The sequence below is a fragment of the Poecilia mexicana genome, unplaced genomic scaffold (assembly GCF_051168715.1).
Source record: "Poecilia mexicana isolate PSO_F unplaced genomic scaffold, ASM5116871v1 scaffold_19, whole genome shotgun sequence".
Taxonomy (NCBI): Eukaryota; Metazoa; Chordata; class Actinopteri; order Cyprinodontiformes; family Poeciliidae; genus Poecilia; species Poecilia mexicana.
In genome coordinates, this window is record NW_028263388.1 from 3,665,811 (window position 1) to 3,778,482 (window position 112,672).

The following is a 112,672-nucleotide window of genomic DNA, read 5'->3' on the forward strand; positions in this document are numbered from 1 at the left end:
TCTAACCATGTTAGTACTTCCATTGATTGTATAACTGTATTTGCAACCATAAACATGACCAGTATTTTATTCCTTTCCACATGTTTTGTTAGTGGAGCCACAGAGAGGCTGGCTGCCCAGAACGGATCTGGTTCTGGTCTGAAGCAGATCCAGACATCTGGCAGTATCCTGACTGCATTGTTGACTTTATGAAATACAAACTAAATCCAGCATCCAAGTAGGCCAGCCACATTAATGTAACAACAACCAGGCCTGTCACTGTAACACATTTAGCTGGACGATAAATTGTCCCAGTAATTTGGCGATAAACAATAATTTTGTTTTGAGACCGTTTTCTTTTATTGTAATTTTCTTTTTATTTTTTTTGCTGATGATTAGACATCGATCAGCATAAAATCAGCTGCAGCAAACAGACGAAAATGAAAACCAACAAATAAAACAAAACTAATGAAGTGGCCCAGTTACAATAAATTAGTAACAATATATATCGTAATATTAGCAGATGATACATCTGATAGAATATTCAATACATAGAATATTCACTGAACTCTGATCCAGATCCCCACAGCATTCTGGGAGATGTAGGCAGAGGAAAGGCTTTTGCAGCTCAACCAATCACAGCTAGCGATGCATCAACTCACTCTTTGGTTACCTAGCAACAACTTGCAGCAGTTTCAGTTTTCTCCACTATTCCTCATAACTGCTTCAATAAAAATAAATAAAATTTTATCCACCAGATTCACAGTACTTCAGATATTTAAAACAAAAAACTATAATCAATAATTATCTAGATCAACTGATATGAAACACTTATATCGTGGCTTAAGCGCTAACTACACATGAATTCTCTTTTACACTGATCGTTTTCTATCACAGCCTTGATCCTCCACTCGTTCCCAGTTGCAGACCGTTTCCTCTGTTCCTCAGGCGGCTCTTTTGGCTCCAGTGGACGACGATCTGGAACCGGCTGCTGAAAGCAGGAAGATCCCAGACTTCCCTCCTCCTGCGGGCCGGGAGATCCTGCTGAGGACGTGTGTTCCCCGACCCGCTCCGTACTCCAAGGCTCTGCCTCAACGGCTCTTCTGCGTGCTGATGAAGGATGAGTTCAGGCTGGCGGGGGCCTTCTCTGCAGACACTTCATTCTTTTAGCCGCTGCCTGGTGGAACGACCTTCACATGCTTCACATGCTGCCGTTTTGTTGCTTAACTCATCCTTAACTGTTAGAAGAGGCATCACAGGTCTGGGTAGAGTGGTGGTCTCCCACTGGGATGTTGGAGGCTCCATTAGGAAGTGAAGATGCTTTTGGTTCAAGAGCTTTTAAACCTAAAACTAAAGAGATTAAAGTCAAAGTGATTTAACAGTAAAAGGTTTAGTTTGCTTGCAGTTTGATCCACTGTGGACATCCAGAAGTGATCCGGTTACAGGTTTTCTTATCACAATCATATCCTGACATTATTGCACATTCTGTACTCATTCCATCCTCACATATATTTCTGCTAAAACATTACAGTGATACCATAAGAGTCACCATGGGGGAAATGAGTAACTTGATCCAAACCAGACCAAACTGGAACTTTGATTTTTTGATTTTTGGGATGATGGTCCGTTTCTCTATGCTAAATGAAACCAACATAAAATGCAGAGAGCAAACCTGACAGGGAAGAAATATTTCTCTCCATCGCTGTGTGTGTTTTATCTAGTGCAGTAATGATCTATGCCATTTCACCATGTCGTATTTTACTTCTCCTATCTGTACTGTACATTTGTAAAACAGAAATGAAATGAAACGTCCAAAACGAATCGTTGTGAATCATTATACCAGATAGTCTAATCCAGAGGTTCCCAAACTGTGGGGCGCGCCCCCTAGGGGGGGCGCCGTGTCATTGCAGGGGGGGCGCGGGAAGCCGCCTAGATGAAAAAAAAAACAAAACAACATGAACACTGTATGCGCTGGGTTTTTACCTTAGAATGGCCAACTCTCTGTTATTCCTATGTCAATTTGATACAGTAGAGGCTTCCACACTTCCCATATTTGTGTCCTCTGTCACTTTTATCAGCAGTTAAAACTGTTTAATCCATTGTTAACATGTTGTAACCTGTTTTTCCAAGCCACCTTTAAATGCAACATGAGTGCTACGACGCTCGCGCTGGGTTTACACCTGTGAAGGAGACCTGCTGCTGCTGTGCGGAGCTACGTAGGTTTGTGTTAGAATCACGGCAGCAAACCAGCAAAACGCAAAGAACTTTTCACAGTTTTTTCCTCCAAACTAACCGACTGAGTTGAGTAAAGCTGTTGGATGCAGGTAATGTTAGCTAAAAGATGACTAGCTAATATCAATACAGAACCTTAAGCTTAACAAGTACCTTGTAGGCTACCAATGTTGGTGTCTATTTTCAGCTACTTCATTTTGCCCCCCAAAAAGTCGACCCCCCTTCCCCCAAAAAACGCGTCGTTTCAACCAGACAGCCATTTGTAATCCATAGGGGGGGGGGGCGCAAAAAATGTTTGGAAACCACTGGTCTAATCAGAGGCACAAATGCCGTTTTGCAAATCTCTTCATATTGATTTTCAGATCATTAGGATGTGATCAAATGCATATTGATGCATTCAGATTTTTAATAGCCTCAGCATGTTGCTTTATAGCAGACTGGTTTCCTACTTCAGTTCCACTGAAGAAGCCTCTGACTGAAGACACTCTGTTTAGTGTCTTTATGACAACAGTCATAAATATTCATGAAGGCTTATTCATGTTCATGACAGGTGTTATGTCACGTTTATGAAGGTGTCATGACAGTCTTATTCACCCCCCTTCAAATAAAGTGTTACAGAGTTTTCATTCAGGACAAGATTTGCACACAGACATCATGCTCACTCAGAGGCTTTTATTGTTCTTTTATTTTAAACATTGGAAATATTTCTAAGACAAAGAAGCTTCATTACTTCACTCACTGCAGTCACCTGACCCTTCATTGACCTCTGAGGTCTCAGAGGTCAGGAAACAGAACTGAACAGTAAACAGTTTATCATCCACACCACGGAATTATTCACAGTGTTTCATTACTAACTCGCTGTTTCCACCAAGTGAGACCGCTTGAGTTAAAGTTTGCATCAGTGTAAAGAAGGAGACATTCAGCTATAGTACAGGAAGTTCTAAATGCTTTAAGTCGGTAAACAGATGAGATTACAGCAGTGGAAGCTAACTCACACGTCGCTCCAGCAGAACTAATGAAAACTAAAGATGTTTAAGGTTTGAGAACCATGGAGCTGCTTGGTTAACACAGACACTCATCCAGCTCGGTAGGATTCACTGCAGTCCCATGAGGCTCCAAGCAGAACTCCGTTTGTTCTTCAAATAAAAAAACAAACACATTTCTACTTCATGAGAATCAACGTAATGTTAATAAAAAGGAAAAAAAAAACATCTTTTGTATAAACTCACTACATCTCAATATCAGCTTGTATCAGCTTCTACTCATCAAAATTAGTTTGGTCATTTCTCTCTCAAAATTATAATAATCGAATATTCATTATTACAGTAATAAGAGCACAGAAGCGTACCTTCAGGAAAAATAAACCATGTTTTTGTGTGTGGAGGGATGCTGCAGATGAAGTCGTCCCCACGAACCCACAAAAGGAAACGTTTCTCAGTGTTTTAGTGTCTCCAGGGGAACAAATGTGCATTAAATGGTGATGAATAGCAACACAGCAACATGTAACTGAGCAAAATGCAGTAGTAAAATGTCAGCAGTGAAAAAACCGTCTCTTGTTTTTCCCACTACTAAGAGTTGCTACACCTTCAGTTTTGGAAACGCTTCATCAAACAGAGTTAGACCTACAGATCCTGAATTTAAAATGATAGAAGTGGGATGTTGTGGGAACCCAGTGGAGGTGGTGTTAAGGTGCAGCTTGAGGTTTAAAAGTGGAGAGGGGGTGGGGGGTGCTGAGAGGGGGTGGGGTAAGACGGGAGGGGGGTCAGCCTTCTTTTGGGGTGACTCGTGGTCCAGCCAACGAGTTCTGAATGATGCTGCTGATGGAGTCCACTCCCTCTGCTTCCAGGAGAGAGCGATGATCGCCTTCAATGACGTAAACCGACACTTTCCCATCGCAGACCTGAGAAAGAGACCTGAGATTTAGATCCTGTCAGCAATTCAGCAGAGAGAGAATCGAAGCTTCATTTGAACGATTCAGGTTACTCTGCCAAAACACAAATCTCTAGTTTCTGGTGCAAACACCTCAGCCCAGCGGCTTCTGAAGCCGGGCCTCCAGTCCCCCCCCCCACCTCCCCTCTGCATGTTTTGGATGCGTCTCTGTTTCACCAAACCTGGCTTCTCTGCAGCCACCAAGATGCTGCAGGAGCCTGAGAATCAACCATTCACTGGGAGCCACATGCAGGGCCGGGTATGGAGGACCGGCTTTATGATCCACTGCAACTTCTCAGCAATATAAAGAAGCTTGTTTCAAGTAAATAATTCTTCAATTTTGATTTTTAAAAAATATATTAGTTCCAAATTGCAGACTCTTTTTCACTCATAACAAGGGGAAAAACATTTAGTTTTCGATATTTTCTAGATTGTTTCAGAAGGGTGTTTTTTGAGGTGTTTAGGGCTGGATCTGGTTTTAGGTTGTTTTAGGTTCATAGGTCAGATGTGAGTGAAAGTGGAGGGTAAAGACAATAGTCAGGAAACGTTTGTACAGTCATAACAGCCTGAGGGTTTTTCTACCATGTCTGGAGAATATGGATGCTTAAGATACATTTTAATTATAGAAAATGTGGAAAAGACACTTCCATATTTATTCTACCATAATCTACAATCTTACAAACATTCATAACATGCACATGATGAGAACATGTTAGAGTCTGCTAAGGGATTTAAAATCATGTCATCCATGCAGGGTCATTAATTATGGGTAACCTGTTGCAAAAAATAAGATTAGAGATCAATATGTGAACATTTCTCGGTAATAATAATGACCATGAATGTATCAGTTACCTCATTTAGCTTGTAGTCCTCTCCCAGATTTTGTTCATATTCACTGCTGGTTTTGGCGCGCAATAACGCAACGTTGCCATGGTATTTCGTCGCAGGTATGTATCCGTCAGCAGCTTTTAGCTTGTGGTAGAAGGTGGAAGCCGCAAAGTCAAGAAGGTCACGACTGATGTTCTTGTTGCTGGAGGTGATCAGGTCCACCGCCACCCTGACGCGTGCCGGCAGGTCAGACAGCGGGAGCAGGCGCTCCAGCAGCTTTGGAACCAGAGAGCAGAGGACAAAACGGCTCAGACTGATTTGTTGGGTCTGAACTATCTCTAAATGTTATAGCAAAATGAGTTACTTTCATGCACTATTGCAAGCAAAAATAAATATTAATTTCACACCAAGTCAAAAAAAAAAAGATGGTTGAAAAACACTACATGAGAAGTTTTATACGCCTGTGCAGGGGCGCAACTACATATTATTCAGGTGGATGCGAAAACATAAATCAGTGCACCCCCTCTCCCCCCCAGCCCAAAAGGAAGGTACGTAAGGTTGAAGGAGCTTAGAAAACATACGGTCGCTCTATCCATATGAGCGATCGTATATTTGTATATTTTAACACCCCTCCCCCCAGACGAAGACACGTGAAAGGTAAAACTCGCTACATTTACATTTACATGTGCGCGAGGTGAAGGAGCGTAAGGGCGCGGTGAAGTGTATGCGATGGCATCATCGGGGCACTGCCCTCTCCACATGGGGTTTTGACGCCCCCTCTGGTGCAGCGCCCCTATGCGTTGCATGCACTGCATGCCCACTTTTTGCGCCACTGCGCCTGTGCCTCTTGCCACTGCCCAGGTAGGAACAATACTAACAGAATATTTCAACATCAATACATTTTCTCTCTCTCTCTTAGTGTGTTTTTCACGCTACGTTATCCAGGCACCAAAACTATGCTTGAAAATTTTTTCACAATTAGAATTAGTCCTAAATTTAAAGAAAAGCCAGAGTTCAAAGACAACATTTGAAATGCAGGAAGTTTGTAGAGCTGCAGCACAATACAGGAGAACGATAGATAAATCTGGATGTATTAGCAAAAAAAAAGGCCATTGATCAACTTCAGTTTGTCCAAAATGCTGCAGTAAGACAGGAACAAACAGAACAGCTGATATGACTCCTGATTAATGTCTTTATGCTGTAAACATGTCCAGTTTAGTCAGTCACAGTCTGCTAGCTAAACAGCTACAAAGCTATTTCCTAGCTATCTAGCCATTTAGCTAGATATACAGCTAGCTAAATAGGTAGCTTATATTGATATCTTAATATATTAAAGCCACAAGTATGCAACTATATTGTAGTTCTAAAGACTCTAAATTCTGCATTTTATTAGTTTCTAGAAACATTTTATTAGTTTGAATTTATCTCTTTTGTGTGTCTTCATAATCATGTTTTGATTTTTATGTGACTTTGTGATTTTTATCTGCTGAAGTTGAAATGCAGTCTGATTGTTGCTCCATGTGCATTTTAAGTTGTGTATTCTGAGCAACTCCTCAAACAATCTTTTTGCAAAAACACACTCAAGTAATAAATTCAATTCTACCTTTCACCTCAAACTGCTGCTGACAAGATGGCAGAGTTTACACGCACTACAGATTTCCTCTGATTGTTTTATTTTTTCTTAATTTCATGGTTCTCACAAATAATGAGAAAATGATTAATAGGCAATGAATCAATAGTGTTAGTGAGCGTCTGTGTGTCAGAAGATCCAGTACCTTGTTGTACTCCATGCCTGTGAACTGCTGGATGAAGGCACACATGGCCTCCGTTTCAGCCTCACACTCTTTGCCTGGAGTCAGCTTGGCTCTGTAGCTCTGCAACAAACACATTATGACATCATTCACTGAGAAACCCAGATTAAAAGCACTGGTCACAGCCACTGAACGTTCTACTGTCACAGTCTGGCATTATGTTAGACTAAACATTTCCTTTTTCAACTCAGGTAGAATTAATTCAAATCAATTCAAAAATATTTTATTGAGCCCAATTGAATTTGAAAAAGTCTCTGATCAAAGACAATTATTACTAACACTGTATCTGTTAATGAATAATGAAAGGAGGGATTTAACACAGATATAAACACTTACAAAGCGATGACATCATCCTCTGGGCTTTAACCAACAGCTTAAAAAAGGTCTGATATTATTTTGATTTTTAACAAATAGAAATAATTAAATTAGGGGGGAAACTTATAGTAAAATAATCTCCATCTAATTCTCTGTCAAGTATTTTCTGAAATTATCTTCTATAGTTGAAATCCAACTACAGAAGAGATCAGTATGTGTGTGTGTGTGTGTGTGTGTGTGTGTGTGTGTACTGGTTCTTTCCTCTGACCTGTGTGTAAGCTGCCACATAGGAGTGTGAGCCATCGAACAGGAACAGATGCTCCACACTGTGGTTGAGGGTCTGCAGCTGGGAGCACATTTCAAAGGCCACACAGGCACCAAAGGAGTATCCCCCGATCCGGTACGGCCCGTCTGGCTGCAGCTGCCTGATGCAGGTCACATAGTACGCTGCCAGAGCCTGGATGCTGTCCAGAGGAGCAGCTGGGAGAACAGGAGCAGACTGGGATCAGTGGGTTTAGTCAGGCTACGTTATCCAGGCACCAAAACTTTGCCTAATAAAGAAAAATGTTGCAGAAGAAACTGGACCCTTAACTTAATTAAAAAGACTCAGTAGCTCCTTGACATGGCTGTGCATTAATAAATAAACTCCCAGAATAGTAAAGAAAGAGAGCTCACAATGTGAGAGGATCATGTTTTCATATTATTTTCACTTTACAGCCAATCAGTTCAGGCGTAGTTCCATATTCACACAGTAAACGAGGCATGATGTTGGTGTACCTTTGGTGCACTGTAAGCCGAAGCAGGGCATGCTGAGCTTGGAGGCCAGCGTCCTGAACGCAGAGATGGAGCCTTCGATGGGATGGACCAGGAACAGGGGCCTCTCCTGGCTCTGAGCCTTGTTGAGTGGGATCACAGTGGGGCCGCTGGGGTCCACCAGCACCTGGGTCACATCAGACCCCAAAACGGAGCGAGCTGGATCCTTCATGGCTTTGGTCTGGTTGCATTCTGCAGATATTATTAGGAGAGAGAGAAAAGGAATGACTGTCTGTGTCACAGACAGAGGAGACTGAAGATCAGAAAGTCAGATCCAACTGAGTTGTTGTTGCTCTGCTGTCTGTATGTAGAGCCTTGCAAAAGTTTTTTTTTTTATTACAATCACAAACTTTAATGATGTTTTATTGGGATATTACATGATGGACCTGCACTATGTAGCACAGATTTGTGAAGTGGAAGGAAAGTGTTACATGTGTTTGTTTTGTGTTGATTGCTCCTGTTAGGGTCCCCCTAAAACACACTGAAGTCTGTGACTGTACCTTCACAAAATAGGAAAAAATTTAAAGGGTTATAAATTGAGACGCACCAATTAATCAGCCAGTTGATAAATTGGCTCCAGTTTCCTTAATTTTGGGAAATCAGCAATTGGTCAATACTTGCATGACGTCTTATTTGCTGATCCTACCTGCCTCAGTAAAGCTCTGAAAACCAGTCACTGCAGTGACTGACTGACCAATCCACCAGATCACGCCTGATTCTGTATGACCAACAATAATCACTGCCGCCAACTTAGCAAAGTTTTTAGACAAAAAAAAATCTGTATTAGGCAAAATCTGAATCAGCAAGTCAGGCTTTTAAAAGACTGGTGATTGGCTAGAAAACTGCAATCAATGAATCCCTAGTTATTAAACTTTTACAAGGCATTGCTTTGGACACATTTTTTAATAATATTTTGAGAACGCTGTAATTATTAAAAAAATAACTGATCATTGTAGGATCATCTTACACATGAGATTTGGTTTTCTTCATCTATTTACACAGCAAACTGTGTAAATAGATGACTGTGTAACGTCTGTTTTATTGCAATGAATGAAAGTCTAACTCTGACTTTCCAACAGCCTCAAATCAAACTGAGCTCCTCATGGATGTGTGCTCAGTCCTCTGCTCTTTAGTCACTTGGTGTGTGACTGAACTGTGATGGTATTCATGTAAAGAGGATTTAACTGCTGTGTAGATGACAGAGTTAGATTACTTGCATGTGAGCATTTTGCATTTTCTGCCAAAGTAAAGATTAAATTTTCACCTAAAAAGGTGAAATTTTAATTTAAAGTGATGGTTTAAATGAAGCTCTCTGTTCGGGCAAAACTTATGATTTTTTTAAAAATTTATTTTATGATTTTTAATTTCTTGTATAGCTTGTTGGATGGTGCTAAACAATAAAACTTGTCTTTCCTTCTGTACTAACTTTCTCCACCACTTAACCTGCTTAAATGACTTAAGCAGGTTGGATCTCCATACCGTTTGTTCCTTCTGCCTTGCTCTTGGCCAGCTCCCGCAGCTTGTTAATGGTGAGCTGGCGGATCTCCCTCATGGCCATCACGATGTCGTAGTCTCGCTCCAGAGTCTGGCGAACCTCAACACCCATCAAAGAGTCCAGGCCCAAGTCAGCTAATGAGGCGTCAGCGTTCAGACAGTTCACATCCTGTACGCCTGTGAACAAAAGCCACAAAAACATGGACTTTTGTTTTTTGTTTTTCAAAACAAATTGTGGGAATCAAAAGCCATTTTAATATTTCCAAGAATTATTCACCAAATATTCTTTTGATTCTTACCAAGAATGTGAGCGACAGCATCCACCAGGTCTTTCTGACCCCCTGCCTCACTCTTCACCGTTATTCTCTCTGCCAGCACAAAGCTGGACATGACCGGCTGCTGTTGGTGCAGGAAGAAGTCCAGCACCTCCAGACAGGAAGTGATGCGTTGGGGTAGGGTACCCCCAATCACTACATCGTTTCCACCCATCGTCTCCAGCACCACACCCACATCTCCAATGGCGCCCCACTGAACTGCTAATCCAGCCAATCCGTCAAAGCGCCGCTTTTCACACACACGTTCCATCACCGAGTTGGCGTAACCATAGTTACTTTGGCCAGCGTTTCCACGGCCACAGCTAACCGAGGAGAAAGCCACGAAGTAGCCGAGGTCTGGACACAACTTTCTTGTCACTCTAGGGAGACATTGGAAATAAATCAGATATTACTGAATCAGCAAAGAGGAACAGAGAAGACCAAAGAAAAAACAACCTTCTTCAAAATACAAAGTGATGCAATGAAGCACGACTAAACATCTTACTTGTCCAGATTCATGGTGCCGTCGCATTTTGGTTTGCTGACATCAAGGAAGAGCTCCGGCGTCAGATTCTCCAGCATGCCGTCTTTCAATACCTGAGGATCACAAAGCAAGAGTTTCACTGAAAAGCAGAAACACTAAGAGAAATAAAAAAATAACATTTTAAAGAACTACACAAACAGATCAAACATCTACCTTCCCCTCAAAAATAATCAACCTGGAAACATTTTCCCTCTCCTATGAACACTAGGTTCCACAATTGCACTGCTTATGGTGGCAGCATGTAAGTTAGTTCTGATTTGCTTATTTTGTAAACTTTAGTTCATATGTTTTAGTCATGTTTGGAAAAATATTCCCTCTGGTTTTGGATGCTGTGCAGCTGAAATGATTTTTCCTCTTACTTTTTACTATTGAACATTTATTATGATCCAGAAGTTTGGCAACAAGATACTGGTAATGTTTTAATAAACAACTGGTACCAGCTGATTAGCATCTTCACAGCTCAAATAACATCTGAACTAAGAGATAGATGGAGGAAGTTCAAACCACCTCTTCCATCATCATACCTAGCAAGGTTTGTATCCCCTAATCCAACATCTCTCTTTTTCTAACTTTACAGCCAGACAGATTTAAACAGAACCATCAGAGCTGCCCTCCTTGTATCTGTGAAATCAGAGGCCAAACAGCTCATTCTGATGTAGATTTTTGCTTGGTGCCGTTTGTTGAATTAAATGTTTAAACTTCGAATCAATAAGACATGGTGTCAAGTTAAGAATTTGTTCATTTAACAAACATCCTTAATGCTTCTGCAAAGTACAGTAGCTAACCACATTTTAAAACAAGGTAGCATTGTACTTAGCAGCATCCAAATGACTCAACTAAGGCTGGAGAAACTATATTAGTTTTCCCATTGATTACTCTGTAATTCAGTCTATTCTAATAGTTTTACAAATGAAATGATAAATATAGTCAAAATGAAACAACAGACAAACTTAGTGAAAATGTCAAATCCATGTAGCCTTCATGTGAGACTGCTGGTCAGAGAACCATCTGCTGTAATGGTGGCCAGAGTTGGACCATCAACCATAAATACACACTCTGAACATACACAGCTAATTATCAGGCCTGCAACATGAAGAAAGATGAAATTGACAGTGGGTGTTACCATGGCGAGATGGAAGACTCCACCCACTGGGCCCAGTGCACACGCCTCAGCAATCAGTTTCTCCGTCCCCTTCAGGGTGCTGATGTCGCTCGTGGATACCAGAACGTTCACGCCCTGCTTCTGCCACTCATCGACCCGCTTTGCCTGGTAACCTGACAAGATCAGGCAGAACAACAAACTAATTACATGTGCATCTTCACTCCTTGTTGTTCTACTCTAATTGGAAGATCAGGTTAGTGGGTTTCATTGTGATGCACATTTCAGGATGTGGATGGAGCCCTGTGATCTCTGATCTTCACAAACAGAGAACTCTGTTTCTGTCTCCTTTTTTCAAGAATATTAGCTTCCTCTGTTGTGCCGTACCATTCCTGATGCCCGATCTAGACGTCAGCACTAGTTTGCAGGCTCCTCTCTCAATCAACCACTGAGCAAGCTCCAGGCCAAAGCCTCCCAGCCCACCAGTGATGATGTAGGAGTGGGACGGAAGGCAGGAAGTCCGACAGATAGCAGGAAGAAGCAGCGGGGATGCAGGCTGAACGGCTGCGCCCTTTTCCTCAGAACGGATCTGTGTAAAGACAAGCGACGTCCAGATGACACACAGTCTGACAAAAGTATTAGTAAATGAACTACAGTTCTCCCAAAACCCGCCGCTCTGACATCTCTGAAAATCAAAGAGCACCAACCTGCAGGACGACTTTGCCGATGTGTTTTCCCTGAGCCATGTATCTGAACGCTTGTTCAACGTTGTCCCTCTGAAAAACTGTAGTCCTTAAAGGCTGAACTACACCTCCCACAATGCCTTCCTTCAACAGCTGGGACACTTCCTCCCATTCCCTGTTGCCTTCTTCGAACAGAGCGTCCAGCAGGATGCCATGAAAGGCCACATTCTTCAGGAACAAGGCCATACCTGTAGACGGCCCAAAACAAGACAGCTGACACTCAACCGGCTCAGAGTCCTGACAATTAGCCAAACACCAGCAAGCTTCCCTTCGCAGGCAGACCCTCACGTCTCATTTGTAATGAGTAACAATAAGTTGACTGTATTCTTTACTGTACTTGGAGTGTCAGAACTTTCCATACTGACCCAGTGGATTGTTGTTGGAGAGGTCGTATTTTCCGATCTCCAGGAATCGTCCGTGTCGGGCGACACAGCGGATGCTAGCCTGGAGCTTCTCCTCAGCCAGAGAGTTTAAAACCACATCCACGCCTGAAACACGCAGAAAACATGACTGAGTGGGGATTTCTTATTGACTCATACAGAAAAACACAAGAACAATGTTTTTTTTTTCCCCTTTTCATAAACAGTTGATACAGGACATAACATTCTAATTACACTGAAGAGATGACAGAGCTTGGACTTTCATCCCAATTCAATGTGCTGAATTTGATTGTCTACTGTATTTGCTATGCCAGCCTTAGGAGGCTGAAGGGGGGAACTGCAACAATTAACAGCCAAAAAAAAAAAAAAACTAAATTCCAGACCTGTATCTAATCTTCCTTTCTTACCTAAAATTCTTGAGAAACTAATAGCTAATTAAGTGAGTGAGCATCTAAACAGTAATGACATGTTTGGAGGGTTTCAGTGAGGTTTCAGATCTGACTGAAATAGTTCTGCTGAAAGTAATATTCTCCTGGCCTCAGATTCTGGTCCTGTTAGACCCCAGTGTGTTTTTGAAAAATAAAAATAATTATATATGTGTCAAAATTTTCTCAATATTACAGCATTCCATATAATTGCTGTATCTTTATTGTGCATCTAAACATGAGGTCATGGAACCCAATGAAAGTGGAGAAGGAAGTGTTCAGTGGTCCAGCTCTACGCTTCACCAAAAGACTGAGGAGAGAAAACCTGTCTGGAAGTGTTTGTTTCTCCCTCTGCCTGAGTTTTCTGTGCTTTATTAAAGTGTATTTATTTGTCAATAATTAAAGGGATAATCCTATGCTTTTTGCAACTGTTACACTTTTGCTGCACACACAGATTGTGTGTTTCTCTTCTATTGAAGGGGAAGTCCAGGGCTCATTGTCTGAAATCCTAAAAACTCTAAGCAATGCCTGGATAGGAAGAGGAGGAAGGAAATCCCAGACAGCCACCTTCAATCAGTCACCTCTGGTCACCATGAAACCACCACAATACATGAGAGGCATGCGCAGCTCACGAGGTGCTGTTCTCACTCTCCTATCTCTGATGCTGCCAACAAAGAATGTGTCAACAGGCAGCTGTGGTTTAGCTGTGAAGGTCACCCTCAGGTCAACCTGTGGCTCTCACCTCTGAATAATGCCTCACTCGGTTCCTCTCTCAAACTTTGGAACCAAATTGCTGATTATTTCTGCTGCAGGTGAGTGAAGACAAAAGAAAACTAAACTCTCTGCATCTTCAGCGATTAGGAAGTGACGAAAATAAAAAGTTAACCAGGTGGATTACTGTAAATATCACCGACTGACAGCAGAAGTCTGAGACGAGTCCCACATTCAACCTGATTCCATTTCAAGGTAATAAATAATCTTTAGGTCTCTGACTCAATGTGTGGAATAAAATGCTATTGTGATGAAGCAGGTCTTTTGAACCCCCTTGACCTTTGTATGAAAACAGAGCTAATACATCTAAACTTTTGAATTCTTTGTTTTTTTCAGTGCATTTTGTCACACCCATTTCATAATGACTATTTTCTCCAATGTATGTTAGGAGATGAGCAATTTTCCAAACTCCACAGACAGCATAACATAAATGATGTTGAGCTAGGTGTACTTAACAGGATTTGATAACATGAGGAAGGTGCTGACCTTTGCCCTTTGTGTGGAGCAGAACATGCTGCTCAAAAGACAGATCCCTGGAGTTAGCGAATGATTCTGCTGACAGCTGAGGGAAGCGTTCCTGCAGGTAGGCCCTCTTCTCTGCCGAGCCTGGTCAATCCAAACAGTAAGATATTCATCAGAGCCTTGTGAGGTTACTATAGTAGCATAAATAATATTTTTTAATAAAAAAACAAACCCAAATAATTAAAGAGAAAGAAATGCAAACAGAAGACTTGGCAGAAGGACAGAGCATGGTGTACTAACCGACGGTGGTAAAAACTCTGCAGTTCTTGCTGAGTGCTATGGCGATGGCAGCCTGGCCGACGCCTCCAGAGCCCGAGTGGATCAGGACGGATTCACCGGGGCGGAGCCTGCCCCGCACCACCAGAGAGTAATATGCTGTGGCATACACCACTGGCACCGAGGCCGCTTGCTGCATTGTCCTGCTCAGACAAACACACACAAGCACACACACACAAAAACACACAGGTATGAGAAAAATTACATGTCCTGTAAAAATAAACTAACCTTTTCCCCACACTATGTCATTAGATCAGAGTTCCTGTTTTAGGTCAGCTTGGATATCCAAAATCAATTTTTAGCCCCTTTATGACTAATCTGCTGGTGTACTGAGGGACATCATCTCTTTTAAAGACCTGAATGTCACCAAGCCTTAACTTCACTTCCAGGCTGATATACTGAGACGCTGCATCAGTATTTCTACATCATGTTCTTTCCTTGTGTCATTACTTTGTGAAGTGCAACAGCCCTCCTGCAGTAAAGCACCCGCCCCCGTGCTCACTGCCTCCAGGATGGCAAACTTCCGGTCAAAAGTCCAATTTCTTTTAAAGGTTTTTGTGGCACTAGTCACCCTTATTCATTAACAGCTAGATAGGAAGAAGGGCAGAGAAAGAAGAGGAGGAAATGCAGTCAATGCCCTGTGGCACGCAACTCCACCAGGTGTTTGCTAATTGCTGCTACTGCTAGTCTGAAGGAGCAGAGAGGGGAAGGTGCAATAAGATGAGGAGTTTTGTGGAAAAGGCTTTATGTAACCAAGTTTTTATATATCCCTGACTGGTTGCCATGGGAAACTGAATGATTCCTCAAACATGCATGAAAGAATATCTTTCTGAGTACCCACTTTAGGTACACACTGAGTGTTACCCAGAGCAGACTGTTGCTCTGGGTACCCAGAGCAACAGTCTGGACATGTTTTTAAGAAGGGAATAACATTATAACATGATGTAAGACTCAAAAACGTGGATTCTACATAATAAGACCCTTTAAGTGAGCAGGAGTAAATAAGCCCCTCATTCAGGTCTTTAAAGAACATAGTGGAGGTCAAACAGAGCCACTGGAAAAGTTGGTGGTTTAACATTTAGCAGCAGGAGTGACACTAACCAGCTGAGGGGAACTTCCCACAGGAATCGTTTATCAGCCTCCACAGCCGTTGCCAAGCCTTTAGCGGGCAGCAGCCCCATGACACGCTGACCGCTGGGATCACGACCAGAAAACTCCATCCCCAACAGGCACTGCTGCAGAGCCATGTCCCCTAAACAGACAACAAGGAGAAAAAATGACTTTTCTGAAGGAAAGGCATACAGACAGGATGGAGCGGGTAAGAGTAATACTTTCTGGACATGTTCAACAGGAACATGTCCAGAAAGTGATGAACTTCATCACATTGGTGATGAAGTTACATTGGTAACTTATTATTAGAACTAATAACTGATCCTAACACCATGCAGGAATACCTGCCATTAGGTCATAACTGGTATTTTTACATCTCTGTGGAGAAATCTTGACCCATTCTTCTTTGGAGAACTGTTGAAATTCAGTCACAGGATCTTCCTGAATCAATGGCCTAGTTAAAGTTACATTACAACATCTCAACTGTTCTTTTCTTCGGTAAATGTGAGATGGGTCCTTATGATCTTTTGGGTTTGGAACTTTCACACATCTTCATTTGAAAATATTTTCCAGATGAACTCATGCTACAGAATTTCAATATTATCAAGATGCTTAGCCTCCATAATAATAACCTTATGTCAGCGTCATCCTCTATAACTACTAACTGATGCAGGGAAGTGATTTTGACCTGGATGTTGACAGCTACCTGGGATAGCGTCTGGTGGCAGTTTGCCAGTAGCCAGCATGATGTCTCGGAAGTTAAGCGAGCTGTAGTAGACGTGACACGCCTGCAGGGAGGGGCTGCTGGGGTCAGAGCGGAGGGGGGGGGAGGCGATCCAGCGCAGGGAGGACAGGTCACCTCGAGTTAACACGTTGATGAATGCAGAGTCTGTCAGCTCCTCCTTCAGGTCTGGAAAACAGACAAACAATAGCTGAAGGGGCAACAAAAACTGTTTCTTTAAATTTGGTGTATTGTGAAAAAGGTCATAATTTCCAAGCTACTGTTACACATTAGGAATGTCTATTGCTACTGTAAGCCTAATATTATGGATACAGGGAGCAACAGTGGAAGAAATCACTGCTGTTATTTATATGAAGCAAGTTTTAATAATCTGATACCGTGGGAGATAAGCTGGTGTCTGAAAGTGCCCCACTGTCCATCTCTGAACACATTCATGACTAGGTCTGCCTCAAGCACAGAGTCGAGGGACTTCTGACCCGGCTGGAGGCTCGGTGGCACTGAGGAGCCATTCAGGTTGGACACAAACATGCAGCTGGGCACAAAGAAGGAGAAACAAACACATTTAGCACCAGATAGATAAAAAAAACAAGCTTAGGTATCATCTGCCTCACCGTATCCGCTCTCCTCCAGGCTCCTGCCGCAGACAGTTTACCATCCCAACGATCCCACTGTGAGCCTGAGAGGCAGTCAGCCACACAGCCTGGTCAGAGGAATCCGCAAGGATCTCCTGGTACACAGAACCACATCAGAACCAGATTAAAACTAGATCAGAACCAGATCAGAATCCTGACCACAGTCCTGGTCAGATTATTGAGGTTGCATTTCACTGTATCTCTGGTCAGTAATACTTTGGTTGTAATTCTACTACAAACAGAACCAAAAACCTTACAATGGATACAAAAAGAAAAAGACAGATCTGGCTTTTTGTTTTTAACAGGATCCAGAAAACGTTCTTTTCATAAAAGTGAAGTGAAATCCTGAAACATGACAGGAGAGCTAACAAATGAAAACATCTGCAGATATGAGGGCACATCAGTGACCCGAGGGAATAAAACCGGCTGGAACCCACCTTGAGTTTTTCCACCCACAGAAAGTCGGTGCTGTCCACAGGCAGGTAGACGGCCTGCTTGCTGGGAGACTTGCGGCGGCAAAGGAAAATGACGGAGCCGTAGAAAGACTTCCTAACAGCTACCAGGGCCAGGTTGGCCTCAGAGAACACGCTTTCCCACTCAGCCTGGATGGAGAAATACAAAGAAAACACGGCAATCAGAGGGAAGAAACTTCTTGAAAAAGCTCTATTAGATTACTAATTAATTTTTTATGAATCAGTATTATTATGACGTCAACTTCATCACTATCATAAAATGTTCTCCATGAACCTGTGAGAGCAGGCCACGTTGCTCGTTGCCCTGGGTGATGCTGGTGAGGAAAGCTACTGTCTCTCCCAGAGTCTGGTCCTTCAGCAGGGTGTGGATCAGAACAAAGCCCTGCTCTCTGGCCCCGGAGGCCAGGTTAGCCACCAGCTGTCCAGGGTCCGTCCTCAGGGGACCCCATGCATGGTTACACACCACCAGGTCCGCTCCGCCAGCCATCCTCCCAGGAGCCGGCTCGCTAAGGGGGTCCCACTGCGCTGAAGCCACAGCAAGCTCCTCCAGCGCAGCTTCATGGGCGGACAGCAGATCCAGGCGTGTTGCTGTGGCAGTGTAGTCGACATGTAGCATCGGCTGAATGTTGAGGAGGGGAACCACACGGGAGAAAAGCTGGCCATCATTTGCAAAAGCCTAGGGGGGTAAGAGAGAGGAACACGTTATGGGACGCATGGATCATAATGAAAACTGCTCATTTCCAGGAAAATCTCAGATATTACCTCAAGAACTTTGATCCTCCCAGGCGTACAGTTCTCCATGCTGATGTCCAGGCAGTGGCGGAGGACGGGATCCCCCAGCAGGCCGTGCAGCAGGCCGTCCTGCAGCAGGCAGGCCTGCTCCTTGACGAGGACCTGCTCCAGCTCCGACTGGAGGTTTCCGTTCAGCTCCAGGCCACACAGCAGGCTCAGCAGGCGCAGCAGGCAGGGCGCCGACGTCTCCTGGCCAGGCGGAGAACCCGCCAGGTCGCCGGGTAACCCAGGAACGGCCAGCTTCACACCATGAGGAGCCAATTTCAGCTGTAGTGTGTGAATCAAACCTGCAGAGAAGATGTAGAATTAAATCATACCACGACTTCTCCAATTCCAGTCTTTAAAGACATTAAGTGGTTTCCAGGCACATAGCGCCATTTTAAAGTACAATCAAATAACTATGTTACCTTCTGTTGTTATGAAAATGCTGTATATGTCAAATATGATATATTGATATAAAATTTGATATAAGATTTGACTTTGTAATTTAACACCTTGAAATTGGGCCTCTGTCTCTTTAAAAACTCCTACTCTTTCTGAAACTCCGCCTTCAGGAAGTCATCACAACATGGCTCCTCTATTAACCGTTTACCATTGTTTCACCAGCGATGCACTGAGAAGTAGCTTGTATAATGAGCTCAGCAGATGCAGTTCCACCAGGTCTTTACTAATTGCTGCTGGCTAGTCTGAAGGAGCTGAGTGGGGGAGGTACGGTAGGCTGCTCTGTGAGGCAGAAGAAGCTTGGAAACTTGGAAACTGCAGCTTCGAGGAGGAGGCAGTATGCCCATCAGCTGTTTTGCACAGCTGAATGGTTGAGTGACTCAAGCTTTTCATTGATCATATTCTGTGATAAAGCCATCAGCTACACCATCACGCAAACATACTAATATTATACCAATTCTACCTTTGCAGAGGTTCAGCTGCTCCGTTAGACTCTGATTGGTTGTCAGGCATTCTGTCATCACATGTGGGACAAACACAAACTCCTCCAGGGTAGGGGGGCTCTGCTGCTGCTGTCTCCGGGGGGCCACAGTGGCGTGCAGACCGGAGATCTGGACTCCGCCGGCAGCAATACTGTCCAGGCAGCGGCTCACATGGACATCAACAGCTACAGCAATGAAACAGTCAATGACGAGCTCAGGTTTCAAGACACAAACGAACAGCTGAACTTCTGTCTGGAGAGAACCAGAAAATCTGTTGGTTGACTGACTGGTCAGATTCACTGACTTTCTAGAGGAGTTAAGAACTTAGAAAGAAAGAAATGTAATCATACATTCTCATGATTAAGAGCGTTTCACTGGTTTACATAAATACATCCATCAACAAGGGAGGCAGGCAGTGAATAATTGTAGAACTTGATGTGTGTCACATGTAAGTATCAGCAGCAAACCAATAATTCACCTCGTTTACAGGTGATTTATTGGTTCACCTCTAATATGAAGACCAGGGCTAAGCATTTATTTTTTTATGATAAGAATTTTGGGTAACACTTTATTTGAAGGGGGTTGAATAAGACTGTCATGACACTTTCATAAACATTAACCAATAAATCATTACCGTTTAAACTTTACCTTTAATAACATAAAGTTACCTAATTTTTAAAGTGCAATCAGTAATACTTTTATAACAAATTTATATCAGTAATGATTTCTTGGTTAATGTCAAGTTATCATAACAAAGACATTTTGAATAATGTCAACTTTGTATTAAATGTGTCATAATTTACCGAATGACGCTTTATGACAACAGTCATAAATATTCATGAAGGCTTATTCATGTTCATGACAGGAGTTATGTCATGTCAGTCTTATTCACCCCCCTTCAAATAAAGTGTTACCGAATTTTGATTTATTGTTGTCTCAGTAAATTCCAATTAATTATATTTAATCCCCAAAAAACTATCCAGCTTATCATGATTGCTATTTCTACTAAATTCTCCACCGTGTGTTCAATAAATCAATAAATGTCAATTTGAAAAAATTACCAATTCCAGTTACTGTGTGCAGTTCAGTGATACAAATCACAGTTTTTTATGTGTCAGGTGTCCTAAACAGACAGATTACAAATGGGAGTGTTTTTCAAGAGCAGTATTTGTGTTTGTGATGCTGTGATTTCTGAGCCATGCAGTCACAGCCTAAAAACATGTAAAACAAATTACATAAAAAACAAGTAATAAATGTTCTTCAGATTAGTACCACAGCATATTGTGATACAATGTTAAGTCCATGTCACCACCCGTAGTTAAGACTTAAAAGCATTAAGTTTGAACATAGCAGTTAAACTCACCTTGCAGTCCATCAGTATACTCGCACACTTTGTCCAGGTGGACAGCAGGATTGATGCGTACTGAGCGGATTCTGGTCGGCAGGCGCAAACTGCGACCTGGTAGCCCGACCACCATCATCTGCAGCATGGTGTCCAGAAAGGTCACCCACTTTCCTGTCCACTGCAGCTTTCCACTGTCTCCTGAAAGCAAAGAGAACAAACATGATATGGTGAGGTACGCAGTGGAAAATTGTATTTTCTACCATAATTCTTATTAACATTTGCAGAATGAACTTGTCTAATCGAGTCACAAATGTTTCTCTAATCTTCTGTCCACGGGTAAAAAAATGTGGAGCCAAACCCTCTTGCACAGCGTCCAATGTCCAGGACGTCTTATATGTCCAGGACGTCTTATATGTCCAGGACGTCTTATACGTGTTTTTGCTCCAGCAAACCTGATTCAAATGAGTCCATTATCTCCTCATAAATCCCTCTAGGGTTCTGAAGAAAACTGCCCATCACAAATTCATTTAAATAAGGTTTAGCAAAGGGTTGGGAAGCACCAATAAAAGACAAGAAAGCTGGGCACAAAGACGGAAGAGTCCAAACTGGATATATTTTGGTACCAGTGCAGGTTTATTGTATGAATGGATCTGCCACCATTGACATGGCACACCATCTCGCCTACGACTGTGGTCTTGTCATGGATTGGTTGAAATGTCCTTATTAGAGGAGGAATCCATGAACCAATCAAGAAATGCAGTTTGTTGCCAATCAAATCACTTGTGTGCACTATCTGGCTTTGGCTGGCTTGTACCATCCATGAGGTTGCTCTAAAACACGGAGAAGAATCAGGATGGGCTTAAGACTACTCTGACCCATCTGCTAGATCTTTATGGCATATTTGAATTTATTTCCACCACTATGCTTTTATTCTTAAATTATCAGTCAGGGTATCACAAAAAAATAATTTTTAAATCCTAAAGAATGCTGGCATACTTTTTTACCTTCACTGCTGGACTCCAAGATGCCTTGGAAAGCCTTTCCATAGTCGTAGCCACGCAGTCGCAGTTCTTTATAGACGTCATGTAACTTAAGTTTCATGTTGGAATCATTCTTTTTGTCGCCTTTCTGATTTATTTGAACATGGAATGATTGAAGGTCTGCATCCTCAAGGATGTTTACTTTACCTGAAATGAAATGACATGTAAACAGAAGTAAAATATTTTCATTGTGTGTATTTGTTGGAAATATGAAGATGCAAAAAGTTCTCACCGCTGACAACCAGGTTTCCATTCTCTGAAACCTCAAACTTGTTGGTGGCTGGCATGAGGTGCACCTCCAGCTGAACAGAGCCTGCAATGAACAGAGTTTTGAAGATGGTAGATTTGTCAAAATAGCTGACATTTTGACATAACTGATACAAAAAATATCTATTTTTTTAAGTATTCATTCGAATCAAAATATAAACTGAGTCATTTTCTGAATTTGGTCCACAAACACTAAGGCCCTCACATTTTACAGCACCTGCAGCTAGAAGTTTGAAAATTCCTGGTGATCTCATTGTTTGAAAACATAAAATTAAAAGCATGGTTTACAAAACTGTTGAAGCTTCTTAAAGATCAACACTTTGACTTTTTTGAGGCAACCCAAAGGTAAATAAAGGTGATTTCTACAACAGTATACACTTGAAGCTAATGCTATGTACTTAGCACCATCAATGTGGGAATGAATTGATGAAAGGTCAGCTTGTAAAACTACTTAAACTTAAGAGTTTTGTGCTTAAAGTCTTTTTTTAAAAAAACTCAAAGTGAAGTCAGCAAAACTGAAAATAGTCTGGACTCTATTCTACCAACCCTGTTGACTCCAAGTCGTCATCAGAGAAAGTAGGATCCTGAATCATCAGAACACACAGAAAGGGGATGTGGCTGTTGCTGGATACATGTGAATGAACCAGATCCTTGTTTCCACTAAAACACCTGTTGTTCAGTATGTTCAACTAAATTACATACTTCCATCAACTTTAAAGTTATGCTTACTGAGCTTAAAAGCTAAGTATATTACTATTATGTAAGCTGTTTACTTAATAGTAATATCCACAACTTATTGGCCTTATGCTAATTAAGTCAATAAAAACGCTTTTTTGATTGTGTCTTATACTCTTACTGACTACAATCTCCTGATGTTTATTAGGTTGTTATATGGCTTCATAAATGATTCATCACTACTGAAAATGGTGCAGGCCTGAAAAGAGGAAATGGTATTGAATTGGACCTTGTAGTACTGTCACCCTGAGACACAGTGAACAGCTTAACATGGATAATTGGGGTCATTAATCCATGACTGGACTCCATGCTGAGCCCTGGTCTCTCACCAGTCTTTGGCAGGATGGTAGCCCTGTGGATCTTCACATCCTCAAAGCTGATTGGAGTGGATTCCATTACAATCCCACGACTCCTGACCAAAGTGCGCCAGGCCAGCACAAGGTAACCAGTTGCTGGGTAGAGAAAGCGTCCATCGATGCAGTGTTCAATGAGATAGTTGTCTGATGACTCAGAGTTTATCTCTGTTTCAATAAGAGAGACAATGGTGAAAAAAAGAGTCATTAGAAATCTGAATGAGCACACAAGCAATGAAGTCGAAAACTGCATTTTTACCAATATTATAGACGGCAGCGGATTTAGATCCTCCTGAGCTGTGGGAAAAATGTTCTACTTTGGGGATATCCCAAACCTGGGAATGGTCCCACTGCACTAAGGGAGAGATCATTGGAGTGCCAACTGGGACAGGACAGCTTACCCCCGGGTACAGGCTGTTAGCATCCAAGTTGATCCTAAACAAGTGCAATTAAAAGAGTTCAGACCAAAACAATCCAGGGTGTGAGAGCAAAAATTAGGAGGCAGAAAATAAGTTCAAATCCAGAAGTCATACTAACAGTAAAAAAAACACAACATGTTTGAGGCGTTCACTCACCCATTCATGTAGATTTTGCCAATGTTTGAGAGGAAGAACTCAAGGTTGTTAGCATGGCCTCTCTTCATTAAAGGAAGGATGGAACATGTTTGCTTCAGGCTGCGCTTAAGGATGGCCTAAGAGGAAAACATTGGTTTAGTTATTATTTATACCTGTACTAATCCAAGATCAATCAATTTAGAAAGTAACGTATGCCATGTATACTGGTGTATTGAAATATTTTTTCTGTTTTGTATCGAGCATGTATAGTGGATTCAGTTATGTGGAAATCCTGGTGTTCTGCTACATTATATCATTGCCTCTTACTGTTTATGTTTTTATATATAAAAATATCAATGTACTGAAATGAATGCTCTATGACTACTCCCAGTTTCTGACTTCGTCATTTCCAAAACACTCCATGGCTGCTGGCTTTTGCAGAGCTCAATTAGTGTATGCTCCAGTGCTAAATGTGTGGGAAGGTGTGTTATTTTCCTATTTTCTATGCCTCTGAAACAAAAGCCTAATGTCTTTGATAACAGTGTTTGTAGCCATTAGCTTGACCATTGTTGAGGGAGAAAATTTGTCATTCAGGAAAAGAAGTGTCTGAATACCGGTGCAAAGGATATATTTACTTTTTTAAGTGTGAGTTTAAGGGGACAGAAATATGTGAAAATCAGTGTTTTAGATAAATTCAGCCAGCTGGATAAGAGCTGACAAGACGGGGCATTCAGCAGATAACGGGCTCTGGTCAGTTTATCTGTTACTACTCTGACACACAGGCATGCACACAGAGTATGGTTTTCTTGGTGCATACTGTTCAGAAGGATGTCTGGATAATCTTATTTGATTATGAAGTATGAGTAATATATTATCTATTTGGGACACAGACCAAGGATGTCATATTATGGATTGTATAAGATACATTAGAGGACAGGAAGATGTATGTTTTTGATGAGGGAATAACATTATAACACATGTAAAGCTCAGAAAGTCAATTTTAAATAATACTGCCCCCTTAAGAATATTTAGGAATTAAGATTTAAGAATTTAGGATTTAAGAAAATATATTCTATAAATCCTATAAATCCTTAAACAAATATTCTTAAATTAGGTGTTGAACCTAATAGGGTTCAATACCTAATTTTTAAAGGTCTCAGAACACATATGGATTTGATAAAAACTTTTGTAAAAAAAAGTAACGCTTTTTATAGTAAAGCTCCGGAGGGAGCAGTAACCTCTTTTAAAAATTATTTATTATTTTACACTTTATTTACCATCAGTTAGGAACCATTAACTGGCCACAAACATATTCAGGACCCCATCAAGTAAAAAGCACCAGCAATCTAATCCCCTTTTAAACGTCGATCTAATACAGACAAACAGAGCATGAAGCTGTGATAATTGAATACAGTATTTCACGTTAGATGGAAGTACCTGCAGCAGAGCATGAGGTGCGATCTCCACCACCACAGCGTTGTCAGGCACCAGACTGAGGGCCTCCTGAAACAGCACGGGGCTCAGGAGGTTGTTGACGTGGTACTCAGCTGAGCTGAGCATAGCCAGAGGAGAGCCCCACTCAGACTGAGGAATGCTGGTGCTGATCCACCGAGGGGAGCGCTGCCGTGGCTCCTTGATCACCTTTAGCATCACAAACAACAGTAGATACTGGTGTGAAACACACAGACTGAGAACCAGTTAATGAACAAACCTGACACAGGCGAGAGTCGTTTAAAGTACAGTATCTTATGGGGATATAATCAGAAAATATATACTAGCATATTAGTGCCATTTTAACTTATCCTACAAAACTGGATTTATTTCACATTCAAAAATTTCTTATTGAATAAGAAATGATGTAGAAGTCAGGTAACAATTAGGAAACAATCATCATGAGCTGGAATTAAAAAGGAAACATTTTATTTATGAAATAAATGTATTTCCACACATTTACTGAATGTAACTTAAGTAACAACTAACAGACACAGAGAGAAAGGAAACAAAAGCTAAAACTACGACTATTGACAAGGATCACTTGGGATTTGGACACAATAATAGACAAATATTCAGCAATTCAACTCAATTCAACTGATTAAACCCCAGGAGCTCTTAGAGGTTTTTCAAAGTTTTCAAAGACTTTGTGTGAAAAGGAGTCCTATTCCTTCTCTAGTTTCCAGCTCTCACTCTGAAACAGAGAAGACCAGAGTTCAGAAAGAAAACCGGGTCCAGTTGCATCTCACTGGACACATTCAGTCTCACTGTGGCCAACAACACAGGTCCAATTGTCCTCTGATCTAGCTCACCCATTGGCCAGAGCCCATCACCCCACCTTCGTCTTTTGAGATGGAGAAATATTGGCACAGGTCCTTTGAGTCGGCCTTGGGGACGATGCCACACACCATTGGACCGTCCCAGAACCACTGGGTTCTGCTGGAGAAATCAGCCAGATTTCCTACCCTGGCAGTCCATTTCACATCAGGGACACCAGAGCAGTCAACAGATGGAATCAGACCAGATGTGTGTGAAGTAACGCTCAGATAACTATCAACAAGGAGACCTGATTTTCACACCGGACCAGGAAAACCTTCTCCCAAATCTTTCATCTCTTAAAACAATAACGTCTCAAACATGCATTCAAAGATGAAAGTTAGCATTGTGATTATAATCTGATTTAAGGTTCAAAATTATTCAATTCAGATCCACATCATTAAAGGATGCACCATATTCAGTTAAAACTGTAATTAGTGCTTCAATTGGTCATTGTGATTCAACTGTCCAACTCTGTCCAAAGGAGCAGAGCAACAATCTGTGCCTTAAAGGACAACTAAACCGAAAATCAACTTGTTTTGCAGGCAAACTGTCTCAATTAGTCTCTATGTTGTTGTGCAAATGTTGCCAGTTTCATTTAAATTTGTTTAGTTCTGCAATATTTTGCTAAAAATCATCACAGTGCTGCCAACCATGGGTTGAATGGTGGCTACCGCAGTTGAATTTTCTTGTTGATTACATTTGTAATAAATATAACACCCAATAGATTCTCAATTACTCGTACTACAGTCAAGTCAGTAGAAGAAAAAAACAGATTTTTCTATTACAGAGAAGAGAACCCTGGAGGCTGAACAGCATGACCTGAAGACAGCTACAACATCTCATCTCATAGGTGCCTTAAAATAACAGGAAATGTTTTGTGCAGTTGCTCCAAAACAACTTAAATGTTGCATTCTGCTGACTTCCAGCGAGGCTGCGTACCTTCTTCAGAGCAGCCAGCAGGTTAGGAGCGATGGAGGCCATGTAGTGGGAGTGGAAAGCCACGCCGGCACTGCGAACCTCCTTTGCAAACACTCCTTCCTCTTTTAGTTGTGACACAAACGCACGGACTGCTTCCTGCAGAAAGACACACACACCATTAGTTAAGAAAGACATCCACAGGTTGCTAGATTAGCATCTTCTTTATGTAGCTGTTATACATATTGATATGGAAGAAACTCAGTGATCAAACAGCAGGAAGCAGCATGATTCCAGTGGCACAGGGTTGGTTTATGATTCTGAACTGAAATCATTGTCATTGCCCTTTTTATTATGTTAAATTCATTAATAAAAATATTAACGAAAATTAACAAGAACAAGGTGCTTCTCCAGTGGTTTCATGCCTTTCCTTCTCCTTACAATACTGTTACACTCTTCTACTTGAAAAACTCTTTATAAATAAAGTTTGACTGATACATGACTCAGTCTTAATCTGTGAGCTGAGAACCAGTTTTTGTAAACTTGCACAACGCTGGTTTCAGCCTGTCTGAACTTTGTCCCATCAGCGCTTGCAAAATGGTCCTGGAACTGCAGTTGCAGCCGGAGGTCAGACCTTCAGACAGTCTGAGCGCAGGAACGTCTCAGAGGTTTGAGAGTGCCTGCTCTGAAAGCTGCTGGAAATAAACCAGTCCTCCACCGGTTCGGAGGTGAACAAACTCGGCACACTGAGATTGGAATGTTGTTGTTAATTATAGCGCACAAAAACAGTCAAATATGAACATGCAGAAGAAAATCAGCATTAGAACTGTGTGGAAAAAAAAGAAAGCCTAACCTGAGGGCCTGAGATGGTAACAGAATCCTCGGCGTTGTGGCAGGCAGGAACGACTCCCTGAGGACACTGAGCGATGCACTCCTCCCAGGTCAGCCCTGGAAAGAACGGGAGCTTTACTCAACTGTTAAATGTTGCTAACCAAGACAGAGCGCCAAATCTGACTAGCATGACAACATATACTGAGATCTTATTTTTCTGCCGTATAGAAAACAAAATCAATATTTAATAGTGCAGACTGAAATAATGTTATTTACAGTCTTAATTAAAACCTCAAACAGAATCCATCATTTTGAAACATCAAAGAGATTCAACCAAAAAATTAAAATCTTGGACAAGTTAGGTCACATCACTGCCATGTTCTGAAAAATAATCAAACATTAGATATGTTTAATGTTTCCAGTGCGGTTCAGTAACTGGGTAGCATCCAGAGGGAGTTAGGTAAGGTTCTGTTATGTAAATCGTCTCTGGGACAAATAGCTCTCTGTCGTGTGAAACTGCCTCCTGCAGAACTAAAACTGAACTCTGACTGGCTGCAGCTGAGCTTGAAGCTGACCAGCTTATTAAGAAGGATCCAGCTGTCTGATGTTCCCGGTGGTGCTGGAAGTCCTTATTGTTCTGATGGGTTTTGATAAGTGTAATGTTTTTTATTTAGTTTAGCATTTTAATTTTAAGCCAATAATCATATTTGTTTCATGGAACCAGAAGCCCAGCAGAGGTCAAACATTGCAAATTAAAGCTGAATATTAACATCCAAGTGTGTGGGATTCGTTAACACTCGTCCCTACAGACATAAATCCCATCCATCCAATAATCCATCCAATGATCCATCCAATGATCCATCCATTCCATCCATCTACTGTCTTCCACTTATCCGGGGTTGGGTGGTGAAGCCACTGTCTCTTTAAAAGCTCCTGCTCTTTCAGAAACTATTCCTACAGGAAGTCATCACAACATAGCTTCTTTTTTAAATGTATGTACATTAAAAGCAAAGTGAAATCAGAGTTCAGTTCCTTGTTTGTATTAACAAACTTGGCAAATAACGCTGGTTCTGATTCTGTCGTGCTCTTTAAAATGAATAAGAATCTTTTTGTAGTTAGTTTCAACCTCAGTAAGCTTTAAAATGAATCCAGACTGTTTTTACCAGGTTTAAATCTCAGTAAGTTGTGCTTCTGCCATCATTGTATCGGTTGTTGTGGAACTCAGCCCCTCTCAGTGGAAACAAAGACAATAGACAGAGCTTATAGCTAGGTTCCTTACCAACTGCAGCCATGCCTCCTGGAGGTAGGTGGGCCACTTTGATGCAGTGGCCTCTCCAGTAGGCGGCCAGAATGGCCTCGCTGTGGCTGAAGGAACCATCAGCGTATCCGCAGGCCAGTTCTCCCACAGAGTGTCCTATGATGCCGTCAGGCTGAAGACCCATCTTCCTGAGCAGATCGATGAGGGCTATCTATAAACACCATTCAAAAACACAACACATTTTAGAGCTGCTGCTCGCAGTTCACACACTGAAGGAGGAGAAAGGCTGTACCTGACCTGTATGGCAGCGAGACCAACGAAGGCGTTAACAGTGTCCTCAAAAGTGGCATCATCAGCTTCACTGAGCAGCCGAGACACGACCAGGCCAGTGTCCTTGAGGGCAACGTCAGAACGCAGAATGGACTCTCTGAAGTCCACCAGCTGCATGAGACTGCGGCCCATACCTGCCCACTGGGTTCCCATACCTATGGACAGATACTAGTCTGAATTCAACAACTACAATAAGCAAAAACACCCTGTGTGTATCGGGGGAGTTCAAATAAACTACAAGTATTTTCTATTTTTTCCTTGTGCTGAACCACCTGAGCTTTCTGCACCATCATGGACTAATCAGTTAATTATGAGCAGTGTTGTATTGATAGAAGCAAAACCACAATATTTTCTTGGGGGGGTAAGGTTGGGACCATTGTTTACTCAGAGGGGAGCAACAACTGATTGGCACCACAGCCATTTCAGAGCACAACATCTGAATTCTCCAAATAATTTTCTAAAGACAGAAAATATTTTTTGAAGTGAATAAATATACGTCGATTTTCATAAACACTGAGTTCCTTTAAATCAAGGCTAAAAGCCTTGATTTAAAAGTGATGATTTCAATGATAGAACTCGACAAAGAGTAATGTCTGTTGCTGGTTTCACAACTGGTGGCTATATGATATATTACGATGTTTTTATGTTTCATGATGTAATGCATGTTGATCTACCTTGTGCTGAAAATTGCTATTCACATAAACTTGGTTAATTGATATACTGTGTAAGTATGCATCACTGCTGCCACCAACTGATTTGGAGGGGAACTGATTCAGGTTTTTGTGACGCAAGCAACTGAGCCATTACAAATCATTTCCCAACATTTTACTCCAATGATTCAGTGTAAACTATGTGGTATCCTGTACAATTCAAGAGGAAAACACATTTTAAAAAATACGGGACCAATGTTTTGATTCTGTTTCAGGATTCAATCTTTGGAAGCAGTCTGTCATCATCTCCTTATTTTGACTTATTTGCTCACTCTGCCTTTAAAAGTTCTTTGGGAGAGTTTTGAGTTTTCTTTAGAAGAAAAGACTTTTGTTTTACAGAACTTCTTCTTAGTCTAGATCAGTGGTTCTTAACCTGGGTTCGATCGAACCCCAGGGGTTCGATGAGTCGGTCTCAGGGGTTCGGCAGAGCCTCAGCCGCGGAGATAAAGACACACTTGTATAAAGTCGTGATGATGCCCCGCTTTGCCATCACTTGCTGCAGAGGATCGTTATATTGCTTAGCCAATCAGAGCTGTGGAGGAGCACTGATTGACAGAGTTCCAAAGCGAGAATCATACCCCTAGACCCCTTGAGTGATGAATTTGATTTGTAATTTTAGTTTTTTTGTTTGTTTGTTTGTTTTTTCTCTTCTGATGGAATTTATGGATTTGTTACCCCAGCAACCTCGAGCACGTTTATGTATGCAATTGTATATTGTTTGTTTGTAAATAAAGTAAAAAAAAAAAAAAAAAGATTGACAGAGTTCCACTCTCAGCATGGATTTGAGCTTGTGTCTTTATTTACTTCAGCAAAACTCACCGTTTTTACCAAATTCTATAGCCTAAATCTGCTCCTTAGTCGCATCTTTTCGGGGTTGCTACTGCCTCTAGTGGCGTGGGGGTGGTAACACAGTTAATACTAAATCAGAATACCGCAAAGTATTTTGTGTGTGTGTGGGAGGGGAAGGAGGGGGGAATAAGAAGGGTTTGGTGAATGTGCATATGAAACTGGGGGGTTCGGTACCTCAAAAAAGGTTAAGAACCACTGGTCTAGATATGGAGATTACGGAAAATTTTAGTCTCTTGTAGGACACAACCTGATGGAAAATCTCCAGTGTTGCTCTCAGCACACTGGCAGCTCCTCCAACTGGTTTCAGTCTTGTCTTTTCAGTAAGTTTGGAAAAATATTCAGTTTTTATAATGGCACTAACTCCATTTGTTTGACTGTTTGTGACTGCCTTCACTGGGGAGGATGTATCACTTTGGCTTCAGCGACAGGATGCAAATGGACAAATATCAGGAGAATTCTACAAGAACAGCTGAACTATATTTCAGGTTAATCACTGCAACTGATCACAAGCGTAAACTCAAGAAGAACAATTCTTAAAAATGAATCAAAAGCTTCCTCAACAACCTTATTGGAAAAACTGTTCTGTTTTTGATGTGAATATTCTGTGTGCTGCTGCTAGTCTTGCTCAGGATCCTCTTTAATATCAATGAGATTATCCTGGTGAAATAAAGCTTAATAAAATAATAATAAAAGTAGAGGTGTAAAGGTCTCACCTGTGTACATCACAAAAACCTGGAATTTTACCAGGGGTGTGTATACTTTTTAGAGCCACTGTATCTTCAACATTCCTTGAGAACTAACCAATCACAGCTGGCTTCCTTCCAGACTCCACATCATTACATAATTCAGTACATTTTTCTACTGGAGCAGCACCTTTCTACAACATGTGCATGCACAGTCATTTTACAAAGGCTACCTTACTAAACGGGTTTGTGCGCGCACACACGCACACACATACACCACGCATACACACACACACACACACACAAACAGTCACATTGTTGTATGCCGGAAAGTTTGTGTTGAGTTTGTTTATCAATGGTTGCTGACTGCTTTGCAGTAATAAGTCAAGTTGGACCAGTGTCCAACTTGACTTATTAAGTTTTCGGTTGAACTGCTGGAACTCAAAGTGTACTTTAAGGCAAAGGTTTGATGTTTTTGCCTTTGTTTTCACTAGATGTACACATTCTTTGCTTTTCTGTACTTTTTACAGATGAAGTTCTGAACTCTGCGCAAGCAGGAACAGTTTTTGCACAGGATGGTTGTTGATTATGATGGGGTACATTAATTCTTCAATGCCTCAAACACAGCGACACTGGCTTTAGCTAGTGCAGGAATGTTGGGTTAACATGTTGATACTTGTCTGATTGCATATCTAAATGAACGTGGATGATGACTCACCAGAACAGATGTACCACAGTGGTCTGGCTGAAGCTTGCGACAGCTGAACCTCCTTTACATCGTTCTGAGACCCGAGAACAACGTAGCCCCTGTAGGGCATGCTAGCAGCCGGGATTTCTGACACTCTGCTTAGCAAAGACAAGAAGTTTTCATTGCTGCTGTGTTCCTTCCCTTTCTGGATGACCACGTTCACTGCAGCCTCGGTACGGCCGCACACCGGAAGCATTCTGGGAACCGTCCGTGGCATAGGTGAGTTCGTTGGTTTGCTAGCTGGGCGAAGAATGACGTGAACATTGGAGCCCCCGAATCCGAAAGAGTTGATCCCTACAATGCCCCCACGAACGGGAATGGGCCGGTTGATGACTTGGACCCGACCATCAGTAAGGGCAGGAATGTCAGGATTAGGGTGAGTAAAGTGCAGGTTGGGAGCCCAAACGCCTCGCTCCAGAGACAGAACCACCTGAAGAAAAGATGAAAACATCTGTGACTGCAGAGGAGACGACAATACTTCAGAGTTCCTAGCCCAGGCTTCTTATTTATCCATCAGCACAAGCACAGAAAGTCAAACAAAAAGATTTGAGAAACCTCTATTTGGTGTCTCTGACACTGATCAGAGGCTTCCCATATCAGTCTCAAAGCTGACGGTAAGAGGTTTTCTGATTCGCTCACCTTTGCCAGGGCAGCCAGACCTGAAGCAGGTTCTGGATGGCCCATGTTGGATTTGGTGGAGCCTATCAGCAGGGGCTCTCGCTTTGCCTGACAGAAAACACTGACGATCCCATTCACCTCCTGTGGGTCTCCAACCTGCAAGCAGACAACAGAGATGCAGCAGAGACAAGATAATCCTTGTGAAATATTCTGGACAGATGAGAAAGGAACATTGTGTGGTGATGCAACATCTAAACAGATTAGGAAGATGAATGGTGTGTTTATGACACCACAAGCTGTGTATTGACCTTTGTTCCAGTGCCGTGGGCTTCGATGTACTCCACTTGTTCAGGGGACACATTGGCCTCATTATAGAGAGAACGAACCAAAGTCTGCTGCATGTCACCCGAAGGAAACGTTACACCTGAGGCAACAAGAGGCCAATTAGAAAACCAAAAAGGAAACCTGGCAAATAAGTGGACTCAACATAAATGAACACTCTAAGGAACTTTTAATTCCTTTAGCTAATTAACACTCCAATACAGCACACAAATTGGCACAGAACATAAAACTAGTGGTTTGTGCCATAGTGTGTGTATGGCTGTTTGTCCTGTGTGTCTCTATCCTGTCCTGTAATAGGCAGATGGCTCTAAGATTTGAGAAACCTCTTGTGCTTTGAGTGACTAGATGAATTCAGCCCACTTAGTAAAAGCATTTAAATCATGAAGCTCTAATAAATTGCCTTTATTCTTACATTAATGCATTTTATCCAATATATAATATTACAGAGAGGCCAAATCTTCTACATTTACAGACTTTTGGTGGGTCTACTGACCTTGTTCTTTGTATCCATCTGTATTGTTGCCAGCATTGATTACAGTTGCATAGACTCTGTTTGTTGCAGATCGCTTGGTCAGCAGCACCACTACTGCTGCTTCAGAACGGCAGTATCCATTTCCTAATTTATAAAAAAATAATGAAAAGACAATGAGTGCAGTCATATACTATTCACTTGAATTTGTAAGAATGACTCATCTTAATTATGACTAACATTTAAAAAAATATTTTTTGGGCCAAATTCGTCTACCTGATGCATCGAAAGACTTGCAGGTCCCCTCAGGACTCAGCATCCCCAGTTTCATGAACTGGACTGAAGTATTTGGCTTAAGCAGTAAGTTGACTCCTCCCACCAGGGCAGCATCGATGTGGCCCTGCCGAATCGCATGAAAGGCGTTTTCCAGAGCCAGCAGGCTGGAGGAGCAGGCTGTATCTATGGTAACGCTGGGACCTGGAGGCAATGACATAAAAGTGAATCAACAAAAAAGGGGATGCAAAAACTGAATAGAACAGGGTTGAAAAGATGTAGCTTGCCACCATCAGTCTGTGAATGAATGAATGGCTGAATGTAGTGTGAAGCACTATTGGGTTCTCTGGACCTGATAAAGTGATATACAAGTACAGGCCATTTGCCATTTACCATAGAAATATCCTTTAGTGTCCCTCAGAGGGGAAATTCAGGTGTAGCCACAGCAAAGTAACAGGACATCAAGTCTTGCATATTCACACAAAGATAAAATAATAAGAATATATTAAAAACTAAATGAATAAATTAAGAATAATATACTAAAGAGACATTGAAGAGAAAAGATGCTATCTTATGCGCACAAGTTGGAATATGGTGGCACCAAATGTGGACCAGAAAGTTTACCTTTTCATTTTTTCTTTCAATTTCCCATTAAGGTCTCCATAACATACTGTACAATAAGGGGAAAATTACAACATAAAATACTGTACAGTTATCAAACATAGCATAGTCTGATCCAAAGGAATGCGAAACTGAATAGGATCATTTCTAAAACAGTACCAGGAAGAAGAAAGGTTGCATAAAAATTGTATTATTTTTGTGTCATCTGTCTCTTTTGAAATGTACATGAGTAAAACACACACAGAAGTTAAAGGCGAGCCACTGCATCAAGGCTGTGGTTGTGTTAGTCGGCATATACAAGTGTTTTAATGTTATTCTGTTGTGTTAAAATGAGAAAAGATCCAGCAAACATTTATCTAAAATAAAGCAGTACTTCATGGTGTTGTGAACCTCTGTTGACTGGAAGAGTCAACAGACGTAGAAGTCTACAATGATCAGAACTGCGGCTGGACTGTGTAGTGAGGTATTCAGATATTATCATGGCTGATGAACTTCATAAACTGGATCAAATGCATCTTCAGGATTTTGCCGTTTGGCAACAAGATTTTCACAGACGGCTTTCTGTCATTGTTATTCTGTAATTGTTATTAAGTTGCTGTTTTTCCTGGAAAACATTCACACTGTATATATGATTTGAATATCCATCCAGATGAGGCCTGTTTGTCCGATTAAAAGTATGTTTTGTAAATATACTTTAAACAGCCAGGTCTTAGACATACTTTTCTCTAATTGCCTATTTCTGTAGAAAACATTTTTTATTGGTCTGATGGAATATTCCAATCTTAAATGTTGTGATTTCATGAACTCTGAACAGAAAATTATAATTAATAGAATCAAAAACTTGAAAACATCAGACAGTGTGGAATTAATATATATAATGTGTTCCACTCAGTGATGGAGTTGTTGAAATAAACATAGTAAGCCTTCAGTAATATTCTCATTTATTGAATGCATAGTGTTGGCCACTAACTGTGCACACATACCTTTGAAGTCAAAGAAGTAGGAGAGTCTGTTGGCCAACATGGCGCGCTGGCAGCCGGTCATGCTGTAGCCCAGCAGCTCCTCTGGGTCTCTGCTGAAGGCCTCACCGGCTTCAGCGCCGCTCACCCCAACATAGACCCCCGTCCTGCTGCCGCGCATGCTGCTCGGATTCAGACCTGTAGGCAACAGGTTTTTGAACAATGACAACTCAGTTAAGCTTTACAATTTGGATGCTGTTAGTAGTTCACAGTGTTTACCCACCTCCATCCATGATAGCCTCGTAGGCGACCTCCAACATGAGACGGAGCTGGGGGTCCATGGTGTTGGCCTGCTTGGGGTGAACTCCAAAGAAAGCTGCATCAAAATGACTAATGTCCTTCAGTTTGCCGTTCCTTCTGGGTAGGCCATACAAACCTTCGGAAAAGCAGATTGATTACAGTTCAGTTGAGTCCGAACTGCGTTTGATGACAATGCTGAAGCAATTTTACATCAAAATAAGCAATTTACTAGAACATATTTTAAATGTGGCAAGCATAAAAAACAGATGTTTTCAATGAAATACTAATTATTATTATACTAATTAATTATTTAGACAATGTACAACTGTGTTCTTTATACTATTTGAAGATGTGGTTACCTGTAGAGGGAAATGGTCCAGTAAAGCACCCACTTTCATAATAAACGTCTGATCTAGTTCACATAAATGAACCTGGTGGAGATGATGATCCTCCAGAAATTTTAAAATACTTATAATGCATCAATGAAATGGTCAGAAAATACAACTGAAGAAGCACTTGCAGCATGAAATCCACCTGCAGCTGATTTCTTTTCAAATATTTTCATCTGTGTATGTTTAGATTTAACACATAATTGAATTGAATTGAACTGAATTACTAATAAAAACAATATGTATGTGAAATGTGAGAAAAACAAGTTAAATGTTTTGACTGGGCAAGGTGCCGCACAGATGTAATTTATTACACCATAATTCAAACCCAGTGATTCCACATTGCATGTCTAACCTGGGGTCCACCGCCGGTCGTCCTCTGTCACCATGTCCACACCATTGATGAGGTTTTCCCAAAACTCCTCCAGGTTGTCAGACTCTGGCAAGCGGCCTGATATTCCTGCTATGACAATCTCATCCATCCTGGATTACTGTAAACACAGAAAAGAACACCGCACATGTTTAGTAGAAGAAAGTGACAGTAAACTAATTTAAAAAAACAAAATTTTTCATTCTGGACAAGATGTTTGCCTCTTGGTATTAATGGGAGCTTATTCCATGTGCTCTGCCCCCCCTTCCACTTTTAGAACCTCTAGAAACCATTAATCCAATAATCTGAGAGGGAAGGGAAGAGGTGGTTCTGTTGAGTCAACATTTCTCCATGCAGTAGATTACCACGGACCAGTCAAGACTTGGAAAATTTTGCTGGTCTTGGTCTTTTTATCGCAGCCTGTGGGGTTTACCCTGACTGGGAACGAGAATGCAACCTGCTGAATGTGACAGGTAGCCAATCAGAAAGCGTGGTGACGTAAGAACAGAGGGGAATCCCAAACAGCTGACATATCGCGCAACTGTGAGTCCGGTGGATATCGGAGACGATATGTGGAAATGTTTATTATTATATGTAAAGGTCATTATTATATATGTTTATGTTTATTCAGTTAAAAAATGTTAACTATGAAAAAACATAGTCGCCTCCAAATCATAGTGCAGCAAATAGAGCGGCTGCTCCCGCTGTCTTTTATCCACCGCCTTTTCTTTTTGTTACGTCTTTTATCTCTTAAAATGAGTCCACAAACTGTCACTGTTGCTTCTACATCGTCATCCGTGTTTGGTCATTCTAAATTCCCGTATGCTATGTTGGTGGTTTTGTGGATTTTCTTCTGGAATCGCGATGTTTGACTGGAATCGGTTCGTGTGGTGTGTATATCCGCCTTGTGGCTGGACACACGAACCGATCGAACCTGTTCGACTTTTATCAGCTCTGTGATCACAGAGGTTTGGAAAATCGGCCGACAATTCTTAAATCTTGCCGTCTAAACCAGACTTAAGACTCACAAGCTCTACTCATCTCCTTTCGACCACTGCCCTAACGCTCTCTGACTCTGGTCGCTATGGTAACGTTTACATATCCCTTCAAAATAAGATACAGATGCGCCACAAAAACGAGCATTTTACTTTCATGAAAATGTTAACTCACGATAATGACTAACGGGAGCCCTGAGCTTGTTTCTCTGCAACGAGACAGTCCCATCTGGGAGTGATGGAGACAATGACACCCGAAGTGTTGCTTATATCCACAGCCTACTTGGTCTCTACGTAGCGAGCCGATCCCCGCATGTTACACAGCTTGTAATGTTTGACTCACCTACCGGTCCGGGATAAATCCATCCTCCTGTCTCTTCTCTGGGCCTTTTCCCCTTTGCAAAGAAACTTTCCAAAGACATCTGATCTGTTACTCATTTTGCTGCTTGTGGGCTCAGTGTTGGCGCGCAAGTAACTGAGAGAATCCGGTTAAAGGATTTTCAAAATAAAAGATCCTCCAGACTCAAATAATACATAAAACGGAAATATTTAATTATTTCTTGGGCTGCCCGGTACCAATTGGTCCACGGACCGGTACCGGTCCACGGACCGGGGGTTGGGGACCACTGGTAAAGTATTCCCTCAACAAGACAAGCCCGGGGAATAAGAAGTTTAAAGCAGTATGTCTATTATCATAAAATAAAATAAATGTTCTAAAATTAAAAACAAATTACAATAATAACAGAGCATCAGTCAGAATGAATAATTATCAAGTAGTCAAATAGTAACAATGGTTATAGGGTCCAACAGCTACAGGGACTAAGTATCTGTTGTACTCTCTTAGAACGGCTTGAACATGTAGGAATCAAGCAAACAGCGCTAGGCTGGTTTAAAGCCTGTATCCCACAGATTCCAGTTTGTTCATGTGAACAATAAATCATCTGCATATACTCCAGAGTTCTCTGTGGAGTAGTACAGGGCTTTGTGCTTAGACAAGTTCTTTTTGCTATATGAGCCTTTTTGCTTTTCCCACCAGTAGGTACTGACAGAGTAAACCTGACAAGATTTATGGGCAGATTTTACTTTTTTAGGTTAATGGACCTAGACCTAAAGTATTGATGAACAGCCATGTATTTTCTTGGAAATTATCAGAATTTTATTTATTTTATTTTGAAAATCCCTGGTCTGAAGATTTTGAACAGGACACATCAGTACAGTGTTGTAAAAAAGTGCTTGCATCAAACAAAGCTAAAATTTTAATAAACACACCCTGAAGAAATACAAAAAGCTGTAATTGATGTAATCATGAATGTTGCTCTCTTTTAGAAAATCCTGCAGGAGAATGTCCAACCATGAGTACAAAACCTAAAGCTCAATCTCACTGTGGTTCTGCAGGGGCAAGAAAATGTCCCAAAGCGCAGTAGCAAGGCATCCAAAAATAATAAGGAGCACCAAAAACAAAAATGAACTTTTGGAGTGGCCTAGTCAAAGTCCATAACTTTGACTAGGTCAGACTTTGATTTAGTATCTGAATCCAACGTGGCTTAATGAAAACATTTCTGCAAAGGAGAGCAGACCAAGATTCCTCAGAGATAATGCTAAAGACTCTGTAGTTATCCGAAACTGTTAATGTCAGTTGTTGCTGCTAAGGGTGACACAACTGGTTATTAGGTTTATGGGGAAATTACTTTTACCCAGAGGGACAGGTTGGTTTGGACAGCTTGTTTCTCTAAATAAATGAACCCCTTGTTTGCTGTTTGTATCTGATCAAGTTCTCTTTGTCTGATTTTAAACTTTTTTGATGATCAGAAACATTTAATTGGGACTAAGCAGCAAAAACAGAAGAAATCTGTAACACCAGTAGTGTCAGAGCAGAACGACAAACATTCACAAATCCATTTTAGCTATTACACCGTGACACTTTAATGAATAGAAAGAGAGATGGGCTCTAAGACAATTTGTTAACAGCTTCTATCCATATCAGTGCCACTGAAAGGAAACAGCAGCTACCCGCTGCACATAAAGCTCAGTTCCTGAACACAGTCTGAACTGACGCGGTGCTGCTTAGCTCCAGAGCATGCCACAACAGGAGAAGACGAGTCAGCAGCTTGATGAAAACAACGACACAATATCGATCAATGCTGAATTCAGTGACAATAATTTAGTCACTAATTTAAGGAAGCAAAACACTCCACATAGAATGAAATATACCAAGCCTTTATTTCTTTCTGTTTTGATAATTATGGCTTACAGAAAATAGAAAACCCAAAACTCAGAATCTCAGACAATTTTCATAATATTTTATTTTTTTAGAGCTACCTGCATATCAGCCTCCTCTACTATCCGATAAGGAGAAACTGCTGAATAATAACAGGAAACCAGCTTACTCAAATTCCTGATTTGCTTCCCCACAATCTCAACAGTCATCTCACAGTGAAGCTACTGATCAGGAATATCACGTCTGCCATGCGCTAAATGCTGCTCAACACTGTGAGTGAATTATGCTTCATTTACAGAAAGAACTGCCTTATTAGTATGGCATCCAATAAAATGCTTTATTAGGTCATTTATAAAATGTCACTGAACTGAATGCAACATCAGTTCATTTCACACAAATATCACCAATTCCCAACAACAATCACTTCAGGAATCATACAAAGCAAAAAGGTTTGATGTTAAAATGGATTCACTTCAGTCCAATTTATTCCAAGACAATCCAGTAAAACATATGGATATTGTCATTCAAAAGCAAAACTTTGATGCAATTCTGAGTCCTGGGAAAGTCCGAGGAAGAGACCTCTAAGATCGCTTCTAAGTTTAAGATGCTGACATCTCCTCTGATGGTTGACGATGAACACTGATGTCGTGGCTGAAATATGAATATAACTCATGTGTTTACATCTATCGTCACTAAGATTTTTAATTATGTATTGTGTGAGCAGACTTACTTGTCAACTTAATTGCATTTTTTATTTAATAGAAACACTACAAATGTGAAATGATTTTGTTTTTCGAAATTAACAAAATATTAAAAGATGTTTTATGATATTAGTATATATCAGTAACTGGCCATAACAAGAGCATTAAAATTGGCTATAGATATCGGCCCAAGTTTTCATATCGGTGCATCCCTTATAACTGAAATCAACAGAAGCAGCTCTCAGCATTTCCTAGCCCCACTTTGTTTCTCAAGGAGCAGCCAAATAAGTGATGGCTCTGTCCCCAAAGTCCCCCTGGGAGAGCCCTCCCACCCCTTTCTGACCCCATCCTCCCCACACGCACGCACACAACACACACACACACACACACACACACACACACACACACACACACACACACACGTTTGTGTTGCTATCTTTGTGGGGACTTTCCATTGACTTCCATTCATTTCTACAGCCTAAACCTTACCTTTACCCTTTTCCTAACCCTAACCATCACTTACCTAACCCTAACCAAAACTCAATTCATACCTTAGCCCTAACTCTGACCCCTGACCCAAAAATAGGGTTTCCCCTTGTGGGGACCAGGCTCCGGTCCCCACAAGGAGCAATTGGTCCCCCACCCCCACACACACAGACACACACTGCCATGATGAACAGCATTCTGTTCACCATGACTGGTATAACAAAAATATTTAGAGCAAAAAATATAAAGCTGTTTAATAGAAAAAAGCTTTCTTGAATCAGTTGTGTTTAAAGTATGTAGTGTAATTTAAATTATCACCATTTGCAGAGCAAAAGCAATAAAAAAAAACATTAACTTATTTTTAATTAATAAAAAGGTCCAACAATCATAGACAAATATTTCTTTGACCCAATAATTAAAGCGCTAGGCTTAGTGCCTAGAAAGCCAGTGTGCCATCCATGTTAAGAGGATACAGGGAATCTGTAACAGTGCAGTCACTTATTTCCAGGAACCTGATCGGCCAGACCTGATACTGAAGCACCAGACCGGTTGGTCAAGCGACTGGAACGTTTAGATGGAGTTATTTAGAACTGGAGTCACTGCAGTGATGCCCAACACATTCTCTCTTGTGGTTAGAAGAGCACAGTTATAAGAAAAACAAGCATCAACCGTTCGTTAAACTTTTCAAATTCTAAGCTAAATTTTATGTTTATCAATTCTAATTACTTCCATTCCAAGTTTTTTTTTTAAAGTGACGCAGCAACATGAGAGAATTAGAGCTTAAGCCCTTTGGAAAAGCAAAGAGCTCACCTGTCTCAGACTCTTCTTCGTGTCCCGGTGCTGAATTCGTTCGGAAGGCAGTTCAGCTAGGTGTCGTCGGTAACCGGCTCCTCTCCTCAATGTTCAGCCGCCGTGCTTCTTTCCCTTTTTTTTCTCACTAATGAATATAAATGTGCTGTATTATGCCTGGCCACGCCACATGGGCTGACAGCCGCTTGACGGTACAGTCCAATGAGAGAAGAGGCAGAGCTTCTGGATCCAGCCAGTGATGGAGTAATTCGTTGGCCTCCGACGTAACAGGAAAAAAGATGTTAGCAGGGGGGTTACTCCAGTTCAGACTCCTCTTACTCGTCCCGAGTCGCTTTGCTCCAACTGCCCGAAAATTTTACGACACTATAAGCAAAGTTTTGGCTTAACGAAAACGAACAAACCGACTTTCTACTTTTTGAATAATTGGTCAAGTAACTCAAGAAAAACTGATGTTAAACCATCAAAGTCTTCACATAAAAAAGCACTGTTTTAATGCCAAGCAATTTATTATCTTTTATTTCTCATTTACGATCTTAAAATTAAATGATGCATAAGTACAAACGACTCCACGAGACCGGTATTTTCACACGTTGATGTCAACAATGAACTATTCTACATGACGTCTGACTTGACCAATCACGCAGCGGAGGTGTGAGGGTTTATCCAATCACCATAGAGAGGTGTGTGACTTTCAGAGATAAGGTGATTACAAGGCAGGGCCAAATGTTGACGTCACCTGCAGCTCTCGCGTGATCTCTTTGGGTTACTGGAGTTCATCATTTCGGCCAGGCCTCACTAAGAACTCACTTAACCCGGCTACTGTGGTAATACAGAGATAACAAAGGCAAACTCTATCTTGCTAAATAGATAGTAAAACAAACAGATACTAACACAGGTCATGTTATTTCAGGAACAGGTTGTATGCTACGTTTAAAATCAGTTTAAGTTCATGGAAATTAAATTAAAAGTATACCAACATAGTCTTGTTCTGATTTTCTTTTTATTGCTCTGAGAAAATATTATTGCTTTTTGAAAGGGGTTCATAAGGGAGAGACTGTTGACTTCCAGCTGTCCTGTAAAGCCACAGTGCAGTTTCAGTATAAGGACTCATCAGAATGCAGTAGGGCTTTTCTTCCCATAAAAGAGTTTAAAGTATGTAAAAACTCCAGTGCCAGTTATCCTCTCCACAGGACAGCCACTGGTGTACTCGACAACATGTACAATATTTCCTTGAAGGGTTTAGCTTTAATGGTATTAAACAGATTGTCATCCCCACAGCTAATGTCTAACTTAACTGAGGGGAAAAGGGTAGTTTATGTTAAGTCAACTTTTTTAACTTTTGTATTGTGTTACAATGTTATTCCCTCATCATAAACATATCTGGAATGTTGCTTTGATTCTTTCGTACATGTTTGTGAATTCCATGAATCTCCCGTGGCAACCATTCAGGGGTGCCTAAATAATTACTTATACAAAGCGTTGCCAGTTTTCACAAAGCTCCTCCTTGGAGCTGCAGTCTCAAGCAGAGTTTCCATCTCACAGAAGAGACATGTTCCCTTCTCAGTTCCTCCAGACTAGCAGCAGCAGCAGCAGTTAGTAAATACCTGGCTAACTGCTGCTGAGGTCATCAAACAAACTACTTCTCAGTTCAACGCTCCGAAGAACTGTCGTTAATGGTATAATGAGATGCGTTATTTGGATGACGTTCTGAAGGGATTTATATAGTAGAGCAGAAGCTTTTAAAATAAACAGAGGCCCATTTCAAAATGTCAAATTGCAAGGTCAGTATTTTTATTACAACTGAAAGTATCATAGCATTGTGCTATAAAATGGGACTATGTTCAGAAAATACCTATTACTGCCCCTTTAATTATTTCATTCTCATTGTTCAATCTTAAATTATCCTAGTTAACTTTTTTTTCTGGCATTAGTGACCTTTATTTGCTGTAGATCCAACAAAGTATGGGTACAGAGAGAAAGAGAGAAGATATGCTGAAAATGTCTCAGTCAGGAATCCTGGTCTAAATAAAGGGTTGCTGCAGTACTGCTGCACCACAAACCGACCCCCCAATATGAGCTAATTTTAACTAAATATTGCAGTCTAATCATGTAGCAGCAGAGTAACGAACAAAGGACTGAACACACTTAAGGGGGGCTTGAGGCTAGTTTGATGGAGCATAAATTCTTCCTGCTGACATGTATTGTTGGTTGTCTTTCTGCCAGGTCCAAAATTCAGTTGCAGAGGGATGTTTTAATACTGAGCTGTGAGCTTCATTGTAAGCTGCAGGATGTTTGTTGGAGGTTAAGACCATAGGAGAGCTTTTCTTTCTCTAGTTTTGGGATACGAAGTCCCGGTTGTTATGTGTGAACTGAGTGACATCATAGTTTATTTGACAGGAATTTTGTATATTAGTAGCATTGATGAAAGTTCACCAATTAATCAAAAGGCTATTTTTAAAATCAAGATAAAAATACAAAAAATTAAACACATGGAACATGATGTTCTTAGTTTTAATGTGACAGAGCCTCCTTTAGCAGCTGGGTCACCGTGACCATGGAAACTGAGGTAGAGGATGGTGAAAATAGTGAACTAGTTTATTCCCCCAAACATGACTTAGTCTCCAAGAAATATATAGTTGAAGGTAGAAGTTTACATACTGAAAAAAAGACACAAAGACCTTTTTTGTCACTGATGTTAAGTCTGACCAAACTTAAATTGTTTTAGATAAGTTAGAATATAAAAATTGTATCAGATATATTTGTACTTGCTAAATTCCACAATACTAAGACAAATAATATGTCAGTAGTTTATTTATTAATGTCTTGAAAATCTGAAGTTTGCATATGGAATCATCATTGCAAGAAATTTGCAGACACTTGAATTTGACATCTTCATCTGCTCAAACAATTATATACAAGTATAGATATGATGGTAATGTTCAACCATCATACCTCAGGAAGGAGATGAGTTCTGTGTTCTCGAGAGTAATATGTTTTGGTCCAAATTTTTCAAATTGACACCAGAACAAAAGCAAAAGACCTTGTGAGGATTCTGACTAAAGCCAACAAGACAGCCTTATTGTCCATAATAAAAGTCATCTTGTACTGACATGGGCTGAAAGGCCACTCAGCAAGAACAAAAACATTACTCCTAAAAGAAACATAAAATGCCTGATTGTACTTTGCAAATGCACATATGAACAAAGACCTTCATTTTTGAAGACATGGCCTGTGGTCTGATGAAACTAAAGCGGTATGGTTTGGCCATGATGACCATCGTTACATTTGAAGGAAAAACAGGGATGCTTGTCAGCATAAAATAGCATACTTGTTATTTAGGTTTTGATTTAGACTGAATTTAAGATCAGGCTCATCAGGGCTTTTGTCTTTAAGACATATTGCAGTCTAAGTAACTCATTGTAGATTTAGTGAGGTCCCTGTTTGTTGAAGGAAGATATTCTGTATTGTCTCTTCATATTATCCAATGTACACCAAACACTTGTCAATAGCAAGAGAAGCTATTTACCACTGACAGAGGATGTGACAAAGAAATTGAGTGCGGGCTCAACTCAGACATTTTTAAAAAAAATAAATTTAAAGGTGAAAGGGTCATAAACAAGCATTCCAATATAATTGGACAGGAGTAACGTTTGACAATGTTTAAAATTGTTATTGTACAGATCACAACTTAATGAGGAGGCTTTTCTGTTGAACACCTTTAAATTGCTGCAGTATCTGCTCACCCTGTTTCATCATATTGTGATATCTCTGTCTGTTTACCAGGTATTGCATGGAGCAACAGTCCAGAGTCAGTTGGTTCAAGCCCACCTGAGAAGTGAGTATGAGAGTGCATGACTGTCTCATGCTGACCTTGTATGAGACTGATGATAAAACCTACCTCTTGCCTAATGACTGATAGAATAGTCCCTTTGCCACTACTGGTCAGGAGACATAAATCAACACTTGATTGATCAATCTTTCTCCTGCATTAAATTCCCATTGTAGAAGACTAAGATAATATGATCTTAACATAACTTCTACATGGAGAACATGTCTAATTATCAGTATTGATCAGCTTCCCAATTCTTCTTCCCTCTGTTCTCTTCTCCTCAAGTTCAAGTTTATTTGTATAGCACATTTCATCAACAAGGCAGTTCAATATGCAGTTCATAAAAACACAAAAATACAAAGTCATAGAATGCACATTCCTCCTCCTTACTACCTTGCTAACCTTCACATTTACTTTCTTTCTTACACTTTACAATGTTATTTAATAGGTTTGCTTCACAAGTCATGTTTTGTATTGTACCTCCTGTCTTACAGTCAGAATATATAATTATCGTAGAATGCAGTGCCTGTCTTGAAATATGCAAAAGTTTGATTTTATTTTTTGATTTTATTTTACATTTGTAAAATAAATAAATAAATGTAAGTTTTTTCTTTTTTCCGTCGTTCGCCAACAAATCGAAAAACGGCTCAAATTTGAAATGAAGATTTTTTTATTTTAATAAATACTTTATTATTATTATTATTATTATTATTATTATTATTATTATTATTATTATTATTATTATTATTATTTATCTCTGAATCCGATGAGAAAATCAAATTACCAAAACTTACACAGTCATTTGAAGATGTTTCTATTTGATTTTCAATAGTTGTGTAGTTCTTGGAACTGACCGCAAGATGGAGCCGAAACTTAAACTTGCCACTGTGTCCTGCCCCACCACATCCACCTTGGCCAGTCTCACTCATAAGCTGACCGGTGTACCTCAGCAGCAGAGACTGGGTGAAAAGGGGTGTAAAGGGTTATCAAAGTTATACGCCTGTCTAGACGAGCGTTTAAAATATTAAACTTCTCCACAGGTGAATTAACCAATCAGAGAATAAAACACCTTACACTCATCCAATCACAGCCTACTTCCTGCAATACGGACGTTGTCCAAAGATGGCTGCTGCAGTAACAGTGAAGGAGAAAAGTCCATTAGTGTTTGAGAGAACAAAATAACTTTGGAAGGATATCAATAGCTGCTTAAAAGACCCATAAGGTGAGTCCGTACAGAAAAATGTACGTGGATACAATTAATTTATATACCGCAAATTACGTAGGTGTAGTTGCTGATAGGTCGACGCCTGTCTGCAGCATCTGTTGACAAGAAGGAAAATATATCTCTTCTGTGTTATTAATTTAATCAGTGTGTATTAGAGAACATGTCCATAAAGCAAAGCTTCGGCTCTGGTTTATAGCTAGCTGTTGTTAGAGCGTCTTTAGATCGCCTTCAGTCGACATTTCGACAATATTGTTCATTTAGTCCAACGTAGTAAACTGAAAGCTATATTTAAATGTATAAAATATACAAATGATTGCTGATTGAGCAGATATTTAAACTGTTGCGTCGTTACATTTTTACCCTCGTAAGGTTATTGGACGCAAAATAATCCTCATCCACCAGTTATCAGTTCAATGTAAATTATTTTTGTCAGACATTTGACCACATTTTAATGTCACTGATTTGAACTTTAAGTGAATCGTTCTTTTATCAATGTGAAAGAATTAGGTAAGAAACGTACAAACAAAATAGCTCGAAGCTGTTGATCAGAAATACATACAGGATAAAATACACACAGTTGAACTCAAAGTATAGTATTCATAATTGTAATCATCTGGCGATTATGGGACACCTACAATAAATCCAGACTCATGCACCTTATATTTTTGATCAATTTTGTCAATAATAATAATAATAATTTCACATTTGTGAGTGGTTCAGATAAATCATTAGAAACCCCATGTTTATTAGACATTCTGTGTCCATGATGAGGGTATGTAAATTTCTGACCACAACTGTTAATAATGGTTTTAGTCTTATGTTTACACAGTTCAAAAACTGATGAACAGTTCCAGAAATTGATTTTAGAAAAATTTGAGATTGTGACTTGGTGAATGTGTAGAAACCCTGTACCAGATGAGGCGCATTGGTTTTTCTTTGTTTTCATCTCTCAATCATGCAAATGATTCTAATGTTGCTGACAGAAGTAGAATTATAAATACCGTCTTTAAAGCTAGAAGCTGTAACATTCACAAGCCATAGTGAAAATGTGCAATTTACCAATTGATACCTTAAAAAATTATGAAATTGTTCTCTCTGTGGTCTTTAAATGTTCCGCCTCACACTTTAGTATATTATATTCAATACACAGTGAGGCAAAAGTTATGCTTTCTCAGTTTCAGTTGAACTTTTTAACATATCAGCTAACATAAGTTGATATGTTACATAGTATACAGAAGTTGCTGATAAACATTTACTGACTGACTTCATGGTTGGTGCTTCACTTGGTCCTGGTGTTATTGGGGGGTTTTTTCCCTGGTGTTTTGGTTATTGAAGGAAGGAGAAACTACGATGTCCAAGGTGGTTTGAAAAAGTGATTCAGTATTTGAGATACAGCATCAACATTCTAAAAGAGCTGATGGACAGGAACAGAGAAGTTTCTGCAGCATTCATTCCTCCTGGACGAGTGTCCAGTGACAGTGAACTGTTGTTTGCACTGAGTCGTTGACTCCACAATCCCTAAAACGCCCCCCCCTTCACTTTTTGTCATATGTATATGTTTTGGATTTTGGCCTGAGCCTGAGCTAGCCTGAGTGAATATAATACATTGTTTTCAAACAATGATAATAAGTAAAACCTATTTAGGGTCATACCGCTACATCTCAATCACATTTAAGCCTACACTTTGACTAGCCCACAAGAAAACCTTCATTTTATTTCTTTTAGCAAATTCGTGTGCAATTCAGATCATTGTCCTGCTGCTTAAACCATATGAGTTTGCATTTGAAGTCAGAAAAGGACAGCTGGTTCTTCTTCTTCAGGAGTTTTTGATGGTGAACAGACTTTCTGGTAAATTAGTCGTCTAGGAACTATCACACTGACACTATGACATTGACACACACCTTCCTTTCTATCTGTCCACAAAATGGTTAGAAGGTTGGGAACCACTGATTTAACCAACCTGACTTTCAGAGAGAACCAGACAGTCAGCCATTTTTGAAGTGTACAGTTTCAATCATAAATAATTCTTCTCATTTGGATGGCTTGTTTGATTTTCAGATGGATCTCTCTCTCTCAGCTTTACAGTCTGCCTCTCCTCCTCTGTGACTGAGTATCATCAGCTGTTTGTCAGAACATGCTGCTGACTCAGTGGAGCTGGCTTTTTGTTCCACAGAGCTGCTTATGTCAATGGATCAGGTGGCTGTGGCTTCTGGACCTACATCTCATTCTCTCTTCAACTGTAATGCTAACATGGGCTGGTCCTATTGCACCTTCAATAAAAAAGAGGATTCATACATAACAGTGAAAAAATAGGACTCCTAATTTAAATATTTAGTTCTACCAAAATGAGAATTATAGGGAAACACAAAAATGGCTTTAGAACTGAGTTTGGCCCCTGATATCTGGTGTTACCAGCTTTACTAGAAACAGCCAGATGTGTGAGAAGTTCTTGCATGTTGAGTCAAGTCAACTCTCAGCATCTCAATAAGATACAATTCTGGGCTTTGACTAGGCCCAGAACATTTTAATTTCTTAATTGTCAACCAGTTCTCTGTGAAATTATTGGCATATTTTGGGTAAAAAAAAACAAAAAAGAAACAAAATGCCACTCCTATTCCTGGGAATTAGGAATCAATTCAAAATGCTCAAATATTTTAAAATGTGTTTAATTTGTACCTCTTTGCCTTTTTGTGAGTTTACTGCATATTGCATTACACGTCCACTCGACCGCTGTATGGCTTTTGAATAGTCCTTTCTTTCTTTTTTTTTCTTTTATTTAAGAAAAAACCAGGCAGCTAAGCTAACCTAGTACTGGTTTAAGTTTTGTTTTAACTGATGGAATTTGATACAGTATGGAACCTTATAGAATTGTTTTATATAAATGTTCTATTTTTTTTTACACACTATCTATTCCTCCTGTCAGTCCCATAATTTAAACATACTCTCTAGATTGACTTTAAAAATGTGTTTCTGAATTAAAAATTGTTTCTGAACTGAATCGAATCAGATTGGTAGAAATAAAAGATGTGTTTGTGCTTTAATGCGTTTGCCTTATCTCTGTTCAGCTGTTTGGTCAGTTGCGCTGTTTTGAGTGCTTATAAAAACATTTCCTGACCAGACTCCTGGTGTTCATTCTCACTTCAACAGTCGGTGTCAAAAACCAGAGCCCATCTCTTGGTGGTAACCTGCTGATCCCTGCAGGTGTTGCTGTGCTTTCCCGTCACTCTGACAGAGGATTTCCAGGTGGGAACTCCCAGCAGCACCACTCTGCCTCTGCATATGAGTGACCTGAAGACGTCGGGAAGAAACGGCCCCGCTGTGGGCTCCCCACATCTGATTGCGCTGTGGTGGCACTGAAGGCCTCTTGCCAGGTGTCGATGACAGCTTGAGAAGCAGAGCATGTGGAGTGGTCGGGGTTGGCATGGCGACGCAGGACAAGAAGCAGGTGAGTTTTGCTGCTGAATGTTGTTCAGGTTATTTCCTGTACTGGTGCAGGCTTTCTAGAGCTTAGAACTGTGAAACAAGAATCTGCAGCATGCATACATGCTCCGTTACACCTCTAGTGAGAACCTGTTGTCTGTTTTGATTTGATCTTATAGCACTTTTATTAAATAGATGGAAATGAAAAATAAATGACTAACTATTTAAAACCTCAGAGACAAATCAGTGACTAAGCAGCTGCCTTTGTAGATTCACATTTATGTTTAGTAGAGCAGCACAATAAATCGTGAATACATCGTCATCTCAGTGTCAGTGTGTACAATATTGATATCACACAGGACTGATTGGAGTGCAGTAATTGACTAATATATTTTACAAGTTCTGAAGTTGTATAACACAATATTTAGCCAGTAGGACAGTGGCTAACGGCAGCCAGAGCTAACACTGAGGTCACAGAGCAGGAAGCACAGATCATAAAGACAGTAAAGAAGAAAACAGGCATATATCATACCTGATGTCGTCATATTTTTTTTCAATATTATCGCCATCTGAAGATCTTCTAACACTGCAGCCCTGACGCTTAGTGAAGCTACTCCAAGACGAACATGTTGAGTCACGATTATTGTATTTAAGTTGAAACTGTTGCATCATTTTATCCATTTAATTGATTAGTTTTATAATTAAGTCGATATTTTATTTTTTTTTACTTTGTATTGCCATTAGTGTATAATGGTCTTAAACTGGTTGGTGCTCTGGATTTGAAGCAGATTTTGTTTCTGGAGTAGCATCACAATATAAAGGTTTCATATCAGTCATAATTACTGATTTGTTTTTTGGGAGGATCGGGGGGATGATGTGGCCTTTTCTGTTTTAACCACAGTTTCTTCTTGAGCTGTTGTGCATGAACTACTACTGTGCATGTTACTTAAGAGGTTGTTGCTAGGTAACCAAAGAGTGAGCCAGTTAGTTGATGTCAACTAACTGGCTCTGGTCATGAGAGGCTGAGCCTCTAAAGCCTTTCTTCTGCCTACATCCCCCAGAATGCTGTGCGGTCCTGGCAAGAGAATGCTTTTTGGGGCCGCGGTCCCCACTTTGAGAAACCCTGTTCTATTAGAAGTGTTTTCTATTGATAGAGTGGCAAAAAGATTTCAGATGGAGGTTCTGTAGCCTCCACTGCTCTCCCAGCCTCAGAGCAAGGAGAACAGCTTATTGACATGTAACCACTGTTGTTGCTGTTTACTAATGTCACATAGTATGAATTAAAGACTTGAATGGTTTGATTAATAAGTGTTGAAGGCAGGAATAGAAAATGCTCAGCAGTATATGCTTCACTGTACATTTCTCTTTAAAGGCAGATTCACTTCATATTTCCTCCACTGTCTGTTTAAAGAGAAATGATCTGTTAGCATGTAGCCAGGGTCAGGAGCCGTTTTGCCTCTGTTGGTCCTCCTGGCTGCTTCATGTATCCATGGAGGATTTTTGTTGATTCTTTGTTTCTCTGGGAAAGTTATTTCTGTCTTGGCTGCATAGGATGTTGGTCCTTAAATCTGAACTCAGGTTCAAGGAAATTGTCATATTTGGTAATGTGTGTGTGTGTCTGTGTGTGTGTCAGTGGGGTGACAGATGGGAAATGTAGTTTCTCCCTGACATGACTAACCAGGGTTTATATGCAGTCTGGAAAAGTCTGAAATTTTCCAGCTCTGGGTAGGGAAAATTAAAAAGTGTTTATAGTTCCAGATTTGTTTTCCTAGTCCATTGTCTTATCCAACTTCCCAAACCAAGTGACTCTAAGAAAATGATGCACATAATGGCACTATGTTTATTTGAATTAAAGAAATAAACAAATATCATTATAAATACAAATTTAACTGCAATCAACATAATTATGTGAGTGTGTGGAGTGATTTTTAGCAACACATGAGGATATTGATGAAACTAATTTCCCAGTCTTTTCTTTCTCTGCATCATTAAAGTGTCTCCATTTTCTGTCACATTTTGCATTTCAGCAACTAAAAATAGAAGCACAGTGTGTATTAAAGACTGTAGACCATCTAAATGAATTCAAACATGTGGCGCTCAATGTGTGATGCTAAGCTAAATATTGCACTCAAGCACTACCTTACATTTATTTGACGGTATTGCTAAATGTGATATTGTGATTATTTTGACTTGATGTATTGTCAGGCTCTAATTTTATCCTTATGCTGCGTCTTACTGTTCTGATTTTAGTCTGTAGCTGGAACAGAAACAACATGCCCATTTCTCAGTATGTTTGTGAAATTGCTTCATTTTCCACAGATCTAGATAATGACCTGAACACACATGCAGGTAAATCATGACTCAGCCAGGATGAGGTCAGGGCTCCTCCAGTTACTGGCTGCTTGGCTGGTGCATCACAGCATCTTAGATTTTCCATGGATAGAAATAGAAAGCTCTGTAAGATGGTGCTGTTTTTGATAGTAAATATTACGGCTGAAATTATAAATCACATTAAGAGTGATCAATAGATTATTGAAAAAGTTGTCAACTAATTTAGTAATTGATTAATTGCTTATACCAACTCAAAAAAAATACTATTTTGTTGAAAGAACACACTCTGAGCAGTAATTAAGTCAAAACTGTACAAAAATATGCATTTTGTATTTAGAAATTAAACGCCTTCTTTGTCTGTAAATCTGCTCTACTGAAAATACCTCAGGTGTCAGTTTTAGCTTCACCTGTTTCAGAGTGAGTAAACATAAATAAATCTCCTCTTAAGCATGATCTGCTTTTCTGTTATTCATCGTTTAATCCAAAAAATAATCACCCGTTATACCCAACACTGTGGATGTTAAGTTGAGCAGAAAGGCTGAACTTTTCACATGTTGATGTCATAATATTTTTTTTAGCTGCAGATTCATTTTTTGGCAAATGATCAAGTGTTCACTGAAGGAATGCTGCTATTGCATTTTGAGCAATAAAATGTTAATTTTTTTATTTAAAAGAAGAATTGGATTTTTTGTTTATTGCATAAAAATGGCTTCAGTTGTCAAATGAAAAAGTCTGCAGAATGTGTCAATTTGTTTATCTGATTGTCAGAATAATCAATACGACAGGGCAGAGCATTATTTATCCTGGTAAACTTAAAATGCCAGTGAAGCAGAAATAACCTGTCTTGAAAAAAATGTGCATGGAAACAATCTTTAAAAATCATGCTGATAAATACGGTAACATTTGGTCTTGTTATGGTGTATGTGAACTTCTGCTCCTGTTGTGTTGGCAGGAGGCAGATGGTGTGACTCGTGGCCTTTCTACCAGCCAGGCTCTGGTGAAGCTCCGGGACCAGCTGAGCAGCCTGCTGGAGCAGCACCAGAGAGCCACACGGAGACGGGTTTCTTGGCTGGTATGATCACATTCATGGACAAAAAGGTTTTCAAACTCAGTAAAGAAAAAACATGGAAAAACATCAGTCTGAACATTTTTTTTATCCAACTGTTAAAACAAAACATATGCTGGCAGATATTTTATTTTGTATCTTTTCCAAGGGTCTAGTAACAAACAGTTTCCATTATTTAAGTGCAAACTGGTTAAAGAATGAGGTTTTTTTACAGCTTGTTGGGATGTTTGTACTGTTTTTGTCTTGGTTTGTAGCTTTATGTCACAAACAGAATTTAGTGTTTTCTTTCTTCTTGTTTTGAATTCTTTTAATAGGAACAATGGCAAAATAGCTTCATTTACCATGGCAACCGGCAATCCTGTCTCCACTGGCCAGGCGGGGCTCTGACTCTTCTGGTGGTGGTGGGACTCCTCTGCTGCCATGGCAGCCAGCCGAAGGGCAGGTAGCCAATCTATGTTTAGCTCAACTATCCTGTCATGGACTATGAATGTAAAATGGATTTATAACACGTAAAGTAAAAGCACAATAATTAATGTGAACATTTCAAATCAACACTACCTTAAACTCAAGTGGTTTCACTCAAATCATGCACAGACCTATTCACTCTTGTTGTCATACTGTAGACCGTATATAAAATGCTCACATTTATAATTTCACTAAAGTAGATCTTTATCAGACAATACTGTTAAAGAATCTGTTCCTTTTTTAACTTCCACTCTACCTCAGAAAACAATTTAATCTCCAGCCTGTCACAAATTGAAGCTCCGTTCTTGTTCATAGTGTTACTTCCTCATTGTGTGTTGCATTAGCCAATGTAGCTTCGTTGAAAAAGAAGGTAATTATGTATAGGAGGTTGGTCGTTGCTACTTTCTCATCCAGGATTAGTGAATTCTGCAAGTCACTGACTTGATCTAATCTGTTACTAGATGTAACTTTTTAAGCAACTTTAATAATAAACTGAACTTGTCTGCATAGTTTAAAAGTTATAATGAACTTTGAACTTTGAATCTATTTCTATGATTGAATTATGCTGACTGTGTATTTGTGAATACAAATAGATTTTTGTTCTTTTGCAAAGAGTCTTGAGGTAACATCTGTTATGAATTGGGATGATATATATGAAATGTATCTTTTGTTCCCAGCTCTGGTATAGAGATCGTGAATTCTACAGCCCTTCTCCTTCTCTTCCTGTTAAACCTGCTTCTGGTCGGACGCCAGGAGAAGCTCAACAAAACCGAGATGGTCCGGCGACTCAAACGCATCATCGCACAGCTCAATGGTGAGTTGGGGAATTACAATAAAATGCCTAGGTTTTCTCATAAGGGTCAAAGGTTAAACATGTTTTATTGTGACCACTACAGAGTAACTAGTGTATTATTATTATTTCTCTGGCCTGTTCTAATACTTTCCCTCTATTTTGGTGTTTCTTTAATCCAGATTATTTGTCAGGGTGTGTGTCTGAAATTCAGTGGCCTTCTTCTCTTTACCCTGACCTCTACACGCCCTCGTCTCCTTCATGGTCACTTCACTGGACCTACCGGGACTCTCAGCTGGTTAACCTCCCCGTCAGTCTGCTAGTGGAAGGAGACATAATTGCTCTTCGACCTGGCCAGCAGGCGTTTGCTTCTCTCCGGGGCGTCAAGGTCAGGCTGTAGTGACTTGCAAGCCGCAATATTTGATTTCCAAATATTAAATATAAAAAATTTTGCAGACATTCAATGAAACCTTGAAATAAAGTAATTAGAACTCTCCATCCATCCTCTGTTTTCTGTTTGTCTGAAATTGGGTCACAGGGGCAACAGGCCCCGGGGGGTTGGAGGGGATCCAGAGGGACTATATAGCACCTCCAGGAAGTTCTGGGTCTTCCTCAGGGGAAAGAGGCCCAGAAGGCAGAGTGATGAGATGCTCTGTTGTTCTCAACTGAGGAGCAATGACTCGACTTCAAGGCTTCGAGATTATGACCTTCCTCAGTCTTGTCTCTAATCGTATCTAGAGTCTTATTCTTTCAGTAATAATCCGTACCTCATCACCATAGTTGATAGACAAAATATAGATGTACCAGTTAATCAGGAGCTTTGCTTTTTGCCTCAGCTGTTTCTACAACAGAATGAGCTCCATCTAGGTTCGTCACCTGAGGGAGCACTCCACTCTTTACTGGACTGGAACCATATGACCTCATGCAGGCCACTTCGCACTATGCTGCAAACTGATCCAATGCACCTGAAGATGCTGACAGAATCTTAAAATCTGAACAAATAAAACCCTGAGATTCCCAAACCACCCTCCTCCCACCGATGCATCAACACCACAAACAAGATGAGTGACATACAGCAGACCTGACAGAGGCCAACCTGGGGCCTAGAAAGTGGACACAGCTTGTGCTTCGTTATACAAAGACAAGATGACTCTTACAGACATCCCTGGCAACCCAAACTGCAAAATGCCTTGATGACTTGTACAGCCCTTACATCCACAAACCACATGTCAACTGGAGAGCCAGATCTCTCCCATCCCTGTTCTGATGCTCTGATAATTGTCTTTCCTACATCTAGATAACTAAATTCCTAGAAATGATGCCATGTGATTGGCTAATGGAGAGGTGTGCTTATTAAAGCAGGTGTGGGGTTGGGGTTAGAAGTGGAATCTGGGAATGGCGCTGAGTTCTATCTTTGTTTCTTTCTCAGGATGATGAGCACATAGTGTTGGAACCAGGAGATTTATTCCCACCATTATCACCCCCCCCTTCGCCTCGGACTGAGAAGAGGGGGCCCCAGAGCCCCCAGCAACACCGCCTCTTCAGAGTGGTTCGGACCCCGGTGCTGGAGCCGGTCAGGTAGGGAGCTGGATCATATTTGGTTAGGTGGTTGGATCATCTTGGTTGTTCTGAAAGCAGCCGCTCTGCCACTATAACATTCCCAGTGATACGTTTTTACAAAAATATAAGTTTGATTTAAACCAACAGGAACGCTTTGGAGATGGCCCTGTCCCGGCCAATCACAGTGCTGGATAATGAGAGGTTTACTGTTCAGTCCATCATCACGAAGCTCGTCTGTCCTGTTGTGCTGGTGAGCTGTTAACAGGAACCTTCTACACATTCAGCGGATCTGGAAGAGCAGAAGGAAACATTTACCTGATCCTTCCTGCAGGTGGCGTTCCTGGTGGTGAACACAATTCGCTTTTTCTGCCAGGCCCCCAGCATCACTCCTCCCTGCTACAACTTCCTTCAGCTCCAGGTGAGACGAGACTTAGCACCAAGTACTGCCCACCCCTACCAGGTCTCATGTACGGCCTCCTAGTAATGCAGTAAAACTATAACCCATTGAGTCTGTCAGCGCTGCTCTGTCTTTCAACTAGAAAAAGTTTAACACTTGCTGTGTATTGCAGACTTCTGCCCAGGTCCCTCTTGAAAATGAGATCTGGATCTCAACGGGGTTTACCTGGTTAAATAAAGGAAATAATAATTTAAAATAAAACAGGGATTTTACAGATGGCAGATTTCCATGTAGAGCTTTAACCTGCGTGAGGGGAACAAGTTAGAGCGATCACTGTTTGTAACGATCACTGATACTGGCAGCAATAAAACCCGAGAGATGAGTCCCGAACTAGCTAAACCACTGTAGCTGCAACGCATCATTTCTATAATCTGTAAATGATCCACAGAGGTTTGTTTTTCTCTGAATGAAACTTCCCTGTTTCTCCACAGACGGCTGTTGACAGACATCAGTGATTTAGAATCTGTTACAGTAAAAGTTGACTGCAAATAATGGCAGTGGACTATTTTAAATGATAATGTTGAACAAATTCACCCAACTCTCCGTCCATTAAACTCCATCCAATGGTTCCAGCTAAATTAGAAATGTTCTGATCAGGGCCTATTTCAGGACCAAATTTCTACCCTGCTGATCTGTTTTTACCTGGTAAATCTGGGGCGTTAGGAATAGACCAAGGAAACTTGCCTGGTTCCTGGGAACTACCCAGGAATGTTCATTATTTGCTGTGAACAGTTCATATTAATGACGGGATGAGTGGACTGAGGTGTTGTTGTGTTGTAGCTCATGGCTGTGCTGCCAATCCTGCCCCTGCTCTTCCCTGTCATGTGGGTCCTGGTAAATGCCTTTGGAGAGGCCAGAGTCCTGTCTGAGTTCAGTCGCGCATCTCCAGCTGGCTTGGTAGGACACACACATACACGCACATATGCGCACACACACACACACACACACACACACTGAAATATTAAGTACTGTTACAGTTAACCCCAAAGTATCCATAGTCCTGGCTTATAGTAATCCACTAAAGTGACCAACTATGTTTCTTCTGACTAGAAGTCATGATGTTTTGGAGCGATTCAGCTATAGTCCAGTACTGAATCTGAGAGAGAATCTGTGGATGAACAGGGTTTCCCCCAGAAAACTTACTAAGCAGCCCACTGTTTTTATGTTTAAAAATGTCAAGCTGACAGGAAATGTAAAAAAAAAAAAAAAAAAAAGACATTTCAGTAACAATGTTACTAGAAGACATTGTTGACAATACTTAATGACAAACAATGATTAAATTAAATATAAGGGACTGACAGTGTGATTGGTGCACACCTGGCTTCCTGCCCTGTTCAATGCATCACCTATAAAGCTTTCTTTCAGGGATTACTCTGCCCCGCCGCTGACCGTGCAGCAGAGCGGGGCACGGCAAAGACGCATGCAGTTCAGGATTACTGGTGTATTAAAAAATACATTTTTAAAATAAGAACAAGCATCGCTTAGCCTGGCGAGGTGAATGGGGGGAGCAGGTAAAATCTGATGGCCCGCCAGGCCACTGGGGGAAATCCTGATGAAGATAAGGGAATGGTAAAGAGGCTTTCTGACAAAAGCAAAATACTTCACTGCACTTTATTTTTGGACAGAGCTCAAAACATTTCTGTAATCTGACCTATTGTTCAAGGTTTGTTTTTAAATGTGATTAGATTATTTTGTACTTTTGTTTATTTAGTAGATTAGCAGCAATACTCTACGATAGCTGCACTATGCCATGTGCAGGTAAAGCAATTTTGTATTGTTTCACAGGTATTGTTCAAAGTTTTTCATTAAAATAAGATTGGAACATTGAAGGGGTATAAAGTTGACACCTGACAGTATCAATTATTAAAAACAAATCGCTATTGGACAAAATTGGAATTGGCAAGTTTGAGCTTCTTAAAGATCAATGATCGGCCAAGAAACTGCAATCGGTGCACCCCCATTGAGAAATATGTGACACTATCTACCAGTCTAGAGGAACTGGAGGGATGAAAATATATTGTAGTTTTTGCTACATTTTGTTTCTTAGTTGTTTGTATATATGGTACATGTTAGATTTCAAGTCACCAAGACTTGAATATCCGTTTTAGGCTACATGGTAAATCATTTTTTTATTTCTGTGCATCTGTCATGCAGAACCACTGCAGCTTTCATATATATATATATATATATATATATATATATATATATATATATATATATATATATATATATATATATATATATATATATATATATATATATATATATATATATATATATATATATATATCTTTCATATATCTTTTTGTAATATTTATCAGACTATTAGTACCTGCTAATTAGCAGAGGTAATTAGCAGGTACTTCTGCTGATTAGAGCTCCAATTCTAACAGCATCTCTCTTTGCCCATGATCATCATTACATCATTTGTTCAAATAGTTATATGCAAGTTAGAATAACCATCATGGGAATGTGCAGCGGTCATCTGTTCAGGAAGGAGACCGGCTCGCATGGGGAATGTCTGAATCGACCCCAGAACAAATGACCTTGTGAAGATGGTAAGAGAGTCATTTTCCACCGTTGAAGAATATTTTGCACCAACATGGTCTGGAAGCCCACTCAGGGAGGAAGAAGCCATTACTCCAAAAGCAACAGGAAAATTGGATTTGAGTCCAGTCTGCAAATGGACTCAGGGACAAAGAGCTGAATGTCTGGACACATGTCCTGTGGTCACATGGACACTGGGAGACTCATCATGGTGCACTTCACAATATAAGTGTCATCATAAGAAAACATTATGTAGAAATACTGAAGCAGGATCTGATGACATCAGCCAGGATGGAAAAGCTTGGGGATAAATGTGTCTTCCAAATGGTCCTTAACAAACCGCTGTCTTAAGCATGACAGTCAGTGTTGTTTTATCCGATTTGAAAATTTTGTCTCAAACAGTTTTTCTGGCATTTTTTTCCCTCTACTCCATGAAAATGTTGAACCTTTAATGACTTTACATTATTTTGTAGAATATATATTTAACACTTTAAACATAAAGTATGGCTTAAAACAATAAAAACAGTATGGCTTGTGGGTGATAATTCTTGGTTTTAAGGCACCAGAGGTCCTTCTGCCAGCAGCTGTTTCCAGATGAAGAGGTAAAACTGTGAGCTGCTAACGTTGGCTCAGCTGTCTGATCATCTCTGGTCCTGCAGGAACTTCCATTTCCCTTTTAATAGACTGGTAAACATAGGTGGGTGGTATCATCTGGTTTTTGTCCTTCAATAGTTTTGAAATTTTAAGTTTTGTGACGAGCCCAGTGCGGAGGGATTCATCCCTTGAACACACACACACATGCACACAGAGGAGGTGCGCTGCCAGCCTCCCTCTGGGTTTTAACTAGCTTCTTCTTTTGCCCTAGCTTGCTAAGTTCTCTGAGGACACTCTAAGCAGCTACACCGAAGCAGTTTCCTCGCAGGTATAACCCTTCTCTGTCTTGCTCGCTCACCTCACACCTGCTTAACTCCCAGCTGCACCTCAACCTGCTTGTCTTTATTTGCTCACCGTCCTGCAGCTCCCCCTTGTGGACCCACAGCTGCTTTGAATCATTACCACTAGCTTCTATCTTTTAATTCTATTATGAAAAAATTCAACAGTTTATGATTTGGGCCACTTCCTATATCACACTGCTGTTTTTGCTTAAAATCCTGTGAGTTCCTTTTCATTTCATTCATTTTTGCAAAGTAATTTTCCACAGTTTTCCTAACCGTGACTGTTTGGGTCACATTATGTGTGGATCAGTAATCTGTCCATCTCCACCAAGCACCTCTGGATGTCCATGATTTACAGGCGCCTCTCCCTCGCTCCATGCATGCTTCTGTTTCCACCATTTCCCTGAGCTTCTGCTCAGAATGCTGTTGTTGCAATGCTTTGGCTGTCATCATTCTCTGTTCAAATCTCACTGCTCATCCATCCACATGAATCCATAGAACATGTGAAATATGGTAGCGATATTAACCTGAGACAGACTTGTTCAGTGGTCATCAGACTTTGTGCTGGTGATCCACAGTGCAGTCCTGATATATTTTATTATGTTGTTAATATGTTTTTATTGAATGCACCAAACTTGCTTGGAGACCTTTGGAAAACAGTCAGCTTACAATTTTTGATAAATATTTGCCATTTTATTTCTATTTTTAGGTTTTATAATAAAGAACATAAAACTTATCATAGAGGATGGATTTATTTTCTACTACAGGATGTGGATATTTGTGGAAAATAATGAAAAACAAAACCAAAAGCAAAGAAAAAAGTTTCTTGTCATTTTATTCTCATGGCAAGAAAATATAGAAGTGAATTTTACTGGTACTTTTACATAGACTGTAAAAAGGGACAATGCAAAAAAAAAAAAAACACCTTTAAGTAATTAGTTAGATGTAAGATAAAAAATGTTGAAATAATTGATTTATTAGATAATTTATTCAGTATGTCATTAAGTTATTAAAACGATTCAAACATACAATGACTAATGCAGATAATTAAGTGTGTATTTATTCATAGTTCCTGTTCCTGCAGCGTCACCATGGTACATTAATGATTTATTTATTTAAATTTGTCCCTTCTGACCCTCCATCCTTTATTTTGTTCTGACGGGAACAAATATTACAAATAAATTTTCTTTGTGTCGTATGTTTACAATATATTTACCCATTTTAAGCATGTTTTCCATTTCTAGATCTGATGTTTCAAATGCATGTGTTACTGTTTTCCCTTTTCTAAATGTGCTACATTATGCCGTTGAGGCATGATGACCTCAGATTCTCCACTATTGGGTCAAAAGAAGGTTCTGAGTTACCTATTCATAAATCGGGTGAGAATAATTTGTGGCAAAAAACGAGATCATAAAGTTTAACGTGACTCTGGTCTAAAACTCTGGTGATTTTATGCCGGTAGTGTGTGGTCCAATCTTAGACTGTGGTGCACCTGTTTGGGAACAGAGTTTGGAACTCAGCAGCTCCCACAGTCCTGGACGCACAACTGTTTGATCTGGAAGGATGTCCTCAGAATGGCCTTCTGTTTTTCTCAATCAGACTTCAGAACAGAACTGTAAGGAAATCCATAAACAATCTTGCTAAAAGGTTAAAGAAGAGGAGGATGACTAAATTAAATTAAGGGTTGACTCAAAGCCTGTAAAAATCTCCTCAGCTGGTACAGGGCTTTGTTTATACTTTGAGGGGAAAAAACTTTTACAGAGACTATGCTGCTCCCAGCATAGTCCTTCAACATCTAACATCTACTTAGCAGAGGTGAAAGGTTGTGCTGAGTTTTACCTCTAGCAGAAAAAGAAAATATTTACTTTATTTAACCCTCCTGCGGTCTTAAGAAATGGGGTCATTTGGACCCATGAGTTTTTTACCTTGTGGGGTCCCACTGACCCTGAATATATTTTTATCTTTTTTTTCTCTCTCTTTTTTTTTGAGTGTGTGGTTTCGGGAGCTGACGGTCTGATGGGATATTCCCCCCATTTCCCTGCTGTCACAGTTATTTTACATATACTAATATGCCTTTAAATAAAATTACTTGATAAACAGACCTAACAGTTGGAGAAGCTCAAAGCCTTTCCTAACAGTCTAGGGCAGAATAGTAAAGTGTTTCTAGTCCAGCCATCATGCTACAAGTTTAACCTGTTCTTATGAAAAGATTTCAGTGAAGTGGTGTTAGCTGATCATTATTAGCAGGAGCAGAAATACAGTGAAATAAAGTCAGCTACCTGGAAACCTATTGGTGTTCTGATGACATGGGTCAGGAGGATTCTGCAGGTGTACAGAATACAAGTAGATCCCTCTGAAAACCAAACATGACTTCAGATCACTGAGAGCTGTATCTGGACACAGGGATGCACAGTGTGGTTTTTTCATTATACTCAACATGAACTGTCCGGTTTCACTGCTAAGTCTGACTGCCATGTTGTGTTAGCACTGGCTAGCTAAAGCATCCGTATACTGAATGGTTCCTTTGTGACTGTTTTTTCTTCCTGTGGAAAAGTTTTCATTGATTCCATCCAATCAGAACCTCAGTCTCTGCATGCCTGTTTTGGCCGCTTCACCTCCGAGACTTGTACTCTACAGGCTTTACTCTCATCTCAGAACTGATGAAGGAATTCTCTGTGATTTAGAACTGGGAAGTATTCTCCTCAGTAACAAATCTGCTCTTTTATTAGGAGGTTCTTGGTTTCGGTGGTCTCTCATTCTAACCTGCTAGTATATGTCATGGATGCAGGATTTGCTGCGCTGTGTCTGGAGACACATGGTTGGCGTTTTGAAGGGAGAATCTGAGACTCTGTGCTACACTTCCAGCCTGCTGCACACTCTGGGCTCTGTCACTGTGAGTACGACTGTTTGAAGGCCTTCTCTTGTTTTTATGGCCAAGTTCTGATTTCTTTCTTCACTTCTAGATATCCCATATGCTTTATGATGTAATCACTTTAACATTTGTACAACAAAATTACACCAGATTAAAAAAAATATCAAAATAAATTTCAATGAAATTTGAACTTTCAGTGATTTTAAAAAGCTCTGCTTATTTATAAGTGATGATTACCACTTATTACCTGTAAGTTGCACTTTTTTGCACGTTTTTTCATAATTTTACTGATCCTTTGACTTATAGTTAGGTATGATTTACATATATGTTTTGTTTCCTCTTCATGACGTAATTATTGACTGTTGCGGTAAATGCCAAATTCATACTGATGGATATGAGATGAGGATTAAACGTTACTGCCTGCATCTGCAGACAGCATCTGGTGAAGGTCCATGCCTGTCCAATCAGAAGAGACTGAACAAGTTTGACCTTCCTGGGTTTTGTGCAAAGAGGAAAGCTTTACTGTCTGAGACAAACATGAAGGTCAGACTGAAAGTCACCAGAGAGAACACAGACAAAGACCAGAACTTCTGAAGTCATGAGACTAAATGTAATCATGTGGACACAGAACAGAGGACATGTTTGACAAATCCAACACAGGAATCCAGGAATACTAACTATGAAGCATGGAGGTGGATGTGTCATGCTTTGGGATACTGTTTAGCTTTTAAATATGGATGCAGTGTACTCCTGAAACAATTCATCCTATCTTGCATAACAGGAAAGTCAGTTCAAATGTCAGAACTCTGCTGAATACAGGAAGGAGGAAGCATGCTGTAGATTTGTTGCCATGGTTTCATGTTTTTATGCCTTTGCTTCCTCCTGTGTTTCACCCTCTCTCTGTATGCAGGTGCTGTGCTGCGTGGACAAGCAGGGCATCCTGTCATGGCCAAACCCGAGTCCAGAGACGGTTCTGTTCTTCAGTGGGAGAGTGGAACCGCCTCACAGCAGCCAGGACGATCTCCGAGACGACCTGTCGGTGAACTCCTACTGTCGGATGGAGACTGAAGATGACCGGGATGAGGTGTGTCTGCGTGACAGACTGTGAGTTACTGTAGCTCCCCCTTTCTTAATATCCTCTTTCTGCTGCAGTCTCAGGAAGCAGAGACTCTGCTCTGTCCCCCGGAGGAACCCGCCGCCCAGCTGGGGGATGCAGCCGAGCCCAGTGAGACGTTGCACGACACGGCTCGACTGTCTGAGACGGTCAGACTCCGACGGCCTGCTCAGCCCAACACACATTCACGGACTAAACATCACTCTGGATCCAACGTCAGCTTCAGCCACGACACCGAGGGAGGCGAGGAGGAGCAGGTACAGGCCGGGGAGAGACCGAAACAGCTGGCATTAAAATAACAAACTGCAGCATTCATTAATGTACAGCAAAATGTAAGGAGATTTCAAAATAAGACATCTAAGAAGCTAGTGCATGCAGATGCAAGAAAATGAATCTAGTTAATAACGTTGATGCATTCATATTCCATAATTAGTTTGGTGTAGTTTGCACGAATAAGATACAGATCAAAGATATTTAGAAGAAGAATAATGGTAACTGCAGGAAGAGACAAAAGCCCAATGGGTCAAGGAGCATAGAAAAAAATCTAAATCTTCTAGGGTTATGAAAAATGTTAGGTTTAGCCATACGTGAGGATTCCATCTCTCTCTTCTGTATCTTGGTTTTTGTCGTCCAGGATTTTGCTCTGGGCTGCCCAGAAGCCGAGGCAGAGGACTTTGTGTGCGACTACCACCTGGAGATGCTGAGCTTGTCCCAAGACCAGCAGAACCCGACCAGCATCCAGTTCGACGATCTCTCCTGGCAGTGCCACCTGCCCTCTCTGAAGCCGCTGGGCCTCAACATCATGCTGAACCTGTGCAACGCCGGGGTCACCCAGCAGCTGTGCCGCTTCTCAGACCATCTGTCTAACCTGGCCCTGCAGGAGAGCCACGGCTCCGTGCTGCCCGTCTACGTTCCCTGGGGCCTCTGTGAGCTCTCCAGGCTGATAGGTAAAACATGCAGCGCTGCATGTCTACATGTCCTTCCTGTTCTCCAGTAATGCCTTTAGGTTTTAGGTTTCACCTGCAGCCTCTCAGTGGGAGCTTCATAATGTCACTGTGGACTGGAACTTTATGGAACACATTTCATAACTAAATGTTAACACAGACTTATTCAAAGCTGTCTGAACTACAACACTCACCATTTTCTAGTGGCTTTATTGTTGGATAATAAATGTATTCATTCAAGGAATCAGATGCTTTTAAATTCTTGATCCATACTTTTAAAATCCACTGATTGTCAGAACATGCTAACATTCTTTGCTCAATGTTGAATTCAAAATCAAATTCAAAAATACTTTACTAATCCTAAAAGGAAATAAAATGTTGTTGCTCATTAATTAAGATTAAAGTTAAAAAATACATATTTTTTCTTTTCCTGATTGAAACGTACTGTTGCTTTAAACCCAAGCTATGTACTGAATCCTGATTTCTGCTCCATCCCAGAGTATTAATGATCTGATCGTGTTGACTTGGCATCGTTTGCTTTCATGTGATTCTAGGTTTTATAAGTGGTAATAAGTGCAGGAGTGTCTTGATTTATCCACAGCAGAAACAGCATTTCTTTTTACAGAATATTTAAAAACTTTTCTGTTTTTTAGTTTTGCTTGTTTGGTAATATAACATCAATTGTTTGGTAATGTTAAGATTGATTATTAGTAACCATACATCTAAATATGTTAGAAAAACACACTGTTTCTTTTTTTAAAACAAGCTTCTCAGTGATGATGAGCCAACAGCTTTGAACCGAAGAGAGTTTTTATTTTAGAACAGAATTTTTCATGGATGTGTTTAATATGCAGACTGTGCATGTCTAAATCATTTCCCATCATGTCTCAGGCTTTACTCCTGGAGCCAGGGAGCTGTTTAAACAGGAGAACCACCTGACCCTCTACCAGCTGCCAACCAGAGAGAAGACCAAGGAGTTCACCTCTCGCCGCCTCCCATCCTTCACCAAGCGCCAGCCCCCCATCTCCCACCTCATGTCCCTGTGTGTGCGAGACTCCTCCTCCAGTAAGTCCTGCATGGTGTGTGTGCAGGGCCTGTGCCAGCTGCTTTGTGGGTATAAAAGTGTGTGTGTGTGTTGTTGCAGACAGCGTCCAGATGCTGTCACATGGTTCAGCTGACCTGATCCTAGAGGCCTGCACTGACTTCTGGGATGGAACTGATATCTACCCCCTGTCAGGCTCAGACAGGTCTGCTTTTGGAGTTTCAGGCTCTCCATCCTGGTATTCACATTTGTTTTTGTCTTTCTGAACATCTAACCTTTTTTTTCCTTCCCCTCTGTGTTACAGGAAAAAGGTTCTAGACTTCTACCAGCGTGCCTGCCTGTCAGGTTACTGCTCTGCCTTTTCCTACAAACCCATGCAGGTGTCACTGTCTGGCCAGCTGAACGGGAAGTGTGTGGAGCTGGCCTCGGGTCCCTGCCTGTTCTCCGGCGTTGAGTTGCCCTCCACCACGCCCATCAAACACAACTTGTGCAGGAACAGCTGGAGCTCAGACGGTGAGGCGTGAGGAACGGGGGTGGCGCGGCGCAGGGCCGGGACGTTCAGACCAGCAGGCTGAGGTTCTGATGGACTCTGTGTGTGTGTTTCTGTCAGAGGGGATCGGAGAGGGAGTGGAGCGGGAGGACTGTGTCCAGGCGCTCAGCGGACAGATCTTCATGGGGATGGTGTCGTCTCAGTTCCAGGCCAAGCTGGACACGGTCCGTCTCATCGATGCTCTGGTCACTGCTTGCATCCGCTTTGTGTATTTTTCCATGGAGGATGAGCTGCGCAGCAAGGTGAGCAAACATCTTGGAAGAAGAGTTGGACGTAATGTAAAAGCATTGAGCTCTAGAATTGTTCCTCCCATGGTGGCAGCATGTCAGGTAGACCTGTTCTGTTAGTTATGATCTGACCTTTATGTTGACTTTTGTCTTTTTGGGACAATTATTCATATCCTTATTGGCACATACACTGTGTTGAAGCTAGGTTGCTGTGGGTTCATTGAGAGTGTGTGTGTGTGTGTGTGTGTGCGCGCGTGTGTGCGTGTATACGCATGTGTGCAGGTGTTTGCAGAGAAGATGGGTTTAGAGACAGGCTGGAACTGTCACATATCTCTGACTCCAAACGGAGACGGCCCCTATGAGGGGGCTCCATCCAGCCCGGGACACGGTTCCCTGCACGAAGACCTCCACCAGGGTATGTGGGCTGTGCCTCTCCACACTCTGTGATTTTTTTATTTCTATTTTTTGTGTTCAATGAGAGAGACACTAGCTTACCAAAAATAAGTTTTGGTGCTGCTGCAGGCCAACAAACCCAGGCTGGTGCTCCGCCCTGCAGTCGGAGGCTTAGCAGCCATACGGACGGCTGATCTCTGTTATTACCACTTAGAAACTGGAATGGTTCCATCAGTGACAACAGTATGACAGATCTGTCATCATCTGAACTGTGTCCATTTTCCTGCGTTTTGTCCTGAAGACTCCCGGGACGAGGCAGAGGGTCCGCTGCTGCAGGAGGAGGAGGCCCAGTCCGACCTGGCCAGCTTCCAGCCGACAGACAGTGACGTGCCAAGCTTCCTGGAGGATTGTAACAGAGTAATCATCACCTCAGTCACATTATGCAGCAGGGCTCATCTTGCCAGACCGTCTGCCTTTGTTGCCAGACGTTCTGTTGTAATGAAACGTTTCAGATCATCTGTAACTGGATTTGTCCAGCGCTGTCCTGGCTCAGGTTGTTGTTGCTGACATGCTGCGCTCCGTTTCAGGCCAAGCTGCCTCGGGGGATCCACCAAGTCCGTCCTCATCTGAAGAACATCGACAACGTGCCTCTTTTAGTGCCGCTCTTCACCGACTGCACCCCTGACAGTGAGTCTTTACTCTGACTGTCCTCACGCTTTTTAAGTATCCTTCTACAGACTGAGGAGAGTTTTTACCTTTACAGTTTCATTCATTTGCATTTTTAACTTAAACACAAAGACGTCAACATCAAAACTAACATCAAATACTGCATATTATTTTATAATAGCATTTTTAATCATTTGAATGAATTGCTTTGATGCTTGAAGTTTGATTTGTCCAAGTCCTGGTTTCACAAAAGTAAGAAAAACAAACAATAAAATTTAGTTAATCCTCTGTGACATAAGAGTTGTGCTTTTTGTACCCTGTCTTACTCAACCTAAGATAAAAAGATTATAAGAAATAACTTCATATTTTTTCCTAACTAAACATTATTATAAGTGTAGAACTATTTACATTTGATATTGTCTGTTATAGACTTATTGTTAAACACGTAATTCTTACTGGAGGCGGGTTTCCACAGCAGTTCTGTAAAAATCAATAACATTTACTATTTAAATACCTGAACTTTATTTTTCAGTTTCTCCAACAGTCACATGCAGAGCCCTACACTCTCCCCAAAAACATAACCTACTCCAAGTCAAGAATCTAGCTAATCGATGAGCCATTTAGTTTTTGCTGTTTTCAGTTTGCTTCACGGTTTGACGCGTTCTGCTCTGTCAGAAACGTAAGAACTTGGCAAATTAGTCAACCTGTTTGACAAAATGGTTAACAAATCAACCCCACATGTTTTACACAGAGGCAGAGATCAGCACAGATGGAGGGTAGCTTTATGGAAGAGGGCCACAGAAAACACAAGAACTGTAACTTTTTCCTCAGAACATTTGATCTTATAAGATCAAATGTCAGAATTCTGAGGTTAAAGTCGGACTTTGAAAAAAGAAGTCAGAATTAATTTTTTGTTTTTATTTTTTTCTGTAGCTCCAGTCTTCTTCTGTATATATACAGCTCTAGTGAAAATAAAGTACAGTTTCTCTGATTTTACTTCTTATTGGTATATGTTTGAGTAAAATGAACACGTCTCTGAAATTCCAAACAAAAATGTGTATTTATTAGCAGAAAATGAAAAATGGTCAAAATAACAAAAAAGATGCAGTGCTTTCAGACTTCAAATGATGCAAAGAAAACAAGTTCATGTTCATTTAGAAAGAATTCAGAAATCAGCATGTGGTGGAATAACCAGGAGGTTTCCAATGGGGTTCAGTGCAGTAGATCTTCAGTTTTTCCAGAGCTGAATATCTTCTGAGTCCTCAAGGCCCACTCTGTTATCCATGGGACAAACCAAACTGAAATGTTGTGGCTGGTCTTCCTCTCTGCAGCCATGTGTGAGATGATGAAGATCATGCAGGAGAACAGGGAGGTGACCTGCTGTCTGGGAAGCTCCGCCAACTTCCGCAACAGCCGCCTCTTTCTGCAAAGCGATCTCAGGTACAGAGATCACTTTCATTCTCAACATTTTTCACAACGTTTCTGAAGCCAAGCATATCAGAATCGTCCCCATCACAACTGCTGATGCCATGTTGTCCACTCTCTGGGCTCCACAGCATTGGGCTGGACCCTCTGTATCCATCTCAGTGCTCATGGGAGACCTTTGGCTACGCCACAGGAGGAGGCTTCAGCGGAGAGGTTGAAGGACTCTCTCCTCTCAGACTGTCAGGACAGCTGAACAGCCTGGGCTGCTCCGTCTCCTTCCACCAGGGAAACAGCGTTAGCTTGATTAAACTCATAGAGCAGGTTTGTCACATCAAGCAGTCACTGAGTCACATACACATCTTCAATTGATTTTGAATCTACCTTTGCTGAACTAACTTTCTAGGCACGACACACAACGTCTGGTATCCGCAAGTGCTTTCTCTTCCTGCTGCAGTGCCAGCTCAGTCTGGTCATTCTTCAGGTGGGTCAGTAAACCGCAGGAATGTCAGGCCTGTCTGTGGGATGCACCATCTGAAGTGTGTGTTGTGTTGTTGTACAGTTCTTGGCCTGCCTGGCTCAGCTTCCTCCTCCCATGAACACCACTGACATCCTCTGGATGTCCTGTTTCAGCTGCCCTTTGCTCAGGTACATACACACTCTACGTGTCCATGATGAATCAGTCGCACTAATTGATCTGTCAGATGTTTTAACGCTGGATTTGTTTTGGCAGTGTGTCGCTGTTGGGAAAGCCACCGGACAATTCGGTCATGACAGTTGCCACAGGGAAGAACCTGGATTCCATCCCAAAGAAGGTAGGATGAGCCGAGAGTAGCTTTGCAATATAAAACAAAACTCGAGCTCAGTAATGGTCACGTTTCACTATTTACTGAATTAAACGGGGAAACATGTGCTTCTTTTAGAAAGTAACAAAGTAAGCTTTGTTACTTTCAGTCTGATTATTTTTATTTTTTTAATTGTTTCTCCTTTTCTGGTTGAAACTTTGCGTTTTTTGTACAATTGTTCTCTGTGATTTTGGATATGTTGCTACAGCTGGAATGTCTGTTGGGTAGTTGTTATGATGTGTAACCATAAGTGTTTTTATAACCTTATAGCTGATCAACATTTTAAAAGCTCAAATAAAACCTGAACTCCGCAAATCTATTGGCAGATTATTTCACTTATAACAAGACATTTTCTCCATATTAGGAGTGAAATAATCTGCCAATATGAACAACTAGTTTTTCATCAATATTGGGGAATTACTGACTTAAAACAAGCCCTTTGCAGTTTGTTGAAAAGTTACTTAGAAGTTAGTTTTGTCTTATTTTTGCACCAGAATCACTTAAGCTAACTATAACTGTAAGGAGATGGTTAGAGGAACCTGTAGAAGATTCAGGGCTGTTTGAGGTTACTGACTGGGACGCTCTGTGCCAGCCACATGAACAGACTGTCATATAAACGTCTGTGTGAACATCACCATCAGAACCAGAACACTGAGACGGCTTCCCAGTAGAGCACCGATGGAGGGACAAGGGATTTATTAAGGGGTATAATTAAAGTAAAAATTATAAACAGTAAGGAGAAGCTGGAGAGCAAACTACAGAGAAACGGTATCAGACATGTGTGTGTGGTCAGTGATGAAGAAGATCACAGGCTTTAAGCAGGAGGAGGATCAACCCTGAGCATCCTCTTCATCAGACTGTCATACAGCTAGATGGTGTCTTCAGTCAGAGGCTTCTTTAGGATGGTTGTAATCAGGGGTGAAAGTAGTTTTAAATTCTTGGGGGTTCTATGACAAAAGTGTGCGTGTATGTATGTGTACATGTGTGTATATATATAATATATTATATATATTGTATATATAAAAATTCCTTCTTTGTGTGCTTTGGAGTTTCTGTGCTGATGAAATTTTTGCGAAGCGATAAAAGCTGTGCATCTCTTGAATTACTTCAAAATGGAGCTGTATTTCCTTCAGCCCACTGGCTCCAGTTTTGGCACCGCGAGATGCAGTGAGATCTAAATTCTCTTCCACATCGGGTTGATGGGGAAACAGGTCCAGAAGGGAACCACAGACATCTCTCCCAGGCCAGACTAGACACATAGACCATCTTCATCAGTTCATTTTAAATCCTGCATCGTATTCAAAAACAATCTAATTTTTATTAATAATAATGTCACCAAAAGCTGCTAATGCTGCTCATCTGATGGAGACATAAGAGAGAAGCTACTATTCTTTTAAAAACAGATATAAACATTTGTTTACCAGTTGGTTTAATAGTTAAAATACAAGAAAAGTGAAAAACCAACAGACTCATAACCAGTTTACAGTTTAGAAATGGACTCTTTATCTCCTTCCCGGCTATCAGCAATGTGACGCTGTGCTCCTGTTGGTATCAAGCTCTCAGTTACACAGAAAAAGCTGGAAGACATTACGTTCTGTCTATTGTTTACATTTCCACACTGTACAGAACAAATGTGTTCAACTGGGTCGTTTACAACCCATCAAATGTGGAGCGGCATCATTTTTTGGGGATCATTCTTTATTCTATTTTTATGCTAACGTGTAAAATTATTAAACCAAAATTATTTCTTTATAGCTCTTCTCCAAGCAGGCAAAATTTCTTGTCACAATTTACAACAGCAGCAGCAAATGTTTGTAAGTTACATTTAATTTTACTTTTAAGATATTTTTAAGTACCCGCCTACTTTCACCCCTGGTTGTAATACAGACTGCTAGAGGAGATCCTTCATGTCCACAGCTGCCAGCATTAACAACTCGTTGAAGAAATCTGGATAATAGGAGTTACAATTCCTCATTTCCTGTTAATAATAATAAAGTATCTGAATAGAAATGAGTTGAGGGCAGAGGCAGTGCTGGAACTGGTTTTAATCTGACTGAATAAAAAAGCAACCAGCATGCTTTGGTTTGACAGAAACATCTCATTCCATAAAAACTCTTGTAAAAGTTTTTCCTACACAAAAAGTTTCCAGATTGTTTCCCAATGAGCCTCACTGTTTTCTTCTTCTCCTGTCCTTCCAGACTCAGAACTACTTCCTGGGCTGTTTCTTCTTAAAGTTTGGTCTCTCAGTGTGTGTGTACCTGCTGGTGTTCGGCTTCACCCTGCAGACTGTGTGCCCTGCTGGCACCAACCTCACCCTGAGTAACAACTCCGTACTCAAGTGCAGCTCCATATTCACAGCCAGGTATGTAACAGGAGATGGATCAGTAATAAACAGGAAATATCAAACATATCTGACTTCTATGTGTGTGTGTGTGTGTGTGTGTGTGTGTGTGTTTGCAGCTCATCACCACAGCCTCTGGTGTGGTTTGGTGATCTGTCCAACGGCCTGCTGCTGACCCAAAAGCTATTGGCTGGTTTTCTGGTGCTTCACACAGGTGGGGCGACATGGACGCAAAGTTTTTCCACCATATTTAGTGATATTATTGTGATAATAATGAAAGTGACAATAACAACAATTTATTACTTCTTTTTTACTGCATGGCACAGCAGTCAGACAAAAACTTAAATGATGCTCCTGAAAAATGTCAGCATTACTGATCAGCTGCTTTAGGTCACCAGTCACATAACAAAGTGATTTGTATCACAAAGCTCCACACAGTAACTGTTCAATAAATATCAGTACATTTGATAATATGATTAAATACAAACAGTGGAGAAAATACTAAAACTAACAATTCCAGCTATGTGGACAGTTTTATGGGGTTTCAAACTAATTTAGATTGGTTTATTGTGACAATAAATCCAAATTTTTATCATTAGGAATTTATCGCGATAAAAATGCTAAGCGATACAATAAATGCCCACCACTGCACAAGGGGGCAGCCTGGCTGGTGTTCTTTGTGCATTTAGAGTGTTGCTGTTGCTTTCAGTGGTCATCTCCCTCAGCTACGTCCATCGCTCCCAGCCTCTGTGGAGGAAGACTCCCTTCAACAACACCTGGTGGTGCCTCACTGTGCCCGTGGTGTAAGTCCTCCTCCTCATGTCCAGCACATACACAGTTCCTCTTGACATCAGTTCCTAACCTGCTCATGTGTCACCAGACTGCTGGGCCAGGGCGTTCAGGCCACGGTGGACTACCAGCTGTGGAGGGACCAGAGCAGCCCTCTGACCTTCAGCCTGGCCAACATTCCCCTGGAGGTGTGGCTGCTGGCCTCCCTGTCCCCGCTGCTGGTAGTGCTGGTCAACGAAGTGGTGAAGCTGCATGAGATACGGTACGTTGACACCAGAACCAGAGCGTAGACACGGCCCAGTAAACGCAGCATGTGCAGAAGAGGTGGATTTGGAAATGAAGGGCTAACGGAGATGTGGATACATAAAAACCAAAAAAAAAAAAAAACGGCTGGAATACAAAGACAGAGCGGAAGGGCTTAGCAACGTTTAGTTTCCCTTTAGGATTCAAGTAAAACATTTTGATTTAAACAGCAGCAGCAATGGAAAAGTGTCTGTTAGCGACATGAAGTCAGACATAAAATACTGTAAAAAAAAAAATCTGAAAACAAGGTTTAATATCCCGCTTTTGTTTAAAAAAAGAAATAGCATATGTTTATAAAATCCTGTAAAACAGTTTTTTATTTTTTATTTTGTTTTCTAGCCATGCATGGTTTTCTCAAAAACAAAAAACTTGCAGGGTTCTGCTCACCTCCATCACGTCAGCTCATTTCTCTCTCTGCTTTCTACAGGGAACGGGTTCGGTACCAGAAGAGACAGAAGCTGCAGTTTGAAACCAAACTTGGGATGAACTCACCTTTCTAAAGTCCTTCCTCCAACCCCCCCTCCCCCCTCAGAGGATGAAGATGTTCTGGCAGCTCTGGGCGGCTTCCCTCCAGAAACCAGCAGCAGCCCCTCTGCTCCCCCTCCAGGGAGGAGCAGGTATCATGGTGGACAGTGGCGCTGGTTGAACTGCTGCTGCTGCAGCTGGGCGAGCCAGAGCCGGGGCCGGGGCCGGGGCTGGGGCCGGACCTGCGGCGCCTCAGTGTGGTTGTAGAGGCATGAGGAACGCTGTTGGACATGTTTACTGTATATCCCCAGGTTCCGCTCAGTTCTCCACCACCAGGATCCATGTGCATGTTCTCCAGGAATGCTCCACATCCCATAGAGCGCTGCAGCTGACATTCACCTCATCACTGTGTATCATAGTTCATCATTCTTCACAAAAACATGGCATCCTTTTTTTTTTTTTTCCCCTTTTTTAAATGTAAATGTAGGGCTAAAAAAAAGCAAAAAAAAAAAAAAAAAACCCGCCTGAAACTATGGAGCCCCAATGTGTGCAAAAATGTCAGAGAAATGGCCTAAAATAAGCTGTGGAGAAAAATGGTAATCTAAGGAATTGGAGAATATTTAGTGTAAATCCTGAACTATTTCTCAATAACTTTAAAAGTTTTTTTTAAAGCTTTTATTTCATGTCTTGGATTTTTAGTTGACTTCTTTACAAACATGATATGAACGGTTTCCCTGGAGACCTCCTCAGCCAATCACTGGCTTCACTTGAGATCATCATGGTCACCTGAGCTGAGACCAGCATGCACCAGCACAGTTCAGCAACACAATGCCATGAACCCAGCTACTGGTTAAAGTTCTCACTACTGCTGTTAAACAACCACTTACAGTGAAAATAAAATGTTGGAGATCATTTTGTTTGTCCCTATGTGTCCGTCTGTCCCAGGGTGTCCGTCTGTCCGAGGGTCTCCGTCTGTCCCAGGGTGTCCGTCTGCAGCATGTCAGAGTGTTTGGTGCATGCAGTCCCCATGTTCTGCCACACAATGGGTTTGATACATATATACATACATATGTATAAACATATAGATATGTAGATATGTGTATATGACAATTGTAGAAGATCCAAACAAAATTTTCTTTAAAATAATATATAATATATATATTTTTAAACATACCTGTTACACCTGACATTTCTTGTTCATTTCGTGGTTGCTATACTGGCTTGAGGAACAAAGCAGCTTCATAAATTTGACTGGCAGCCAATCAGAAAGATGATCATGCCAAATAACATTACAGCAAACAACGGTATTTGAATTTATACTTTTTAGTAATTATTGATAAAGAGATGAAATTTTATGATTTAAAAAATTCTGATTAAAAAAATTATTTTGGTTTTTTTGTATTCCATTTATTCATCAGAAACCCAGTGGGATTTGTTCCGTTTAGCTCAGTAACCGGCTAACTGCTAGCCGCTATTAGCCATTACGACATTAAAGGAGCGTGGGCATAATGTGCGCCAACAGATTTGCCACAAACTTTATGGTGCAACGGCAACCATTTATTACTGCAGCTGTCACTATTGCAGTAGTGTTGCAGCCATGTTGATTTTGAGTTTGGGTCAGTGTGAAAATCTTTCCAGCCTCACAGGTTAGAGTTTCCAGTCCAGTTTTTCCAACTTTAGAGTCCGAGCCAGTTCAATCCCATAATTCCTTGTTCTTCAACCACGTGAGAACTTCTGCTGTCTGCATGGAAGCTGAGTCCAGTTTGTTGTGAACTGTTTCCTGCAGCTGTTGCTGAATGTGCTGAAACGTAGGAATCTGTTGGTGGTTGAAAACACCCAAACCTTGCATTGGAAGTGACAACTTGCCATAAAACCTAAATTTTATGTATTTTTTTACTGTTTTATGTTAACATTGGGGTTTCATATAAACGAGGCTGTCACTACCTCGAAAAACATCCTGATCCACAAGCTTTTCTCTCTGCTGCGTTTGGATCCAGATTGAGTTGTTTTATTCATACCTACATTCAGCCAAATCTTCTACATTATGACTTTGCTCTTTGCTAATGGATGTTTGTGCTGAATTTCCAGATTCTTCTAGATGCATTTTATGCCTCAGTTGCTTCAGCCTCTAGTTTTAATCTTAAATCTCAGCTGAAGGATCTCAACTTATAGAAGTCAATTTTATGTTGCAGAGATTTAATATCTGAATTGGCTAAAAAGCATTCAGAGGTTCTGGTCCTATAATAATCTAAAAATGTTTGATTATTAGGACTTTGATTTGTTAGAGCGCCAAATCGATAAACGTCTGTATCCTTGGTGATCTCCTTCAACCAAACCAGCCTAGTGGAAACGGTCTGACTTCGCTGCTGTTTCTGACGCTATTCTGTAGACAAAAAAGAACGATGAATTCCAAAATCAGTGCCTCAATGAAAAGCAAAACGATTTCATAAGGATGTGAATCTGGGAAAGCCGGCCCGGTCACACTGGGGTCACGACCACACGATGGACCGGAGCATCAACCTGAGAGCAGATCGCTCCATTACAGTCTTCAGAGCAGACAAAACAATACTAACTTTTAAGAGTTAGTCTTTAAAATAAGTGTCACAAATACAAAAACACACACACAAAGCTCCTGACCTTGTTGGAATGTGACAGAATGCTGTAAGCTTGAATTTGATCATTTTATTTGTAAATCTTGCCATAACTATATGTTGGATTTCTTGCAGAGGTTTTAAAAACACTGACAGAACTGTGAGACTTAAATAAAAGCCTGAAGCCAAGCAGCCTGGTGTGTGCTGGTTGTCTTCCTCTTATGGTCACTACTGGTCACACTGAGGTCAGGGGTTTCACTGAACTCATCAGTTATTTAACATCATATATTATGCAGGCTTTCTGAAAAGTTTTCATACTTTTTGTCTTGATAAAAAATAGAAAGCAAAGCTAATTATTGGTAGCTGGAAACTTTTCCATGTTACTGAAAGTCAGCAGGAGTTTTTGTGAAAGAAGTTTATTTGAAATTCCAGATGAATGTTTTTAACGTAAAAACAAAAACAGAAGAAAACTTCTGTATTTTTACTGTTTGGTTGTTCTGCATGAACTGAGATGCTTCCATAAGGACAGTCAATGTACATGTTGTAGATTTGAAAGTGTATATTCAGACAGATTTGTTTGTTTCGATTATATCTGAGAATTAAATGGTTCATTGGTAAAGGACTTGTGTTTTTTTGTTGTGTGAAGAAAATTATTTCCTTCAACTTTCTGAGAAAAAGGATTTCTGAGCGTCGGACGTCATAAGCTCTTTATTCAGTGTAAAAGTCCGATTTTACAAAAACCACCAGATAAACTTTCACAGCCATGCGGAAAACAGTTTGTAACACAAGGAAAACAAAGAAAACCTTTCATTATAGTTGGTCCAAACAGTTGGCTTTATTTACAAAGTCTATCAAAGCTTTATTTATCACAGCACAAATTTACCCAACTAAATTTAAATTTGTATCCAAAATAGATTTTTTTTACCCCATAAACCATAATCTGAACACACAATTATCTTCTGACAGTAACAAGACAATATGTCATTCTTATCAAATATAAATATATATTTATTTATATATATTTATATATAGCACCACTATATCATGATTTTATTTGAGGGCTATTACATACAAAAGACCCGTGTTAGTATCTGGAGGGGGAGTGGGGCAGGGAGGACCACCAGGGACGAGTTCAAGGGAAACCCATCAACACCAAGAGAACGAATCAATCACCTATAAACAGTTAGTCGTTACCGGTTCTGTAGAAATCTGTCAAAAAGTCATTGCAGTTGACTTTCTTGGGCAAAATTTAGCTTCTAATTTCAAAACATTTTAATGAAACCTTTAAACTGCAGAAAAGCAGGCCTGAGCTTCCCATTTCCAAAAACAGTTGTCAGTTTTTGGTGGGGTTGGACTTCCAGATGCTCTTGACCACAGACACCGACTGGAGGACGACCAACAACATCTAGAACCCTGGACAGGGATGGAGTGTCAGGGAGGGAGCAGGGGGGCTGCAGCTCAGCACGTCTGTACAAAACCTTCTGCAAATGAGTCCAAAATCATCACTTCCATGCCGTCGTTGTCGTCGTCCTGCACGGCTGACCATGAACAGCAGGGTCGGGCTGAGACCGGAGCGTTATCTACGAGAATCATTTCCTAGATCTAACAGTGATGTTCTTTTCTCCTCCTACTTTAGCAGCAGCAGCTTTTGGGACCAAAACATTAATGCTTTCATCCTACCTCAAACAGAACCAACGTGCAGCGATTCACACTCTTTTCTTTTATTGCTCATTTAAAAGCTGTTTCACATGAGCTGCATCAGGAAACCACAGATCCTCCAGGGTCGGCAGACCTGAGGCAGAAAGTTTCCTAACCAAATCCAACCGTGACTCCAGCGTATTCTGTTATCACAAGTCTTAAAGGAGGTGATCTCCTTTAATAAATATTAAACCATAAAATCATTTGGAATCATTACAACCTCTTTAAATTATTGCTGAAAGTGTAGATGGGTCATTGCATCTGGTTGTGTGTTTTTTTTTTTCTTAACTAAAAACAGAGAAAGGTTCAGTAAACAAACTCCAAGCTTGTCTTGGTTCTAAAGTTCATCTTAAATGTGATTAACAGTCATTAGGTTGTGATTGTGTCGAACCAGATTTGATGATGTTGCTTCTCCCTCAAATTCACAAACATGCTCTTCTATCTGAATAACATTTAGATCACAGAAGTCAAATATTGTCCACACTAATGACAAAAAGAGTAAAAGTTGCTAAGTGCAGGTGCACCGATGGCTCAGACCTGCCCTTCATTCATAACTACGGCCAAAATCTGAAAGTGAGCCACTGTCAACTTCATCCTCTGCACAGGTCATGTCAGCAACAGTGTGGTGTTGCTAACTGAGCATGTGCAAACTGAGCTACTTTCCAGGAAAGAGAAGAAAAAAAAAATTAAATTGGTATTTATGCCAAAAACTGACTCAACAAGTCAGGCTTCTTAAATATCCATAATCGACCAGAAAACTGCAATCGGTGCACCCTACTGCTAACATAGCTGTAACTGAAAAAAAGAACTGAATTCTAGTCAGTTAGATTTAGCAGAAAGAGAATTTGACTTAGATTAACTGACAGTGGAGGGGCTGACGCATCGGTTCACTGCTTTGGCTCCAGAGAAGAATAGTGAATATGAAAACGATTTAAGTTCCCAAAACCCTGCAGATCCTGAACCCTTCCTCCCCCACCCGCCACCACCACCCTGGTCCAAAACTGCAGCTACAGCTGCAGCTAAAGGAACACATCCTGAGAAGTGACTCTGAGCCTACGTCTGGACCTTCTACCGTCTGCCCTGCATCTCCATCCGGCGCCGATTACTTGGAAACCCCTGAATAATCACAGTTAGAAGCTTCTGTTAAGACAATCTATTCCTTGCATCTCTATAATGATCTGAGAGGCTCCAGCTGGGATACATTTTATTTCATATAACCAAACAATATAAGCTCTGGTATTGCATAACGTTGACATGAGACGACCTGGTGTGCAGGAGAAGGAATGGATGTGTTTGGTGTGGATCACTAAGGGATCAAGATGTGTTTGCATATGGCTGCCATCATCCAACTCATCCTGTGGTTGATCTGTTAGCTGTCAGCATCACGAGGTAGAAGATAAACAGCTGCTAAGGTCTAGCTTAAACAACCCAACAAGTCCCATCTTACTATATATGTATATATATATATATATATATATATATATATATATATATATATATATATATATATATATATATATATATATATATATATATATCTGTGTAGACTGTATGAATGTGGAAGTGGAGCTCTGTGTGTTCCTGCCTGTGGCCTGGAGTGCAGGGGAAGCAGTGCATCATATCGTTCTGTGGCTCAGATCTCACACACAGGAGCACAGAAAAAAACAAAACAAAACACTAAATATTACCCAGATATTAATAATGATCATAATGAAAACAGCTTCTTTAGAGGGCTGCGGGATCGTTCCGGCCTGAGCGGAAAGGTTCCTCAGTAGAGCGCATTCAGTGTTTAATCAGTAAAGAAACAGTAAATGAGCCGACTCCACAGGAGCAGCGCAGCTCCCCCCCAAACACGTTCCGTTCCGGTCTGATCACACTGCTGCCGCTACTAAGACCGTCAGCATCAGACTGAGGGAGGGCGGCTGGCAGCCTGTTCCCATGGAAACATCATGTAGAGTTGGCAACAACACATTGGAAACACAATGGAATGAGCTGAAGGGTTTTTGGGGATTCTGAACATTTTGGGGATCTTCCACCAAAAAGTTTCCCTCAGCCTTTGTTGACGTCCTACCCACAAGCTGGTTGTCATGGGAAACCAGCGTTTGTCTTACGAATGAAAGGAAGAGGTTTTATTGAGGGGAAGCTGCTGGGACTGAAACTGGCTAAACTTTGATCAGAAATCTACAAGCTGGAAGAGATTTACACGCTGCGCTCTGTGGAACAACGCTGAGCTGGAAACACAAAAAGCTGAAGAGTAATGCTGAGCTGCACTGGACCTCTACTAATCTGTTTTATGTACATCTGGAACCTGGATTCCACAGACCTCCGAGTAAAAAAAAAATTTTTTTTAAAATTAAGGAACAACAAGTTACATTTCCCACACAGCCACTGAAGAAGTTAATGCAACAAAACAACACAAAAAAACAGAACAACCCCAAAAATAGTAGAAAATCAAATCTTCAAGTACTATAAACAAACCAAACCCCGTCTCTCCGTACTGCTCCAAAGGAAAGGTCTCTGTCGTCTGCCAAAAACCAAAAACCAACCGAAGCAACAACAACTGAAGCCCTGGCTCAGTGACAGCTGCTCAGTGAGTCTGTGGGTCGGGTCGGTTGGAGCCCAGAGCTCTGGTACCCACAGCTGCGGGGCAGCAGCAGCTCAGACATGTTCCCGTTTGGGTTTCTCAGTAATCCTGGAGCCGGTCCGATAGGCTTCCAGATCCATTTTGTCTCTTCCTGCTGGGGCCCCGTCTGCTTCCTGTCGGGGGCCCCCTCATGGCTCCTGTTTGATGTAGTAGCTGCCTGAGCCGTTGCTCTCTTGGTCCGAAGTTCCCTGGGTGAAGGTGAACTCGTCCCCGTCGGCCGGGTCCTCCTTCATCCGCAGCAGAGACTCTGCAGAGAGAGCAGGGATCAGACACATGCAGCTCACTGCAAAAACACTAAATCTTACCAAGTATTTTTGGTCAAGTTTCTAGTGCAAATATCTTAGTACACTTGAAATAAGAAAAATAATTTACAGGTAACTTTTCAGCAAGATCCAGGAGCTTGTTTAAGTCAATAACTCCTTAATATTGATGAAAATGTACTAGTTCCACTGGTGGATTATTTCACTTATAACAAGACATTTTTTTCATAAGTCAAATAATCTGCTAAGGGATCTAGTACTTTTTCGTCAATATTAAGGAATTATTGACTTAAAACAAGCTCTTGTATCTTTTGGAAAAGATACTTGTAAAATAGTTTTGACTTACTTCAAGTGTACTAAGACATTTGCACTAGAAACTTGACCAAAATACTTGGTAAGATTTAGTGTTTTAGCAGTGCAGGCGCTCCACCTGCCCCCTGGAGGTCAAACACTGAGAACATCATGTAAAAAAGAAGTAAAAGGTTTTCTTAAAGGGACCAGCGACGGGTCCAACCAGAGACATGCAGCAGCAGCTGCCTGTGTCTCCACACAGAGGCCCCGCCTCCCGAGCCTCTGGGGCTCCTGGCCCATCTCATGTAGTCAGTAGTGTGCCATTACCTGATTTGTGGATGGGGTGCAGATGTGCTCGGGGCCGAGCGGGCCCCTGGATACAGTAAATGGGTGGGCTCTGCTCTTCGTCTCCTGAGAAGCTGCTCCTCCTCCTGCCTGACTGACTGAAGGCCCGTCGACCAACCGGAATCTTCCTCTCTAAACACCAACCAGACTGGGGTCAGCTACCAGGGGCTTATTGCACACAGGGCTCAGTTGAGCAGTTCAGTCATGAACCAAGAAGGAAAGTAAAAGGTTAGAGCTTAAGATGCGACCTTCATCGAAGCACTGCTGAGACGTTCATCCACTCTCCTATCTGAATAAGCCCCTGGTGAGCTGCTCTCACTGCCACCATTCATGTCCCTTCTACTTTTGCATTCTCTGTCCTTCCTTGCACCCTTCTGTCCTACTCCTTTCTCCCTCCCTTGCACCTTTTGCTTCCAGTGTGTGATATTTGCAGAGTCTATATTTAAATCCTGCCCACTATGAACTACCTCAGGGTTTCCCTCAGTGTATCATCAGCCTGGCGGGCCACCAGGCTTTATTTGCCTCCCCACCAAACTAAGTGTTTGTTTTGCATAGGCTTGTTTATACACCAGTAGCAGTAAAGACAAAATAATTTAGGGTTACAGTTGGCACACTGAACTGGGTATGGACCATCTTGGCAGCTGACCTGGTCATAGTTAGGCTGCCTGGCTGGTGTGTGTGCACGTGTTTGTTTGTAATACCTTGTGGGGACCATTTTCCTGATACATACTATGTTGTGGGGACCCACAAGGCAAAGGGAAAACAGTGTTTCCCCTTGTGGGGATCGAAGCCTGCTCCCCTCAAGTTTGAGAATTTTCACTCTCGAGGTACGTGGGCCCAGGGGATACACTGTTTTTGGGTCAGAGCTTAGATTTAGGACTAAGGTGTGAATTGAGTTTTGGTTAGGGTTAGGATAAGGGCAAGGCTTAGGCTGTAGATAGCCACGCAAACATATATGTGTGTGTGTGTGCGCGCGCGCGTGCGTATATGAACAGACGGATGGGCTGTTCCAGTGAGAGCTTTTTTAAAATCAGGATTGAATAACTTCTTTTAGCACAACAATAGGCTTTTCCAACATCCAAGACGGAAAAACAAATGGAGTCAGCCTGACCAAACAACCGTCATCTGAACTGGCTCTCTGTGTCAGCCTGGGAAGGCTGGCTATCTCAAATTCTCCTGGATGTTATATAAACCTCTAGGCTATCTGCTGCTGGTTCCCTTCCCCATGATTTCTGTGGACCTGACCCAACGCTCCACAGAGGGTGGCTGACCAACGTGCCCACTTATCAAGAACAATGCTTGGGGGGGTAGAGGGCAACTATCTGGGACAGTGTTCACAGACTTTCTTACAAACACACACATAAGCACACGCACACATACTTGCATAGCAATAAACACCTCCCAAATCTCCTCTCTCATGTGCAGAAGTTTTTTTTTCCTCCTTCAGCCAAAGAAAAAGGAGGGAAAAACAACAGAGGAAAGCAGGAGTTCACACAGAAACAGCACACAATCCCACCACCAGTCTTGTCATTAATTTTAGTGTATTTAGATTTGATCTTATTTTACTCCTCTAAACTTTCTTCTCATCACTTTTGGCCAAACAGCTGAACATTCGTCTCATTTGAACATCAAACTCTCCTCATACATTTATTCTCATCAAATGAAAGGGTAGCTCTTCCCATGATGGCTGCAGCCTCAGGCACCTGTCTACCCAGGCCTGCTCATGAATCTCAGACTTTTTTTTTAACTGAACATTTTTTAACATAAAGACCCAGTGGGCCATTGGCTCTAGCGCCCCTACATCGGGCTCCGCAGGTTTTCTGGGGGAAACTCTGTACCTGAAATATATTCGATGGTATTCTTAATTTGAAAAAGGACTCAGAGGATAGGAAACTCTGGAAGATGTAAAGTCCAAGCCCACAGCACAGGTACCTGTTACTGCACATTGTCATGATGACGTTCCAGAGTTACACACTGACTGAAACACCCAGCAAATTCAGGAAAACAATCACAGCGCATCACGACAGAAGATTCAAGGTAGCTGCACAGAACTCTGAAGTAGAGGCTCATGAAGGAAGCCCAGCAGGTGGTGCACTGAGACATGAGCAACAGCCTCCAACTGTTTATGGAATATATGCCTTTTAGTCACTTTATTTTCCCTAAATTTTTTTTTCTGAGACATTTAGTGCAAAATGTAGCTCGTATGTGAACAGCAGGGACCACTAAGCAAAGTCAAAAGCGGCTCCAACACTGAGTTTCAGACATCAGTATGATGGGATGCTATTGCAAAAATGATCATTCCTCTGAATTTAATTCATTACAGTTAATTTCATTTTTTATAAAAATTTTCAATTCCAGTTTGTTTCCATGGATACAATGAATAAACTTGCATAAACATCAGCAGTATGATTCTAAAAAACAATTTCTACCCTGATTCAGTAGAAACTTCAAAGTCGTTGCTTTCATGTCATCCATCCATAACGTACACGTCTGTATGGACTTCAGTTGACATCTAAAATGTCTCAGTGATATTAAACCAGCAGCTTTACGCTGGATTCTCCTTCACAAAGCTTCAGCCTCTCTCTGTGTCACTATTTACAGTCACTGCATTTGACTGGAACTGGGATTGTTTTTTTATTTTTATTTACATATTTGTATATTTTTAGCAATGCCTCACCCACAGTCTGAATGCTGCATAATTAACCAAAAAGATGAAGAAATAAAACCAGAACCACTTTCTGGACTAACAAGCAACAGGAAGACATTTGTCCTGAGTACACATTACCATCTGTTCATTTAGAAAGTTCCAATTGTGCTCTGAAGGTGTTGCACCTTTTTATTTTATGTTGCAGCTTTAATCCAAAACAGCTTCAATTCTTTTTTCTCTTTAAAACTCTACATGTGAAAAAGGTCAACATGAAAAATGCAATACAATCTTTGTTGCCATTGTAACAATGAAACATTGCACAATAAAATTTGAGTGCAATTCTCCAGATAAAAACGGTCTCATCTGAAAACAATGACTAGATAATTACTTATGTTGCACTTATCCCCAACTATTTCCTGACCATTTTAAAAAGCTAAAATAGTCAGCTTTCTAACTATTTTAGAAAGTTGACAAGGTCGTCTTGTGACCTTGTTGACTAATTGGGAAAAATACTTTAAAAAAAAATAATTTTGACCAGCAAAAACATCGTCATCAGGATCATAATCATCATCAGCAGCAACAGCTCTTGTAAATGGTAAATGGACTGAACTTATATAGCGCTTTTCCAATCATTTTGACCGTTTTTTTTAATACACATTTATACACCGATACACAGATCGGTAGGCAATTTGGGGTTAAGTGCCCAAGGGCCTCATGTCGATGTGCCTAAGGGCACATCGACATGAGGCAGGAGGAAGCTGGAACTGAACCTACAACCTTCCAATCACAAGATGACTACTCTTCCCACAGAGCCACAGTCGCCTCTTGTGAGGCATCAACAGACCTCGGCGCTCCAGCAGCACCTCCACAACATGCTGCACAGATGAACCAGAACCTTCTTCAGACCCACAGATCTGCCAAACATCCACCATGGTGTAGATCTGTTCCACAGTTTGTTGACGAGGGTGAAAGCCACACGGCTCCTCCTGAAGGTCAGAACCTCCCGACCAACACTAGGGAGTAAACCTTCTCACAGAGGCTGGGAGTCATCAACGACTGGAACAGACTTTTTTAGAGTGGAATCGGCCCCAGACCTCAATGCCACATTATCAACCACAACACTGCAAAAACGTAGCGCCTTCAGCGTCCACCACTGTCCCCTGGTGATGGACTCACTTTCCTCCCTATTTTCCCTTTCTGAGTCGATATTTCTTGAGGGCAAACAAAATTATTTCAACCCAGCCTCTTCGTTTTCCTCCCACACTTACTGTAACTACATTAGATCCACCAGCGCTTCTTGCTGCCAGGAACCCATCTGCTGTTTCAGGAGTTCCTCGAGATAACCAGTCCTTAACAGCCTTGTTCAGTTTGAAAGCCTCCACCACTGCAGCTGTCCACACACAGGTGACCTTCTCATCCTGGAAGCCATATCTTCAAAGGAAGCCCCCCAGGGCAGCAACATCCCCTGTGACTTGAAAGAAACTTTTCAACACCCTGACCACTAATCTGAGTTTACCACTGTCCACTAGTTGTTCACATTAGCGCGGTGGTTTGGGTGATGTTAACACAAACTGAAAGGTCTGACACAATCCTTTCTGCTTCCAAGAGTTATCTCAACTATCAACTGGAACAAATGCTACTTTCGTCTTTTCCCTGCGCTGTGCAATGTGACACGATGGGTCCAATGAAAACATTTTACATGAGTTTCCAGCACCAAAGTAGCGAGTGACGGGCAGAGGAAGAGGAAAGACAGAGGAAGAGGAAAGACACCAAGCAGGAAAGCATACTGACTTTTCTTCTGTCCTTTGTACTGAGGGGTCTTCTTCTTCTGCTTGGGCACAGACAGAGGCGTGTCTCTGTTACCTGAAAGCACAGACCAAAACTCAAGTTCATGGCATCAATAAAGGACACAAATTAGGATGTGGGGAAAAAACAAACACACAAAAACTTGAACATTTTTTTAAAATCAGGATTGAATAGCTTCTTTTAGCACAATAGGCTTTTCCAACATTTTTAGAAGCAGAAGTGAACTTCAATTGGGCAAAGCTGTTTGCAGACGTCGCTTGTGCATCAGATTTGTGGATTTAACAGAAACACAACACAAAGGTTCTGTTCTGAACGTCTGCATGTAAAAGCAGACAATGTGATTTAACTTTTATCCATCAAAATTCATGTAATTAAGTAACATGTTAATTAAAGTATAAATAAAAACATTTACATTTGTCATGTCACAGCTAATACGTCAACAAATAATTTACACCTTTAAATGCAAAATTTTAACCTAGATTTTATTTTGTGAGATTGTTTTAAAAACATTTATTAAAAATAAATATATAAATAAGTTTTTTTTTCAAGGAATAATTGATAATTAGAAAAAAGTAAGCATTTGTGGCAGCCCTTTAGTTACCTGAAGGGATTGTGGTAAAAAAAACAATCCCACAGAGGGTTACCACAGTTCATTCTGCTGGCAGCGTATATTATACAGACATTATCTGCAGTGATGGTTTTACATGTTAGACTTTCACAAGTCTGTATTGATCAGTGAGCCGGATGTTACGTGGGTATGTGAATCTCTCTCTGACATGTTGGTCATATTTCATCCTTTCTGGATCTGACTGAACCTACAGCAGTCACCATGTTCTGAAATAACTCGTGCAACAACGCAAAATCTCTGGACAGTGCAATCACATTAACGCCTGGCAGTATTCATGAACTGGTAAAGGTGTACAAGTAAGTCTCTTTACTTTAGAGAGGTCCTATTGTTCAGGATTTCTGTAGGTTGATGCTGTTTTGGCATCATCCCACGTTACTGAGTCTCATTCCTTCTTTCATATTGTTGAGCTCTGGAGCCGAAACGATGTCACAGAAATGTGAAGAATCAGAAGGATCTGAACCCTGCTGATGTCAGAGAAATGATGGAATCCATCTGACTGAATCATCAGCAGACCTGCTGACTGCCTGACTCTTTGATGTGCCATCATGTGTATGTGCATATGAAGCAGATAACCTGGATCCAGGTGCAGAAAGAGCAGGATGTGGGAAGCGGGCTGCTGAGGTTCTTACTTTGTGAGGCAGGTGGTTGGAGCTGGTAGCCTGTCAGCTGACACCAGCCCACTGGGTAGAGGTCTGGTGACTCACAGTCCACCCACTGGTCATACTCGTCTTCCCAGCCATCAAAGTGGATCCTTAGCAGCCGGTGCACAATTCTCGTCACCGTGGCAACACACACCAGCCGTGGCTCCATCAAGTCTACAGCTTCCAGCTTCATGCCTATCCGGAAACCGTGATTGGGAACCTCCTGTAAGCCGCATGGTAGAGGCGGTATAAACACTCCAAGGCAGGGAAAGGAACTGAATCAAGGGGTCACTTCTAACTCCAGAGGATAAAGAAGGCCAGTAAATCTTACCTTGTTAAAAAGTTTGACAGGTGCAGCTATTGAGCCTGTTTCTCTGAGGTAGTCAAACCATTTAAATGGCAGCTTAGTGTACCCTGGAGAACAGCCAAGCAAACAAAACATCCACTCAGAACCTCACATCTGTTAGGCTACATTCACACAGCAGGAAAACACGAACCAAATCCGGTTTTTTCACCACAGTCAAAAAAAACTGATCGCTAACAGTTGCACTTTGTTTTAACCAGCTTCCCTTGTGTTGCTATGATCCTGTGACAATGTTGACGGCTCTGAATAACCAAGTTGACGGTGGCGTCCTGTAAAGAGAGCGCTGCTGTGTGACGTCTACAATCTTCTTCTGCACATGCAGGTCGCTTTGGGGATGTAAAGTCTCATTACGTTCGTATTTAATAATATGAATGACCATGCAAAAATAAACAAACTGCAGCACAAAAAATTTTTAATTGAGCATTGAGCCCTGCTGTAGCCTTATAAACCTAAAGAGCTCTGAACTCCCCCTGGTCATTGAGAAACAACAAGTAGAGATGTTAATATTCCACACAGCTGTGAGTTTTCAGAAATAAAGCCGTCAGAGCGGGTCGACTCTACACACACAATCTAAGCTGGAGGCAGCGTTCCTCTTTTTGGTCAGCAAATTCTATCAAACAATCTCTATGACTGTGTTTAGGGTTTTAAATCTTGCTGCTGGCTGGTCTCACACACATCATCTGTCCCTACATATGAAGCCAGCTGGGCCCAGCTTACATATCAACTGATGCAGAACTGTAACTACTTCTACTGATAAATCAGGGACAAAAAGCCACTTAGACTCTGTCTTGAAGTGATTTCTGAATGGAGCTTCTGAAACATAAAGCTCCATTGGTTAAACCTGAAGTGGGCCAAGAAACAGAAGTGTACCTTTTGGAGGCGTGAGTTCAATGTTGTTGATTTCACAAAAGCCGACAGGGAAGATGGAGGGAGACATGGCGTGGTAGCAGAACCAGTCTGATCCATCGATGGCCTCAGAGCCATCGATACCAATCATGAGGTAACCATCTGCCAACACCTGGAGAGCAACACATCAGTCAGGCTGCCTCTCGAAGGTGATCAAAATATGGAAACAAAATCAGCTGCTTTGTTCATCCACATCACGTCCAATGACCACGCTCACCTTTTTTACCGTGGCTACACAGATAGCAGAGAGGTTGAGGGGATCTATAGCTTCTAATTTCATCCCATCTTTGAACCATTCCTCACTCTGGTCAACGTCTTTTACCTGGGATGATAATATTGATAGAACAGACACATTTCAATAAAGGTTGGATTGCTTAATAAATGGAACATTACATTCTCTATTAAGGAAGAACAGACAGTTTTAATGTTGGTTGTCATAAACAATGTAAATCCCAGGAAGGTCAAAGTGTATCAGATTTACAATTGTACATAAAGTTAGAAATGATTTCAGATCATTTGTAAAGGTAAACTTTATTTGTTTGAGGGGCAACTAAAAGATCCAGAGAGCAGCAGCAGTACATACGAGCACAGACATATAACCACACAGAAAACATCTTAAAAGTGCAATTAGCAGGTTAAGCGTTATTGTTCAGGGTTAGAGTTTCTGAAACTGACATGGAGTGAAACGGTCTGAAGGACAGGTCAGAGTTCAACAGGTGCACTGCTGCAGAGATGCGTTTCATCTGCTTTGAGTTCTAGATCTCGCATCCCAATCTGAGCCCAGATGAGCCGCGCAGAGTGAAAAAACATTTAAACTATTAATTTAAACAGAACTCCTGATTTAAGGAGACGCCTCATCACACTTCATGACGCACGTCCTGCACCACTGGAAGGTCAGACATTCTTACCTTCTGAAAGAGTTGTGCGGGGGCATCGACCTGTCCGTCAGCTTTCTTTGTGACATCTGAGGAAACAAAAGTGCTACATCAGCAAAAAGAATGAATTCAACTAGTCCTGTCAGTAGCTCCGCTTCCATTGCAAGAGTGAGAAAATCTTTGCTGATATTCTGTTAGTGTCAAAACTTTCACAATTGCAGCGCTTCCATCAAATAAGAAATTAAATTAAAAACACATGTGAATAAGCCTGTTCATGAGGCAAGTCAGTAAAAATCATGGCAGCCATGGATGTAAACAGTTACATGAGACATATTCATAATTCAGTCATTGTGTTTGCGCTCATCATCTAGCAGCCAATCAGAGGGGAGGGGGCAGAGAGGACAAAGATGCCAAGGATGGGGGGGGTCGAACTCAGGACGGCCAGGTGGAGGACTGCAGCCTCCTGCTCCAACAACTGGAATATTTAGTAGTGAGGAACTTTAATCACTGGACTTAATGCTCAGGTTCATCCTATCATCCTATCATGGTACCGCTGGAGTTCACTGAGCTCCTGAGAACAACCCAATGTGTATAGAAGCAGTCTGCATGACTAACAGCTGGATTTTATACACCAGAAATCAAGGATTTGGACAGATGACCCAGTACATTTAGCTACATGGCCCAGTCTCAGAATGGACTGGAGTGCAAAGTGTGTGAGACATTTTCACCTCCTACCAGATCGTTTGAAGCGGTGTCCGATGCTGCGTGACCAGCCGATGTTGTGGATCAGAGGGCTGTACATGTGGCACCAGAAGTCATCCAGGCCGTCGTCCTCATAGACCAGCCTGAGGCGTCCTCCAATCACCTGCTCCACCAGAGCCACCCGTGTCCGGCACAGGTAGTTCTTATCCACCACCTCCACCCGCATCAGCTTCTTAAATGGGAATTGCATGTTTTCACGGACCTAAAGTTGGGAAGACAACCAGAAATGTTCTGCATGGAGTTAGCGGTTGATTTAAGGAAGCATTCGGCAAAGCTGGGCTGTAGCCGTGGGAAGCTGCGTGTTTCACCTTGGCAGTAAAGTCCATTGGCAGTGTTTTGGCTCCAGTGAGACGCTTCACAAGAATGGGTTTCCAGTTAGAGTATTTATGCTGTATGCCTGGAGGTGAGAGGTGACAGATGTCACAGCAGCAGTTAGCACCAACGAGAAGGAGACTTGGCAGCTTCAAGATCAAACTCTGAACGAGTGAGGAGCAATGCTCACTTTTTGGAGGTACGAGTGGTTTGTTGCTGGAGGCGCACCAGCCTACTGGATGCACCTCAGGGATGCACAGGTTACACCAGAAGTCTTTGCTGGTGTCGTTGTCAAAGCCCTCATACCTCAGCAGTGCCTTGAACCCTGCAGAGCCACAGAACAAAACCCTCTGCTTTAACAGGGAAACAAATGGAATTTAAGTTTAACCACTAGATTCATTTTCTACATTATTTACTGTGTCCCTGTAAAAAAAAACAACATTTCATTTTTATAAAACAGTCAGGAAAAAACAGCTTTAAAAAAACCCAATGTCTTCTATTTATTTCCTTTTTTCAACTTGACAATTTAACTAATTAATTAGTTTAATAATGAGAGTGAAGAGTGTCAAATTAACAATTAAATACATTATTTATGACAGAGTCAAAGCAAATGTGGAAGAAGTTGCCTTGACTTGCTGTTTGAAGCAGCCAATCAGAAACCAGGGTCTCAGTTCTAATCCCACCCACTGAGTTCGATTGGTGAAGTTGGTAACAGTTGAAATTCACTCATAATGTGCTTCAGTCCAGGAATATGAAATAATTTATTAAATCATATCCAGTTTTTAAAATAAAATGAATGAATTTAATTGCAGAACATAATTAATTCCATATTTAATAAACCTTATGGAATATTTTATATAAATGTTCTATTTCTGTACACTGTCTTTTCTTCTTGTCAGTAATATAATTTAAACAGAATCTGTAGACCATTTGAATAGAAAAACTGGTTTCTGAGTTAAAAATCATTTCTGAATTGAAAGATACTGAAAGATTTGCATCTCTAATGTAGAGTCAACTTTTTTTCTTTATAAAATACTGACAAGCTCCATCTTCTTGCACCATCTGTCCACCTCCTCCACATACTAGAGAAATTATCTAATTACCTATCTAGTCATTAGAAAATGACAAAAAATTTTATTGGAATCTTTTTTTTCCTATATCCTGACAAATCATTTGCACAGAAACGAGCTTGTTCCCTGGAACCATCTAATTTTCTGACAGTCTTACCTGCTAGCTTTATAATTTCTGCAATCCAGTAGACCTTAGTGGAGAGGTTGGTGTCAGAGTTGGGCACTTCAATCCTCACTCCTTCCTCTATGTCTCCCCAGCATGTCCCCATAGGGGCCTGATGTTACACAGAAATCAGCACAACAATATTCAGTCAAGAGAGTTTAGCTCATGGCTCTGCAGTTGATGTTCAGTTGTAACTTACATGCTTAAAACAGCTGACGGGAGCTCCCACCGTGTTACTGCTGCAGATATACCTTCCCCAGTCGAAGCTCTCTGGAGGAACGACTAGGAAGGTCCAGAGAAGGTGAAGGTCAGGATACAACTCATACACTCATCAAATACAATCAATGCTGTTTGCTGACTTACCAGATTTAGACTTGGCTTGGTTCTGTTGGCTTGCTTGGTACTGGGCATAAGCTGCCAACTTTGCCATAAGAGGCTGTTTCTGCAAGACTTTAGCCTTCTTTGTCGGAGGCTTGCCCTTGTGGGACGAAACGAGCCAGGCATCAACGTCAGTGGATTGATTGAAATACCAGGATTTGGCGAGCTCCTAATCTAGATGATTTACCTGAAGTCGTGCGAGAATGCTAGCTTTTTTTGAATTTGAGGAATAACTCCTGGAGCAGGAAACGCTGCAGAAGCGCTTGGTTTTGGAATAAAAAGCGTCTCGAACACCAACCATTCCACACATCTCACATGTAGCTGGAGAGATCACAAAATAGATTACACAAACGTTTAATTCGAGTGGGAAAGTTGAAAACATACCTCAAAGTAATATATACAAAAACTAATAACTGCCATTGCAATTGCTTAGACCAAGCAGATGAGTATAAAAACTAAGGCATCCCTGTTTATAATGCAAATCTCAGACCAAATGTGAATGAGTAGCTGGAACTACTCATTCACCCTGACAGGAGAAATGTCCATGGAAACCATGGAAACAAAGCTGTTTGTTTGCACTTCAGTTACGCCAAACTGTGGAACCGTTATGGACACTTTCATGGTTTTAAAGAGAGAGAACTAAAATAATTCTAACTCAAAACAATAAATGCTTAAGAAAAGAAGTAAACCACCCAAGTGATCCCCATCTAGAAGTGCCATTTCAACATCATGTTTTGTCAAGATCCTCCAACAGAAGGCAAAGGAAGCAGATGGTATGTACTGACCCATTCCAGCTTTGCCATCAGGGTAGGTGTAGACTTGTCCATTGTTCTTGATGATGGGCAGGCTGGCTGGGATGGAGCGCACAACGTCATCCTCACTGTCCTCTGAGCTGGAGCTGCTGGTGGACTCCTCGCTGCAGCTGTCGTAGCCATCAAACATCCCGAATGAGTCCCGGCGCTTCCGCTCTGAACGTGCAGTGCGCTCAGCCTTGACAGGAAAATGGCAAAAATCAGAGGAAAAAAACGACGACACAAATATCACACATACATCACGAGCCGTAAAACAGGCCCACCATTAGTTGTATAATTTGTAATGCACCATTGTTGAATGATTACCTTCAATCAAAATACAGACAGGTCATGGATTTTAAAGTCGACTGAGGATGTGTGAACACATATTTGCATAAAAATACCTGGTGGAGTAGGAAGTATATTTATTGCCGTAAAAATTCAGAGATTCCCTTCTCTGAAAGGAAATCTCTGAATAACGATTTTTAATTACTTGGATCAAATAATTAAAAATAATTCCCAAATTTAAAGCTGAGTTTCCAAGAGGCATCAATGACAATGTTGACATCAATTGAAAATACAACAAAAATAAAACTGTTTGCTAAATTCTGTGATAATTAAGTCATACCAAACACATTTTGATGCACATGTGAACCTATTATTAAAGCATGTCAGTTGCAGCAATGGAATAAATTTATAAAACACCCATATCTATATCAATTGGACTGCAAGAGCCAGAAACAAACTGACAACATGGTTGTTCCTGATAACCACAGTTCAAGTTTTTCAAGTGAAGCAGGTGCAGCGAATGAATATTCATATGGTTCTGTTCTCATTAAGAGAAAATAAATATGGAGTAACATAGAAATAACTATTAGTGCATTTCACCAAAACAGGAAAATGGCAATGAAGGTTAAAAAGAGATATTTATGTAAATGTTTAGTTTCAGCAGTTTTAAAAATAATGTAGTTTAATTTTTAGGTTTGTACTTTTCGGACAAGGAGCAGGTAAAGACTAATCAACCTGCTAAACCAAACCTTCTCTAAGGCTGTGGCACTGATGGCAACTGGACAGGGACAAACAGTGGGTCAATTCACAGTTCCACCAAGTCAGGCCCTCATTTCATACCCAGGTGTTGCCAATCTGTCCTTTTACTATGTGTATTTTATTAACCAACCTACTAGTATACATTTAGTATACAAGAAAAAAAGTGTCAAAAATGATTAAATCTCTTGTGTAATTTAATTGAATATTGTATTGACTCTGGATTAAACCATATTACTTCTGGGGGGAGAAATGGGGGTCTGATTCCTATATATAGATGCATCTCAATTATTATTGGAAATGAATTTATTTTAAGTAACTATGACCAGGTGACACATTATATAGGTTAATTCCACACAGACTGATGTTTTCTGCTTACAGTTAAAACATTGAAGATTAGAATATTACATCAGACCAATAAAAACCCCCACTATTAATACAGAAATGTGGTCTTAGTGAAATGTGTGTTTAATTCCTTCTTAAAGGTTATTTTCAAAAGTTATTCATGTCACTGGAATAATTTGCTGAAATGTTCCTGTATATTCACCAGACATGTAAGTGCATTTCCATACAGCAAACTTCAAGTACAGAAAAAAGCTCAATTGACAGCTCTCCAGCGGGATAAACAGATAGATGCTCAGTTCGAACAGTTCTGTGGACAAACACCACAAAAGCAGGAAATGGCAAATGAGAAAGGGAGCTTCGAAAAAAGGGCGCCATTACTGTGTAGATAAGTAATTGGGAAAATGTTGAGCAATGTGTTTATGTTTGGATATAAAAAATATATATATAAGAAACCAACAAATTATTTTAAATATAGATATTATGACAAATGTTTCAGTTTTTATGTAGAATGACACAAGACCAGGAATGTTATTTTAGATATTTACCTTAGCATTAGATTTAAAACTATGTCTAACATTTTGCACAAGTAACATGCCATGGAAGAACACGTATCCATCCACTTTGGCCAAACGTTTTTTTGTTTCTTTTTTTGTTGTTTTTATTTAAAATTTTAAAATCTAAAACTAGCAATAAAATAGTGATACTTTATAAATAGTGATGAAACATTTGCAGATCTAAACGCGATATTTAAAATAACTAGACAGAGGTCAAAAATTGCTTTTTGGACTGTAAAGGTTGCAGGATCCTGTTGTAAAAGTTTCAAGTTCTGATTCTGCTGTTCATGGTGAATAAGAGTTTAAAATTCAAAAGAATATTTAAAAAACAACATCGACTTTACGTCATTAAAATGATAAAAATATCTTTACATTTTAAGTAGACAATATGATATACTTTAATAGTGACCAAATCATTTAATCAAGCTTTCAAGACTAAAAATAAAACTACACTTGTCTATTCTGCATGTTTAGTCATTCCTACTAATCACAAAAATCCTGATAACTTGTTCTATTTTAAAAGATGTTTTGAAAGCTCACATTCTTCGCCAGTCGATTCCAAACACCTGAACAAATTTCAAGCATTTAGTGCCATCAAAACATCCCTACTTCCTCTTCAGTTTATTACAGGTGGAATTTGAGCCCACTGACACATACAAATATGCTGGGGAAATGTTCCTGCCATCAATTAGAGTCTAAATAAAAATATGCATGAACAAAACATAAGACTGCAACATTTAAGAAAAAAAAGAAAAGAAACAAAAATAAGAGGAACTTTGAAACTAGCCTGTTATGCTAGTTCTGTCGAGAAGCACTAGCACAACTAGCTAGCGGAAATCGTTTTTTCTTAATTTTTTTTCGTCAAAGAAGCAGTTTTTATTGCGTTAAAATAAAACGCATGAATTTGTGTGTAAAGTTAAGGTCAATCTCTATCATTTTGGTTATACCACAAAGCTTTTATGAGCGCTTTCAAATAAATAACGCTGTCAGAAGCATTAGCTTGCTAGCGTAACCGATAACAACAAAGGAGGAGCGCTAACTCAGGCCCAAACATGTCTCAAAGTCACTCACCAAATCCCGTGCGTCTTCCATCAACCCCTCATATAGAAAACATTTATCTTAGCTCTGCTTCCTGCTGTAAATTAAACTCCCGCGCTGTGGATAAAGCTGACTATAGAATACGAATCTCTAAATGAATACTAGTGAATAGGATATCAACAAATTACTCTGGCCCAACTGCGCATGAGCGAGCGTAACCTACTTTTCTTTGATTGGTCAATTCCGAATGGAGGTCATCGACAGATCCACAAACAAAACAGAGAAGTCTTTAAGGGAAACGAATGAATGGCCACCACAGTTTAATCATAAACCGATGAAACAATGAAGAAAGAACATTATTTTATTGCATTGTGGTTATTCAGTTTACTTTAGAAATGTGCAATGAAAATAAAGATACAATCTCTGTCAAATAAAATAAGTAATTTATTGTAATATAGGTCAATATAATATTTCTCTGAAGAACAATGTTTCATGGCTAATGGACCACTTCATGTCACCCTTTTTAAAGTGAACTGACTCTGTTCATTGAACAATGCTGCCTGACTTCTTTTCAAAAATATTAGATGAACTTTAATATATTTAACATATATAATAAACAATATACACAAAAGAAAATGCCTCAACCATTTTCCTTTAAGTAACCACTAAGTCTCATAACAGTCCATTTGAGGAATCTTAAACACAAATTTCCCAAACTTTTTCAGACACAGCAGCACTAGGTACAAGAACCCTAAAGCAAAACAAGAAAATGAAAATGGCTGGACAAACGGTGTTGCTCTTGACATGTAGGGAAGGCTCCACATTGGTGATTTAAGTGGTTAGACACGGGACAAACATTCTTGCTTCTCCTGTTCATACAACCTGGACCAATGCAAAAGAGTGCTTAATTAAAACTGGAACACAAGAGGCATAATGTCATCATTTTCAACAGATACAACGTTTAAGTAGCAAAACAATAATGCCTTTATGTATCTGTTTGGTCTCAGAGCAGCTCATCTTCTACACCATCATCCACACTTCCTGAGACTGAAGCAGCTTCTGAGGGACAAAAGAAACATGTCAGAAGTCACATCACATTAGAAAGAGCCCGTCTGCCTGTGACATGACTCAAGCTGAAATGCAGCTAATGAGTACCGTCAAACAGCTAAAAACTGCATGTGAAGTATTTCTCACCTAACAAGACAAACAGCACTAATCAATCACCTTTGAGGGTATTTAAAAAAATAAATAAAAATTTCATATTTTCCCAGATTTAAGTTTCTATGGTTTTGTCCTCATGTGGTAACCTAGAACATGCTTGAATAATAGTCTCCAAGAAATAAGAAAAATTAACCACAATGCAAGTTTTCATCTCAAACTTAGAAAGTAATCACTGAACACGGCAAGATTTTGGGTTTCATGGTAAACATGGGTTTTATTCTGAGTACTATATGAGCTGTTTACACTCTGGTTAGTGTATTTTGGTGTGTCTGTGCGTGTGTGTGTGTGTGTATACATACACCCTCTACCTCCAGTTTCTCCACTTACCTGACAAACTGATACATGACAGACTGAGCTCTGAAGTCGCTCCTATTACATCATCCTGCAAGGAGACAACAAATCCACTTGAAGATGTTTTCAAATAGTCAGGTTTAAAACAAATGTAGGGGAAAGTGTAAGTTCATGCTGGCCATGAAGCCCAAAACTGATCTAGGAGTGAAAAAACAAAAAAACAAACAAAAAAACATGCCAGTTCTTGTAAAACCTCTGGAGACATTTAAGTTTAATTCACACTTTGTTTTAAAGACTCACCAACATCCTTTGCAAACAGCCTAGATTGTCCCCTTCTACCTTCTCATTAAATGTTTCCTGGAAGCTGACAGCATGGCCCAGCCGTATGAGCTCCTCACCGATATCCACAGCCTAAATGAAACAGATTGAATATTTTGTTTAAAGACATGTTTCAAACAAAAAATTCCACATCTTGGTCATTTCACCCTTTCATATTCAATACCTTTTGATTTTAGTCTTAAAGTACTATTGTTTTCTTTGGTGAAATGATGCTGTCAACTTTGGAATACTTTGCACCAACTATCATTGACTTGTATTATGTTATATTTATTCACCACTTTGACAAAAGTAAAAGTAATCTTCTAACTAGGGAGATGTGCTCCTCTGACTAATAATTACAGCAATATTTAGTAAGTTAAAATTAAGACCCTATTCAAAAACTATGAAATCAAATTCAGATATTTGATCTATTCCTCTCCATTCATCCTACCAGGACTCATGACTTACTAAAATATGTTCTTTTGAATGTCTGGCTGTTGAGGTGAAGGCACGTGTTTTAAGTGGCTCACTTAAAATGTTTGGTTTGACTCAACATGTTAAAACATTCAGTACACAGATTGGATCATCCTGTGTATTTGATCATCAGTAAGGGTTTTTGTATGTGAAATTAGAGCATTGTTTATCTTCATAATTCATGAAAATGAACTAAAAAAAAGAAAAAAAAACTTGTTTAGCCACAATTGGTACAACAGAGCTAAACGGCAATGTATAGGTCTGAAATATGTGAACAAATTCACAAATGGATGAACTGGTCTGGATAAATAAAGCACAAAAAAAACCAACTAACCTTTCCTTTGCTGTTGTCATAGAGATTAACACTTGGCCAGGACGAGACTTCGGAGTGGGAGTAACTGCAGAGTTTGGCCTGCAGGGGTCTCCAGTTAGCACAGTATGTCAACTGTTCAAATATGTCCAGAGCTGCTTCAGTCCAAGCCTCTCCTGAATGAGAAAACAGAAACACTGTCTGTAGACACAGCATCTGGAAAATACAGGCTAATATAGGCTATAGGCACATCTGTAGTCAATGTAAAAGAGAATAACAAGAAGCTTCTAATTGTTTACTGTTTAAAGTTATTCATTGTGTGAGAAGAGACATAATCTTTTTTTTGTCCGACATAAAAACGACCAGTTTTAGCTTAGTTAGGATTGTCTACACTACACTTGCTACACTTCTGATATATGACAAATAATTTTTATATATTTTTTTAAAAGTCATAAGTTTGATATGTCTAAGGTAACCATAGCTGCCAAAAATCTGAGAAAACCCAGACAATGACGTCAAGGCTTTGCAATATTCTGATACTTTAATTCACAACTTCTGAGTCAAATGGAGGTCTTCTTGTGGATGCATGAAGGAAACATTGAGCCAACTGCCCAATGCATCAGGCAGTATGTTAAGGTTTCGACACAAGTGGGTCTTTACAATAAACAGTGACCTTCAGTATTCCACCAGATTACCAACCAAGTAGCTTAACAACAAAGTCACAACATTTGACCCAAATATTACAATTTAAAAAGGTAAATCTACCAAATACTGATGAAACATGGAAACTTTGGAATATGAAGAAACATTTGTTTAAAGAAATCTCTAAAAAAAAAAAAAAAAAGAAAAATAAAGTCCTCTCTCTCATTTTTTCATTTAGATAATAAAAAATATTTTGGTTGACCTAAATGAAGATAGTCTGATTTGATGTCAGACAAAAAGGTTATGGGTCTTTTCATATAATGTATACAGAAATCTGGCTTCAAATGTGTGTCTGTGAATGTAATTTTAATCGGGGTGAATATTTTACCTTTAGGCCTGACTCCTGCTAAGCTGCACTCAATAGCTTGGAATGGTAAGCTGAGGAAGTCGCTCCTGGAATTTTAGTAGAGCAAAAGTAAGAAGCTGTTATTAAGTTTTGAAGCAAGTGCTGCATGCAAATGTGCTCCTGGCAGCAGCTGTGGAGCACAGGACAAAAACAAGGCTGAGTTAAAGTGCCCTGCAAGAAGGTGGAGACATGAAAGTTGACCGAAGTTCAATAAAATCCATTTCTCTTACACAGCAACAAATGATGCTCCAAATGTAAAGAGGCAGTATTACCCATTTTCCACAAACAAAGTGCCATTTTATAGCACAATCAAGTAACTAAGTTATCTTCAATTGTTATAAAAAGTATCAAATATCAAAGAAATGTGACTTTGTAATTTAACACCTGGAAATTGGCCCTCTGTTGATTTAAAAACTCCTGCTCTTTCTGAAACTCTGCTTTCAGGAAGTATTATTATGTGATGGAAAGCTAAAAAGAAGTTGACTTTACATAATACTGCCCCTTTTAGATATTTATAACACATTCCGTGAGATTCTTGTAGCAAAGCCGAGCAGATTACAATACTTTGCATTTCTGAGACTACAATGAAAAACAAATCACTAGTCTGGTCACAGATTCATGGACAAAGTAAGTCATCCCAATGTCATCGACATGTACTGTCGATGACAAGCTGATACAGCGTCCTGAATGTCCTGAAGTTGTTAAATGGAAACTGCAACTCAACATCTTTGGGAAGAAATGAACAGTTATCTTGTAAGTCTTACATTTTTGAAACATAACACCATTGTAGGTCTCTTTCTCACCAAGCTTAAAGCTGACGTTCTGTAAAGGTCAGAATGCTTATCAGCTAGTAGGTGATCAAACACTCATTTCACTTACTGAGATCCAAATCAGTTTAGAGCCCATATTTAAATCTTAAACAAACCTGCTATAAAAAATCTATAAAGTCAAAGTATTAGTAAGGGGTTAAACTTATAAATTCAGCTGGGAATCAAATCATGTTTTTTTCCCTCTACAGATAAGTCTACCTTACAATCATGGCATCTCTTACCTGAGGGGACGCAGGCTGTCCCTGGAAAGCTCCCCGTTGTCCCCGAAGTCCACATAGTAAAGGTCCACCAGTCCAGATCTCAGAAACCCCAGCACCCTGGCCCTGTTCCATGTGTTGTAGTCTCGATACGGAGCAGCCACAATGTCTCCAACCAAAATGCTATCCATCCGCTGCTCCTGCAGACCCACAACACCAACTGCATTAACGTTTATTTACCAACTGTATGTAGACAATTCTGGTGTTCCAGGCCCTTCTAGACCTCAGCTGTATAAAATCTGGTCCCTTAGGCACGAAGACTTCTACAAATATTTATGAAAAAAATGCATCTTTTCAGGAACTCAGTTAGCCAGTTAGTTCAGTGGTTAAAGTTTCTCACTAGTAAATATTCTAATCAGCTGATAGTGACAGGAAAACAGAAAACATTGTGAACAGCAAGCAGTCACAAAGTGGTGGGTCGGGTCGGGCTGACACTGGAAGGGTCTCTGGAGAGACTAATCATGCTTCTCTGTCTTCCATCAGGTGGATGGAAGACAAGATAACAGCACATCTGACAAAATTGTGTTAAAGAGGAAATATAATGCTATTTTATTTCACCCTTTCATACATTTTGTTGTGTACTTTGAGTGTCTAGGACTGCAGAAAAGTTCTAGTGTCTCCCAGTGCTGCGTTTTCAGTTTGTTTCTATTTCCGTCCATTTTTTTTGAACTATTACGTCACAGTATTTGCTCTGGAACTTCAAAACAAGGTCATGGACTTTCAGCTAACCAATAATTTTTTTTAATTATTTTTTTATTTCTCACAGCAGTTTTGTAGTCCAAACTCCAAGATCCTGAAGCTACAAGTAGATGAGTTAAAACATAAGTCAATTCATCATTGAATTGCATCAGAGAGTCTTCAAAGTGCATGGTTAAATTGTACTTTTTCTTGATCTAATTGAGTTTTTTCTGACTATGGAAATAAAAGACACAGCAAAGCACTAAGCTGCAAACTTTATTTTACACATAAATTTATGTTGTTGTGACGTCCTGCTCATTGTATTGATAGCAGTAGCATTTAGCTTTCTGCTAGAGTAGTGATACTTCAAAATGCACTCACAAGACATGAATGGGAACACAGCTAGAGCTGCTAGAAGCTACTGTCAAACAGTACACCATCAATTAAAACCAGCTGCTGCCTCTTCAGTGGACTGTTGTGTGCTTTATCTTTAACCCATAAAGTGCAACATGATTAACTCCGCACACGTACTTACTGTGGGGTTTTCATTTGTGTAGAAGTTGTTCATCTCCTCTGTCAGCTTGTCCAGCTGGAGGGAGCGAATGCCCAGAATCTGGATCCAGAAGTGGTTTGGGTTTTCCGATGCAGACACATAAACCTCTAAGTGTTCATCAGGCTGGAAGCTCAGGTCTGGGCTGGGAACTGGGGCACACAAAAGAAGTCAAAATCACTTGTGTCAAACAACTGGAGTTGAATCGAAACTAATACAGGTAGAGTTGCTGAGAAATGATTAAAGTGAGCTGACTTTCAAACTTGGACACTTCAGAGAGCGTATCTGTGGAAACACTGCTCTCCTCTTCCTGCTCATCTGTGCCTTTCAGCGCCTTCATCTCGAGAAGCAGACGTTCAGCCGTGGCTTCTTTGGACTGAACAAGTCCATTCTTTGTGTAGGAGACGGAGCTGTTGTTGTTCAGACCGACAGGGCATTTGGGTTCCATGCAGCAGGGATCTGGATTCACAACTTTATGTCCACGTTTCTGGCGAAGGGCAGATGACTGAGAGATCTTTGACCTCACCACTGCATCCGCTCCAACTCTTTCTAGAATCATCTCCTGCAAGTAAAAAAAAAAAAAAAAAGCAGTCAGCCTAACTCTAAATAAAGAGTTGAATTTATAAAATCCAAATAAGTGGTTCACCTTGGCCTGCTTGACCTCCTGTTTGCTCCCGGTGATGGTCACACTCCCCTTTCCTCCAGGGCTGTGCTTTTTCTCTCTGGAACAAACTATTTTGGCTCCTGTGCTTCTTGTGATTAGTTTCAAACCCTCACCACCACGTCCTAAAACACACACATAGATAGATACACACACACACACACACACACACACACACACACACACACACACACACACACACACACACACACACACACACACACACACAACTACTAGTTGCAAAATACTCAATAAAAGCAGGCAGCTTTAACCTGTGGGATTCCTCGAGGTTTCATACTAGGCCCATTATTGTTTGCATTTTCTATACCACACCCAGCAATATTATTGAGACTTTCAATAAACTGTTAGCAGTTTTATGTAGGTGATCTTCCACTGTGCCTGTTTCTTAAACCATATCAGTTCAAAAACTTATTGTATTGATCATATTGTTATTGTATTGACTAACTCAGACAAAAAAACGGCGGCCTACTAATCATCTTTTTTTAATTCTAGTAAAACAGAAACAATAAATGCAGCCCTACCTAAAATACACTTCCATAATAGCCACATCTACAAAGTCCAGCAACAATATGATAAATGCTCACCAAGATGATTCACTAAATTTAGTCACTAATTTCCAACAGCTGACCATGGAAATTGATGGGTATTTTTCCTTTTGTACCTACATAAAAGAACCACAGACAACGTATATGAATTTTATGGCCAAGCTTTTGCAAAAGGAGAAGACTCCGTCAACTGCTCCTCCGAGCCGTTCACAGAGCGTTCTGGTCTGCTTCCGTGTGAGCCCCTGTTTTATTGTCAAAGCAAAACAGCCAACGGGGCAGTCAGGAAAAACAACAGAGGTCGTAAAACTTCTAACCCAAACAACTAGCAACCCAGTTCCAGGTGTGATATCTGATCTACGGTCTGAGCCCGGTTCAAATCTCGGTCAAACTGTCAACAAGACAAAATACGACTGCACACAGGCAGTTAGGAGGTATTCTGGCTGATAAGAATTTAAGGTCTGAGAAACACAGAGTTAACTGTTTCACATGAAGATGAACAGACAGGCCTGACCTCCAGGTCAGTTCATACACACATAAGGAAGAGAACACTTTAAACAGAAAATCACAACGATCTATAGACTGAATGTTGATTATCTATTGATTAACATTAGACTGAATATGAACTAAAGTAATAACAAAATGATAATACCAAAAAATCTCTAACAGAAATTGGGTTACCCAAAGTCTCATGAGTCAAGGAAAAAAGGTCCTAAGGAAAACAAGTTAACTCTATAAATGAGAGTACCTATAACACGTCCAAAAGCGTTCTGAGGAACCTCTACAACCTCCACTGTTGGCTCACAGTCTGTAGCCAGGTTCTCCAGGACACAGCGGGCCAACAGGACCTGCTCTTTTGAGCCCTGTATCTGGACACACACAGCAGCCTTATGGCCAGTTTCCTCCGAGTATGAAGCAACTCTCACATGAGCGCCAGACTTCTGGCTCGCCTAAAAAACAGGAACAGAAAGAGGCAGGAGCTTACCAAGTGGATGAAGCACTGTGTCCTTAGCCATTAAATGAGACATGTACCAGACAAAGGATAAAACATGACGACTGTGTTGTTCCGTTTTGAGAAAATAACAGGCCGAGGCCCTGTCCACACAGAGACGATTTAGGTGTATCCACAAAATGTTTTTTGTTGTTTAGGCCGAGCGTCCACATGGATTCAGCGTCTTAGGAGACCAGAAACAATCATTTATGAAACCAGGTTCCAAAGGGAATACATTGCAGAATGGCGGTTTCATGTTTCCTGGTGGCCAGGTCTTTTTTTTTTTAAACATTGATGTTGACATTCCATCTAAATCTCAAGCACAGGGGTCCCCAAACTTTTTCCTGTGAGGGCCACATAACTTTTTCTTTCTCTGGTGGGGGGCCGGAGTTAGTTTGTAACAGAAAAAGTGTGACGATTGCAGGAGTGCCTAAATGTAAAAATTTATTTTTTCCAGAAAGCACAATCAAATAACCCTCTCTGGGTTCTTCACAGAATAAATCCAGGAAATAACACTATTTATGAAATAAATACCATATTTTCCGGACTATAAGCCACAACCCCAAAGTTTAAAAAAAAAAAGAAAAAAAAAAACAAAAACAAAAAAAAACAGTAAACATACACATATAAGCCGCACCGGACTATAAGCCTCAGATATCTCTGCCGCTCTAGGTTTTCCACAACGATGCAGCAGCAGCAGAGGGGGGTGGACACCCAAAATTTGAGTCAGAACAGGTCAATTGAATATCACATTTAATAGGGTTGAAAAAGAAAAAGTTGCCATGTGTAGATTTAACTGAACTGATTACGGTAGTTTCTGAACGGTAACTGTAACGGTAAAAGTGCTGATCCTTCGTGTCTGCTACTAGCATGTGCTAAATGAAAATGGGCGTCTTCTTCTTCTTCTGCTTTAGATTTTAACGGCAGCTTGCATCCATTATTGTTGCACTACTGCCATCTATTGGATCCTAATATATATACCTCAAATTCTCATCATGATCCTAGTATTATTTCAAAAAACAAAAAATCTTCTTTTTCCCCTCAGTGCTATTTAACTGATCAACAACATTCTCAAATTTCAATTCCCTATGAAAACCTAATTCTGTTTTAATGGGCGCTTTCTTCTTTGATTTCCAATTTTGACTTCCAATGATTCACTTCCTGCTAAAGAGCCCCCTGGTGGTTGAAGAAAAATCCACATATAAGCCGCACCGGGCTATAAGCTGCAAGGTTCAAAGCTTAGGAAAAAAGTAGCGGCTTATAGTCCGGAAAATACGGCATATGAAAAAAAAATCTAAATGCTCTCTGGTATTGTTCAGGGGGCTGGACCAAATGTGGAGGCGGGCCGGATCCGGCCGGGCCGTAGTTTGGGGACCACTGCTCTAACACTTTCACAAATAACAAATATGGTGCAGTTCTGGCCATGTTACATCACCTCCTGCTACACTTTTGTTTTATGGCGCCGCATCCTGTCATGTGGTGAAACATTTTTTTTCTTAAACATTTACAAAGATATTCTGTGCTTGTCTCCATGTTGAGAGGGTATAAATCTATTCCGGTGCTGGTAATGAAAATGAGTGTAAACAGCTCTGCTCAGGTTTGAATCCAGACTCCAAAATAGAGTTTAGATCAGGCCTAAAATATTGAACTCGACCCAGTCAGAGCCCGCAGTCATTGTGTTCAAGTCCAGTCCAATTCAACTAATCAACCTTTAATTAAAGGCTGGACACCAAAGTAAACCCAATATATTTTAATTACAATTTTATTACTTTCATTTTTAGACAACCATTTGAGTAAGCAACTCCTGCTCATAACTTTTGCTTAACATCTTCAAGCTCCATCTTGTCACTTGTCACCGCAGGCTGAGTCAAGTGCAAATCATCAAGAATGTTTGACTGATAGGATTCAATCACCACCGCTGCTCCATCAGAGCAGGGCAGAGTGTGCATGCAGCGCACTGCGCTTGTTATTGTCTGACCAGCTTCTCCACCCTACCTACTTTCTTTATTTCCTGATCAAAGTAAACTACCTATGCCTCTATTTACACTATAATAAGTAGACTCCTTAAAGGTAAAATAAGATGAACGAAGGTGTGAACTACTTACCACATCCAGAAATGTAGCATGACATCTGGAGATGTTTCTATACACTTCTATAGGAAGAATAATTTTGGACTCCTCAGTGTCAGGCTCCTGACCTGTCGGGACATCAGAGAATAATAAATAATTAGTGGTTGATTGTCTATTCATTCATATATGTTTGTTTCATAACAGCACCAACTTACTGCTGCTGGCGTTGCTGATGTGGCGATAGACAATGTAGCCTATTGTAGCTCCAACAGACAGGCCTGCAGCCAGAGCTACCATTTTCCCTCTGGGTCCGTCCTTCACAGCATCCATGACGTAGCGCACACTCAGCGGGATGCTACACCTGAGACAGGACACAAGGGCATTATCAGCTCTCTGCTGTCCAGCACTTCTCATGGCATGTTCACGTTAGGGGTGCACCGACTGCAATTTTCTGGCCGATCTTTAAAACGTCTGACCTGCAGATTCTGATTTTGGCTGACAGTGACACCAGCTTTGTTTTATTAATTGACACTGTCTGATATAAAAAGGTCCCAATCCACCTAGGGATGCATGATATTATCAACATGGTATTGGTATCGGCTGATATTAGCTTTAATATCTGACATTGGCCATTCCATCAGAATAACTCACTATATAAAAGCCGTTGTGACTAACCAGTGACAATGATGTCTGCAGCACATCACAACATCCAATTTGCACTGTTTGAGTGTTGACATTGTCTTAGAGAGGTCAAATGTCGTGTAAATTTGGTATTAAACATAATGCAAGCTGAAAGTCATTGCAACCTCCTTTTTAGCATTAAAAAGCCCTATAGTTTCAGTAAGAAGTTATAGGAAAAAAATATCGGTATTGGTAATCGGCCAAATTAATTTTAGTATATCGGCATCTCGGATATTGACCAAAATCCAATATCGTACCTCCCTAAATCCACTCTCAGTGTTCCAATCTTAGTTTAGTGAAAAACACAAAATAGTATCCATGAAGCAATATACATTTGTTTTAATCCAACCAAGGTTGAAACGTTTAATCAGAATCATCATAATGATTATTGAAATAATGGTCAGCTAATTTAGTAATTGTCATTTGCTAAAAGAACAACACACTCGGAGCAGTAAGTCAAATCTGTTCAAAAATATATCCATCTTGCATTTAAGATAATACAAAGGTGCCAACAGGACCTTTTTATTATCTTAGGTGGCTGATGTAGCTTCACTTGGTTCAAGTTCTGTAAAAAAAAATCTTTTGCTGTCCAATTATTAATCAGTTTAGTCCAAAAATAAAAATAATGATTTTTTGATGGTCAAAAAAATAATCACCAGATCAGCCTATGCTGTACTGATGTTAATTCAAGCAGAAAGGACTGAGTTGTCACAAGTTGTGACGGCCTCATCTTTTTCTACAAATGATCAAACATTCACAAAAACAAAGGTTGTTATTGCATTTTAGGCAATAACACGTTTATTTTCATATTTGACAAATCAACTGAAATATTTGGTTATTTGCATTTTTAAAGTATTTCTAATATTTTGTGTTAGAAATACATTTTATTTTTATCCTGATTAATCAATGACTCGTCAGAATAATCAATTACTAAAATAATTATTAGTTGCAGCCCTAAACGGCATATTATGTAAAAAGCTTAGCATTTCTGTGCAAACTACAAAATTATAAGCCCGCAGTCATTGTGTTCAAGTCCAGTCCAATCCAACTAATCAACTAAAAAAATAAGTTACTTTGGTCTCTTATTTTTATTTTTTTGCACAACAGGTTAGACTACAGGCCTGTTTTGAGCATCTTACCAAATATAAAGTGCACAGCATTATTTTGCTTTTACAAAATCACAATGTTTGAGGTCAGATGAGGACAACTAAATATAGCAACAAAGTGTCCATGTTGGCAACAGTGTGATTATTGTTAACCTCACATGTGCAAACATGACCTGGTGGACGGGGACCAGGGGACAGTCTGTGTCAGTCAGTGGAGCAAAAGAGGACACTGGCTGATTTTTAGACCTTTGCAGAAGTAGAAAAGATCAGAAGATAAGATCGACTTCACTTGTAAATATCCACCCGAAACTAAGGAAATCATGGCCAATCTGTCGGTGCATCCCTAATTCAGGTTTTCTTATTAAAAACATCAAATGCGTTTCAGTGTTAGTTGGGATCAAGGGAAGTCTTTAGCGTTTGACTTTGATGAGCAGCTCTGTAGCAGTCATGCAGCAAAGAAATGAAAGTAGCAGCAAACCTGAATTCAAGCAGATCCAGTATGGAACAATGTCACAAACTAAACACTGATGTTCATTTTACTCTCAGCAAGAGTCCACTTCAGGAAACATTACCAAGGTGTCCATTTTCACTTCATCACAATCAGTTAAAAAAGATACAAACTGAGCACAAGTAGTCACATCTAGCAATAAAACAACATCCTCTAATTTACCAATTAACTTCTGTTGTACACACACACACACGCACACACACACACACAGCTTGTAGCCAAGCCAATAACTACAGGCCCCCTGACCCTGACTGATGCATGAAAAGCACCAAAAGCTGCTAAAGGTTCATGCTGTTCACTTTATTCAGTCAAACATTCCAACAGTTCGTTCCATGCGTTGTGTGTGATTTTTCTTAATAATGCTTTAGGCTGAGCAAAGTGAGATGAGGAGCCAACACTTGGAGCAGTGAGGGGTAATGAATGACTCCAGATCACACAGCACCACCATGCAAAGGCCTGTCTCACTTGGAGAGGAGGACTTGGGAGCTGTAGCTGACAAACACGCGGGACTTGGACACGCCAACGTCCATCTCAGAAGAATTCGGACAGAAAGAGAAAGTGTCTGCAACTCCAGGGTTTCTTTGTCATTTAAGAATAAGATCAGAAGCGGTGAGAGACAGGCAGAAGGAGAACAACATTTAACTAAATGGCAGCAAGCTGAGCCTGGACACCAAGCAATAAATACGGGATCACTATCCGTGAAGGACACTCCGTTTTCTTACTCAATTAAATGACAGTAACAAAATAAATCACACAAAAGTGTCTTATTTCAGAGTTAAAGCTTTCTGGTTTGGAAAAAAAGTTAATTACACCGTCATCTTACATTGAATAAATTAAGAGTAGATACATCTCATTTGTCAGTTTAAAAGTGTCTTTTGAAAATAAGTAGGTCAGTGGGTATGTAATCCCATATTTGTTTTTAAAAATATCTTTTTATTGCTCTGATGTAATATTCTAATTTTAAATGTCATGTTTTCATTAGTTGTTAGCAGAAAATCATCATGATTAAGACAAAAAACCCATGTGTGTAATTCATCTATGTAATTTGTTTCACTTAGTAATAATGTTTTCAATAATATTCCAATTTATAGCTTAGGTCTGTAAATACAGTTAAGAACTTGTGGAGACACCCAGAAAAAAATATTTTCTATAACATACAGGGCCTATGAAAAGTAATCACTCCCTTTGATATTTTACTATTTTGTTACACTTAGAAATCAATAATGATCAACATAATTTGGCTTTCACAATTAAAAAAAAGATCCTTCATTCCAAAGTGAAAACTGATTTCTACAAAATAATGAAGATTCATGTATTTAACATAACTGACAGAAGAAATACTCTCCCCACCACTTTAAAGTGACTGACCTAATTCAACAGAGGTCCAGCCATCTGGTACTAGTAGTCTCAAATTGAGTGGACTGGAGATCAGCTGAGTGCAGTGAGTTTGTCTCCAGTGATTGTAGTCTGGAAAGTTCATCAGTATTTCTGGCATGAAAACTAAAGAAAACTCCCAACTAATCAGAAAAAGGTTTACTGAAAGGTAGAAGTCAAGGGATGGACACAAAAAAATTCTAAGGTCCTGAACATCCCCTGGAGTTCTGTTAAATCATTCATCAAAAAGTGGAAGAAAAATGCAACATGAGTAATGCAATAGGCTGATCTATTCCTAGATTCTTAGATCTATTCCTAGATCAGCCTGACATCACAACCCAAGAGATCAGGAAGAACGCACCAGGTCACCATGACAACGCTGAAGGAGTAACAATCTTCAGCAGCTGAGAAAAACAGACTCTCCAGGCAATAACTGTTGCCATGGTTCTCCATCCTTGTAAACTTCTGAATATTAATTTTGTTGTAAGTCAGATGAGCTCAGAGTTTTCCAAATTGTGGCGTTATCTTGGGTATCTGCAGGTTTCGCCTGAAACTCATTGACACCATGAATTTCTTCTTATCCCATCTAAAATGTTTTACCATGAATTCTAACGAGGTCACTGAAGTTTCTGAAGTTTATTTCTTCCTTCATGAAGTTGTTTCCACTGGTTTCTATCCCATGTGTGCAGCGGTGAATTTACCTTAGCTACAAAGTGATTCCACAGCTTTTAGTAGCAATCCTTTGGATGGTGAACATATTAAATAAACAGAAGATAAAACAATCTAACAGCAGAGTTGTGAGTCTGTCTTTTGGTTAATTTGGTTCACTTAAGTAACTGGAGAATTAAATAAATCGTTTTACAAGTTGTTGTAGGAATATTCTGAATCATCAGTTTTTCCGTTTCAATTTTTATAAATTCCATTACTAAAATGAGTCCCATTGAGGAGGTTTTTTTTGTTTTGTTTTCATTTTTTAACTCCTTAAATTCCATTTCTGAGTCAAAAGTATCTTTCCTTTATTTATTTCTTAATATTTAACTATTGCCCCCAAGTCTAAGACTGTCACACTCATTCAGCTTTGATCTTTTGTTTCTTTCAAAGTAGTTAAAGATCTCCAGATCAATTTTTTCTACCCCATGAATACAAACTGGCAAGGAAAAAAAAACTTAACTGGTCGGTAAACCTAAAATTTCAAAGAGCTTTTAAATGAAAAATCAAATTGTAATGATAGTAAAATAAAAATAATATTAAAAAAATACAGTTTGAATGGCAGTTATTGCTACAGGTTTTTAGTTTAAGATGAATATTAAGGACTAAAAGTTAAACTCCTTGTCATATCTGAGAGATTTGACGTTTTAGCTGACGCATGGCTGCGACTTCCTTTAAGAATTTGCCGTCACGTCCACGATAAACTCTGTTACCGAAGGGTTTCTGTGACATCTGAGTAAACTATACGGTCACTAATACCGCTTTCCGGCTGAATGAAGACCCTGGTCCTGATGATGAGCCAGAAAACCCTCAACACTTTCTCCACTCAGCCAGTCAAATAAGCTAATATTAGCTAGGTTTAGCAGCTGCTAAGTGAGAGATAGAGGTCAGTTAAGCACACATTCCCAGTAATACACTCAACAGTACTGTTTATTTTTGAGGCCTAGTATCTTCTACAATAACTACAAATAGACATGTTATAATAAATGAGACTCACAAACGTCTGCAGCAGCCTATGTCCTGGTTGAATTGACACTGGTTGTTAGTCATCAAGTTTCCCAGAGAGTTCGCAGTAAACCGGAAACTGAACTTTTTTCAACCTTCAAACAAAATCACTCCAGCAGGAGTGACTGAACACAACGGCGTGGCAAACGACGTGACGCACAGTGTTTCATGTATGCAATCATTTTCTATATCTATGAGTCACATACATGGCCTCAACGTTAGTTAAAAACTCTTATTTCGAAGCGTTAACCGGAAGCGTTGAGCTGCTCACGTCAGCGCTTGGTGCAACCCAACCGAGGTCGATGCCTCTTAACCAGCAACATGCTCTCAGAGAGGAATGGAAACGTATATTTTGAACCTTTCCACATTTTGTCTCATTCCAATCAAATATGAAAGAAAACAAGTAAAACTATATGCGTTTAAAGTTGTATGTATTTCTGATCAATTTTATTTCAATGTAATTGTTTATTTCTATTATTCAAATATTTAAAGAAAATTAAGTTGTTGTGGATGCGGATGACGATAGGCATGAAGGATCTCCTGAAGCAGTCTGTGTTACAGCGACTCTGAAGAATCCTCCAATTGAAAACACTGTGTAAAGCAGTCTACTGCAGAGGATGCTCAGGGTTGTCCATAAAAGCCAAGCTAGATC

At 40.5% G+C, this 112,672-nt stretch overlaps 5 protein-coding genes across 9 annotated transcripts in view; 2 read left to right on the plus strand and 3 right to left on the minus strand.

Moving 5' to 3' along the window:
- Positions 1–1,800, plus strand: part of rab3gap1 (RAB3 GTPase activating protein subunit 1) — a 15,851-nt gene extending 14,051 nt beyond the window's left edge. The window contains exon 24 of the mRNA XM_015002627.2: positions 928–1,800. Coding sequence (XP_014858113.2) covers positions 928–1,149 — 222 coding nt within the window. The 3' untranslated portion in view covers positions 1,150–1,800. The remainder of the gene's footprint in view (positions 1–927) is intronic.
- A 1,068-nt stretch (positions 1,801–2,868) lies between these two features.
- Positions 2,869–42,188, minus strand: fasn (fatty acid synthase). The gene is made up of 42 exons (XM_015002613.2): positions 41,627–42,188; positions 36,402–36,537; positions 35,641–35,793; positions 35,382–35,555; positions 33,781–33,981; positions 33,529–33,651; positions 33,002–33,117; positions 32,715–32,849; positions 32,046–32,505; positions 29,053–29,240; positions 28,777–28,966; positions 27,520–27,614; positions 26,691–26,825; positions 24,879–25,082; positions 23,463–23,578; positions 23,147–23,322; positions 22,864–23,055; positions 21,765–21,845; positions 21,497–21,679; positions 20,511–20,690; positions 19,129–19,332; positions 18,195–18,511; positions 17,707–18,108; positions 17,397–17,561; positions 16,939–17,054; positions 16,705–16,859; positions 16,292–16,495; positions 15,577–15,727; positions 14,440–14,618; positions 14,164–14,283; positions 12,467–12,589; positions 12,066–12,289; positions 11,746–11,947; positions 11,383–11,534; positions 10,221–10,312; positions 9,701–10,095; positions 9,387–9,578; positions 7,872–8,099; positions 7,363–7,574; positions 6,744–6,842; positions 4,993–5,244; positions 2,869–4,111 (listed from the first exon to the last, which is right to left on the minus strand). The coding sequence occupies exons 2-42, from the start codon at positions 36,526–36,528 to the stop codon at positions 3,974–3,976; spliced, it is 7,551 nt and encodes a 2,516-aa protein (XP_014858099.2). The 5' UTR covers positions 36,529–36,537; positions 41,627–42,188; the 3' UTR covers positions 2,869–3,973.
- Positions 42,189–46,534: 4,346 nt separating this feature from the next.
- tmem94 (transmembrane protein 94) lies at positions 46,535–77,434 on the plus strand. Of its 3 annotated transcripts, none has more exons than XM_015002615.2 (32): positions 46,535–46,677; positions 49,828–50,125; positions 53,384–53,503; positions 53,812–53,939; positions 54,640–54,776; positions 54,935–55,140; positions 56,182–56,330; positions 56,460–56,562; positions 56,644–56,730; positions 57,550–57,666; positions 60,182–60,238; positions 63,040–63,144; positions 64,034–64,207; positions 64,276–64,494; positions 64,872–65,184; positions 66,073–66,246; positions 66,326–66,428; positions 66,528–66,736; positions 66,834–67,015; positions 67,283–67,415; positions 67,695–67,810; positions 67,981–68,080; positions 69,391–69,499; positions 69,616–69,805; positions 69,888–69,965; positions 70,044–70,129; positions 70,215–70,296; positions 72,525–72,688; positions 72,787–72,881; positions 73,377–73,470; positions 73,548–73,718; positions 74,187–77,434. In XM_015002615.2, the coding sequence occupies exons 2-32, from the start codon at positions 50,102–50,104 to the stop codon at positions 74,257–74,259; spliced, it is 4,098 nt and encodes a 1,365-aa protein (XP_014858101.2). In that variant the 5' UTR covers positions 46,535–46,677; positions 49,828–50,101; the 3' UTR covers positions 74,260–77,434. The 3 variants fall into 3 exon arrangements, with proteins under 3 accessions (XP_014858101.2, XP_014858103.2, XP_014858102.2); XM_015002616.2 differs by having other exon boundaries at positions 46,551–46,677; positions 49,882–50,125; XM_015002617.2 differs by lacking the exon at positions 60,182–60,238.
- Positions 77,435–77,505: 71 nt separating this feature from the next.
- On the minus strand, positions 77,506–96,606 carry mbtd1 (mbt domain containing 1). 2 transcript variants are annotated; one of them, XM_015002618.2, is made up of 17 exons: positions 96,411–96,606; positions 93,391–93,595; positions 92,793–92,926; positions 92,591–92,705; positions 92,427–92,509; positions 92,222–92,339; positions 91,185–91,319; positions 90,991–91,079; positions 90,656–90,884; positions 89,954–90,009; positions 89,263–89,367; positions 89,010–89,157; positions 88,107–88,189; positions 87,764–87,998; positions 86,492–86,563; positions 82,036–82,185; positions 77,506–81,404 (listed from the first exon to the last, which is right to left on the minus strand). In XM_015002618.2, the coding sequence occupies exons 1-17, from the start codon at positions 96,429–96,431 to the stop codon at positions 81,286–81,288; spliced, it is 2,097 nt and encodes a 698-aa protein (XP_014858104.2). In that variant the 5' UTR covers positions 96,432–96,606; the 3' UTR covers positions 77,506–81,285. The 2 variants fall into 2 exon arrangements, with proteins under 2 accessions (XP_014858104.2, XP_014858106.2); XM_015002620.2 differs by lacking the exon at positions 82,036–82,185.
- A 114-nt stretch (positions 96,607–96,720) lies between these two features.
- tdrkh (tudor and KH domain containing) lies at positions 96,721–112,343 on the minus strand. 2 transcript variants are annotated; one of them, XM_015002622.2, is made up of 14 exons: positions 112,013–112,343; positions 106,854–106,999; positions 106,675–106,766; positions 104,327–104,528; positions 103,001–103,140; positions 102,610–102,916; positions 102,340–102,506; positions 101,091–101,266; positions 100,022–100,086; positions 99,016–99,167; positions 98,190–98,300; positions 97,926–97,980; positions 97,361–97,436; positions 96,721–97,259 (listed from the first exon to the last, which is right to left on the minus strand). In XM_015002622.2, the coding sequence occupies exons 1-13, from the start codon at positions 112,063–112,065 to the stop codon at positions 97,381–97,383; spliced, it is 1,722 nt and encodes a 573-aa protein (XP_014858108.2). In that variant the 5' UTR covers positions 112,066–112,343; the 3' UTR covers positions 96,721–97,259; positions 97,361–97,380. The 2 variants fall into 2 exon arrangements, with proteins under 2 accessions (XP_014858108.2, XP_087872644.1); XM_088016518.1 differs by adding an exon at positions 111,009–111,047 and having other exon boundaries at positions 96,721–97,436; positions 112,013–112,052.
- Between the last annotated feature and the right edge of the window lie 329 nt (positions 112,344–112,672).

Excerpts from the sequence above, each read along its gene's own strand:
- fasn (XM_015002613.2), bottom strand. The coding sequence starts at position 36,528 with ATGGATGAGATTGTCATAGCAGGAATATCAGGCCGCTTGCCAGAGTCT. Across the intron at positions 33,118-33,528 it reads AGATGGATACAAAGAACAAG|GTGTAACGTTTCCTTCGGGT; the intron begins GTCAGTAGACCC and ends TTGTTGCCTCAG. Across the intron at positions 17,055-17,396 it reads TGTGGGTGGAAAAACTCAAG|GAGATCCTTGCGGATTCCTC; the intron begins GTGGGTTCCAGC and ends TCTGTGTACCAG.
- tmem94 (XM_015002615.2), top strand. The coding sequence starts at position 50,102 with ATGGCGACGCAGGACAAGAAGCAG. Across the intron at positions 70,130-70,214 it reads TTCAGCTGCCCTTTGCTCAG|TGTGTCGCTGTTGGGAAAGC; the intron begins GTACATACACAC and ends TTGTTTTGGCAG. Across the intron at positions 73,719-74,186 it reads GTGAAGCTGCATGAGATACG|GGAACGGGTTCGGTACCAGA; the intron begins GTACGTTGACAC and ends TGCTTTCTACAG.
- mbtd1 (XM_015002618.2), bottom strand. The coding sequence starts at position 96,431 with ATGGAAGACGCACGGGATTTG. Across the intron at positions 93,596-96,410 it reads TGGAAGACGCACGGGATTTG|GCTGAGCGCACTGCACGTTC; the intron begins GTGAGTGACTTT and ends TTTCCTGTCAAG. Across the intron at positions 87,999-88,106 it reads CTGTCAAACTTTTTAACAAG|GAGGTTCCCAATCACGGTTT; the intron begins GTAAGATTTACT and ends TGCGGCTTACAG.
- tdrkh (XM_015002622.2), bottom strand. The coding sequence starts at position 112,065 with ATGACTAACAACCAGTGTCAATTCAACCAGGACATAGGCTGCTGCAGA. Across the intron at positions 101,267-102,339 it reads ACACAAATGAAAACCCCACA|GAGCAGCGGATGGATAGCAT; the intron begins GTAAGTACGTGT and ends GTGGGTCTGCAG. Across the intron at positions 97,437-97,925 it reads GTCATGTATCAGTTTGTCAG|AAGCTGCTTCAGTCTCAGGA; the intron begins GTAAGTGGAGAA and ends TTTGTCCCTCAG.